Here is a 139,065-nt window from a genome sequence, read left to right as displayed (position 1 = left end):
CCTCACTCATCCAGACATCCCAGGCCCCTCCTGACCTACAGCCTCGGGGGCATGTTTGGAGACAGGCAGCAGGGGCTCAAGATCTGGTCAGTTGTGTCTATACATATACTGCAGGCACGCTCTGGGGTGGACTTACTCACCAGCGTATGCACAGCGTATAAAGCATATAGTCTGTCAGACACTGGGATTGCTTCAATTGCCTTTTGGGAAAGGAAAAACATTTTGGTTTGCTGCTTTCAAATGCCAAGGTGAATTTGTGTTGGCTCTGGTTAGAAACAGAAGTCTGTGCACTTGGTTGTGTAGAGATGAAAGGAGCCACAGCTTGGCCTAAGTGAATAGCTCTGCAGTATAAACAGATAGACAAGATAGCAAGCAGTAGAATCGCTGTAGGACCTGAAGAACTATTTTCTGTGGACACTGTTTGGAATTTCAAGGAAATATTTTAGAAAGTAAAGTACCTAACTAAATCTGATTTAAAAGTGTTTTTTTTACCCTTCTAGGAGTATTCACTGCACAATATTAATTATGGTTGACCGGCAAGCTGAAGAAAAGGGCTGTTTTTCATATTCTGCAAGTTTCTGTATGTCAGATACTTAACTAATGAAAACTGTGAGTACACAGTTATTGGTAGCTAATAAAAATCGGGAGTTGAGGCATACAAACAAGCCTTTCATTGCATGAAGCAGAGACAGCATATGTTTGTTGGCTTCATTTTATTCCTGTTTGGGAAGGATTGCAGCATGAAAAGTAACACTACCCACTTTACTTGCACTCTGAATCAGGGAGATTGTGAATACATGATTTTTGACTGTTTGTCTGAATGATGCAAATAAAGAAGATTTCAGATAACATCTGGATGCTAGGGTGCCGGTGACGGCATGTATTGATGGCAGAGTGCATGAGACAAAAAACAGAATGGGGAGCTGCAATGAATAATACAGAAGGCAGGATTTGTCTATTAGTCATTCAGGAGATGTCTAAAATTGCCATAAAGTACCATAGTCTCAGGAACAGTGTAACTTTCTGTCTAAGGCAATGCTATAGAAGACTGAAAAGTGGGTTGTCTAATTACTGTAGCTGAACTAGTAGGGAGCTGTGGAGCATAGCTGATAAGCAGCTAATTAATAAACTAGAGACATCTTGCTCGTTAGTCCCTCAAAGGTCTGCAGAAGAGATCCATGATGTCTTAAAAGGAGGATATGCAGATTGTGAAATCTCTGAATGCCGGGCATGGAGAAATGAAGTGTGAAAGGAACTAATGATGCTGGTAGCATTTGGAGTGTGAGCGCACGCTGTCTGTGCCTGTGAGGCAATTAAGAAACTGCAGCCCCTCACGGGCAACAGACTGCAGAACAAATACACTCTGTCTGTGCATGGATATTGTGTACCCACACAGATATAAACCAAGAAACTGCGATTTAAGTTACTGATGTGATTTCCTTTGCTGGGCTTAATTAACAGCAGTTCAGCATTATGTTTGCTGCTAGTTAAAATACAGATTGAGTAAAGGAATATGAATCACTAATTGCAAGATGCATCAAGTGACTGGTGGGAGATGCAGATGCTAGAACAACTGGCATTAATATTGGCTAGTAGGTACAGTACATGGATGTTTTGGGGATATCTAGGAGAGGATTATGCCTGGGGATGTGTCAGCAGTGACCAGAGGGAAAGATAAATTCTAGAAGGAAGAGTGGGCCAAAACCAATGGTAGAAACATCCTGGGGAGTGAGGAAAACTGTGCCTCCTCCATTGCAGTTTACTGGGACTAGCAGTTAACACATCACTTTAGCTTTCTTTGGGCCAGTGAGCAAACCAACAGTTAGATAAACAGCTTGCCTAACAACAGCTAGTAAATTAACTCCAAGTAGAAGGGTTAATAAAACTGCTGTACACCAACTGTGACATGGCCTGCCCAAATCTTGGCTCTTCTTCTAGCTGATCATCAACAGTTCATCTTGTTCTTTGTTAAAACAGTTTCTAGCACTTTGTTTTAGCTTCTTCTAAGAGTATGGCTGTCTCGTTCTTCTTACTGGGTCTTGCCTTTCTTTTGCACACTTGGACTTTTCCAGTGTACAGCTGCAGTCTTCTGTTAGGCTTGTCCTAAAACTTGAGGGACTGTTGTCCCAAAAACTTGGGTCCTTTACCTGGTGCACGTCACCCAATTTACACAGAGTTGAGGTATTTTCCTTTATTATGTAAATGCATAGGTACAAACCAGCACACCATTGGTATAAACTAACAGTTATTTATACACAAGATATTAACATATTTAATAATCTAATTTATTCATTATTAAATGATTGGTTAAAATTCTTTGTCTACCATGTAAATAACTACACATGCCCATTCTGATTGTTGAGACCTTTACTTCCTTAACCTTTTGGGTTAGCAGGTTTCTTGAGGGAGTGGTCTTTGAGTCAGTGGTTGTGGTCTACCCCTGCTGGAATTACCTTTCCTCTAGTTTCACTTAAATTTGGCAACACTAAGCAGTCCTTCATGGGCCATTAGCAAAGCAGACTGTCATTCACTTTGGGGTTTTTGTTTAGAGACAGAGATATCCTGTTTCACTATGCCATAGTATTGTTAGGGTAAAGTGAGCTAAGTTAATCTTTATCAATATCATGACTAGGGAAAAATCCCAACCATCAAGGTGTCTCAGCACCATATTTTTCCATTACTTTTCTCGTACAATTACATTCTTCCTTCCTCCAATAAACTTCCCAAAAGGCACAGGCACTTTCAGTTTGCTTACTTGAAAACTTAAGCCACACTAGAAATGGAATATTGCTGCCTGAAGTTAAGCTCTTCTTCATTTTGCCTTCTCTTGCAGCTTCTCAGGAATCTGCTGTTGCCAGACTAATTGCGGGGCTCTGGGTACTACTGCTGCTAGCCACAAAAGGTCCAGTCCCTTCCCTGTGCTGCCTGTGGCATCCCACGATGATTTCTGATTGTTGTGGTTTTTTTTTCCTTACCTGGCAAGTACTGCAAGTACTATGTTTTGGAAAAGAGTAGTTTAACTCTGAGGCTAGCATCTGAGCTATTTTGACCCTATACCTAAGGTGTTACCCATCTTTGATGTGTTTCTGATAGTCCCTCTTTAGTATGAGGTTTATAATCCTGTTTTATACCCAGTTCTGATTTCCAATGTGGATTTAAAAGTCAGTGACCTGGACCTTCAGCCTTAAACTTCACCCTGAAGAATCTTATAATTTCATTGTATTGGTAGGAACCTAATGCTGAGACACTTAGCTGTTCTAGTGAGCACTTGAAGCCCTTCTGTGACATTCCCTTTAAAATACTAAGTCTGTCTGTCTGCAAGAAATTCTTATTTCTGGGTCAACTGAATAGATAGTTCCATCTCATCCCTAAAACCTGTCTTCTGCTTTCCTGCTTCTAGCTGAACAACCTCACCGTTTGCATTTGGTGACTTATCAGGTGTTGCATCCCATTTCTCAGTTATGAAGGACATTTCTAACGGCAATAATAATCTCTACTTGCATGTACCCTTTCCTATATTTTGAGGAAACTGGTTTTCTGTATACTGTTGTATTATAAACACCTCCTTTATATACAGGAATGATATTTGGAGACTTTTGAAATAACGGTCATTGTATTAAGAGGTGAATTCTTAGAAAGGTTACCTGGGCTATAACATGTAATTGTATTAAACCTTTAGAGCTGGCTGTCAAGAGAAAATGACTGGGGAGGCGACTCTCAAAATACTGTTCAGCAGGATACACATTCTCTTATATTCCTAGCCTGACTTGATAAATAATCTACATAAGCTGCTGTTTACAGACATAGCTTTAAATAGCCTTGGAAAGTGTCTCTTGAAGGTCCCAAACTTCTTCCTCTGAGGTCTAGCATATTACTTCTGACTGCCAAATACTTGTTTTTTCTGGCTTGTGACTTTAACTGGCTGCAAGGATAGAGGAATCAAGATGCCAGCACTTTTTAACTAAAGTAAGCTAGCTAGAAGGTCTCCCTAACCATATTTTCTAGATTCAAAGCTTAATTCAGGGGTGTTCAACAGGTTTTCATAAAACATGAATTCAGATAGAAGTGTTCTTAAATGGTGCAAGTAATGGGTGTGTGAGTAAATGCATTACTTCTGTGCTTGCGCCCCATTCCCTTTAACCTGACTTCGAACCCAGAGATACGGTGAGGACATGATAGGTATGTTCCTTTGTCCTCTGTGTCACCGCAGTGAATCCTGGGCAGACCACCTGGATACGAGCGTATTCTTGCTTACGAGTGCATGGTTATGAGACTGTGAGTGAAACCAATTTTGTTTTAAGTCAAATTTACCCATGAAATGTAATACACAGGAAAAGAGCCATTTGTGTTTGAGGAAGAGGAAGGTATAACACTGAAAAGGTACTGCAAATGGAAATCGTAATGCTTCTTTGAGTGTTTTTGTTAGTTTGTTCCTAAGCAGAACCAACATAGAAGGTTTTGAGTAACCGCAGTCTCAAAGACAATGTTCTCTCAATTCTTGTTTAGCTAGATAAAGAAAGGAGCACTTTTTCTTTTGGGCGCTGGCTCACAGTATTTAAGGCATTTTATGGCTAAGGTTGCTTTTCATTCTTTATAGTAACACACATTGCTGCAAGGTAATGAGTTAGAAATTAATGATTTATACAGCTCACCTGGTACTTCAGCAGAAAAAGTATGAAAAATCCATAGGAGAAACTTGAGGAGGCTCTTGCCAAGTTATAGTAGGAGCTGCCATGGTTGAACATGCACCTAAGTCATCTGAAGATGGACAGTCCTAGAAAAAGGAAAGTGTAGCTTATGGCACTTATGAAGAGGGCCTTTATGAAGAGTTGCTAGCAAACACTACAGGAAAGTGTTAGAAAATATCTGAGGCATGCAAACTGACTAACCTGGAAGAGCCAGGGTGCATGTGTCAAAGCACTAAACTGGGCTTGAAATATTTCCAGTATTGGCAAAGCTAGCATCTCAGCGCCAGCTGGGTGAGCACTGAAGCTCCAGTGTCAGTGTCCTTCAAGGTACTGCAGGGCTACAAGGCAGCATTAAAGAAAGGATTCTTTGGGGGTAACTCTTAGTACAGACTCTCCAAATTTGTACAAAAGGAGAATTTCCTCATTAAAACTGGAAAGTTACTCCGGACTTGGAGCTACATGTTGAGAACAGACTGCACCCCTTCGCTTTCTGAATTGGGTAATAAAAGTACCCTCGCCTTGCTAAACAGACATTAGCATTACCTTCAAGTAAGGCCACATTTTTCACAGAATGAAGTGTCCCATAGTAAAATTGGATTAAAGAGTTGTCCTCTCCACCCTATTCTTTTATTCTGCCCAACCGTTCGCTGTGGTGCTGTGAACTGAATCAGGGACCTGATTCCTGTTTAAAATGGGAGAGTTGAGAGCCTGGGCAACACAGATATATGCAGATCTTCTGTAATAAAACAGGACCCTTGCTCTTGATTCAATAGAGAACAAGGTAAATGCTTCATGGCATGTTTAATGCATTATCATCAGTCATGTGGGGAATGCAGAGGAGGAGCTGGCCGCTGTTGTAATGCCTGTGTTAAGCTTTTCCTCAGCTCTTTCATCTCTAAGATTGACTCTGTTTTGTTTTGTTTTTGTTTTGTTTTATAAAACTTGTTTCTCCACTAGAAACTAAAAGTCACACCAGTGGTCACTTGTGAGTAATAATTTGGTTGAGTGTAAGTTTACAATTAAGGCATGTTTCTTTACGAGGCAACTCTTGAATTCCACAACAGAAAATAAAACAAACTGTTGGTGTGTTTGACTTCGGACTTGAATCTGTAAACATATTTAACCCAATCCTTGTGCTAATGAAGAGGGTCCAGAAAGCACAGGCCACAGACACCATCACTCTGATGAGGAAGAGGATGCAGTTCAAGGAAATAAAAAACAGTTGCATTTCCCATTTCTTAATGTGTTTAAACAATATCAAAAAATAGCTGTAAAACCAAGGTTTATTCTTGTAACCAGTTTATATTAGCTACCCATTCTATTTAGGGACTGATTAAATATAAATAGTAATTTGTCTATGGATAATTGAGAATGAAAACTGGGTAACATTCAAGAATATATATACATTCAATAATATCCATCACTTGGTTATTAAACAGAGAGTGCTCTGTACAAGACTTGCTGACCTCTCCTCGATAAAGACTCCTAAATAGTTTGGAATACTCAATTCATTAATGAGAGAAATCTGATCTCCATCACACGCTGGACTGATCCTTTCTTCTGTTACAAACCACGTTAGATGAAACTGATTGCTGTAGTCAAGAGCAGAAATTTCCCATGCCATCTCACAAACCATGTGAAAGAGACTGTGTTTCAAAGCATGACTCGGATAAGGCTGTAACACTCGGTTCAGTTCAGTAAGCTGAGCTTTGTAAGTGAAGCTTAGAATTACTAACTTTACTGCCAAGAAAAAGTTCTTATACTTTTAATTCTACTGCCAAAAAGGGGCTGTACTGGCAGGGTACTGGAGAGTTGCTGGCTGACTTTGCTGGAAACCTTGCAATGTTACAGAAACCACCAGCCACCCAGTCTGCTGCATATGGGACATGAACTGTAATTTACTGACATTATTACTGGTCAGTTAAAGATGCACCCATGTGACTGAGACCTTGATCTGTGTCTTTCTGTGCAAGCTGACACATGCTCTTGCAGGCTTGCCAGTTCTGAACTGAGCTCTGTAGAGACCATCCTCTGCAGGGCTTTCACTGAGGACAATGAGGAGTTGGATTCCTTTCATAGCATGACGTGGGACACTATGATCTTGCCAGAGGATTCTTGGGAAGCTGCCAAAAAGACAGCAAAATTTTCTTTTATTCCATTCAGAAGGAAAATAACGTGGGATTCTCTATGCACACCAGCAGAGCTCTTTCAGTACGTGCCCCCAGTCTTTGTAGCTTTAAATCCAAGGTTCAGATGTTGAACGTGCACTGTTCAAAGATCGTCCTGAACAAAAAGTTTCTAATTCTGTAAATGCCTGAAAGCCTTAGTTTCATCCTTTCCTGTGCTTGGTTCTATCTAAGCAGCAATATGTTGAGTGACTTGGAGTGGGTCTTGAAAGTCTGGCAGTGGAAGAGGACATTCATGGTGTTGAAAGACTGCTTGAAAGAACTGAGCTCATTTGGAAGTGAATAATATGGGTTCAAGTCTATAAGCCCTGCAAGTTTCTAAAGTCCCTGCTGCTTGATTTTTTTTACTTTACTGAAACTATTTTTCCTTTGAGAATACTAAAACTGCCTATCTTTCTTTTCCTCTAGTTAAAAAAATGGCTTTTGGATACTGTAAACCTGAGCATAAAATCAGTATACATCTTATTTTAATTGCCTTGCAGCCTTACTTAGGAAAAAAAGATCTGTGCTTCTGCCATTTAGTGATCTGTTCTAACCCAAATGCTGGCACAGGAAGCAGACTGGAAAACCTGAGAGGTGCATTATTGTCTAAAGCCCAGGGGAACAGCAAGAACGATTACGACCCCACAGGGAGAATGGCAGCTGGTGTTAGGTGGTGGTTTCTTCTTGGTTCTCAACATGTTCCTGTCAGGTCTCTTTCCTCTTGGACATGAATTGTTTTGGTAAATCCAATTTACGGCATTAAGGAATGTCTGAGTTCAAATATGCTGTGCGGATTTGTCACTGTGAGCAAGGTTCCCAGCGCTGCTGCAGATCTCCTTCCACAACTCCTGGCACTAACGCTCTTACAGCACCTTCTAGTGAACTATCTTTTAGAAGTTGGAATTGTTCTCCCTGTAAAAAGTCCTGGATGTGCTGGAAAAGCTGGATGTCAGCTGGTATCAGTGTGACTTCTTACAGAGGCTGGCAAAACTCTTCACCTTTCCCCTTTCCTTCCAAGCTATCTTAATGAATCTGATATGCGTGGACCAGAGAAGTGGTGAGCCTGCTTCGACTGTCAAAAGGATTGACAGCAGTTTAATAGCCATCTTCTTGAATGTTATGCTGGAGGCAGGAACTTCTTGAAGAATATTTTGCAGCAGTTTCTTTCTCCCTCCCTCCCCCTGGAAGTGACTGTCGTGTGGTGTCACTGTACGTGCACACACAGTACGTATGCACAGGGGGGCACCGCAACTTTCTTTTTAAAGGATTTCAATGGTTTTGACTGATCTATTGGATTCAGAGACAAGGAAACCAAAACCAGCACAGAACTGTGCGTAAGCTGGCAAACTAGCATTTCTGAGGAATTACAATACTCATATCCAGTCATCTCTTAGCTTTATTTCACCCTCACAGCCCACCACCCCCGCCCACACTGTATGCATAGCCCATTTTTCTTACTTGTTGTATTTTCTTCTTCTCTTCTTGGCTCCAAATGGTGGAAATGTTCACTCTGCTACTGTCGGTACAGATAAGAAGGAGACATCTTTCCTTTAGCTGCAGGCCTCTAGTTAGCTCCAAGTCCTCCACAGGGTTTTACATGCTTTTTTTCTTCACATGCTGGTCAGAAGCCCCTTCTGCAGCTCGTTAAAATTCTGCTCTGAGTTACCAGGATAGGGAATGTTTTACAAGCAAAGTAGTCTGACGACTGCCTCACCCCCCAGATAACCACAGATTTGGGCGCTAGGAATATCTCTGCATTAGAAGTAGGGGTTGCAATGCAGGAGCAAAGCAGGAGGCTATTTCACTCCTGTCCTGAGTACAAAAATATTGCAGTCTGGTATTGTGTAAATGGTTGATCTGCTGCTCATATTTTAAGGTGTGGCTTGGGCAGGTTCTACTTGACTGGGATGTAAACAGGTTTACTGCCAGATATACCCATTGATATGTAGATATTAACTCAAGCTTTTGGGGAACTTTTACATGGTGGGTATTTTTCAGGCACTTCTAGAAGTCGTCTGATATACAGAGGATTGTGGCAGGCTGTAAACTTATATACTTTCTTTTGATATTCTGTATTTATTTACCCATTTATACGTCCATTATCTACAATGTTGTGAAGCATCCAGTGTAAGCAAGCAGTCAAAGAAATGACCAGTAGTCTTTCAGCAAAACATCCTTCCAAAGTTTCACAGGTACTTTTGAGAGCAGTTTCTGCATTCAGGGTCATCCACAAAGCTTAGAAATAAGCTTTAATACCAGTGTGGGTTTCCTTCAAAAACTCTTACTCTGGGAGGAAGAGATATTCTTCAGTGTGAAGTAAAAAGGGGTGTCCTTTGCAGAGCAGTAGAGCTGGCTGGAGGGGTTGAAGGTCTTCTGAAGTAAAGAATTGTATCAAGTGCAGCCGCCAGGCATGGAACTGGCATGAAAATCCTTGCTTTGCTCGAAGTGTCCGGTTTTATAAATCTGTAAGTTACTGCTGTGATACTGTAGGTCAAAGCTGAGACCTGAATTCTGCCTTTGTGAGCTACGCTCATGTCAATACTTAATGTGTGCTGTCTTTTAAACCTCAGCCTAGAAGCCACTTATATTTTAAATCAGTTGTATCCTTAACTGAACTTTGAAAAGAGGTTGTGAAACCTGAAGTTTCACAGTTATGTTTAAGTCCTAAATTGTCTTTAGGTTGTAGCTTCCAGTGAAACTGCAGGTAAAATCTCTGGATGTTCTCAACGTGGTACATGTGAGCTTAAAGACAGCTAATGTGGGGTTTTTTATCTTTATTACCACAAATGACTCAGTCCTTCAAATGCTATAAACCAAGAATTTTACACTCAGATTAAGTTGATAATTGAGAGACTAAAGGAAGTATACTCACTTAAGAATAGAGAAGCTACCTGAAATCAAGCTAGGAGCAGCATTTCAAGATCACTACTGCTTAAACATCAGCAATAAGGTGACACACAAGTGGAGAGAATAAAATGAAGTTCAAAAAGATGAACAAAACCAGACTAAAGATAGAGCCCACAGAAAACTAACTAAAGCCACAGAAGAAAAGCAAAACAAGAACTTCCTTGTCTGTCCTACAAAGCTGATCATACCCAGGTGATCACCCTGATGATCCAGCTTAACTATTTCTGAGAACAAGTATCCTTTGTCCATTATTAGGGGGCTTAAGATTGAAATAGGATGAAGCTGCACGTGCATGAAGCTAGAACCAACCATTAAGAACAGTATAAAGAAACTTGGTTGAACAGAGAGCGTTATGCTTTATGGTTAGCTGGTTCAAAATCCTGTTCAGTCTGCAAATGGAACAGCACAGGGGTTCAGCTAGTCAAAGAAAATCAGGTTGTAACAGAAGCTATTGTGTGGCTTTTTCTTGTACATAAATATTTTGTTTAAGGGTGTTTGGTTTAGCTCAAAAGACCACCTGACAACAAACCTAAATTGTCTTCTAAAGCAGAGCCAAATATTCTATAGTAGAGGAAAAAAATCAAACTCAGGCCTTCAGAGATATTAGTGGATTATCTATAATACCTCTTTCTCACGTGCAGAATGCCCACAATTTGCAACACTGGTGTGGGATACTCACCTAGGTAGGTGAAAGTCATTATGCCATCCTCAGAGCAGGACGTAAGTAGCTGTTTCAGGAGTCACAAGACTTGCAAAAACTAAGAATTCTGAAAAGTGAATAAACTAGATGCAGTTCAACTGAGTTCAGCTGCAGTTCACTTCTCCTGAGAGGCCAAATACTGGCCACACCTTCTCTTGGTCCCTTTCTGGGTGAGCAGAGCAGTTCATTGTTGCTTGGGCTTGGATTGAAGATTTGGGCTACAAGGTAAGACCTGGAGTCTAAAAGGCAAAACCAAGAATGGAAACCAGGACGGGGGTTTCCCCACCGGTGAGTGAGTTCTGCAAAGGTAGAAGGAAGGCTGCAGTCAGTAGAGGACCAAGTCAGCTATATGAAGTCTTTGTTTCTAATACAGCCAACTGTAACCAGTTATCTAGTTAGAAGACATTTAAATACCTACTAGGAACTCTGGGAGATGTTAGTTAGGCTGCTCTGAGCTTAAAGATATTTCTTACAGCTCTCCGCTCTTCTTGGTTGATGCTTCAGACCAAGACAGCTATTAGCATGCTACCTCCCTCATATGCTGGTATCCATATGTGCATGTCAAGATGTGTGTAACTTATTAATCTTCCTACTAGGCACCACTACAGATACCTTTAGAAGAAATTCTGGTTAAAATGAGGCTTAATGTTGAGGAAAAAAAACAGGATTGTTGTAGAAGTGTGGTCTCCTTTGGGACAAAACGGTTGTGCCATTGTCTGGTGACTCTTGAAATGATGACTACCTCTGAAATGTCAAAGGAGCAGGGCGTGCTCATGGCTGATGTGACGTCATGTCTTTTGCACCCTTATATCTCCACATGAAGCTCTTACTGAGGAAATGCCAGAGGAAGCAACTGAAACAGCTTTGGCAACAAGAACTCAATGAGAATGTAGGGATTTTCCTTTTGGTTTTTCCAAGTAGTCCTAGATGTTGCAAATGACCAACTGGAAAGAGCCACCCAGAATAAGGGCTTTTGGGAAGCTGTTGCTTCACATTATATTTCTGAGTAAAGCAATGTCTTGCTGCAGCATGAGAGCACTTGTCTTCTACATTTATTAATATTTAAAACTCTTCTAATCTGCCATTAAGACTTACTGTGCTCAAAAAGATTTGCCAGCATACCTTTTTCTAACTGCCCCAAAGCTGCAGAGGATAGGTATTCTCTCCTCAAAACCCTCCTAAGCTCTGTGCTGTGGTTGTGCACTGGAGTCAGTCTGCACATCTACGTGGCCTCCAGCTTACACTTTGATAAAGGCTTGGAGATGACTCCAGTTTCACTTCAGTTGTCTCCTTGTCAGGGGAAGGAGCTGAAAGGGACGTCAGGGGGAGTCAGCACGGTAAACTGTTCCAGCAAAGGACTTTCAAAATTTCTTACAAGACATGCCTTTGCTTCAAAGCCAAACCAACTGTCCTTCTCAAATGTTTGTGCATGCCAAGGAATAGAACTCCTGGACTTTGGACTTAATGACTGTCTCTAAGTTCCTTTCAGTCACATTTTATTTCTGTGGTTAAATGGTTACTTCTATCACACATGTTTTCTGTACTCATAATTTCACAAATTGCTTTCCTGTCTCCTCAGGGTATTTTCTGTCTAAATATTGTTTTCATTTCTATTATCAAGATTAGCTGACATGCCGGACTGAAAAAACAATCACAGCTGGCCAGTGCTGTATATCTGTAGAAAAGTCTTAGAATTAATTTCCAAACTAAAAGGTAAGAAGTGTGAATTCAGCAATCCTTCTGGTTTTCTCAGAGTTACCAGGCATCCCATGATGTTAAAATACCACTTTTTTCCAGTCCTTAGTACTGCTTTTGAAGATCACTATGAACAGGCACAGCTCTCTGAAGAGTTACTCGGCCAAGTATTCAGCACAAATTGACGGGATCTTAAACCTTAATAGCTGCTCTAGGGGAGAGCAACTACACTGGGAATAGAATTGCTTTTGGGCAACAAAATTCAAAATTTTGGAGAAGGATTTGTAAATTCATACATAACTGCAAGGGTATCCATTTGGTTCCCAGCTCATTTATTGACATGGGGAATACATGGGGAGGGCTCTGGAGCGGTGTGGATAATAATCCCCTTGCCCTCCCTGTCTGATTCACTGATCATTTCCTTCCTTTCTGACAGATGAATGAAGAGCATCTTTGTACATCAGTGAGAAGTCTGTAGCTGGGTAAAAGTGAACTGAGTGAGAAGTTAGTTTACAAGCTGTGGAAAAGTCACATTCACATTACTGGTGCATTTTTTCTTCTCCACTAATGCAGTCAGAGCCATAGCAGCATATTTCCTATGCAATTTTTTCCTCTATCTGCATACTGGATAGTTGTGTTTCCATAACTTTGGAAGAAAGTCCTCAGTCCTGGGTCTCCTGATGGATCCCGTCAGCGTGGGGTGATGCCCAGCAGTTGTTTGTTATGGTAGTTCAGCTTGTGGGAAAATTACTGCATCACTTTTTGTTTTGTTTTGCTTCTGCGTACTGGTGGGGTTTGGGGCTGTTGCAATGATTTATCTTAGCACTGCACAAGGAAGTGGTTTCCTGTAAAAAGAGTATTAATGTTTCTGAATTGTTATCATCTGTACAAACGTAAGGACTAGTTAATATCTAGCTAACCCATTAAATAGCAGTGTGTGCTTCTGGCCAAACTGCAGCTCTTTTGAAACATAACTCAGCAGGAATGTATGGCAACTACTTGACCTATATCAAGTAGTGTATAAGTAAGTCCTGGGTCTGATTTTCAGTGGATTTCTTTAGAGGGGTGATTAATGGAAAAAGCTCTTGATCTGTGTTATTTTTATTAATGCCTTTGGCTGAAATGTTAATATAATATTAATATTGTTTAGGAGCCTTAGGTAGTGATTCATCTGAATACAGCTGAATAATGCATCTTTTGCAAGAGTTTCCAGTTGAGGCGCTCAGTGATGGTATGTCTGGAATCTCTCCACTCCCTCTGCACAGTGAATGCCAGAGCTGTCAAGGTTTGAAGGACAAATAATTTTGCTCCGCACCCTTTTCTGTAACCTGGCAAATACAGTGCATCCATTGTGCTTGCTACGGGATCCAGGCTAACAATAGTGCATTTATGAACTGGGTTTCTAAGCTTCTGGGTTTTTTTCCAGAAATGCTCAAATGAAGGGTAAGCCTTTTGTGCCATGTTACCTGTGAATGAATTTTTTGATTTCTAAGTTAAAAGCCAAATTGGACTCCTTTGTCCAGCAAAATCTTGCTGCCTTGGTGACACTTTCATCCTGGGGACAACTGTCAGCTCCCCTGATCCGAGTTCCCTGTATAATAAGTCTAAGCTCCCTGCTAGGTACTCTCATATTGTAGTGAAAGTCTGATACAGTGGCAATTAGGGAGAGACACAGCACTGACGTATCCAGACATCCCTTCTTTACCTCAGCATGGTAAATGATGGAGCTGGGAGAAGAAAACAGAACAGTGGTCAGGCGTTCTTTTGCCATATTCTGAAAGGGGAGTCTCAAACCCTTAACGATACCTTAAATAATTGCTACAGATGTCATCTGGGCTTCCCTTACATGTGAACCACTAGTCTGCACTGTGCCTGAATGAGCCTGAAATAGATATATACCTACCACTTACATGGCTTTCCAGGATAGTCCTGGAAACATAAAATGTATGCTTTCATGTGAATGTGTCCTTAAAGCCGAGCTGGTCAGCACTGTCAGCCGGCACCAAGCAAGGCAGCACAAGCACAGAGGCCTCCAGCTGCTGATGTGTAGGCTTGAGGAGGAAGAAAGAATAAAAATTCTTGCACCAAAACATTCTCACCTTCAAAACTCAGTTTTATTGTGAACTAACAGACAAACTCAAGACAGTGTCATGACATGTTTGCTCTCACAATGTAGATTTCTGACTGAGACTTCTGTGTGACTCTCTGGAAATAATAAAAGCCAGATAGGCTGAGTGTATTTCCCTCTTGAAAGAGACAGGCTTTTCATTCTTGTGTGAATGCAAGCTTTCCTTGCACTGCTCCTTTGGAAGAACCAAGTGTAATCAAGTGTCCACCAGCTTCTGCGTCAAGATGCAAGGTAATTTCAGGACTTTGAAATGTAGCAACAAAAAACCTGCATTGCACAGCTTACGTTTTAATTTCAGAGATTAATAAAGGGACAGTAACTCAACTTCTGCTTGGATCCCACATTGTCAGCTGTAAATCCCTGCACTTAAATGTATCATCTTCAAAGTGAACTTTGAAGTGACGTGAACCACCACTAACTGGTGCCTCCTGACATCAGGAGACCTTCAGGCCAGAGGGCTGGTGCTCACTCACTAGCAGGCCACCCAGTCAGGGGAGACCTGAGTACAGAGAGAGGCTAACTGAGCTGGAAGGTCAGCTTGCTTAGTGTCTCTTTCAGATGAGCAATGAGTGAGAATGGCTGGAGAATTAGTCATTGCAGAATCCCGTGGTGAATTTGACTGTGTTCGTGGAGCTCGCATGGATTCTTCCTCAGCCTAGCCTCTCCACCGGGCACAGAGTAATGGGTGAAGCTTCATAAGGCAACACTTTTTGCCATCCTGGAAGTCATGTCTTCTGGGGTGCAGGCTCTCCGTTCACCTAATGTGCTCAGGCTGTGCCCTAAATTCACCTGCTGAGTCATGTAGCTGGTTCTAGGTTGTTTGCCTTCAGCTCTGTGGTGTAAGAGCACTCAGCTGCAACTTTGTCCCCACACTGGCAAAATGAGGGGGTGTGCTTAGGCAACCTATCGAGTAAATTCTGTTTTCTGGGTAGAGCTGGAGAAAGAGGTGACTTCCTAAATGTGATAGCCGGTCCGATGTGACAGCAGACTCATCGAACAGGTGATATGCTTTCCCTTGAAGAAAGCACGAGGGTGTCAACCTTTACAGCAATTTTTAAAAATTGTTTTTAATCACTCTTCAAACTAATCTGTAAAATCGTCCTGTCACAAAGCCAGGAATCTGGCTGGTGGCTGTCACTGCCGGTCGGTGGCTCAGGCACACCGCTAGGGGGAGGGGTTTCTCTGCCTTTCAGGTTACGATGAGGCAGCCTGTGGGCAGCTCTCTGCTGAGGATTTTTGGGGAGGGGGTAAAAAGGGTCCTTAATTGTAGTTACAAGGACACTGGATAAACCAGACTTCCATTTCCAGGAATGATGTTTAAAAATTAAAGTTTATACTAATTCTAGGGGAGAAGTCCAACTGCTTTGATCATGAAACGGTGTTCTGCAGCCTAAAACCTTCAGTGGCTTGCCATCAAGTTAAATTTTTTGTGATCTAATATAGATGGCAAACCTTCACTGAAACCACCGTTTTCTTTGGAAAATATATCATTGGATGTCCTCCCTCCCTCCCTTCCTTCATCCTTCCTTCCCTCCCTCCTTCCTTCCCTCCTTCCTTCCCTCCTTCCTTCCCTCCCTCCTTCCCTCCCTTCCTTCCCTCCTTCCTTCCTTCCCTCCTTCCCGTTGCGGGCAGTTTGTAACTTTTCAGTTCTAGTACTATCTGAAATACAGGTTAATACTACTGAAGTGCGTAAAACAATAAAAGACACTAAATTCCCAATAAGCTAAGCTGCAAATATATTGTACTTTCTTTCCAGCCTGCAGCCTGAAGGTGTATAGGCAGTTGGATGTATTCTACTGGGATTTATGGGCGTGAGCTAGCACTGGTGGCTTTTCAGAAGTTCCATATAATGTAAGCTTTTGCAAAAGCAATACAGTAACACCGTGATGTAGTCACTCATATTTATGCCCAATGTTTTGTCTTCTGAATCAAGTGCTCTTCGGCGTGCAGGTGTCCTACTGACAACAAAATTGGGTTTATCAAAAAATGTCAGTTATTTCAACTGAAGCAAGGTGTTCCTATATCTTATTATTCCTCCAGGAAATAGTCAAGCAAACTAACATGACTTTGAATACCGGTAAGTCAGATGTGAGCGGTATGTGTGTGGTTTTTCTTAATTTAGGCTCAAATGTGTGTTTACGTAGTGAATCTCTATATAGTCCTCACCTGCTGTGCTTTGGTTTGCATAGTAGAGCAGGCTTTGAGCATGTGAATCTTCTGGATGAAATTAAACTTGAAGGTGTGCTCTGGGAGTGCCCCTGATGCACTCCAGCCACAAACATACCATCAGCCGCTGCAGCCAGACTAAAGCTAGTCGGAACTAACAACCACTGAAGCATGTATGGTGTGGCCGCCTGTTCCTCAGCACCGACTACTTTGCTCTGCAGAGGTTGTGCTACTTGCAGATGTAGACACAGACACTGGTACCAGAAGAAAAGTTATTTTATTGAAATAGTCTTTAAATTGTCCTTTAAAAGTCTTAAAATTCTCAAGCCAAAACTACACAATTATTCAGGCTCTGCATATGTACTAGAAACCTGGACAAACCCTACCTATGGCTTCCTGCTCTCTCTGAAAGTATTTGTGTAAGCCTGTGGGTGTGTTAGCCATAGCCTCTGCCTGTAAAAGGGTGGGAACTGGCTTTCTGCAGCTGCAAAATTGCAAATTCCACCACCATCTCTACTGCAGATAGTGTTTGGTTAAACCCTGTAAAACCCATCCGCTTTTAGCTGATAATCCTTTCAGGAGAGAGCGCTACCGTTCACTGCTTTGAGCACCAAGTTTTATCACTGACTTTTGAAATTTGCTTTTGTAGAGAGGAACCTGGTAGTGGCACCTTCTCCTTTTTCTTTCAATCCCCAGAACTGTATTCGTCTTCTCCCCTCGCTTCTCCCCACCTGCAACTGCAGAAGAGCTGGTTCTTGTGTGATTTCTCAGGAAGCATGGAGGGGAATCTCTGTGACCCTAACCTTGCTAACAGCTACACACTTCTGCTCCAGGAAGGGCCCTGAAAGCTTCTCATCCTGCAATTTGTGGAAAAAAGCAGTCCTGTAGATTTTTGTTCTCTTGATAAATGTCTTGCTATAATTACTGAGCTTAAGGGTATTGATTTTTTAAAATGGGAATACAGAAGACATATTAAGAAGCCCCATTAGCTCTGCTACTAGAATGAAACCTAAGACTTCACAATGTCCTTTGCAGGATTATTTTGATGCCAGCTCCACAGACCTTCCCAAAGCGTTTCCCACAGTTAATACTGGGACTCCTTGCACCGTACCTTTGTTCACACACTGAGAATGTGGATGTAATCCTGCAGCTACTTGCCCGGTAGCATAGTATCATCTTAATTTTACTGATAAGGGTGACTTGCTGAGGTCACAGAGAGAGAAAATTATGATCTTGATCTCATCGTGATTCTCAGTGGAATACTCTGTCTGACACCTTAAACCAAAGGGAAAAATTAAATCAGTTGAAAACTGAAAAATAACAGCTGGTCAGATCTTACCCCTGCATTCCCTGTGCCTTTTGAGTTTACCTAACTGCCTTTTAGGGGCATGGCTTTTAAATTTAATTACCGTACTATTACTCTTTCCTCTGACATGGAAGAGCTTGAATTGAGTATTGACTAACTGAACTAGTTACAGCAAGGCATTACCGTCATCCAATGGCATGCTCAGTGGTGTTTGCAAGAGCTGAGGATGAACTTGGGGCTCACCGGGCTGCTGCTTGTGGGCTGTAACCCCGCCATGCCTGGGGGAACCACCAGCTCCAGCAGCAGCACGAGACCTGAAAGCAAGCTTGGCTCTCTTGCTCATGTTGCAGAGGGAAGTTGCCTCGTCTGTGCCACCTCTGCCTCCAGCACTCGCTGCGTACTGCACGCACATGTTTTGTGTATACATATGTAGGTGCACATATCTATGTATTGTGTGCATTTATAGGTGTATGTGTATTCATCTGTACTGGGTCCAGCTGGGATGGTGTTAACTTTCTCCACAGCAACTCCTGTGATAATGTGCTTTGGATCTGTGACTAAAACACTGTTGATAACACACAGGTGTTCAGGCTATCTGCTCGCACAGACTCAAGGTTTTCTTCTTCCCACTCTGCCCCACCAGCAACAAGGCTGGGGGCAGGCAAGAAGCTGGGAGGGGACAGAGCTGGCCCAAACTGGCCAAAGAGATATTCCATGCCATATAACATCATGCTCAGCTACAAAAGCTAAGGTAGAGGAAGAAGCAGCAGGACTTTGGGGGTTTTGTCTTCCAAGGTGACCATGGCTTAAAGACTGGGCATCTATCTGCTTGTGGGAGCTGATGAATGATTGCCTTTGATTTTCTTGGGGGTTTTCCTCTCTTTTCTTTACTTTTAAAACTGTCTATATCTCAACTCACAACTTTTCTTGCTTTTGCTCTTCCTATCTTCTCCCCAGCCCCACCGCAGGGGTTGGGGGGGAGCAAGCAGCTGTGTGGGTGCTTTGGGGTCAACCCACCACCATCCTGTTTGGCGCCCAATGTGGGGCTTGAGGAGGGGGTTGAGATATCGATGGATTTGATCAGGGCATGTTAGACTTAATTTATAGTTGTGTGGTGGTTACTTGGCAGAGACTACTAATGGCTGCTTTCAACCTTTGCTGTGTTTCTGTGTTTTGTCCAGGGGGACCTACGATAAAAGTGGCTTTCAGCCTGGCATTTGGCCCCTGCAGCACCACCCCACTCTGGGGACCATCTCATGGAGGCAACCGTTGATCACACCTTCCTCCTCTTCTCCCCGGAGGACAGGTCTTCCTGGCTGCGCTGCAACAGACTCGTGGCTCTCGAGCATCTCTGCACAATGGGATTGCTCGTACTGCTGTGTGCTGTCAGCCTGGTTTTGAAGCTGGCCACTGCTGGTGAGGGTAACAACAGCCTGGCTCTGGAGGGCTGGGAATTGCAGCAGCTGGTGTCCCTCACAAGGGACCACCTATCCCATCAACAGGGAGATTAGAAGGCAGCTCCTCTGAGGTGTGAAGGAGAATCACAGAATCATAGAACCATTAAGGTTGGAAAAGACCTCTAGGATCATCAAGTCCAACCATCAACCCAACACCACCAGGTCTCCTAAACCATGCCCTGAAGTGCCACTTTCTATAAAGTTTTTGAACACCTCCAGGGATGGTGACTCCACCACCTCTCTGGGCAGCCTCTTCCAATGTGTGACCACTCTTTCAGTAAAGAAATTTTTCATCCAAGGAGGCTCTACCAGGGGAAGTGGACTACCACGGAGGAAGGTCTCCAGAGACCCGGAGGATGTCCGTGCCTGCAGGCCATGTGGCAGCAGCTGGTCCAAGGCGCGATGCTGGCCTATGCCTCGTGCCGATGGGCTGGCCGGCTGCTGAGGTGCCCACCATGGAGGAGCTGTCCTGCTGCCTCCTCCGTGCCCGGGAAAGCCTCTCTGCCTGCCGCCCTGCCTCTGCCAGGGCGCCCTGCCCCTGCTGGCAGCTTGAGCCCGAGGAACTGTAAATAAAACAGAGAATACACAAGGAAATAATTCATAAAGCTGTGCCTGCTGCTCTTCCTGCTTCCTCCTGCCCTCATAAGCTCCTTTATACCTGTGTATGCTTTGCATGTGCATATATATGTCTGTATATATATACATACAGAGTATACACATATATATGCAGATATATACTTGTATATATAGAATCATTAAGGTTGGAAAAGACCTCTAAGATCATCAAGTCCAACTATCAACCCAACACCACCATGCCTCCTAAACTATGTCCCAAAGTGCCACGTCTACACATATGTAAGTATATATATACATATACTTCTTTGTTTTATATATACACATACATGTTTTATGTATAAATATATAAAAATAGGTATGTATATATACATACTTACATATACCCATATATATGTTTTCATATACACCCATATACAGGTTTTGCCTAGTCATATACATATATATTGTATATATTTATATGGTATCTATGCATGTTTATACATACATACGTACGTGTATTTATGCATACCTACATATACCCATAGATGCCCACAGAGATGGATTGTATGCACATATAGATGTTTATGTATGCATATACATATATTCCTATGCCTCTACATGCATACGTTTGGTATACTCACAAGCATTTGTGTATATGTATGTATGCATATGTGCATGCAAAACGTGTATGTATGTTTTGCGCATACGCACCCATATATTCTGCGTAAACATGGGTTTCTCTAGCTGGTGCCGCATGAAGCGCATGTTTTGCGTGCGCATCTCTGTACCTACACGTGTACACACACCCCGCCGGCGCCCCCCACCCCCGCCCACGCACCCCCCCATCCCCCTACCCCCACACCCCCCGCGTGCCCCCACACCACACCCTCCCCCGCGGCCCCCTGCGGCGGCTGAGGCCGGGCCGCGGCGCCTCTCCACGGCAACGGCCGGCGGCTGGCGCCCGGCTGCGGGCCGCTCTCCACGGTTGCCGCCGGCCGGGGCGGGCCGGGGCGCGGGGTGCAGGTGAGAGCGGGACGTTTTGGGGGCGCCCGGGTGGGTGGGAGCCCTGCGGGGCCGGGCGCGGGGCCCCAGGGGCCTTGCGGGCGGTGTGAGCGGGCGAGGGGGAGCCGCAGCCGCCGCCGCCTGAGGAGAAACGGTGTCAGGCGCACCCGACACCACCATGCGTGTTAATCCCCGTAACGTGTGTGTTTGCCCAGTATGTCTTGTGGCCGGACCGAAGGTGTCATCAAGAAAATCATCCGCGAGATCGGGCAAGAATGCACCGCCCAGGGACAGACTGTTTCTGAAACCTTGGTGGCGTTCGTGGTAAGCGCAAATCAAATGGTCAGGGCGGGGCTTTTTTCTTATTATTTCACCTGGGTGTTTGTCTAATCTTGTTCAAGTTCTGTAAAATATTAAGACATATGTGTATCGATAGCTTATAGATCAGAGGTTTCAAACCTGCGTGCCTGTAGCTCGGCAGTTCAGACAGGTTTTAAGGCTTTTCATGAGGCAGGTGGTTTGAATAGTTACCCCGAAGTCACTGACTGATGCTGCTCGGGCTGAACGACATGAAGCAAGGACGTAAATCATTCCTTTGGTCTTAAAAGTCAACGAACTTCAAAAGGCAGCTCCACAGCAGCCTACCCAGGCTGGGATGGTGCAGGCTGAGGCTTTCGCGGCTGACTTGAACTTCAAAACATCTCCGTTTCTGACAACCCGCATTGGGAAGCTTTACAGGGGCGTTCAGTGACATTCAGTCTTAAAAACCTGAATAACTATTTCATTCCTCTGAAATGCTGTCTATGAAATATAAGGCCCTGAAAAGGCTGCAGGTCCTGAGGCCTGGGACTTCTTCGAACTCCAACTAAGCGGGCTCCCTCAGTTTTCCTCTACAGGCAGATAAACCATTTTTTTTCTTTCTGAAGTGAAAATGAGAAGTATTCCCAAGTTTTAATAACATTTCTTCCCACTCTTTCATAAATGAACAAAAAGGCATGACGTGTAGGTGAATGCTTATCGCAGCAGCTGTGTTTATTCTTTGATGTTCACCTCTTCCCTCTGTTGTGATGGATTCTTTTGTTTGTTTCTCTGTTCAGGTGGGGCCAGGTAAGATAAATGGGCTGAATATTTGAGGGGGTGGGCCTGGATCCCACTTAAACTAAAATTTAAATTGAATCAGTCTCGGTGTTGTCCTTGGTAAACAACTATAACTATCCTAAAAAACATTATACACTTTGGCATCTCCTCTTAGGAGACACAGCACCGCTGCAGAATATAGTCTGAATGCATCTGCAAACCTGTGTCTGCAGAAAGATGGAGCTAGGTTCTTTCTTTATTGATCGTATAAGAACAGAATCAGCTCTTGATAAACTTGTGTATGAATGTAAATGGTTCTCAGCAGTACTGTTAGTCTGCCTTTTTTTTCTTCCTGAAGGTGACACTGTGGCTTTAAAAAATACATTGGGCTCAAAAGCAGTATTAATCATTGAAGCATGAAAATTTTCATGGGGAAGAAACTTCCACGTATGGCTGGCAAGATCCCCAGCATGCATACCAGTTGCAAACATGCATGTATTTCCCTGTGTGCAGAACACCATGAATTTTTATCCAAATAGTAAACATTTATACTGATGGATGCAACACCAGCCAAGAAGTCCATAAACAACCATGATAGATTTTTATAAAATATTACATAGAAAAATGTTTTTCCAGAAAAATTTTAAAGGAGCTGTATTTGAATATTTCTATACAAAGGTTGCATCACAAATAGATTTTTTTTTTCACTTATGTCTGAGAGCGGAGATTGAAACTGGCAACATGTGTGAAATGAAGTAACTTTGTTTCATTATTGAAGATTGAATGGAAAAAGGGGATAGTAAAGAAATGTTGACTGCATCTCAGATTTTTCAGAAAATAAAACGTTAGTTACAAAGAGTATGTGTTGAGATATGAATTAATAGCTTTCTTTTGGCAATCTCCAGGTGAAAGCTGTTGTTTTAGATCCAAGAAATGACTTTAATGTGGATCAAATCCTTACCAAAAAAGATGTGGAAAATCTTATCCAGGTAATTCTGATGTGATGCTGAGAGGCAATACTTAGCTAAGATTCTAGCCGTATTTGCTATCTGTTCCTGTAACTAAAATGCCTTTTTGTTTTGATACGAACACTTCAAAATACTCATATTTAATATTTAACGCTACTTTATTCTCATACTTTCTCATGGTTCTGTAGCTAGAGACTGGATTATATGTTCCCTCATCTTAATAAATGCCTTTTACTTCACAGTGTTCATAGTATGCCAAGAGAAAGGTAGGGAGTGTGCTCTGCTGCTGTTGTGAAACCTGTAGCATAGTCACTGTCAGTTCAGACGTTTCCCCTGTGATAAGAAAGAACTCACTTCCCTGTCTCTCTCCTTAGCTCTGTGTTACCAGGCTGCTTGACACAACAAACCCTTCCCTGACCACAATTCGGATGCAAGTTTACTTTGATATGAACTATGCAAACCGAGGTAATGTCAATAGAAAGAAATGTTTTCATAGAAGTTGATTCTGAGTTTAGGATTTAATATCTCTCTCTGTAGGGCTAATAAAGATTCCTGTTAAATGACCGGAGAAATGTACTATAGAGGAGTATGGCGTTTCAGTGTGGATATAGTAGGGGAAAAAATATGCACATTAGATTTGAGAGTACACTCATCTCATCCTGTCTGAGAGATCTATTGCATGTATCGTATTAAATTGCTTGAGAACAGTTACGCTTTCAGGTGCAGCAACCAGCTGCCTTCAGCAAGAAAAATTTGCGCTGCAACTGTGTATGTGAAAGAACCAGCACCCAGAACAGCACTCATGTATCTGAAAGAGAACTTGATGTTTTATCAATATCCCTATTTGAGATGAGCAGTCCTGAACAAGCAGCTACAGTTTTAACCAAATATGTTTTGGTCTCATCAGTGGTAACTTCATACGGTCTGAGAACGGGAATGTGGAAGAAAAATGAGATGGGGAGGACATCGGTAACTGTAACTTCAGATCTCAACAGGACAGTGAGGGCTGGCTGGGACACAGGAGAACCAGAACAAGAGTAGGCAAAAAGTAAACATTTTTTTGGGGGTGTGTGTGTCATGAAAATGTTTTCTTTTTAGCATGGATTAAACCCCCAAATTAGCAAAAAGCTGCTCCAAAGTCTTCTGGACTCAGTATGCTCAATAAGTCCAGTAAGATTCTTAGATCCTGAGTAGTGTTCAGATTTGGGCGTGTAAATTCAGGTGTGTATGAAATACATGTGTGTGTGTGGTAGGTTGTACTGCAGTCAGAGGAGTCCAGAGAGCTGGTGACTTGCTGCTTAATTGGGCCTGAATAGTTCTCTATAGGACTCTACTGACTGATGTTAATCATGCTAATTACATTAATGTTTGACTCCATTGTTGTTAATTATAATGGTATGGTGCCTTGAACATCTCCTCCACATATCTGTGCTTTAGGAACCTTAAGTTGGTGCTCTGAGTGTGGAAATGAATTGCACCCTCTGTATAACCCAAATTCCAAATAATTTAGATAGCAATTTCTAACAATCCTTCCTTCCTAGCTGAATTACTCAGCGAACAGCACCGTGTTCTGGAGGGAAGGCTGGCTCCTGTGGTCAGAGACATCACAGAGAGCCGTCCTCGTGTGCAACAAGAAATGGAGAAAGTGTATCGCAAGATCATTAGCTACGTGCTGCTCAGCTCTGGCCTGGGGTCCCCAACAGATATTGAGGTTGTCAGGGAGGTAACAGGTCAGTAAACTCCCAGCTGTGAAACTGGGCTTTTCTTACTGAAAAATAAAATTTCACCTTCTCTTTGCTGACCTTCAGATACAGATGTGCTTAAGTTGTGATGAATGCTTACTACCCAAACTGTCACTGCTCAGCCTTGAAGTCTAAATTTGCCATAGATTTCCTACTTTTGCTGTTGTTCAGGAGAGGGTGTTTTTGCTTGTTTAATGATTTTCTTTTCTGTTCCTTCATATTGAGGGTTTTCTCACCCTTTGTAATGCTTCTAGCTGCCCTGCAGAGTGTATTCCCCCAGGCAGAGATGATTACTTTCATCTCACTCAGTAAGAAGAAGAAAGAGCAACAGCTGAAAAACCTTGCCATGCTAGTCACAGGAATTCGGTTGTACAACAAGGAATGCAGGAAAGGAGGAAGTGGCATTGATGACTGTAAGTAGACAACTGCAACTGAATTTGGGCTGTGTATTCTTCCTGTCCTCCTTCTCTGGAGCAGCTCCAGTAATCTCCCATCTCCCTCGATAAACAGCTTTGACTCAGGGTCTGTAAACGTGAAGGAAAGCACAGATTTGGTATTTAATTATAGGTTTCCATGTAGGCTACTATTTTTTAGCTAAGAGGGAGCCCTATGTGATTGATGTGGAAGGATTATATGTATGAACTTCATGTACTAACTTACCTCATGACAACTTTTCCCTGATCCCTTGCCATTAAGTGAATTAAATACATGTAATGTTTGCCTTTAAAAGCACTTACTTAAAATCTTGAAAGGACACTGTCAATCCAGTTACAATTTCCTGTTGCATATGTGTAATGAGAAGTGATAAAAGTTGCTGGGGCATTAACTGTATTCTGATAATTTAGAGTAACCTCTTCAGATCCTTAATGTGTTCTCAAAAACCTGTTGCATTTTGAATCCTCATCAGTGGAAATGTTTCTGTGAATATGCATGTAGTATTGTGGCTCAGTGTGGAGACTTCGTTGTAAGAAAGGCCTGCAGCCCAGTTTTAGAGGAAAATGAGAACTGAAATTTGTGCAGATTGCCTGAAGTCTCTCAGGAAACCCACCTCAGTAGTATCAGCAGAACTGCATCTACTGTAAAGCAGGTTTTCTCACAGTCCTTGACTTTGTGGTATTTCCACACCTGTAATTCTGGCTTTTTGTAACCACTTGACTAGTAAGACACAGTAGCTGAATCTCATAAGCAAGCATTGAAAATGCATGAATATAAGGACAAAATTTAGAAATTTTATTGGAAGTCTACTTTGCTCAAATACTGTGCTGCAATCTTTTGCTAATGATTTCAATAATTCTTTTTATATGTATCTCATTTATTCTATATAAACAGTGCCAGCCATTTTGAATGAAGCCATTCCATCAGCTACACAGACTGTTGATGAAGGTCTTAGTACTTGCCATACGCTAGCCCACCGGTACACAGCTCTGCTGGAATCCATGCAGGAAGACCAACACAGATATACACAGCTTAGTTCTTTTAAATTGAAAGAAGCACTGTTCAATGTGAGACAATATGAGGCCTTCCTTTGCATCCTTCTGGTGAGATACCATCATGTCATATCCTCTGGGGTTTTATTGCAGATGGACTGTAATCGTTACCTATTTGTACAGGACAGAAATATAAGAAAAATTATTCAGAAATAAATTAAATACAATTTATCTCAATATATGGGAACATACATCATCTGTCGTGCTGAACTTTGTACCTAACTTGCTGGGTTTGGCTACTGTCAGGTAAAACACAAAATGAGTTGTTTGCTGCAGTGTGATTGTGCTTCTATTTCATTTCTGGAGGTTTCCTTTCTTGGTTTAGTTTATTAACAAAAGGACTAAAAAAGTAGGACTTTTTTCTTGTTTACATATTGATAGTCACTCTGCCCCAAAAGGCATGAGAGAAAAAAATCTCCTTGTGCAATCCATAAATCACCTCAATTTTAGCCTGCAGACATCCCCAGCATATACGGAGTCATCAGAAGCCTTTGAAGGATACAATTTAAATTCTTAAAACTTGTTTTGTTTATGAAGATCTTTTCACTTGTCTTTTGAGAAACTGCAGGGTTTTATTAGTTTTTCCTGTACGTCGTAAAGCTTGGAAAAATATTTCTCTTTTAAATTTTTTTCAGTTCTTTCCATTATAAAAATGTAGAATTTTTCTATAAAAATTACTAGTATGTGTTTGAGAGAAGCACCTGGTTTTATACCTGAACTCTGAAGGAAAGAAATTTATTTTGTGGAAAGTTAGGGTGAATTTAATTCCTTAAAACAGTTGTCTGAAAATAGTTGAATGAAGAGATCCAAGTAAATGCTTGTGACTAGATACCTAATTGTTTGACTGTCATACTTCTTACCTGAAGTAAGTTCTCTTTCCAGTCTGATGCAATTACAAGCGCTCAAGAAGTTGAAAAGATGAATGTGCAGTTTGCAGCAACAATGCAGCAGTTGAAAAACACGGTGCAGAATAAGGTTTCCGTAGATACCAAAGAAGTGTTTGTAAGTATTTTGAAGGGAAACCTATTTCTTCTTAATTGTAAGAAATAACTACTTTGCCAGTATGTTTTTGCATAATTTATGTTAAGAAAAAGGCTACATTGTTTTCTCCCTATTATAACAGCATCTGTGATTTTTGAAGGGGCAACTAAACTAAAAGACTTGATCTCAAGGTAAAAGAAAAGCAAGGTACAGAGAGGGGGTGAATGGAATAAATGGTATTTTACTGTAAGCGTTGAGTCATTTGTCAGTATTTGTAGACTTACAGTGATATTTTCCTGGTTTGTGCAAATCTCCTCGTGTTCCTTGCAGAAAGAGTACGATCACAATGATGACAGGAAACAGCACAACAGACTCTGATTCTCTTAAAATCCTTTCAGATAGCAATTCCTGTAATTACAATATGACTCCTTGATCAAATTTTTCTAAAGAAATCAGGTTCTGTGATGGGGGTTTCACCCTCTTTGGCCCTCCTGATAGCTTCTGAGCCTGTTGTCCAGTTTCAGTCAAATCTGCCAGAGCCCAGAGACCTCAAAATATGTCATTTTCTGCAAGTTTTGTGAGCAACCAGACACAGTTAGAGCCCTCCTAAGATCAAGTCTGAAACAGGAATGCCACAATTACCTGCTGGTTTGTGTGCTGTCTGGCCAGTGAGCAGCCATGTACCTCTGCACATCGATGCTCTGTACTGTTTCACCCTTAGTTGGGAGCTGCAGAACATGGGAGGGAGGTGTTGGAGGAATGAGTGATGCGAACTGCAGGTATTGTGAAGGAGGGTGCTCGATGACCCTGTGAAAACCTGGGATTATTATGATGGCAAGTTGTGAAGGAAATGGGAGAGAAATATGTCAGAAACCAGCTTCATTTAATTCACTTTTCATGGAAGAACTCATTATTTTGTGTGATATGCCTATCATTTTAATTCTTTGTAGTTAACTGTTGAACTAGCATGCCGTTCATACATATGTTACACTACATTTCATCCTTCTAAACAAATAATTAGAGGGCAGATAAAGTCTACTGTGGAGGAGGGAGGAAGGAAGATCATGCCCCTCCCCGAGTATTTTCCACACTTCCCATAAGGGCATCTGAGCTGGAAACTCATGGGAATGGCACGTAGAGGTATATCTCAATGTGATCTGATGCTTCAGTTTATGTGTGCTTGTGGTTTTATAAGTCAGACGTTCTTATTTGGGGAACATTTTCCCCTCTCGTCCAGCTGCTCAAAGCGTTTTTGTCTCTTTAATATCTTCATGGGGCTTAAGTGACTGATGTACATGTCACCATTTTCCCTAGAAGCTGTCTGCTGTTGTCTGCTTCCTTCCTAGATTTTCTTCTCTCTTCAGCTTTGTTAGTTGTTTTTTCCACTCTGCTGAAGACAGAATACGTAATGTCTTGATTTCAGGTCTTTTGCAGGTAGAGATTTCTCTATGAACATACCATTTGAACAGTCCTTCTTATCTTCAGCTAGTTGCTGAGAAGCTGGATCCTCTACAAATGTAGAGAAGCAGGGCACTCTGCCTTTTGAAAACTGTAGGATGAGGCCTATATTTGTAGTAAACATTTGCTTTAGGAAATATAGTACATTTCATTAATATTCTTTGTTTATTCTAGTAAGAATGATTTTGATCTTGCTGCCCGCCCTTTAGTTTCTTCCATTTTTGTAACCATAACATTTCCACAGCGTTAGTGATGCAGATGAATTCCAGAGCTGACTCTGTTCTTACAATGTTGATAACGTGCATAAAATATAATGTTGTTAAGGTGCATTTCAGATTTGTTGAATCTCCCCCCATAAACGCTCTGTGTGTTTAGATGTAACAGGGCTCATTTTGTGTCGCTGTCATTGAAATCTGCGTTAAGACTCACAGCTCATTGGCTGCTTCTGTATGCGTGTGCACCCGTATGTCAGCATCACTGCTGGGAATGGCAGCTGCCAGTTTTGCCCTGAACCCTGTACCACTCTGAAGAGGTTTGCACACCATGAATCTGACACACGCGGTGGCTCGGGCGCTGTGGTACTAAGTCACTCTGGCAGCAGGGTAGACAAAATAACAAAGCCTGATAGTTTGTACGTATGGGTGTGGTTCTACAGGTGTGGTTTTCCTTCACTGGGTAGTTAACCAGGTGCATTTCTTCTGGTCCTTCTTATTCCCGTACGCCTTATTTTCAGTTATCAACTGTATTGTCGGTGAAGCGCTCAATTCCAAGCATGGTCTCAGAGTAACATACTTGGGAAAGGCTTTAGAGTAAAATGTAGAAAAGTACCATTCTGGCCAACGGCCATACGTGCTGGACGTACGTGCCTTGGGCATACGTGATGGGAGTCCTTTCACAGTGCCCAGGAGTTCACCTGGAATCTCTGGATGCTGAAGGCCTTGGAGATCAACCCAGCTTTGTTCCTAGCAGGGATCGTTGTGCCAGCAGTTGGGTTATGCTGCAGATACAAAACAAATCTGGATTTCAGATCTTCTTTTTTATTTTCTAGCCTCTCTTTGTTGCACTTTCTAACCTCTGGAGTGGCTTTCAGGATGAGATACTACTGCTGAGCTTCCTCACAAATATGACTAACAGTCTCCAACAGTTCTCGGAAATCCAGTCACAGCTTTTTCCTGAGGAAGTCCTAGCATCTCTTCTGGAAGGAGTGACTGTGAAAACTGATGAGGAAAGGATAAGAGAAACCATGGGTACTGGAAGTTATTACTTTTTTTGTTTTCCTTAAATTTCCAAGATTTTTTGGTTTGAATTTTATTCACAGAAGGTGCTACACATTGATTTTTTAATAATAAGATTTTGCACAGTAAATTAAAATGAGTCTTGTAGCATGTGGATTTATTTTTCATGTTGTGTAGTTTTGGCTTTTATTTTTATATATAAAATTAAAATATAGCTACCTTATAAAAATGACAGAATGATCAGAGAATAATATTTTTACCTTTTTTTTTTACATTTTTAAGTTTGTTTATGTCTTTTTATGCCTTTCAGAACTTCTGAAATGGAGGGGGGAATAAAAAAGCTAATTTAACAGGGCTTTGGTTACCAGAAGTATTTGTTTGTAAGATGGTGACCCTAGGAACCAAGTTGTACTCCAGGGGATTTGTAACGTGTGAGTGGGTGAAAACAAAACAGAAGAATAAGATACTACCTTCCTGTTGTCATCCCATTTCCAAAGAAAATTGTTGCTACAAAAGAAGCTGGCTGCACAGGCTCCTGCAGGACTGATTTTCAGTAGGATCTCTCTTCAGCAGGGCTAAAGTTTAGCTTTTGGGATCTTGGCACTGCAGGTCATCCTGTGAAGGCCACAGTAATCCAGTCATCCTGTGACATTATTATATTTTAAAGATCTGATATTTTGTCATTGAAATCCTTCTTTTGTTAAACCTTTTCTTAGGAACCAGAGTGAATGTTTCTGATTTCAAGAACCGAGAATGGCTTTTTCCAGAGACTACTGATAATTTTGACCAGTTGCTAATCCAGTACCATGGCTTCTGTGCACATGCAATTGGTGTGAAAGGCCTCACCCTCCCAGGTATGCTTTGTTGCTAGGTCTTTTCCATACTTTATATGTGAACAAGTACTACTGAAAATGTAAAGACATGTTCTGAATGCACCCTCTTATGTCAAAGCTGGAGTACTCTATTTTCATGTTTGTAATTTTCACCTCAGGTAACTTATTTCCCCCATTAAAGTATATTTCTTTTCAAAATGCACAAATAAACTGCCCTAAATAGAAAGTAGGAGGGCTTCAAGAGAAAGTAGGCATGAGCAAGCAGAGGCAGAAACAAGTTGAGATGGATAAACGTTTCCTCCTGCTGTATGTGCATTTGTATAACCTACACTGCAGCTGAATCCAGGTTTGCTTATTGTTGTTAATGTGTTTTAATACAGGCGTAGGCAAGTGGCCATTCCTTCTATTTTGTGTATCTGTCTGTGGCAAACAGACCCCTTCATGCCTACATCATAGGTATTTTTGAACAGTGGATATAAAGTACCAAAAATCTTCTCTGAAAAGAATGCAAAAGTGCACTCGATTAAGTCCACTAATCATAGGATATTTTTTTTCTGTCTTCTAGCATCATTTGTCTTGAAAGCAAGCCTTATTTCAGCTACCCCATCAGTTCATGTTTTCTGCCTCCCTATCCTTTTAGAACCTATCCATATAGAACCTTTTTAAACCTACAGGAGGTTGGGAGGAAAATACTGCTATTTCTTGGCATTATTAAAAATAGATATTTTAACGGTAATGTAAATCACTTACACTTATGTAGTATTGCATATGAGAAGACCTGTCCTGGGTTGGACTGAAGGTCTCCCAAGCGCTGATCCAATTTCTGGATCTGGCCAGTCACGAATGTTTGAAAATCATGAGAAATCCAGTAAGAATGATCCTTCCCTGTTCTAGCAGTCAGTGGTTATGGGAATTCCTCAGATCAATGTTGTGTGTGTACCTTTCTGTTGAATAATCCTTGACAGAGGTTTTTCACTTATCTCATGGGTTTTTTAATCCATTTAAAGTTTGCCATGGCATATTCTTATTGTCAAAAAGTCACACAATTAGTCACACAATAGATACTATGAAAAGGTACCTCTTTTTGAGATGCTTTTAAGCTCTGGTTTGATAATTTCATCAAAGACCTGATAGTCTTTCTATTGGGAAAATTAGCAAATAGTAATTTTATATTGCACACAGTTCATGGTTTTACAACCCTGTATCATATTATTTCTCTTCCGTCACTTATTTTTAGTGCTGCAGAGGCCTTTTTGTTTAACACCTCCTGTGAAAGGCTCTCCAAACCTCTGATCACTCCCAACTCCCTTCATTTTACTTTTTCTTACTCTGTTGTGTTGGAACAAAATGTGTTATAATAAATGTAGCATATAGGTTGTTATAATGTACGTTTTTTTCTCCCCCTCTGCTTGCATCCCAGTAATTCCTGACATTCTTTTTGCTTTTTTTTTGATTACCACTGAGTGGTGCCATTTCATATTTTCAAGGCACCATCTATGATGAGTCTAGGTCTGTCCTGGGCAATGACAGCTGAAGCAGAGCCTGCCACTGTCCTTGAGCTCAATTTGAGTTGTCTATATAAGTTATTTGGCCTTTGTTGACATTTTCTCTGTTAGTTTATTGTCCAGCTTGTCAGCTGCCTCATCTGCTTCTTCATTTAATTCGAGTGTTACGCCCTTTGGCATATTGGTATAAATGGACTGTTGATCTGCAAACAAATATTTGCTGGAGATTATAGGGGAAACATTTGAGGGTATGGGCAATGTTTTCTTATGCCTTTGCTTTAGGTCTTTTGTCTGTTGGTTTTGTGACAGACATGCACTAAGGCATGCTGGATGTGAACTGATCAGAAGCAGTTGTACTGATGTAACAAAATAGACTTTTTTATATTTGAAAAGCTTACTTTCAGGGATTTATTCTGATTTCAGAAAAAAAGGAAGTGAAACTGCCTTGAGGAAAACACAGAATCTTGATTACAAGTGTCATTCGTATTGCATATCGTGCTGTTTGCTATTTTATTTTGTGGGGTTTGTTCTGGTTGTTTTTAGGAAATCCTGCTATTGGAATTTTGAAGCACAGGGAGAAATATTATGTTTTCAGTTCCCCAGAAGCTGCATACATCTTTGCTGAAGATCCAGATAAGTTCATTCAGCTGAATATAGAAAAAGCAAAAGAACATGCAGAGCTAATTCAACTGCTTGATCTTCGTCATCAGTTTGAATACCTTGCTCCGTACACACAGGTACACATTGCCCTTGCCTTTTACTGAACAGCTGGTGGGTCGCTGGTTGGTCTGTCCTTTCTAGAACATGAAGAGAACAGGTGAGAGCCATCTTTAGAAAAGAAGTATAATCATCTGCCTATCATACCGAATGTCTGGAGATCCATCTTTTCCAGGTCTTCAGGGTGTTGGTAAGAAACATTTTCCCTTAATGTTGTTCTCACCTTCATAGGAGAATATGTAGACCCAAAGGATTCTAGCAGCGATAAGAGCTGGTCGTCCTTAGCCTAGGAAAATCCTGTCTCTGATGGTTTTTTCCTCATTTTTGCAAAAGTAGCTTAAACGGACAGTAAATAAATGCAACAGAAGATAAGCCAGATAACACATTAACTGGAGCTTTAGCTCAGCAGTTAATCAGTGTGTGCTGGATAAGGGTGTAGTGGTAGCTGGGGACAGGAATTATGGAATATATTTCAAAATGAAAGGGGACTCATTAATAATGAATGCAACAGTGCTACCGTGTGAAATCCAAAGACTTGATTTGGATTTGTAGACATTCTCTGTCATACGTTGTGAATTCTAGGTCCCTAGCAATGCAAAGCATGTAGTCATGAACTGGCCCTTGGTGAGAAAGATATGGTTTATATCCCAGCTCTGGCAGAGATTATGATTTGTGATTTTTAGTCCATTCATGAAGATAAACTGAGTTGCCTGCATCATAAAGCACTGTTGGTGATGGTGGTGAGATCCTCTTTTATCAAAATCCAATGATTAAAGCACTCACCTGGGATGCGGGAGTCTGAAATTCAGCTGTGGCCCCTGCCTCAAGGGTTTTCTGTCAGAAATGAAATCTACCAAATTCTTAATGGTTTATTCTTTTATAGCAGGGGCAGGGGGAACACAAATATTTTTAATGTAAAAAACTCCATCCACTTGCAGTTTGCAGGTTTTTCTTTGCTTTTGAAAGTAGCATATCCCTATGGTGTTTTTCTTAGATGTCTGTGTTCCTTGTTAATGCCTTGCTCAGTTTTGGGTTCTTTTTCATCCAGGCCAGAAATACAGAAAAATGGTTGATGAAACCAACCACAAAATGTGACGGTAGTACTCAAACTGATACTCATATCTTGCCTCCAACTATTGTGACGTCCTATGAATGGAATGAATGGGAACTGAGAAGAAAAGCTATAAAATTGGTTTGTATTGTTATTGCCAGGTTTCATTGTTGAATAACAAAGTACAGACTGAATTATTGTAAACTTTTGTTCCTTGCAACATAAATCTAACCTTATTCAAAGATGCACACTTGTGTTAGAACTGGCTCAATACTTTTTTCCCAGGTGTTTTCTCTCCATATTTCTAGACTTTCTTATTCTCCCACTTTTTCCATATTTTTCCCCAACATTTTGAGCAGTGCTTCTACTGCCATGTCCATTCATTCCAGATTTTTCTTTTGCCTTCTTTAAGCAATAAGAGTTTGTTGGTTAGCACTGAATTTTTGTTTCCCTACACTCAAATAAATTTAACAGTTTGAAGATATCGCTATATACTTTCTTTGTAAAAAAAAATTGCAGAAAATTTTGGGTCAGGTGAGCCTTTATTGCAAGTTGAGCAATTTATATATTAAGATTCATCACCATCAGGTAAGAAGAGAAGAGTGTAGTAACTGGCAGAGAAGAAATGTAGTAACTGGCAGGCAGAATTGTTAGGAATAGTTAGTATGTGTTTGACCCTGCAGAAGCTCTCTTTGGGCTGATTTATCCATCCTTGAAAGGCATCAAAGCATGAAGCCTTTTTTTCATTTTATCCTGATTCTTCATGTTTGCTAAAACAAATTCTGCTTTTTTGGAAAAAAAAAAAATTCTCTCTTTCATGTAGGGCCAATCCAGAGAGGCAAGACCCAGAGCAAGTAGGCTTCCTGCTGTATATATAATCCATAGGAAATGTCTGTTATACTCTCATGATGATTTTCTGATGGATTGGAAATCACAGTCTGTCCACAGAAGGTTAGCCACATACATAAAAGCTTTTAAAGTAACAGTGTATATTTAAAAAGCTTCTTTCTATGGTTTGCCAGCACATGCAGTTGTCAAGGTGTAGCAGCTGATTTTCACAATTCAGTCAAAGTGAACTTGTTAGCACAGGGACTATTGCAGTTACCCATACCTACTGGGCACAGAATACTGCAGGTTTGGTTATTTTTTTTCTGTGAAAAGATGCACTGTGGAGGCCTGTGGTCTGCTGTGCAGCCTATTCCTTTCTCTTGTTCTTTTTGCCATGAAATCTCCAACACTATGAAAGGAAACCAAAATTTTGGACTGAGAAGTCTTGCCAGCGTTAACTGGCTTATAAAGGATTCTAAGTAATAGTTGTTACTGAGGTCTACAGAGAAGCCAATTAGATTTACAGGAGGCTTAGCTAAAAGCCTCCTTTCCTTCTGTAATGTACAAAAGTACATAAATAAATGTAAGATGTGGTCAGTGGTTTATCTTTAGCACAAGCGAAGGTGGATGTTTTCCAATAGCTGAGCATGAACACAAAGCAAATTTGTAGCTCATTAGTTTGAAATATTTAGAGAAAGTACTTTAAAGTACTCAGGGTGTTTGAGCCTCAACTGTCCCTATGGGAGACGAGTGATGCTGAGTTGAAACAAAAAATTCCAGATGCATGCAATACAGGGACGATGCTGAATTCATAACACAGAGGCAACACAACATTTAGAATCAAAGTGCTAAAATAACAGAAATAGCTTTCCAATGCACCTGTGAATTTGATACTTTTAGGGGAGCATTGGACACATTTGCGGGTTTTGTTAGAGGATGAGCTCAGATTCCTTGGGGTTTTTTTTCTGTTGTTCATACTTAGCCAGAAAACTTGCAGTGATAGGAAGTGTTAAAATATGAGCTTGTTAGAACACCTTTTTGATGTCAGAAGCAAAATTTTCACTTGTTTCTCTGTGACAACATAGTTCCTTGCAATAGCGTACATTCCGTTTTCTAGAGGGATGAACTTAACAGAGAAACAGCATCTCATGCCTGCTCTTGTTTTAATTGTCATTAAAACCCTGAGAAAAAATGGCTAAAATATTGCCTTTCTTTCCATGATGTCTCTTCTGTAAATTCCTTCTTGTTCTTTTCTGTATTTTTCTTGATGACACTGGGCATAAGATTCAGTTGTAGATTAAGGTACCAAAATGTGTCTACATATAGGTGCTTCAAATTCCATTCCAGTTGACAGAGACCTAACTAGTGAAGCCTGGAAAATATTTTGACTCATGCTGATACGAACACCGAATTTGGCCAACTCAGTCACTCTCCAGCTTCCGCTGCCTCAAGTCTCCACTGACTGGACTGGACTGGACTCCAGGGGCTTTCTCACTTACATGTAGGGGTCTGGATCCCACCACATGAGACTGGATTGTGTGTATTTTGATGACAACATTATGTCATACGATTTACAATGGTTTACATCATGGCTGACATAGAAGGTTCACTGGAATGACAAACACTTTGTTGTTTCAAGTGCTGACTTTGTAATATTAACACTTTGTGAAAAGTGGTTTTGTACCTACAGCAGTTTCTGTGATTAAACAGAGCCTGAATCATAAATTACCTTGCCTTTTGCCCCTTGCTAAGGGGTTAATAAGCAATGTCTTGAAAGAAGGCATTTTTTCCCTTTTGTCTAGTACTTTGTGACACCAACACCTAAACTTCATCACATTTGGTTTGAAACCAGACAAATGCTTCAGTCTGCAGTTTGGTTATCCACAGTACTCAGGGTCCTCAAGCTCGTTTTAGGTTTCAGATGCCTAAAGAGATTTACCTGCCTGCCATCCCATTCAGTGTGCTGTCAGACTGAAAGAAATTAATTTGAGTCACTGGCAGAGCTTAACACCAAAACATCGTTTTATTCTGACAAAACAAAGGCTCCAGCATTTAACAAAATTTGAAGCACGGTGGCCAAAGGAAAACATGAAAGCGGTAAGAGGCTGACTTGAAATTGTGTGGGCTACATACAGTGCTGTTCACACAGCCTGTTAGTTCAGGAGTTACCAAATCACCGTTGCAACCGTCTATGGGCAGTAGGGTAAAGCAGGCCATGTTCCAGGTTTGTGAAGCCTGGGGGACGTAAAATATGCAAACACACTTAACTGTACACTAGTGCTAAAGTGTTCAAACAAAATTTTGCTTCATCTGATTCTTTTTGTGTCTTTAGGCCAATTTGCGCCGCAAATTAACTCATGCCATGCAGACTGATCTCAGCCATATGAGAAGAGAGAACTCCACCCAAGTGTACTTGCCGAAAGATGTCAGCACGCAGACTAAGCGTGACAGCTCAAGCAATGTACCCAGACCACAGATTTTCTTGGAAGGTCTCCGAGGAGGATCATCTCCTACTACTCATATGGTCAAAGTAGACTTAACAAGAGCAGTAGACGAAACCTAAGTGAAAATGAGAAACCTAAAGATATATATTGAATATATATATAAAAATTCCTGCATATATCTGATTAAGATACAAAAAGTTTTACTGTGTCTGTTGATTCTAGGAGCAGTTGATTTATTTCATTGTCTTTATCCGTTGGTGCTGCTGACCAGCACTAAATGATAGAATGATAAGCCTGAAACACCCAGATTTTAAACAGCAATTTAGAATCAAGATGTTCCCAAAGACTTAAACTAACATTTAAATGTATAGTGTGTGTTCTGGGGTTTTCTTGAGGTTTTAATACAATGATTGCTTGCTGAAACTGTTCTTAAGAGCCATGTCTTTGGAAAATGTAAGACAAATAGCTTTTACAAGATACAGGCCCAGTGCTGTAGCTCTGACTGAGGTGTAATTCCCATTGGTGTGAAACAAAACCTATCCCAAGAGCGTCGCCTGAATGTCACAGCTCCACCTTAGAGGAGAATCGTCAAGAAGGTAAAACCAGCAAAATGTGATCAGCCTGGGTCCTTGGGCGGGTCCGTTTGTGCTGCTGTAACCCCGAGCGTCTTTTCAGGGTAATGGGCATTACGAGCGTAGGCCAAGGCAGGGAGGTTGATAGGAGGGAATCCAGCTTGGGTGGCTCTGGCAGGCGTGTAAGTCTCTAGTAATGTCTGTATTCGTTGGCTAAACAGTGTGCTGGTCAGCATGTGGGAAACCATAGGAACTTGACTTTGCGGCATCTTTCTCAAAGCTCCGTTTCACTTCTGTTTGAAACACTAAAGCACAACAGGAAAAGGCTTTTGGCTTTATTTCATTGTGGCAGTGAAATATGCACCAGGTCTGATCACAGCAACTGCAGCTAGTATTTCATTTTGTGACAACCTGAATCATTTGAGCTTTAAGATGAAACATCTTCTCAATTGGAAATAGGGTGTACTTTAAAACAGAGATACTTTTCATGACAACAAAGAGCTCCACAAATTATTTTAAGTATCCTCCACAAAAATTATTATTAGCAAAAAGTCCAGGTGTGCAACTGTGATTGCCATAGAGTGTACTAAGGTTTCTAAGTCTCTTTTTTGGTCGGGTGCAGCGTAGTACAGCGTCGTTTCCCGGGTCACTGTTACACAAGCTTGTGACAATGAAGCTTGAAGATTCAGGTTGCTGGGTGATTTTGCAGCGGCATTGTGCAGGATAGCATTGTTTTTGTTTAACTATCTCCAAGGTATCTGGCTTCACTTTTTAAAGTTAAACAACTGGGACAAATCTACAAGGCATTATTAAAAAAAAAAAAAAGAAGCAGAAGAGGAGCACAGAAAAAACTCAGCTAAATGGTTTCTGCTAGGTGATTTTTGTGAAAAAAACTTAAGCATCAGCAGCCAGATGTGCTGCTCCTGTTCTTCAACGAGCTGGCACTGATTTTTAGGTTTATTAATAAAAACATGAATGCTGTTACCAGCTGCAGCTTTTTTGTTGTTGTTCAGAGAAAATATGCTGTTGCTTCTTCATTAAATACTTCTTGTGATGTCCATGTATTTTTATCATTTGCTTTTAACTTTTTACGATGAAGTTATTACTTTTAACCAGCCAAATGGTATTTTAAGAATACATAAGTACATGTATTTAAAAGAAAACTGATAAGTGAAAATCCCTTTTATCCCACTTGCTCTTTTCCATTTGGAGAAGCTGCTGCAGTGTTGTAAAATACTGGGGAATACAATCGTAATAATCTGTTTTGACATGGCAGGAAAACATTGGTACGTGAGAGCTCGCTTCTGGCAGTGAGGCGTAGATGTGTGAGATTCCCGCGTCTTTGCAGCCGATAAAATAGTTCAGGAAAAAAGCATAAAAGCAGAAGTTGTTTTTCAAGATGGCGCCATTCGTGTGAAGGGGGGACAACCCTCACTCGATGCCCGCTTGAACTTGGGGTTTTTCTTATTTGCACCGGGTGACGCCGCCCTCGGGCAGCGCCCGATCGGGGGCTTCGCACCCTCTGGAGCGGCGCCTTCCGAAAAACTTCTCTCCCCCCCCTCCTTATTTAAGTGCTAAAATCGGTAACGCCCGAGAGTGACCGGCCCTGACTAACAGGCGAGGGGGGCCTCCCCGCCCGCCAGGGGGCAGCCTGCCGCCGGGCCCCACCGCCGCCCTCCGCCTCCCGCCGCGGGAGCGGGGCAGAGAGGATATCTAGACGAGACGGAACTCCGACTCGATGGTGTAGCGAGGGCGGCGGGGCGCTCTAGGCAGCCGCGTCGCACTCTATGGTGTAATGGGAGGAGCAGTGGAGCACGGCGGGCGGCTCCGGCCCGCCGCTCTTGGCACCTTCTGCGGGCACGATGTCGTCTCCGAAAGGTGAGGGCGGCGGGGCGCAGAGCGAGGCGCCGCGGGTTAGCCCGAGGGGTACGGCGGCTCACCCCTCCCCCGCGCCAGGCGGGAGTGGACGCGTCCTCCCCGCCGGGGGCTGCGGCGCCGGGCGGCACCACCGTGATGGCGGGGGGGAGAAGGGGCTGCGGGGGGCCGCGCCGGGGAGGAGCTCTCCCCCCGCCCCGCCCCGCCGCTCTCCTCCCGCCGCCTGTGAGGAGTCGCCGGCCGGTCTCCCCGGTCCGGGGCTCGCCGGGCTGCCCGGGGCTCCTCCGCCTTTAGGACACCCCCGGCCGAAGTCCGGTGTGGCTTCCCCCAGAGGGGACCCGGCAGAGCCTCCGCAGCGCTCGGCGGGGCGGGGCGGGGGCCGATCGCGGCGGGGAAGGGCCCGGGCAGGAGGGCTTCCCGCACCCCGGCGTGCGTGAGGCCGGGCGCGCGTCCCGCCGCCCCGGCTGCCCTGCGCCGCGCCGCCGTTCGGAAGGGGCCCGGCGGCGTGGTCGGATGCGCTGTGGGGGTGTGCGGGAGGCCCGCCTTCGCGCCCGCAGGCTTTCGGCCTCTCTGCTGCCTTTTGCTGGAAACCCTTTCCTTCGAGTGGGATTTACTGAAGCCCCTGAGAGACACTGGGAAAGAAACAGCAGCTTCTTTCAGCTCCTTTTGGGTTTTTGTGTTTTGTTTTTTTTTTAAATCTGTTAGAAGTTCAGACGGCAGCAGAAGATACGGGCTTTCCCTGTGCCCGCAGTGCTGCGCTGGTACTGATGTGGACGTGTGAACCACACTGGAGAAACGGTCAGGCTGATAACAAGCCACAGACAGCTTTTTTCATAACGCTAGAGCTATCTCGTGGAGTTACTAGCTTCATTATGTCCTGCTGCATTTGTTTTACCCAAATTTGCAAACCGTTGCCAGATCGGGGCATTTATTTATTTTTTTTAAAGAATAGTTCATGTAGGCAAGGATTAACTTCAGTTTTAGTTCGGTAGTGCGTAGACTTAAAATCTTAATGTGTAAGAACACATTGTTAATATAATTTCTGTCAGCCCTAAAATATCATTAGATAATACATTTTTGCAAAACTGGACTGGGTTTATTTTATTTCCTGGGTTTTATGCCCTTGGATTCCCACCTCCCCTCCCCGCAGTCCAAACTTAATTTAAAAATGGATTACAGCTTACAAGTCTCTTTTAAGCACTGTTAGTCCAAAAACTAATTGGCTCTACCTTTTAAAAGTGGTTACTGACATGAGTAAGATTTTTATCTGTAAGGAAGTAGCTAATTTAAATGATTGCAGCGGCAGGAGGCATTAACTGTACCTTGCAGAAATGTTATACAATAGAAGACGTCACTGGCTTGAAAGAAAAATGAATCAAAACATCGGTTGCACTGGATTCAGTAATTCACCCCCATATTAGGTGAACAAAGTTAATACAGATCTGCCCAGAGCTTTTCTGTTAGCTCATTCCCTAATGAGCAGAGGAACGTAAACTTATAATTAAAGTACATTTCTTCAGGGTATTCAGAACACAACAGATAATGGCCTGAAAGATGCTGCTGGGTGACCAACATCCACCCATCAGATGACATATGTAACAAGGAGTAGTCTACCAGATTGAAAAATGATTTTGTAGATGCTGCACGTTTGCCAGTGGCTCATGTTGTAGGTCATGCCTTTGTGCAGAGAAGTCCTGTCTGGAGCCACGCGCTGTTCTCTTTACCGGTACGGGTGCAGCCTGAGCCGTTCTCTGATGTGGGAATGAACTGGTGTGGCCTGGTCACATCCACCCGAGGAAACTGTCATGCCTTGGAGGAGGACAGCTGTATGGAAAAAGTGCCTTTCTCCTGCGGACCTGGCTAACTCCCAATTTATCCAGGATGGTAGTGAGTCCAGGGCAAAACTGTTACAAGAATTGCCACTTTTGTAGGAGTATAGCACAGGGGAATGCAGAGCGGATAACATGGATCATATGCAGTCCTTGTATGGTTTAATTTACCTGAATAGCCATAACCTTAGTGTTTTCTACAGTGAATAACTTTCCAAGAAAGCCCTTTGTGTAAAGTCTCATCACTGTTCTGAGCAAAACTCGCTTCTTTTACTAACTTAGGTGGAAAATAAGGCTGAAGGAAATGCTGCCTTATTTATTAAGGTTTGCCAGATTAATTCCCTTCTTTGCTGATACTGAAGTTTTCCTCTCTCTTTGGTTTTACTCATCTGCCAACGCTCTTTGCATCAGACCAGTACGCTACATGGAGGGGATCAGCTGCCGTTTCAGACTGAGCTCTTCTTGTCAGCTAAAGAGCAGGAAGGCACAGAAAGACTTTTTGATTACTACTAGATAAATATGAGTCTATGATTAGTCCTTCTAGAATGAAGGATGATTATGAGGGCAAGAGGATATCTTATTTTCAAACACCTGGAGTTCCTAGGCAAGCTTCTTTGAGAAGAGACTTTAAAATTTAACTTAAACTTCTGATAGGAAGTGCTTCATGACACTGTAATTATTGTATGCCGCCAAAGAAGTATTTGATACAGCCCTCCAGCTGGAGGACACCCTCTTCCAGTTCTTAAGTTAAAATGAAGGCCATGCTGAGTCATCGTCTTGGTTTTCTTTCAGAAAATGTCAGCTTACTGTTCAAGTTGTACTGCCTCACAGTGATGACCCTGGTTGCTGCGACATACACGGTCGCGTTGCGGTACACAAGGACAGTGGAGACAGAACTCTACTTTTCAACAACGGCTGTGTGCATCACTGAAGTTATCAAGTTGTTCTTGAGTGTGGGCATATTGGCTAAGTAAGTATGGGAATGCTCATCAGTATTTTGAAAATGAATCCTTGCTTCTAACCTCAGATCCACAGATACCGAAGCACAGATACATTTGAGAGCGTGGCTGGGTGGTCATGCTGTGGAAGAGTCATTTTAGAGCAGGTTAGAGCTTGTGAGTCCTCCTCAGCTGAAACTAGCGTGATATTCAGGTGTGTCCTTTCCTCATATTTTCTATTTTTGTGTGCTTTGGTACAGGTTTCAAATGTCAGTGTGGATTATCCACGATGTTTTGGGTCTTTAAAATGTTGGTGTAGATGAAAGCTGGGCTGTGAGCCATTGTGTGCTGAGCTACATAAAATTGTAACATTCCTATGCATAAATTTTCCCAAACAATGTTACAGATAGACAGACATTTTGCTGTCTTTATTAACCTGGGGAATCAATGCTGGAAAGCTGTGGTCAGAAAATATTAGAGTTTCTGTAATCCCACATGGCAGCTAAGAACTAGAACTTCAGTCCACACGTGAGCATCTGAAGTAGGGAGGCCATCAGTCCACTGCCTCTCCTATCAGCTCCCCTGTGCTGCATCCTTCCTTGGGAGGATTTTTATATTCTGGGCTTTTCCAAAGCCCAGTTCTTGCTGTTGTTGTAGAATTTGTCCTTTTAGGGTCTCTGCCTATCTCTTTGTGGCTTTTGGCACATCAGAAGGCTGGCTGTTCTGTGCTAGAGAATCATGAAGTCACACGGCGTACTTCAGAGTTTTATCAATCTTCTCTAGCTAACATCAGAATGGCATTTAACTTGCTTTGGAAATTAGACCATATTTGAACTTGGTAAGGCAGCTGTGGCAAACTGCCTTTTGTTTAATCTTTCATTAAATGTAATGCATGAGTGTGACCAGTGGCAAATTTCTATTTTTCTTTTTATGCACCCTGGGCTTCTCACTGTGCCAGCACGAAATGTTAAATGCAGAAACGTCTCTGCAGATGAGTAGTTGCGCTGTGGTTCTCGCGGCGTTGTGGCCAGCGTGGACCCTGATCCAGCCTGCTTTCTGGAGACTGCAGCAGCCCACATGTCTCCATAGTGAGGGACCCGTGGGTGGCATTTGTAGCCTCACCCCTGTGCGTATAACTTCTCCGATCTGTTCTTGTGCACCTGGGACTCATGCTCTTTGTAGTATACCAGAGAGGTCTTGTTCAGCAGGGTAAGCAATACTGACCTTTTGTTAAGGGTCAGCAATACTGTGTTCATTAAAGGTATGAATAGTCTTTTTGCTCAAGATAATTAAAAAGGCAATTACTTTTAACTCAGAAGTCTATTAGGTTTTTAGAATGGCCCTGCACAGCCAAAAATCCACGTAGCCCCTCGTCCCCACCTTTGACAGTAGTCAGCTGAGGGTACTTAGGACAGAAGTAGAGGCAACAGGGCAAGCATGGGCTGCGCTTTCGTTAGCTGGAGGCAGAAGCTTATGGATTTCCCAGCCTGGATGCTGTGTGCACGTTGCGGCTGTAGCACCTAATGGTCCTGTCCTCAGTGAGATTGCCTAGTTTCTTTTTGAACTGTTAGTCCCTTCTGCATCTGTGAAATGACTTCTGCAATGTAATTACATGGTATATGAAAAAGTATTTTTATTAAACACTTTATTCAGCAGTTTTACTAGATTCTGTCTACTTGTGTTGACAGACATCACAAATAATCTTTTCCCCCTTCATTTTTATTTTCATATCTCTACAGATCTGTATTGTGTTATCATCATTCACTTATTTTCTAAGCTGGGAGTCCTAGCCTAATTTTCCCGTGATCGTCCTAGTACCCGTCTCCACAGCGTTTCCAGTATTGTTACATCCCTTTTGAAGCAGGATCCAGAGCTACTTTCTGTTCTGGTCTCAGTTTCTTTCCTAAGGATTTGTAATGTTCCATGCATTTCTCTGAACACGGCTGAGCCTTGGGCTGGTGCTGTTGGAGACCAACTCGCACCTTTTTCCCAGAAGCCCGTAACTGGTTTAGAGACGGTTGTTGTATTTTGGGGTTGTCCTTTCCTGTGATGCTCGTTTATTGATAACTGAGCTTTATCTGCCAATTAAAATGGGATGAATCTGTGTCACTGACCTGTTTGAAGGTTATATCTATTCTGAGCTGGTCAGCTAGTGGGTCTTTTTTTCCCCCTGTAGTTGGGAGGGGGGTGGGCAGCAGCAAACACTGTTCTTCAGGCCATGCTCACCTCTCCTTGGTAGGATGTCTTGCTTGCTGGTGGACAGCAAAGGAATGCATCTGGACCCAAGTAACTGAGCTGTTTCTCAGGTGGCAAAACATCTGGTGAATTCCGCTCGGTGTAGTGAGATGCCCTTCTGCTATAGTTGAAAGTTTCCTTTTGGATATCATGTATAATAGAGTATAATCAGGAAAATTTGCCAATTTCCTAGTAATGTTCTATTTTAGATCACTTACAAATACGCTGAACAGCATAAATTCCAGCATGGTTTCCTTCAGTGTCTCCTTTACAGCTTCCTCCGGTTTTAAAGTCCTAACTGATTTGTCTTACCCAAGGCAAGGTGCCTTTGTATTTTAATAACCAGTTAGAAGATCAAATACAATCTTGTTTTTCTGTACCTTTGCATTTGGGTGGGTGCCTTTTTCTTTTTGAAACAGATGGCATTGGTTATTGCAATGTACGGGATACTGGAATATGACTCTTGCATTGTTCCAGCTGCAGAATTTGTTTTCTTATGGATTCTTACGCTATGCCTTCGCTGTGTTTGCTTTTAAAATTTCCCCTGGAAGGCACATTGAATGGATGAATGCCAAAAGAGTGTCTTTCAAGAGAAGTGTATGATAGTTTCAGCTTTGTTAATTATTTACTCAACCGTACTCTCAACTTCTCATATTTATTCAAAGTTCCTTTCACCATCCGGTAATTACGTTGTTTACATTTTTAGATGGTATGTAATTACTTAGCAATGGATGAAGAAAAACAGAGCTGATTTGCAAACTCTAGTTTTAACTTCAGCTTTCTAACAAATCATAAACAGTAGAATCATTAAGGTTAGAAAAGACCTCTAGGATCATCAAGTCCAACCGTCAACCCAACACCACCATGTCTGCTAAACCATGCCCTGAAGTGCCGCGTCTACATGTCTTTTAAATATGTCCAGGGAAGGTGACTCCACCATCTCTCTGGGCAGCCTGTTCCAGTGCCTGACCACTCTTTTGGTAAAGAAATTTTCCCTAATACCCAATCTAAACCTCCCCTGGCACAACTTGAGGCCATTTCCTCTTGCCCTGTTGGTTGTTACTCTTCACCCAGAAGAGACCAACACCCACCTCACTACAGCCTCCTCTCAGGTAGTTGCAGAGAGCGATAAGGTCTCCCCTCAGCCTCCTCTTCTCCAGGCTAAACAACCCCAGTTCCCTCAGCCTCTCCTCAGAAGACCTGCTCTCCAGACCCTTCATCCGTTTTATTGCCCTTCTCTGGACACGCTCCAGCACCTCGATGTTCTTCTTGTAGTGAGGGGCCCAAAACCGCACACAGTACTCGAGGTGCGGCCTCACCAGTGCTGAGTACAGGGGCACGATCACCTCCCTGCTCCTGCTGGCCACGCGACTCCTGATACGAGCCAGGAAATGGGTGTTTCTGTTGCACAACTGATAGTTGTTAGTATCTCTCACCTATTCAGAACTATGAAGAAAACAGAACATGTTTTTTAAGTTGCATCTAGATGGATGTCAAGAATGCTGAATTCAAGCTAGATACATTTTTTTTTAATATTATTGATTTTTGCAGCATACATCTTTGGGCACCTTATTTTGCATTATCAGCTGTACACAGAGGCTTGTTTTAAATTCTTTTCTGTGTAATTTCTATGTATGTATTGTATTGTAATGTATTGTAAATTCTGTGTAGATTTAAATCTGTTTCCACATAATCTTTGTGCTGAATTCAACTTACAGTTATAGATTCATGATAAGTGCATGCTTCAGAAAGCACACCCACTGCAAAGATGAATTTTTAGGTAGTTCATCTTCTTGTTCTTAAAAACTGAAGTGAAAATGGTGATTACTGGGCATCGGTTATTCTTCATTGCTGAAATTTCGTGCTAGAAGTGAAAGTAGACAGAAACGACAATTACTGTTGTGATTTGACTTTAAGCATGTGATTAGCTAATTCACCAAGCATGGTCTGGAACAGAAGCAGGTATCGTTTAAATTTTTTTTCTTGTTCGGCAGCCCACCTTGGTATCGACAAATAGAAGAAGCCATTACTGTGTGATATTTTTTGGCTACTTATTCTCACAGAGTAGAACCGTATCTGTGCTCATTGTATTTTATTTGCAGTTAGACATTTGAGATAGAAGCATATTAGTCAAGCTGTGCTTGGGTATTACCAGGAACTAGGTTTTATTATACATCCTATCTCCCACTGCTGGGCAATATAACAAATACATTGAGGAATAAGTAAACCAACAATTTTGCCTATAATGTCAGTGACTCATAATGTTTTATGCAGTTCTGTATCCAGTGCAATTAACTGTGGTGAGCTGTGACATGAAGTCTTCCCCTTCCTTGGATTGCAAACTTCACTTTAAGTGCTACTTCTCTGTAGATTTTCATGCCAATGGTTGTCCCTTGTGGCCAGACATGTCTTGCAAAAGACAACTGTGTGACATGCTCAGTGTCACCAAGTCTGTCCCAAGCAACATATCCCTTTAAATTAGGAAAGAGCTCCGCATGTGACCTCACTTGTACAACAAGGGTCTGGGAAACTATACGTGCGTCTGGTAACTGTACTGCCCTGACTCTGTTTTTTTGTCTGTACTCTCTCTTAGGGGAAAATGACAGGGAGAATCCCTTGCAGCTGCCTGTATAAAGACTGCCGTCACTACAAAAAAAAACCAAAACGAAACAGGGGAGGGTGGGGGTGGTGGAAGGAGCTATATGCTTGGTGCCAGGCAGGGAAGAAGGCAAGGAGGGAGGAGAGAAACTTGGGTGGAAGGATCATGAGAGGATAGAGTCCATAAATCTTTGGAGAGGAGAAGTTTAAGGACCTGGAGCACAGAGTCAGGGGTTACTCGGGAATGGAAAATATTGCAGGAACAAGGTGGTTAATGAAGGAGCCTGGGGCATAGAGAGATTGCTAATTTCAGTAATTGCTAATAAGAGTTTGGGACAGGTAGATGATGTACATTTGTGAAAAAGAAAGGAGGTGGGACATGGGTGAAGTGGGCAGTTGGGCTTCTGGAGTGCTGAGGAGGATGTGAGCCATTTGTTCATATGTGTGTATAATGGAAGCAAAAGGAGTGTTGAATCCAAGAGCTGTACAGACTGCTAATTGAGAGGCCTGTGGGAGGGGGCAGGAGTGATTTTGGATGTTGGTATTTTTCAGTGGCCAAGTGAGAGAAGAATGGAAAGGGGAAACATGGCACCTGGGGAGAGCAGGGAAGGGAATTGGAGGGCTTGAGTAGCAGCAAGAAGTAAGCAGGAAGTGTCAGATTGATGTACCAGTGATAAGGGAGGGCCAGCAGTGTAGAGGTCAGCTTGAATAAGCTGAGGAATAAGTCGCAAAAGGGGCCAGCAGTGAGAAGCAACAGGTTCTTCCCCATTGCATGCTCTTTTGCATGCTGTAATTACATAAAGGAGACATGAAGAAGCAAGGCAACAGGGGGCTGCCACACGCCCCGCCAGACCTCTTCATGTGTGTTCTGGTGCCAGTCCACTGTGTTTTGCAGCGCAGGCAAGAAGAGGAACCCAGACCTGGCTGAGGAATAAGGGGTGTTTCCAGCTCAGTTGTGTGCAAGGGTGCAATCTTTTTTGGGTGTACTGGGAGGCCCAGTTTAAAAGGGATCTGGAAAATCATGAGCATTTGACATCACACAAAACTATAAATACCCCCCAAAAAAGGAGGGGCGGGGAACAACAGCCTTCTGTCCCACTGCCTGTATGCTTAGTGACTTGTTCACTGTTTACAGTGTTCGTGGTGGTTGTTTACTTTATTACACGTTAATGCAACTAACCTCCTGATTCCAGAATGTCTTTGTCATCTTCAAGGGTTTCTACTTGTTGATAACCTCACTGGTTTTTCCCAGTTAATTTTTCTTTAATGAGCACAAGGTACAACTGACTGTTTAGAACAGATTGTCAGCCTTCCCAAAGGATTCATTGATTTGATTTCTGTTTTCAAATACCAGTTTGAGAGAGCCCTCAGTTATATTAATATTTTATTTTGCAGAGAGACTGGAAGTCTGGCAAGGTTAATAACATCTTTAAAAGAAAATGTATTTGGAAGTCCTACAGAATTGCTAAAATTAAGCGTTCCATCTCTGGTGTATGCTCTCCAAAACAACATGGCGTTTGTGGCTCTTAGCAACTTGGATGCGGCAGTCTACCAGGTAATCTATGTTTTTGTCGGTATCTGATCCGTAAATACATTTCTCTTTGCTGTTTCACGAGGCATGTGTGCTAGGTAGCTGTCTGCCTGGCACGCAGGACCCTCTTTAGCCTCAGTGTTAAAAGCCAAATGATGCTTTGTTATATTCAAAACATACGCTCTGTTGCAGTGCTCTGGTTTTCTGAGCTAACCTACTCACTGCTAGAATCACTTCAAATTCACTTTGTTGTAATTGGCGATGGTACAAAAACCCAAGGATCTGTAGGGAATCGATGAATATAAAATTTTATTTGTCATTCTGTAGTTGAATCCTCTGTTTTATTTTCTTGTTTTGGAGGAGTTTAAAAAAAACACATCCTCTGCTATATTCCCACCTTTTTCAGGTGACGTACCAGCTGAAGATCCCTTGTACAGCTTTATGTACAGTCCTAATGCTAAACCGTACCCTTAGTAAGTTGCAGTGGTTCTCTGTCTTCATGCTGTGTGGTGGTGTTACCCTCGTTCAGTGGAAGCCTGCTCAGGCTACAAAAGTACAGGTAAGGGTTTACATTTTGCCACTTCACAATGAAGAATAAACTGCCTTATGCTTTGTATATTACTTCACAGCAGCTGGGATTAAGGTAAGGTCTCTTACCTCCACACAGCAGTACCTGTTTCCTATTTCCAGCCACTTCATCTACAATGTAAAGGCTAGTGTGATCATTCGCTTTCACATTTATTGTATACCAGCTCAGGCAGGCTTGCGGTATTGCTCCAGTCTCACTTGATGGAAAGGCAACTGATTGCTACAATTAGTAAAAATTACCACAGTCGTCATAATCAGTCTAATACATGCTTGCTAATAATGGTGCACCTGAGTAATATATTGTTTCCAGCAGTTGGCCCTGGTATCGTTATAATTGTTGGAGCAGAGAACTTGGAATGGAAGCACTTGGCAGAGTTAGGAGTGAAACTCCAGTGCCTTGTGGGTGTGGGTATGTCATTTAAACACACCCTTCAGAGGCACTGACCTAATCCCGCTCTAGGTAGAAACAAGTGTCTTCTGTTTCTTAGGTCTTAGCCGCTGGTCAGTGGCAGTGGTGGGAAGGGCAGGTCACGCAGCTGGGAAGACAGGCCGTGGCCAAGCAGGCGGTGCCTCTGAGCACTGCAGGGGCTGGTAAGAGTACGCACGGAAAGCGAAACACCACGCAGCTACACCAAGCTAATCTGAAGGACAGCTCTAGCTAAGCAAGTACATTTTATACTGTAATGAAATGCTAATAACTTTGCTGTACTTAACGAAGTGGCTCTGGAATTGATTATTGTAAATTACTGTAGTGTTGCATCCTTTCTAAAATAACGGTTGATGTTGCAGGTGGAGCAGAATCCATGGCTAGGGTTTGGAGCGATTGCTGTTGCTGTGTTGTGTTCAGGATTTGCAGGTATAGTAGTATTTCCATATGCAGGTCACATCAAAAGGACTGGAGAACTCATGATGTTTACAACAGAACATTCTACATCAGTCAACTGTGTTTGTTGATTAGAGTATAAAAAAGAACTTCATCCCCTCTGCCCATAATTACCTTCTACTTGCAGTAATTATGACGGATTCATGACATGATTACTCTAGTTGTCAAGCAAATGACTTGGAGCACGTACTATTGGTTTTATGTGATACAACTTAGAAGGCTGGTTTGCAAGTGGAAGCGTCTTTCAAATGCTTCGAATAATACTCTAGGGAATATCCATGATGATTCACTTGGTACAATTAATGTACATCAATCTTGTAAATTGGCTTTACAGTGAATAGCTCCCTTATGGTGATCACATGAGGTACTTGCTTTTTTTTTTTTGTACTTTTTTTTTTTTAAAAAGGGGAACTGAGCTCCTCAGTCAGTTCTTGCACTAGCTGAGCCCCGAAATACACAGTGCCATAGTCCTGTAGCTGGTAAATCTAACTGAGATGCAGAGGGAGCATGAGTAAGAGAGAGAGGAAGATGAGTAGCAGAAAGCCTAGATTAACTGCATGAAGGATTTTTGTTTGGGTTGGTTCTACAACCAGCGCTTCCCCGTCAGTTTCCCTCTGGCTTCTATAGGAGACCAGAGCTTAAGGACAAGTGAGCTGGTGCTGGGAAATAAGGAAATACTAATTACTACTTAATTTTAAATCTGGCTCACAGGGGCATACTTCCCTGGCTGTAAACTGGATTCTTCCCCCTCCCTCTGCAAGAAAACAAGGTATTTTCACCCTCCTCTAGTACTATACAATCCTGCAAGAAAAATCTGGTGCTGTGCATACACGCTCGTTACTCATAGAAGAAGTCCTGGCTGGCAGGGGAGGAAAGGAGGAGGGTGTCATTCTTGTTTGGTGTCTTCAGTGAAACGGGCACTTTGAAGCAGAGACACTAAATAAGGCTGTGTAGAGCTCCATCAACTTTTCCTGGAAGGTTATAAATTTACTCAATAGGTGCTCCCAAGCCACGAGACAAAATACAGCATTCACAGTGAAGCCTTCAGAGTCTCTTAAAGCTCTCTAGCTTTCTCTGACAATGCGGGTAGACAGCTGTGCTTCTAAAGCTCTGCAAATTCAGGCCATTGAAAGGGCTGACGCAGGCAGCTCTGGAGGATTTAGACACATATGGCTTTCTTCTCCCGCAAAAGGATTGCAGCTTGGGTGTTTCCTCACTGACAGCTGTAGCTTTGAGGCAGCTGGGAGGAGAGAGTATTTAGTCTGTGGAGCTCCTTGTGCCCTTGGGGCTTTACATGTTGAAAGCATAAATCCTATTCAAACGCCTTTTCTCTTCTTTCTTCCCCCACCCACACGAAGAAGATATTTTGGCATTAAACCTTCAGTTTCTGGACTGACTGTGTTCAATGTTTTATATTATTCCAGTAAAGTCAAGAGGTTTGTGGTTTCGTCCCTCAGAAATGAAGAAGCTGCTTTTTTTCTTCAAACTGTTAATCCTGTGATAATTTCCAAGTATCCAGGGGCCCAACAATGCTGATAAAAGCATTGGACAAATATATAATGGCAGATCCTTTGTGACTTGAAACAGTACTGAAGAGTAATTTCTCCTTAACAGCACCCATTCTTTCCTTCATCTTGCCCAGTGCTGTGATTTTCATGCATTTTCAGAAATCTGAAAGCATCGTTTCATTGGTTTCCTTACTGTTTTCTTAGTTTATAAAATGGACATGTACGATTCATACTCCAGCCAAACTTCTGGTATGTTGATTACCTCTGCTTGTGCTCTCTGGGTCTTCTCAGAGGGCAGAAAGCTCGAGGTTGGCATGGCAGTCGTTAACAATACTCGGGTTTTTGCTGATATTGCTTAGACTTTAAAAATGTATATTCATACAATATATTATTTCCTCAGGGTTTTTATTGTTTGAACCCCTGAAATATAAATCTGTTCTCTAATTTATTCAACGTATTCACTATACTGTATTACATTATAAATTGCATTTTTTCATTAATAAAAGAGTAGCAAGACCTTCCTTGAAGCTAACTTGGGGATGTCAGGAGGAGTGTGTGCCTCAGGCTTCTAACCCGCAGGTCTTTTCTCTATGCTTTTGTCAGTTCCATATACTTCCCTCATATCGTTTGAAGGATCTTGGGTGATGTTAATCAGCAATAAACTTTCAGTCAGTAGGACTCACACCAGAAGGTCGTGGAAGTGGCTGAGAAGATATGAATCCTGCAAACCGCTGTCTGTGTTTTGAAATGCAGAGGAATGTGTTTTGAAATAGCAGAGTCCTGGTGCGGGAGCAATGTTTAAAAAGGCAGCTAGTGACGGCCTTGTCAGATGTCGGCGTTTTAATCTGACATACACCTCCCAGGCAGAATAATGAAAAACTGTTTGGGGAATTCCAGTAATGCAGAGCATAAGAGTAACGCTCATCAGCATGGCACCGTGAACAAGAACTTTAGACTGAAATGAATTCCATTTCCTCAAAACCAATCTGTAGTTTCAATTAGCAGAAGGCATCAGTTTCGATTGCATCTTGTAACCCCCTGAAGCTGTGGTTTCAGAAAGTTGCCACTCTGCCAAGTGCTCTGCAAGCGCAAGGCTTCCAAGGAATTTTCAGTCTCAGCGCTGAAATTCCGTAGTCCCACCCATTCCTTTTATTATTTTTCTTTTTTATTATTTTTGTACTGCTAAACATCTTGATGGAGGAAAAATCGTTCTCTGTCATGCTGAAATACATAAATACTGTCCTGGGATAAAATACCAGGTGCCAAAGTGAAACACTTTTTTTTTTGATATAGAATTGTACAGGAGAAACTGTTGGAATCGGAAGCCTGGCAAATCACACGGAAATGAGGAGTAGTTTGAACTGTTTATGAGGTTCATTGTTAAAACAACTGTAAACAGAAATAGAATCTATTCTCGGTGTTACACCCATTGAAATGATCCTGTCGTGGACGATGCACACTAGCAGGATGTGGGTTTGGGCCTTCTGCATTAGGAACTGTGACACGTAACGGTCTGTAGGAGAAGATGATTCCAGTGGTCTTGTCTGGCTTTAGAACACTAAGAACTGTGAACCGCTAAGGATGAAACTTCATTCAGCTCACTGAAACGTCTTTTTTTTTTTTTTTTTTTTCAGGAGTTTATTTTGAGAAGGTCTTAAAGAGTTCAGATACCTCCTTGTGGGTGAGGAATATTCAGATGTACTTATCCGGGATCGTGGTGACTTTATTTGGTGTGTACATGTCAGATGGAGCCCAAGTTCTTGAGAAAGGGTTTTTCTATGGCTATACCTACTACGTCTGGTTTGTCATCTGTAAGTATCTTGTGGTTTTAGGGTCTTGTTACGTTGTTTTGCTTTTTTAACTGATACAACTGACTGCATGAAACCACAAATTCAGTCTGACCCACTGTTCTTTACTGTGTTTTGAGGTGGTGTTTTTTAAGTATCATTATCTTGGAAAGTATTCACGTGCTTATTTAAAATTGTGCTGAAACAGCAGCCTAAATGACTGAGTAGTGAGTAGATCATCTTTAAATGAGTCGTATCCGATCTACTAGATGCCACGTAGACATCCCATTTTGCTGAGTGTTGCATTAAATCACCAGTTACGTTGGTGTAGCCCAAACGAGTACGCCAGTGGAGTAAAATGCATAGTTTCCAGAGTAACCTACTGCACTGTTACTCATAGAAACATGTTATTTGCTTTCCAGTCCTCGCCAGCGTAGGTGGTCTCTACACTTCGGTCGTTGTTAAGTACACAGATAACATTATGAAAGGCTTTTCTGCAGCGGCAGCCATTGTTCTTTCTACTGTGGCATCGGTCATCCTCTTTGGCCTCCAGATAAGTACGTGCCTTTTTGCCTTTGATTTGACCCTACATGCATGTTGCCTTCCTGGCTAGCAGGCTGCTCGCAGGCTCTACGCAGTTCATACCAAAGCAATCGTTTGTGCCTCCGTTGACTTTTTCTGTGTTTAACTTGGTCCTCTCCAGGACTCCTGTGCTCTAGCATATCGTCCCTGTTGTGTCACTTAAGGTGCCTGATGATCCTGTGCTTCCAGAGGCATCCTGCAACCTCAGATGGCAAGGTTGTTTCCAATTTAAACAGCTTACGAGCTTATACAGCTTTATTCGTGAATCGCTGAACAGCTGTTTACCTGAGACTGCTGTTGAGAAGTCATCATCTCTTGTTGGTTTTCGTACAGCCAGTGCCAGACTAATTCCTCGGCTGTTTCTGCAAGGGCTTTGCCACGTCCCTGTTAAGTTACTCCTGAGACTGCGTTAACTTTAACCTTCCCTGTTTGCTGTGGCCGGCACCGCATGAGCGTGAGTCAAACAGCAGCTGGGGTCGTGACTGATGTGGTGAATGTTTTTGAGAGGAAACAGCGGATTGCTTTGGGCTGTCCTGCAACTAGAAAGGACTTTCTCCCTGATCAAGTCTGTGTCTGATGCTGTATCCCGTAGCTCCTGTTCAGTCGTTCACTGTTTAGTTTGGGGTATTTTTTGCTTTCCTACTATAATCCAAAGGTGGTGTCATGTAATGGTGGGAAAACTAGCTTTCTGATGTGGCATTAGCAGGGTGAAAGGTAAGGAAGGCTTGCGTAAGGAGAAAAACATCAGCGTCTGGCTGGAAAGAACACCTTAAACCAAGTGATGAAAACCACAATTACATTAAAAACTCAACTTGGGCAGAACATTTTCTTGACAGTTGACACAAACCAAACCTGGACTGGTGATCTTCCTGTGAAAGCCTCGTTCATAGTGTTTCTCAACCCTGCCTAGATGTGGAAGGGCAGTGTGTTATGACACCCGCTGTGTCTTCATCGTTAGGCTTCCATTACAACGAACTTTTTGGATGGCACGTGGAACTGCAGGAGACATTTCACGCTTGCTTTTCTGACCATCGCCGTGTTCTTGCTGATGTGAGACTAACTGAAGCGGTGTGGGGATTGTTAATGCTCAGGAGCTCTGTGACAGAGGATGTGTCTAGAGTCTGTGAATTATTAACAGCTTGTGCTGTTTCTAGTTTTGACTAACTTTAACACTTTCATTTGGATATCATCCTAACTTACATAGCTTAGTCATCTTCTGAAGGTTTCTTCTTATACAGAAGTATTTATTTAAACTATTCTGTCTCCTTTCAGCTGTTACCTTCTCCCTGGGTGCTCTCCTGGTGTGTATTTCTATTTACCTCTATGGATTACCTCGACAAGACACCACAAAAATCCAGCCATCAGAGACTAAGAGCTCAAAAGAAAGACTTGCTACTGTGTGACATTGTCCATAAAAATGGACAGAGAAGAAAAAATGGACTTTAAAAAAAACCTTGCATTTTTAAAAAATTAGCCTTAAGCTAGTTGTGAAACGGTGTAAGTGGGATAGACTAAAAGCAGAAGTTAGTTCTTGTCTTACACGTGAAGCTTCCAGTGGCTGATGCGGAGGCTACGCTACAGCCGAGGAGCTGGACAGGTACTTTATCGAAGGTATTCTTCATTCGCATCGAACAATGGAGAGTCCCATTTACAAGGAAAGCCGGATGAAGGAACAGAACACTCAATTGTACATAATGTATATAAGGGAGGGAAGTTGGTTCTTTGTGCGTTTGATAAACTGTCTTGCCCTTCGAGGGCAGAAATGCCCAAAAGCTTCATAAAAATCTGTTTAAAAGAGCAACTGCTGCCAGTATTTTCTCTTAAACTAGTTGGCAATTGCAGTTTGACTAATGACAGTCAGCTGACTTTAGTGCATTTGGGCAACTCGTTTACATTCAAAGTGAAGATAAAACACACGACCAAGTTCATATCCTTGTTAGATTCCTTCAGACATGAGTTAACCAGCTGGGTTTTACTTGAAAGTGGGACATGTTAAACACAGCAGTAACAAACATGCTTAAATTCTGTTCCAGCAGGAGCAGAACAGCCACCTGCGCTACCTTACGCAATGACGCTCGCCTCCCTTCAGCAGGGAGGTGGCTGAGGGGTGCCAAGCAGCACCTGCCCTGCCTGCCTGCACGGTGCTGAGGGAGCGCTGCCGTTCTGTTCCACCAGCTGCGCAGCAAGCCCTCTTCTCCCCGGTCATCGCATCGGCGGGGCAGAGGGATGGGTGAGGGACAGTTGGGCTTGGCTAACATTACCGAAGCAGGGGCTGCAGTACAATGACCAGGGGAAGCATTCTCTGCCGTGGTCTGACCAACTCGGTTTGTTACAGTACACAGAGGACCTGTAGCAGTTGTGCCACTAGGCCAGCCACAGAAGGGGAGGAACCTTGATTGCGTAGGGCAGCCCAATTAACGCTTCCACTACCAAAAGGATGTTATATTTTACATGGCAAAGACAGAGCAGTTCTCTTTTACAGGAAATAGGAGGTAGACTAGTGTTTTGAGTGTGCTACTCCTACCACATGCCTGGGAGACAGCGATGGTGACAGGCCTGGCCTCCCCCAAATGGCTGTGCCACACACGCTATTCTGCAGTTGGGGTGATGGAGCACACACGCACCTCCGAGAGCAGAGAGAGTTTCCAAGCTGCATTAGCAATGACACGCGGGACAGTATTTACATTTTTAAAAATCCTTTTACTGAGAGATGTGATGTTACGTTGCGTCTTGCCTCATTACATTTGAGTTACAGGTGTAATGCCAAGAAGTTTCATTCCGTTGGCTAGAACTGAGCGTGCAGCTTGAAAGAGACAGAGCCTTGCCTGGAAAACAAGAATAGCTGTCAGCTTATGGTATTGCTACAGAACGGGGCATAGTTCTCAGTTAGAAGCAGCCTGTGAGAGGTGAGAGCGCAGCCTCTGTCCCCATGCAGGGCGCTGGGATGCGGACACGCACATACTCTGAGTACTGAGTAACACAGCAACGCTGTCAGAACTCACAGCAGCTGCCGATAGCCCGTTGCAGTGTCAACAGAGGGACACTTGTCAATGAAGGGAAGCTGGAAAGTGGTGTCCTGCCCAGTCTAGTACCCTCAGGGCAGAGTGACGAGAGGCGATTCCTGCAAAAGAGCTAGCAATGACTGAAAAAATTGAAGTCTTTCACGTACCACAGGCTGTTACAGCCTGAGGATACTGCTGGGATCCCTCCTTTTGCTGTGCTGGGGTTAGATGCTGTCAAGCAACTATGGGCTGCTTTGAAAGTTTCGCTCTTCCCTGTCAATGTCTCGGCTGTTACACAGCTGGCTGTTTGGGAGGGGCTCTATGAACCTTGCTCCAGAAAAAAATAGTCCTTGAAAGTTGTCACACTGTAAGATATTTAGAATTTTTTTTTTTTTTAACAGGATAGAGAAGTGAAATTTTCTTTGTAGCTTGGACTGCCTTAGTCCGCCTTCAAAAGCAGGAATACCTACAGCATCTAAGCTCAAATACAGAGTGCAGCTCCATCAATTCTACTGAATTTTTTTCCCCCCACAGCACAGCTCAACACTTAAATGTGTTTTCCTACCAAAATCAGGCAGGTACTTGCTTTTGAAATAGATGAAAGAGAAAATAAGAAAGGCACTGTAATTAGTATATCATTTACTGAGCAGTTATGGGGTCAGACATTGTCTGGGAGCTCAGCAGAAAATAATTTGCATCTATTTGGAACTGCACGTTAACAGTTGTCAGCCTCCGTGCTTTAGCCAGAAAGGCAATACAGACAATATGGGATCTGTAGGTGGTGAGAAGACAGATTCAGTTAGCTCCTAATTCTCTGTCTTTCCACGTAAGCACTGAAGGAAACCATTGGAAATTAACCAGCAAGTTTAAAATGCTCAAATGTTTACTTTTAAAATGTTCAGAAGAAAAGGTGATGAGCAGGAACAGGGTTTGGAGCAGTGTCCGTATGGAGCATGCTCTTCTGAGAAGGCAGCCCCTTCCAGAAGGCTCAGCCGTGAACAGCAGCCCCTGCCCTCTCACCACTGCGCCGCCCATGGGACAGCCGGCGCGGTGGCCCCTTGGCCTGCAGGCGCAGATTCGCCCAAGTGGTCACACAGCTGGGTAGGCAAATCCCGAATGGACCGGTCCACTGGGATGCCCTACACGGACGCCAGCCACGTAACAAGGCGGTGCCGTACCTGGGCTAGTTCAGGGGTGCTGCCTTTCACAGGAAGAGTTTTATGTGCCACGGCTGCAAGATGGCTGAAATGGAAACCACAGTGAGAATGCTGAGACCCACCAAGTCTCTTGACAAGAGCAGGGCTACAGGCTACAGAAGGCAGCAGAACTGGAAGAGCCACAACTGCAGCATGCCAGAGACTTCTCTCCAACAGCCCCTTTCACCTGGCTGAGGGAGGGCATGGGTTTCTGTAGCCTGCAGGTTGTCAGGACATGCAATCAACAACTTAGTGCTCCTAAAATAACCCCAAAACAATCTCTCCACTACCTGACTCCCCACACCCCACCCCCCCAAAAAAAAACCCCAACAAAAATGCACCCAAAACTGGTCTGGAAAGATCCTTGAGAGCCTGCCCTGCCCCTCCTGAGGCGCATGACTCATACAATTTTCCTGAACTTGTTAAAGCCTTCCCCATACGCAGGCTCCACATCTTCCTCTGCAAGTCCCCTCCAGTGTTTCACTGTGCTGTTAAATCAGACAGGTCGCTCTGGGGACCCTCCCTATGGAGGTCACCTACGCAGTATGACCTACAGTAATAATATGCTTTGTCCTTTTCAATGCATAGGCTGAGGTCAGTAGTTAAAAGGGGTTTGGACAAAATTTCCTAGCTGAAATTTTGAGATTTGAGAGTGTACTATCAGCTCAGATCTGCTCTTTAAGATATGATCAGTCCAGCTTGATTTTGGGTTCAGACACTGGGTTACAACCAAGTGATTCTCTTTTCTTGAAAGCAGTTTCTGAGGCGGTTCCTGGCTCCTTCGTTCCTGGTTCCAACCTCAATCTCTACTATTTATTATATTATTTGCTACCCTGCTTTATACCTTCCCCACTCCAGAGAAACTGTCCCACAGATTTACATCTTCCCACTCTCTTTACTCTTCAAAGCAGTGCAGATGTGAGGGCTGCAGGGCCAGCTCAGGAAGACCTGTCCTTACCAGAGATGGACGCCAGTATCAGCAATCACCTTACCTAAGTGTGAGGAGGTAGCTAACAATGTGCTTGGGTTGCAGATCCTGAGAAGATCTATAGAGGACTTCATCGTACCTGTGAAGAAAGAAAAGGTTGGGTTGGTGTTAAAGTGGTAGGAAGGCGTACTCAGCTACAAGGCGCGGCAGACGTGAAGTCAGAACAAACACACAACCACAACTGCAGAATTAATGAAAATAATCTTGTGAACCAAACCTAAGCCACGTAATTAGTACAAAATTGTTTATTTCTTCCTCGTTGACTTATTATTGAAGGAGAGTGCTTCTGCTCCTCGTCATGCAGACACCATAGATGGCAGAGCTCAGAGAGACAGGCTATAGCAAAGAGAACACAAGAGCTATATTTTATATTTGCTCCTGGAACATTATGTCTGGTTTTACATTTCAACACTAATTTTAAGTGTCTAGGAGCAAACAACATGTATTAAATAACCAAGGCAGTCAAAATAATCCCTTGGAGGATGTTGCCTTTAGTAAATGCAGCTTAGAATTTTAAGTAGCTAAAGGGAGTCTTGTAACATTAGAAAAGACAAAACCAAAGTGGGTTTACAGAATTGTGGAATAAAATCAACTTATGTAAGACTGTATTAAACGGGTTAATACAGGGAGAGTCATGGAAATCCATGTTCTCTTCATGTGTTCTGCTGTCCCCTTGCACGCATCTTTTTCACAGCCTGCAAGACATTACCAACACCACCTCTGGAGCAGAATAGATTTCAAATTCAAAGTGGGGAGTGGGCTTCCTGGTCTTTGCTCAGCGCCCAGGCCCATCCCCACCAGCATGCCCACGCTGAACTTCCCTGGGATCTTCCGCCTTTAAAGGCAAGCTGCAGGAGAACTGGCGAGTGAGCTCTGGTAACAGGGGAAGGCTCAGCGGTCACTAAGGGCTACACCACCAGGGAGAGAGTGCCCTCCATTCCCTTGGCGGGCAAACTACAGAAACACCTCTGGCAGGTGCACTCATCAGCTCATCTCAGCCAGCACGCCCCAGGTGGCCACTGTTCAAACCGGGAAGGTCACTGCCTTTATACCACTGCGCAACAGATGCGAGAGAGACAAAATCAGGGGAACCTCTGCGTTGTCTCAGGGACAGCTTAGATACCAGCACCTGTTGGCCCCGCAGTGATGTAGGTACAGAACAATTACTATTAAGTTAACAAGCACCATCAAACAGCTATTAATAAAGCTTCATGGAGCAATAAAGTCGGTATCAAATGAAGGGGCCCCTTTTGATACCAACTTTGTCGCCTCATGAAGCTGCCATTTCAGTGTTGGCCTATGACAACTTGTTAGATTAAGTCACCAGTTAAATAATACACTTCTGCAGGGATATATGTGCTACCTTCAATCTACTGTTCATTAGTCTGCAAAGTTAATGGTATTCAGAACTGTTCAGCTTATTTTAAGAGCAAATGTTTGGTAGCTTTTCAAAACAGCAGAAGCAGAGCCCCAGGAAGTGGGCTTCTGACAGCTCAGGAGCATTTATCATGGCAACTTTTCAAGAAGAATCTACTCACGGCAACTCACAAGGAGGACTGAACAGTAATTGTTACTCCTGAAATCATGGGATATTTAAACATGAGTTTGTTAGCCACTAGGTGTCTGGTCTAATGGACAACCTAAATCCTGCTTTCTGCTGGAAGTCAGGGTCCCAGGAGATGTTTCATACAGATTCCATATGGTGCCTTGCCAGGCCCAAAGACCTCTGCGATAAGCAGACCTGAAGCACTATAAAAACAAGAGCCCTGCAGTGGAGCAACATCCTCTGTTGGAAAATGGACACGTCCGGGATGCAGCCGTCCCTGCAGATCTACCCGAAATACATTGACCCTGTCAGTTTTCACACATAAGACCGGCTGATCTGATAAAAGCCAAGAAATGACCCACGAGTTTTCTGTGAAATACGATTACACTGGATAAATAAGACACTACTGGTCTTATTTAGAGTGCTGGCTGGTCCTGCTCAAGAGAGCATGCAGCACGCAGTAAACTGCAGGCAAACCTCTTGAGCCAGTTAATGGTAGGACTCTGCAACCTACAGTTGCAGGCTGAGAGGAGCCACCTGGGATTCGGGCACAACTTTTGGAAGTCCGAATTTTAAACAGATGCCCTCAAGAAGGCCTTAGGGTGGCCAAAGGAGTTAAAGCCCTGCAACATGCAGTGCACAATGCGGTATGTAGGACCTCTCACTAGGAATTCTGAAAGCCTCAATTCCAACTCCATCACAGGCTGCACAACATGGACAACTCCCTTGTCTCTTTTAATTACGTACCTGTGAAATAATGAAAACAAACTGCTCAACTTTAAGACTGAATTAATGAAGCACACTACTGCTTTTAACAGAAATTAGCTGCGTATATTCAGTAGCTCTGAAGGATGTTGAGCTACCAAATGTGCGCGCACATACTCCGTTTCTCCTCACTCAGGAGCAATTCCTCTCTCCTTTCCCACATGAAAAAACCAGAACCAGAGGGACCAAGCAAATCTGCAGCTAATATTTATATGGAGCTTAGCATATTTCTGTGAAGACAAGAAATAATTAAGAGGCTCATGTACACAGAGCACGTTCCAAATATTGCTTTTTCCCCTCATGTGGCTTCTAAAGTCCATGACGATTGCAAGTGAGGGCTACTGTTGCAATCAGTATGACCCAACAGACAAGCCATTGCCTGAAATAGCCATTTTTCTCTTATGATCATGCAGTCTGTGCCTGCTCAACAGGCTGGCAGCAAATCCAGAAGTTTATTTTAAGGGAACTGGTATTTGGAAGGAAAACCAGACAAACCTGAGAAGATGCTGAAGAACAGAGATGGCATCTGGCTCTTGCAGGCACGCCACATTAACGTCAGTTAGCTGCGCGTCCCCATGCATCTGTTCTAAACTAAAATGTAAGAATGAAAAACAAGTGTTGGATGAAAAACTCTTGTTAGCAAAGCTGAAAAACAGTAATTTGTGTTTTTAAGAAGAAAGGGTAGGCATCTTCTGCTCAAGCTGAATGGAACACTGAGACAGACTAGCTGACTTCAACCCAAGATGAAAAGATTAAAATTTGTGCTAGCCATTCAGTATCAACAGGATTAGAGATATACACGGACAACAGGTCCAGAAGCTGATGCTAAAAGGAGTAGGGAGGCACCCTAGTACCATCAATACCTAGATGATAAGGGAGTACAAGAGGAATAGACTACAAAAGGGATCAGGCTTGCACACTCTCCCTGAATACCATCTCCTGTTACCATTGCCTCAGGCAGAGCACCAGGTTGGTACGGACTTTCAGCCTGATCCAGGAAGGTATCTTACATGCTTTTATGAAAATACGTATCAATGTCTGCATTAAAAATGCCCTGACAGATCACTACAGTTGATAAAACTGTTCAAAATGGACTCTTCTGAAATTCTGTTAAAAAATAATTAAACATGTCAGGTGGACCTGAGTCAACAGGAAGGGGTCTGCTGTTAACCTTGTGTACCAACAGCGGGAAATAACAGGATGTTAAAAACAAAAACCAAAACCCACTAGCCACAGTGGTAGCCAAAAACATCGAAGTTCCATGATTTTTGTTTTTACATCAGCTTCCTTAATCATGGGCCACCGTTCTTCATCACTGACACCAACCACACAGAGAGGCTGTTCTAGAGCTGAGGAAGTTCATGGACAGTTTGCTCAGCCCTGTGGAAATGAGGTGGGAATTTCATTTTAATTTACTTGCTCTTCTGGGAATTCTCAGTGATTCCTACCATAAACTCACACCTCTGCTGAAAAAAATGATCACATGTCATATTTAGGGAAGGAGTTAACACTACTACTTAAAGCAGTAAGTTAGTAAGGTTAAAATACATGTCAAAACTGTACTTCTGCATACAAACGCTCCTCTTTCTTACCTATGGAGTCTGGCATGGGTGTACTGCAAGAACACGCCTGTATCTCCACGACTTTGAAGAGCTCGTTCCCAGCTAAACTGATAATCAGATGACAGAAGGCCTCGGAAGTCCTGGAACAACAAATGAATGTCACCTAGATATGGCTCTCCATCTCAGTTTTTAACTTTTCACAGAAGATGCAAACACCTCAGGAGGCAGCCCCAGACTCACCTGAATGATCAGTGCCGCAAGACCAACTTTCTCTGCTGTCTCCGTGGGGTCTTCTGTCTCTTTGGTTGCTGAAGAGAAACAGAGAATAAGAAATCATAAGTCTGTAGCAGCCTAACGACTCCCTTGCTCAGACTTGGAGATGCCAATAAAACAGCATCTTTAAAACTGTGAAGTAGCAATATGGAAATTGTCAGGATGCACACAGCAAGAAGTCCAGGATACAAATCTTTCTTAGAATCACAGAATCATAGAATGGTTTGGGTTGGAAGGGACCTTTAGAGGTCATCTAGTCCAACCCCCCTGCACTGAGCAGGGACAATTAGATCAGGTTGCTCAGATCCCCGTCCAACCTGACCTTGAATGTCTCCAGGGATGAGGCCTCCACAGCCTCTCTGGGCAACCTGTTCCGGTGTTTCACCACCCTCATTGTAAGGCATTTTTTCCTTATATCCTGTCTAAATCTACCCTTCTTTAGTTTAAAACCATCACCCCTTGTCCTGTCACAACAGGCCTTGCTAGAGAGATTGCCCCCATCCTTCCTATTAAGTCCCCCTTTAAGTACTGAAAGGCTGCAATAAGGTCTCCCCACAGCCTTCTCTTCTCCAGGCTGAAGAAGTTGAGATAGAGCTGTTTCTGATAGGCTTTTTCTCACTTCCCCTAGTATGTGTAATGCAGATTTTAAGGTCAGAAGGGTTCATTACAACAGGCTAGCTACACTACACTAAATTCCTCTTCACAATTCAGACACCCAGTCTCCAAGGTCAGGAAAAGAATGACAGGGCAATTCAGATTTTGTTTAAAGTCTGATAGAAAACATAAAGTGATATGGAGGCATAAATAGACAAATTATTCCAATGGCTAATGGAGCATTTGGATGCACATTTAGAGAGTATTTACACCTTCCACTGTAGATACCTAAACTGACTGTACTCAGAGAATCTGAACTGAGAGAATGATAGAATGGTTTGGGTTGGAAGGGACCTTCAAAGATCAGCTAGTCCAACCTCCCTGCCACAGCCCGGGACATCTTCAGCTAGACCAGGTTGCTCAGAGCCCCATCCAACCTGGCCTTGAACACCTCCAGGGATGGGGCAACCACAGCTTTTCTGGGCAACCTGTTCCAGTGCCTCACCACCCTCATCGTAAAAACTTTCTTCCTTCCAATCTAAACCTACTATCTTTCAGTTTAAAACATTTGTCCCTTGTCCTGTACTACAGGTCGTGGTAAAAAAGTCTTTCTCAGTCTTATAAGCTCCCTTTATATAATGAAAGTCTGCAATAACATCGCCCCACAGCCTTCTCTTCTCCAGGCTGAGCAACCCCAACTCTCTCAGCCTGTCCTCATAGGAGAGGCGTTCTAGTCCTCTGAGTCCCTCATCCAGACCCGCTCCAATAGGTCCATGTCTTTCCTGGGCTGAGGGCTCCAGAGCTGGATGCAGCACTCCAGGTGGGGTCTCACCAGAGCAGAGGGGCAGAATCATCCTCGACCTTGACCTGCTGGCCCTGCTGCTTTTGATGCAGCCCAGGTTACAGTTGGCCTTCTGGGCTGCGAGTGCACATTGTTGGCTCATGTCCAGCTTTTCATTCACCAGTACCCCCAAGTCCTTCTCCACAGGGCTGCTCTCAATCCCTTCATCCCCCAGCCTGTATTGATATTGGGGGTTGACCCAACCCTGGTGCAGGACCTTGCACTTGGCCTTGTTGAACCTCACATGCCTACCTCTCCAGCTTGTCAAGGTCCCTTTGGATGACATCTCATCCTTCTGGTGTGTCAACTGCACCACTCAGCTTGGTGTCATCTGCAAACCTGCTGAGAGTGCACTCGATCCCACTGTCTATGTCATTGATGAAGATATTAAATAGTATTGATCCCAGTATGGACCCTTGAGGGACACCACTTATTAATGGTTTCCACCTTGGACATTGAGCCACTGACAGATAACTCTTTGGACATGGCCATCCAACCAGCCAGTTCCTTATCCAACAGCCCATCCATTAAATTTGTATCTCTCCCCTGTAGAAAGAAGGATGTTGTGGGGGATCATATCAAAGGCCTTACAGAAGTCCAGGTAGACGACATTCATAGCTCTTCCCTCGTCCACTGGTGCAGTCACTCAATCATAGAAGGCCACTAGATTAGTCAGACACGATTTGCCCTTCTCCCTGGGTAGACATGACAACAACCTCTCCAAAGCTGCTCTAACTAAATAGACTGAACTTAAGTCTATCATCACAAAACCTAATTAATCTGGAAGACTCTAAGAGAGAATGCCTTCACAACACCTGCAGAGACATGTCTGCAAAGCCATTTCCAGCTTTTTCACAACTCAAGCGATATTCTTCAGCAAATAAGCAGCATGCTGTTGTGTACAGAAATTCACCTAAGGGCCTGTTTCATTCCCTGTCTCACAGGGAAGTTCACAGGCCCAAGCTGGTGCTCCAGTTCACCAGAAGTGCAGCAAACTTGCCTATATAACAGCACTTCAGATGCTGGATCTTCTGGGAAATCAATTACTTGTGCTTGGACCCACAACCTTGCCTAGTAGAAAGGTGACGATTCTGACATACATAACACTTTCTATTTTTAAACTCAGATAACAGTGTACTCTTGCAGGGTCTCCTCTTCCTGATTGCCTGTACTGGAGAGAAAGGAGGGTTCTTATCACAGTCTTTCACAAGACAAATCTGTACCACTTTAGCAAGGGCCAAGTGCATGTTTTTATTGTGGTATATGTAATCTATTAAATTTGCAGAGTTCAGCTTACAATTTCCTGTCCCAGCCAATTTCCCACTAACAGCAGAATATACAGAATTCAGCTGTTCTCTTAAGGCACTGCTTAAGCTGAAACAGTTTTGCAGTACAGTTTTAGTACTCTTAGATTTCTGCCTTTTACTTTGCTATTTCTTCGTGCCAGGTCAGCAATGCCAGCTGAGACAACTTTGAGTAGTTCACACTACTCCTACTTTTGTTATTTACAAAATTCAGAAAGGATTAAGTTTGAAAAATGTGGGGATAGTTCATAGCCCTGAGAAGTCTCAGACTGGCTATTCATTCACAGAGACAAATATGTTTAGATTACATTATTACATTTCATAACTGAGATTTGTTTCAAAACAGAACAACTGTCTCAGAATTCAGGCTTTTGTTTAGATGCTTGATGAGATGCAGACAAAGCTGTCTAAGAGAAAGTAAAGTGGCAAAGGAGGTAATAAGCATTACAGAGAGGATTTATGTGGATTGCAGGATTCACTGAGATGAGTAGAAAGAAAAAGGATGCTAGTAATGGTAACATAACTAGCACAAGAACTGTGTACAGTTAAAAGCAAAGAGTTTATACAAAGGTATTTAACTAACCAGCTCCAGCTCCACACAGGCATGATTTTTAAAGCTAGCATTGGCTGTTAGATGCCCAGCTTCCCAGATCTTCTCAATGACAGTGAGGCATTTTGATGCCACACACAAGTATGTAATATCTTCTACTGTGTATCCAAATGCTTTTCAGACCTTGAAGACATTGCTATGAGTCAGGGATTTAAGATTTCTAATTTAAGAAAGGGGAAGTAAGGCAGGAATTCAAACATAGGAGGGAAAAATTCTACAAGCACAGGTAGTATTTACGGTCTAATGGATAACTCTGGGGAGCGCTGCAGTGCCATCTGAACACATCGCTTCTTTCAGCTGATCTTCTGCCTGCTGCTTCTGCAATGGAACACCAGTCTGTACCTCTGCCCTGTCAGTTCAGTCCAGCATAAAAATAAGTTTACTTTGCACTCAGCTATGATACTGACCTTTAAACTGAAGCTCTAAGCTCCATTCCTCTCTGCAGTAAAACTGGTTTGAATCCGAGGGTCACCCTTCTATCATTCTGCCTGCCCCTCCTCCTCCTTGCCCACTCTACAAGCAAAATTATCTGGATTAAAAAAGCCGAGGAGGCAGAGCAAGGAAGGTGCACACTACTTAACCTGATCCGTTCATTGATTCAATTCAGCACCTAACTCCAGAAAGCACAAGAGGGGGCAGCATTTCACAGGGAACTGCTTGAAATCTTCACTGCGTCAAGAGCAAACAGCTCTAGAGCCACAGGCCGAGGCACAGGCAAACACCCCCTTCAGCAGATTCTGCTGCAGAGCACTGACCTCCTGGGGACTCCGGAAACAGTCGTGAGGCTGGGAGGATGGCAGGGAAGTAGTTGCAGACAAGCTACAGTCAATCTTGCCAGAGAAAACTGTCAGAGCTACAAATCCTTTGGATGAAATCTGACTGTTCCCTGAACTCCAGCCCCAGTCTCACTGTTGACTCATTTGTCCCTCCAGAAAAAAAGTAACTGTTGTCCCCAAAAGGCAGGTGCGTCCTTCCCAGTGCAAAAGCATGATGAAATAATTTCACCGAGTGTTAAAATTTGCAGATCTGTAATTTAGGGAAGTTCACAGAGTTGCAAAGGATTATTTTAACATTGTTTATATTATGGGAGATACAAAGAGCACACGGATCAGGGCATATCCCTGCGATTAGTCTGATGCGGGGAAAAGTGAAAGGCAGAAAAGACGACAAGTTTTTGATCAAGACAGAACATCAAAAGAAATTAATAAGACCTGAAAGAGCTAACTTTTTGCAGAAGCCATGTTTTGTAACATCCTTGAGCGAACTTCATTTAAAACATCTTCCAGGAAAATTACTTCTCCTCTCCGAGTCTTCATCCCTTGAACTAGACCAAAAGACACATGCTGGCACCTGTGTTGAAAAGCAGCAGGACCTAAAATTACATTTTAATCAAGAGAAATGTTTGCAGTGTTTGTTCAGAGCTGGATTCTTACCAGGAAACAGCAATAGCAGCTGAATAAATAGCACTCCAATGTGGGAAGCTTGGTGATATAATCAGTAACTCTCATTTCAGCAACCAAAGCTCCATACTTATTGTATAATGGGAAAATTATGATCAGAATTATGATAACCTGGTCATTTGTGTGCTCATGGGAACCTCTCTTGCTACCAGCTTTAGTACAGAGGACTCAATGCAATAAATTGCAATAAATTGAGGAGAGGCAGGATGTAGACAGATCAAATTACTGTGGCAACACAGATCTGTTAATAACATTAGAAAGGGAGTTATAATAATTCCATTGTAGCCACATTAAACTAAAAATGTAATTAATCATTGCTAATAATAAAACATTCATTGCTTCTGCTCACAATAATCCCAAGCATTATTCTGGATCCTAAGGCAATTTTAGTGCAACTTTAAGCACTGTGAAAGGAGGCAGACTAATATTCCTGAAGGCTAAAATCCTATATTTAACCACAAAAGACACACAGTCTGTCGGAGAGGAATGTGATTTAGTCTGCAGACCCATTATTAACCTTTACTCAGATTGCTAACAGGATTGGTAATTACAATGAGTAACAGCGGGGATACGTTTCCCTGCAATAGATATTTCAAGCCTGAAGCGTGATTCAAACTCAGATTCTTATCTCTGCTAAAATATCATACTTCAAGAAGTAATTGTTTAATATGTGATCACACAACATCCCAGAAGCTATGCCATAAAGTCTCTGAAGGAGACCCTTTTTCCCATTCTTACATCAAGCAGTTTTGAAAGAACTGTTAAATGAGAGACACAGCTGTTTTTCAGATCCTGAACACATGGCGATGTCTCCCTTCACAAATAAAGCAGACCAGCAGGAGTGGACGTAGAGTTAAGAGGACCTGAGGCCCACGTTGCACACAGTTCTGAGGGTTTCATTTTCTTATTTTTTTCCTCCGTATCGGACTAGCATTAGCTGCGTCCTACGGGCCAAATGTCTGCTTGCACTCTGGAGTTCATTAGTTGCACACCAGCAGAACATCTTGTATCTTAGCTTATCCAAAATGCCTACATGATGTGCTACCGTGTGGTGGCAGGTAGACAGAATCAGGAGATTCTCTTCAAAAGAGCACTCCACTGACATTCCAATGCACATATTACCCATTCTTTAAAAAAAAAACCAAAGAAAAAGAAAAAAAGGTATATAATAAGATTCATAAATACATACCTTTCTGCCCAGTCATAACCCATGAGCTTCAGTATTTGGAACAAATGTTGAAAGTGATTATTTTGACTTTTATCTGTCTAAGGAATAGAATTGGTGCATATCAGAAAACATTCCAAGCTTGGGAAGGATTAGCGTTTAACACACAGACACGCAACACCACAGATACTGTGCCAGTAAAGTCACTGCATGCAGAATTAAGACCTATGAAGACAGGCAAGACTTGAAAAATGTAACAGCTGGAATCTATGGCAATGGGATTTTGCATCTTGTCAGAAAAAGTAATTAACCTTTTCAAAAATGGTTATTTCTAAGTCATGAAGGCAAAGCCGTGAAGTGAAATGAAACCTTGATGTTCTTTAGTGTCATGTAATCTGTAAGCTACCCATCAAACAAAATGCCTCCATTTGCACTTCAGAACTTTGCTGCTCCTGTTATATTCCCATGTTTTACATCACCAAATTTAAGGTTCCTTTGGCTTAGAAACAGAACGCCTCTTTCAGCCCTCTGTCTCCAGAACCTACTAGTTTCTTTTGTCTCCAGTGTGATTTGTGGAGCTTTACATCATCAAGTCACAGGTGCATAATTAAAAAAAAAAGTACACATGATCACATTTTCATATTAATGATGCATCTTGTGCTCTTCCACTTCCAGTGACTCTCTCCTATGCCTTAAGACATTTTCTCATAGAAGTTTCTTTATATCTAACAATGAAGGATCTTCGTCTGTGTTTCTAGCTACAGCTGTTGCTACAAAGTTCACTTTCCTACCTAGCTGCTTTGACTACATCACTCAAAGACTCCTTTATCCCTCTTTAACAAAAAAACACTGCAGTGATAACCAAGTAACTACCATTTCCTTATTTGTTTGGTGTTCCAAGACAAGGATTGAGCAGAGAGTGAAGCGCTTATCTGTGGTTTTTTTTTCTCAACTCTACCATTGTATCAAGCCTCAAGCACCTGCCTGCCCTTTCACAGTTCCTCACAACCTGCTCCACTCCTGTGCGTCACCTCTCTCTGGGCCGATTCACAGGCAAGGCTGGCAAACGGACAGTGGTGGCCATCATTTCAAACATGGCCTTCCAAGCTCTCTTCCATGCACCTTACATACGAGAGAAGTTCTCAGTACCTATTACAAAGCCAGATCTCTCTCACTAAAAGATCTCACAGTAAACTTTATAAAGTTTAGATTAAGGCCAGCTCACTGCACTGGCCAATGCTGCTTCACTGTTTCCTCTGCTCCCCTCTAGGTCTGAGTTCATCCCTGTTCTCCTGTTTTACAACAGATTATACGTCCTGTGACAGAAACTGGTTTTGTTTTGTGTGCACAACAGCATGTTCCTTGCCACCTGGACCACAATCACAGCATTTAAAAGCCTCTTAAAAGGACTGTAGCCTTTTGTGAGTAGATATTGTGACAAATCGTGGCAATACTCACTGACAAAAGACTTCAGTCCTTCTGAACTTAACTGCTTCTTTGTGACTGTTCACAGAGCAGAATTTTCAGCTAAAACTAAACTAAAAGCCAATTTAAGTTTGTAATTACTTGTCTTGACCAACATATATAGAAATAGCAAATTTAAATATAGAAATTTAAAATCCTCAACAGAAAATAATCCAATAATAATCTAATAGCTTTTTAAAATAATCCTTTAAACTCCCACAGAAATAAAAACATGAAAAGAGAGGCCAAGATAAGAATATCTATCAGGCGGTACAAGCTGAATTCCAGGTTTCAGCTGGCCACCTGAAAACTAAGCATCAACTCCTGTGGGTTTGGGATGCTGTGTGATACTGCGAGAAGCATAACAATCAGTGTTTATTATGCTTGAACAATCCACACAATTAAAATTGCATGAAAACCATATTTGTTAAGAAGGATGGAAATAAATACTAGAAGTACCACACAACTTCATCTCTGCCTGTAAGTGTGTAGGTAGGTTGAAAAAGATGAACCTGCAGACATTACCATTTCATAAACCTCCTTTTTTCCATAGCTTCATAGCATGGCAAAAATAACACAAATACTCAAAAGTAAGATTTGTATTGTGAAGAATGGCAGTTTTTGTCTTTACAGGCCCCAAAATTATACATGTTCAAATGTAGTCTAAGTGGTTAGCTATAAGGGAGAAGGTTGCAGTCTGGCAGTGTGGATTGTATTTAATTCTTCACATATAAAAGTGCTTTCATCTCCTGTGTTGAACACAACATTCAACAGAATCTTAGCACCTCTTTAATAATATGTCACACATTTTTAAGTATTTTGAATATTTTGCTCATATCTTTGCATTTTTATGAAATAAGTAGGATGTTTTAAAATATAAATTGGTGAATGCACTGATTTACAGCATTACAACCAACAAACCAATTTAATGTTCTCTTAAGCAAGTTGATCTGATGAAAATAGGATGATCTTACAAAATAAGACTCAAGAGCCACTAAATAATTTTCTTTTATATTGAAATACATTTTAATTTAATAATTAAAGACTAAAATAATCAGTGTGCTCATTTAAACCCATGAAGTCCTCCCACCTCTGGTAACACTGAGTAAAGTCTTAACACACTACAAAGCGCTGCCACAAAACAGCAGCAAAACCCAGCAAGGCTGGCAGTTCCCTCATCAGAGTTTGTCCCACAAACTCTCTTAACAGCTCATGTTATTGCCCTCTCATTTTATGACCCCACTTTCTCAGCCCTCAGAAAGTCAGAAGTGATAGAAATACTAACCATGTTATCCAAAACCTACGCAACTTTAGCAAGGTTGAAAGAACAGGACGAGACAGGCTAACCTGTCGTTTCCAGCTTGAATGAGACATTGATTATAACTGTCAGGTCGATCACGCCACAGTCCGGTTTTGCTGCCTGCCTGTTTGGACTAGGAGTGTATCAAAGAGGCCCAGGTAAGGAAATGAACAGTTACTGGAGTTCAGCCGTGAGCAGCCCAGCAGCTCAAGACTATTGCTTCTGTACTTGCTTGCTCCAGTAGCTTAATATTCATCCCCCATCCTGATTTGTGCGAAATACCCACCCACTTATTTTCTTTCTTTCTAATTGTTCCTTCTCCCTTGGTCCCTACTACCTCATGGTATTAAAAAAATACAAATAATCACCTACCCACATGAACTAGGGAGGAAGCTTCCTTAACTCCTAACACATTCCACTTTCACAGCCACACTGCTCTTCAGTACCAGTGAGTCTACTACATCCCAGTCAGTAGAGGTAACCTCCCCCCAAAACACTGCAAACCCACCCTGTTCCATGACCTTCTGTGGGAATGACAAGTTAGTGGAAACTTCTGGAAGACTGAAAATAAAAGAAGGAATGTGACTTAACTAAAAGTCACACTTTATCTGGGTATTTCATTTTATGCTTACTCTCCCCCTCCCCTGAATAATGGTATTTGTAACATTATATTGGCTTTTGAAAGAGTTGCACCAGAGAAGATTTATGGGCATTGCCAAACGCATCACAAAGGACATGCCTGAAACCTGCAGATTTTCTTTCACGGGTCATTAATTGACTTTGTTTTATAAAACATGGTTTAAAAAATTTTTTTTTCTAAATGTGGGAAAAAGAAAATTTAAAAGCACATGTGATGTGTCCTTGGTAATGCTAAAGGAAAAAAGTTTCACACAAGTGAGGAGATAATCCCGCCATTTGTTACTGATAATGCTGGAATAGTTGAAGAGCAAAATAATCAAACCAAGAAACATGAAAAGATTTCCTGTCTACAGCTGCTCCAGACTGATTAGCAGGACTTTATGTGTGATTTCTACGTAATGAAACCAAGGCATTGTTCAAAGCCATAAAAATTTACATTTCAGATAAGATATCAGGACTTTAGGGTAGACTCAGATTCATTTTAGAACATTAATTTCTCAATTCCTAATTAACATTTTACAACCTCTTATAGCACCAGCAGCTTTTTCTGACTTGTTTAAATATTAAATACAACATTTATATAGAAAATACAATGTCAATTGAGTAAAAGTTCCTTTAAAATTAATTGCAATGAATTTTTAAAATGAAGAATAACTCTAGAGCTGATTTTTCAGCTGTTCCATGGGTCATGAACTGAAACAGAACACAGAAACGCTGCCACATTGAGGCACAGTTGTTGGGCAGTAAGGGCATCGATTTTACTGCCAAAAATACCACGTGCCAAAGTTATACTGGGAGCAAGAGGCCCCCTGGATTATTGGCAAGAGTCAGGCTCAAAAGTGTCTGGTGAATCTAGAATGACTTACCACATAAATCATAGTATCCCAGCTATGCTTATTCATTCGGTCTATAGCAGCAGCAAGATCTCTGGAAGAGATAATGAGAAACTATTGGGACTTTCGCTCAAACACACCTCATTATTTGCCTCTTGGGAAAATAATCTGCTCTTATGGAGGCAAGAGGACTGCCAGATTAGAAGGATCCGTGTACGCCTTACACAAAAAAAGAGGGCATGTATGCTTTGTTTTCCTTTTAAACCACCAGTTACAAAAATTACTGAGGAAACAGTTCTCATGCACAGAGTAAGTCTGGTCTCTGCCTGCCTGCTGGGACAATCAATCAGCTGGGAGACTTGAGAGAAACAACCCTCCCCTGGAAAACTAACCCAGTACTAGGTTATATGATAAAAAGCTCATATTCACACACACAAAGTAGTACAGAGAAACAACTTGCTCGAGACCCTCCCAGGGCTGTCATGGGAGAGCCACCAGTCCCATGTCCCAGTCTGAAACCCACCCCAAGGGTCAGCAGGAGCGGCTCTCTGGACCACCCTCTGACTGAGGAAGGTTACTGCCTAAGGAACATGGGATACAAAGGAAAAGCATTTTGCAAATGCTTTTTGCAATTTGCAATTGCAACAAGACTTACTATAGGATGCTTAGGGGAGGAACCAAAGGTGGGAAAAGAAAGGAAGAAGGTGATAAAAGGGGCAGGTGGCTTGTAAACCAATTGCTAGTTAATGGGTTTGTCCAGTTGTGCTCTGCACCTGGACAGGACAGCCTGTCCTGTCTTCTCTGTTTCAAACTTTTCCGAGGTAAGGGGGGGATCTCTCTTCTGTGTGCATGTGTGTTTGGAGGTCTAAGTATCAGCAACTGGAGTTGGGGACTACAGGTCATACAGGCCATGCATCTGTGGCACCAGCCACTGAAGGGACTGAAAGTAAGTGAAATTAAGTGATAGCAACTACAGTCTGACCTTGGGTTACAGGGACCAAGGTGTCTCTGCTGCCAACAGCTGGAGTGAGGGCACACATGTCCACATGTGACTGACAGCAAATATCAAGCTGAACCAGCCCGCAACCAGGTGAAGGGCCCTGGGAGCCAGGTACGTGTGTGTCTTCAAAGGTGAGGCACCCAGAGGAGTCTGTACTGTCAGTATCAGGGTGTTCAGGCCAACTGTTAGAGAGACCATGGGGCCTGGGGGTTAACCGAGACCTGCCTGTGTTATTGTGTGTCTCTACATCGGAGGCAACAGGATCCAGGGCCAGCTGCTGGATGGACCACATGTCTAAGCCCGGTTACCGGAAGGATCTGCTGTCTCTGTGCCAGCAACTGGAGCGGGGCTATGGGGGCTCACAGGCCCAGGTGCCAGCAAGTGGGGAGACCTGGGGATCCAGGGGCCAGCTAATGGGCAGACTGAGTGGTGAAGCTCAGCTACTGGAGAGATCCACATTGTGTTTACGTACTCTAGACATATAATACATATGTATATTACTTATGGAGATAATATATATCACATACATGCATGTGTATATATATACACACATATATACGTGTGTATTGCTTCACACTATTAGACCCGCACCCTAATCAGCCAGAGAGCACAAATGGCTTCATTTTGTCCCCGTCAGAGTGCTGAGTGGTTTTGTCCATGTTGCCCTGTTTGGTTGGCTCGGTGTATATATGCGTGTGTGTTTGCGTGCCTGTGGGAACAGCTGCTCAGCCTCACTACTGGTGGGACCTGTGGGCATGGAGCTGCGGCAGCTTTGCCTCTACCTGGCCACAGGATTCAGCAGCTCCCAAATGTGCAGGATTGGCCACAGCATCTCTCTAATTTGTCCTGAAAAGCTGTACGCAGTTTACCGTGAGGGCTAGACATCTGATTTATTTACATTACTGGCACAAAGAAATTGTTACGGCTTCCATATTAAAATACGCGAGAGGAATTTTAGGATACTGATGAGAAGGCAGGAAAACAGTAATAAAATTGATGGTACAGTGCTGGTGGTCCACTGAGTCAATGAAGACATGGCTGAACAAGCCATTTTTTAATGCATCACACCGCCAATAAACATTTTAAGCAAAGGGCTTCCTAAAACCTTCATCATTAGGCAAGTGTTTATTAGATGAAGAGATCCCAGCTTTGTTTTCACACTCAGCAGCTGTAGAAAGTATTATGATTTATGGAAAGAGGAGATTTACTAATAGACTGCTTAAGGGGAGGAAAAGTATTTAAAAGCAGTTGCTTCTACTGAGCCATTTTCATCCCATCATAGTTACATTGCTAGTTCCAGTTACAACTACTCATTCGTCAAGGTGTTCCATCCCTGAAATAAAAAGCTTCAAAATCTATACTATCAGTTACAAATGTAATCATGTACCAAACTTTACTGACAAAATAAATGGCAAGAAACACAAATGGGCTTACTTGCCTTGTTATATAAAGCGATGTGCCATCACTACGCATGACGGTGGAAAACGATGAGAGGTCTTTCTTTTCTGAAAGATCCACAATTCCTGTCCCTTTTCTGTAAGTTGAGAAAAAACACTGAAGGAACTGCAAGCCAGATCCAAAATACAGATAAAGTTCAGATAAGATAGAGATCAGAACCAAAATGAAGGCCTCTTGCCATAGAACCCCCCCTCACTCCAGACTGTCATGTTCTTTCCTTGAAGGCTTTTGAAGACCGTTCCTCTAAGTTTGTTGTCACCACTGCTGATGCCAGGGAGCCGCCTGCCCACATTTTGGTGCACTGCATGACTACAGCTTCTATCCCAGTTCAGCAGGGTAGCACATCAAGGCAAGGATCTCATCTAACTCTGCTTGTTAAATGGCACATGCAGCTACCAAACTAAGTAACAGCCTAAAAGGCCATTAGGAGTCGAACACTGTCATTGCACCTAATGGGTCACAGCCAGGCTTCTGTGCCAGCCACAAGAAAAGGCAAACTTAATTTGTAGCTGTGATTGCACAAATGCTGTTGGCCTTCTACTAGAATGTACCAAAACTATCTAAAGAAAACCATTCCCCTTAGATGACGTACACACCCCACTGATCGTATTTCATTTGAAATGCCACTGTGTTGTTAAGCAAACTATGCCAATAGATTGAATAATGAGTTCATACATTGTTTTCTGAAGGAGTCCTTTTTCCTCCAACGACTTTAGAACTTCCTGGGACTTTTTGTGGTAATATGATTCTCCAGAATATTCATCAAAGTGCACTCCTAGACGCTGAAAAGTTCCAAGAATATCAAAGAAGGGAAACATTGTTAGACTGAAGCTAATCATTTATTCAAATAAAGTCAGATGATAGGTCTGTCTGTGTCACAGGTCAGACAGAGTGCAAAGATCAATTTTATTCCAGGAAATGTCACTTCACTGTTAAAAGGAAAGGATGTTTTGATTTTAATAGATTTCTGCATTGGAATTAATCTCCCCAAGTTTAATAGAGTGTTGGATATAACATTCATGTGAAATTGCGAGTAAACTGGAGAGAGCAATTAGTACAAAAAAAATCTGAGGTAAGTCTCTATCACCGTTACTAGGAAGGCTGAGGGTACACCTAGGGGAGAGAGGATGACCTCAACTGTCAAAACTGGGTAAAATATAAAGGTTAATGTAAAAGACAAGGTTTTTAACTGAGGTCAACAAAGGTATCAGTCCACCAGCTTGACTCTTAATAGTTTGAAAAGGAGTTGGGAGAGAAAGATCTAGCTGTACCAGTCATCATGTGATCAATGACAAGTGACCATCATGATGCAGCTGTGCACACTCACCCTAATAGGTCAGCTTTCCACTAGAGTTATCAAGGCTTTGTCTCGCTTAGGAGATCTTAAGAGTACTTAGCATGACTCCAGTGATATGTTTCAGGGAAGAAATTAAAGCACAGCCAGGTTACCTGCATTGTTGGGGAAAGGGCAGGCCACTTCTCTTTTAACTTTGCAATCAAGGATGAAAGAAGACATGACCAATTTTTACAAATACATCAAGAGGAAGGAAATGGAAAAGTGCAATTTTAAGTAAAAAATACTACTAGAAGGAAGTGGTATAAAACAAGTCACAAATTCTTTGGAGCTATGAGTTGGAAAACAATGTCTAAGCCCATCAAAAATGGGCAGCAATTCCAGAATTTCCTTGTAAGAATGTGGGGAAGAAAAACACTAGCTAGTCGTCAGATGGACTCTTGGGTAAGATTACACAGTATTAATACCAAGAGACCTGATTCAGTGACAGAAGGTACGTCTCACTCCTGTTTCCCAAATTCATAATATTAATTTTGTGGTCAGTAGCACAAACATCTCCCGTGAAACAGTAGACATTGGCTCCATTCCTGAGATCACAGTAATGCAACAGATGGCCTTATATTAGCTCAACTCAACCTGCAGGTAACTTATGCACTGATTACTATTGTAAACTCCTGCTGCTATAATTACTTATACTCAATTTAATATGCAACATACACAGCTCTGCATTATAACATTAGATCAGAAGCGTGAAAACAGAGTTATCTCCTAATAAAATTTATTATATGGAAACTATTAAATTTAGCAGGTTCTTGCTGACTTCAAAGATAAAGCAAAACTGCACAGTATTTATCTAACAGTGATTTGCTTTGTTGCCTAGCTTCAGGGCTTCTGAGAAGGAAGAATTAGTCAAAGGGTCAATTACATGGACTCCATTAAATAAAATGCATCTAGGCTGTCAGCAACTAAAGTGACAGTCTGCTTGCATGTTAAATCAACTACCGTGCTTTTTCCAAAAGGAATGGGGCATAACCTGGCGTATTTAGGAACATCTTCCCCACAACACTGTAAAGTTTACCGGAAAGGCAATGAATTGGCAACGTTACAGCAACCTGTGTTCCTAGGTTCATTCGCTGCTTGGCAGCCTCTTGGATGAAAAGGTACTGTGTGCTCTCAGATTGATGGAGCAACAGATAAAAAGAGACCATTTTACCAACCGCACAGAAACAGCAGTGGATGATTTGTACCTTATAAATTTGGATGAATTCCTCAATACTGAAGTCGCGAAATTGTTTCCAAAGTGACAATGCCTGCTCATCATGCTCCTCCAGTTTTCTAAAGAAATCCTTAGCCAGCTTCTTTGTGTTTTCATCTTCTGCTGCTTTGTTAATCTGCACATACACCTAAAATATGAAGGCACTGAAAATGTTGATGTATAATCCTCTCCTCCAATAAAAATAAGCAGAGCAAAGTTCTACAAGAACAATACAAATACATTTAAAGACAACATTTGTAACATCAAAATTTTAAAGCTGTGTTAAAGCAACACATTTCCTGTTTAAAGGATAAATGAGTAGTCCGAACTCCAACAGGAAAATGTGCAGCTTATCTTGAAACAAGACTAAGGCCATAATTCCTTACTGCTGTCATTATTATCCTCTTCATAACCTTGAAGCAAACTTCAGCAGCAGAGTATGGAAGAACTGATCTATGCATGAAAGGGAAACCATCACAGACTTTTAAACCAGAGACTTTTCTTCAGAGGACCACAAAGTGGATAAGGCTTCATGTTTTACAAGCTCAAACCCCACCCCTCCAAAAACCCAGTTCTCATCCAAAAGCCACTTACCTGTAGTACTATGCACCCATACTAGCACGTGCTGTCTCTCTGTGGCTGAAGTCAGGCCTATGAATGTCAACATCTGACTAGACACTCACATATCTACTAAATGTATTCAAACTCTTGCATTAGCCAACTTTATCTACGTACAACAAATTTGGCTTTCCAGTTTGGAGAAGAGAAGGCTGAGGGGTGACCTCATGGCAGGCTACAGCTCCCTCAAGGGGGGCAGTGCTGATCTCCTCTCTCTGGTGACATGAGGAAATGGGACGGAGCTGCCTCAGAGGAACTTCAGGCTGGACATTAGGAAAAGGTTCTTCACTGAGAGGGTGGTCGGTCACTGGACCAGGCTCCCCACAGAAGTGGTCACGGCATCAAGCCTGTCAGAGTTCAAGGAGTGTCTGGATGATGCTTTTGGTCCTATGGTTTAGTTTTAGGTAGGCCTGCAAGATGCAGGGAGCCCAACTTGATGATCCTTATGGGTCCCTTTCAACTTGAGATATTGTATGACTCTATTCTATGATAACATATTCCTTTATATCTAAAGGCCCAATATTTGCCCAGACAATGATTCCTTGCTTTCCACATGTAGCATTTTGAAAGCCCATAGAAAAGTTTTTAAAAAGTTTAAGTACTACACAAAAATAATTAACTAACTAGTGGTTATGCTATGATTTAGAACCAAATAGTTCAACACTGTTAAACTTTTAAGCCTTTGTAAGGAAGTTTTAATCCCAAATCATTGTGATCTTGATTAAAAAAAAATAATCATTATAAATACTTCACTCCTGCAATGCTCAGGCAAGGAGATTGCCAACAGTACCTTGCTTGAATGTGTTCCACCTATTAAAAAACCAGAAGGTTCCACTTTTGATGTGGAAAACCCTTGAACTTTTCCCCTTCCTTTTACAACCCAAGATTTTTAGAGATTTTAACAGAGAGTACTGCTGACAAGCCTCAAAGATTAATGTTTGCTTAGTTCTGCCACAAAAAAAAATTTGAAGTAGAGGGAAAATCCAACCCTTTCCAAAAACAATGTTTCCCCTCCCCCATCAGTAGCTTCACACATTGTAACTCCCCCCCCCCCCCCGAATCTTTGATGTTATAAAGCAAAAATAATGTGAAAGGCATATTTGCATCTGATTCTTGACCAAAATGGAGGGTGCAAAGAGTTTGGAAAGGTACATTTGTCTGTACATTTATTTATATAGAAATTGTGCTATGGAAAGTTTTTTTAAAATGAACTGTAGGAAAGATTAGTTTCCTACAACTGCAGAAAAACACCACTTTGAAACACACTTCAGTTTTTAATATAAACCAGGAATACAAATGAACAAACTATTAAAAATTGGGAATATTTGAGAAACTAATTTGGTCTCAAACAACTACTGTTTTAGAACCTTTTAGAACCTTTGACTAAACACTGTTTTCTACACTTGAAGGTAATTTTTTTAAAGTTATAAAGCCTACATGCAACTGCAATATATGGTATTTTAAAGCTTTAGTGCAAAATCCAAGTATTTGTAATGAAAATCCTAAAAACGGACTCAAATTATAAATAAAAATTAAAGAATATGCAGCAATGCACCACCACAAGAATATAACTACTTCTTGTCATCTTCTTTAAATCAGTCTTACAGCTCTAAAACACCTCCATGTTGAGAATCTATCAATTTTATTGAGCAGGCCTTAGGGATGAGGGAACAAGTGAACAGAATTTATCTATACCAGCTCATAGTAAGCTATGAAAAAAAAACTTTAAAAAAAGGAGCTACTCTGCCGCATAAACAATCTGCCCAATATGTATTTAGCTGTAGAGTATCCAAGTACTCAAACACAGTTTGTTCCTTTACCAGTAAACAGATTCATGCGAAACAGTTATCCTGTGACAAGTACCAAAAGATTGATGAAAACCTTTTTTGCTCATTGCACTGTATGAAACAAGAAGTGACACAGGAACTGGTAAAGAGGAAGAGAAAAATACTAACTCAGATTATATTAAGCATATTTGAATGGAGCAAACCAAAAACCAAAACCATATTAGTCCTGGAAAAACAAGGCTTGTTAAACTGCTTCAATCTTTACTGCTAACCTGGACAGTCCACTGACCCACAGAAATGCAATCTGTAGCACCTGCACAATGCTGGTGGGCATGGTGGGCAACCAAGAGGGCAACCTCCTGCAATGAAACAGCCTTCCCTACTGCTGAAAAGGGCATTTCCTGAATGCCTGTCAGCAGAAACTGCACCTTCTAACACTCCTGGCTCTTGACACTCATGGAAGAAAGAGGAGATTCTGCAGAGTCAGAACATTATTCTAGAAAGTGACTGTCACTCCTCCTTACCTATGTCTGCTAAGGCTCCATATTAGATACAAAACACTTTAAAGATCCTTTTCCCCAACCACAGCAAATTGTGTATCGAGCAATGTAAGTTAAACCTACTTATTCTAAAAATACTAGCAACAAGAGGACTTTTACACCATACATGACACTTCTTTTCACAACTGTGGTAACCAACATACTACAGCATTAGGTGTGGGACACCTATGCCCAGTTAAGAGAGCTGATATTGTTCAACCTGCTGTAGTGGTAGCAGCAATCAATGCAACATAAATATCCATACAATCACCTCCTTTATGGGGCATGTTTTTCAGCTTAATGAAAGCTGTTTCTGCTGCCATTGCCTGGTGAAAACTATCTTGGCTGCCATGGCCCAGGCTAGCATTGGTCCTTCAAGCAAGGTGGTTTAAATCCAACATGAGTATCATCATAAACCTGCAGACATACCATTCTGTACAAAACCGACAGCTAAGTTAAATGGACTGTCCTCTGAAGTCCCTAGCTGGTCTTCTCTGAACTTACCTCAAAAAGGTGTTGTAAAGGACTGGATTTTAGCTTGTCTGTGTTGCCAAAGCGTTGGAAACCAACACCCAATAAGCCTTGAATAACAATTAAGTACAGAGTTAGACAACAGCCCAGAGTATATAATTTGGTTGGTTAAGTTGTTTTCATAAGCAAGTCTAGTCTTAACGTTGTATGTAATATAAGAAATGCCTTACATTTTTAAACAATGGTGTATGCTACAAAAACAAAAGCATAACCTATTATTCCACTGCATTAAAAAAACCCAAAACTATAATAGCTAGAAACTAGTAAGAAATACTAGGTTGATCTTCCAATTCCTCATAAATGGAATCTGTGTTTCTGGACTGGTAGAGAAAATTATCATTTACACAGCAACCGGCTGTAAATGAGAAGCCACACAGTGGAAACTGTCCAGCAACAGAACACGCTCAGAACCCCTTGTTTTGCTTCCTCCCTTAAGAGTATTATCATTTCAAGGAGAAGAGAAACTGGGACACAGTATGGTATTCCACATACCACTCATGCAATATTTTCATGAGAACTTTTTGCTGCATGCTGACAATATGCAGCTTTTTTCACATATCTGACTGGGCTTCTGCACCTTCCAAAAGCCATCTGGAAGGGCAAGATCCAAACCTCAATCTTATTGTCTAAATCAAAAGAGCCCATTAACTCATTCAGTAATTTAGCAATATTAACTCCGAAGCCTCTTAAATTTTCTGAGGCTGCTTTTAAGGCCATCTCATTCCTCTGAGCTGACAAGGACCAGGACCGATGTGAACACAGCACATCTGAGGAACAGGCACGCAGGTATCCCTTTGAAAAGCCCTCTGCAACTAAACAAATAACACAGTCTCAGGAGCTTCCCTTTTGGAAACACTGAGTGCGATAGAAGCCGTGGCAGCTTTACTTAAGAAAACCAAGTTAGGATTCAGGAAATAAAATTAGTATAATGCAACTGAAAGGGAGTGTCATTAAGGACAACTTGATGAGCAATAAGAGCTTGATTTCCTAATGACCTCTCTTAGATATTAGTGTACCTACACATTCCACTTTCCAATGCTGGCTTCACACTCCAACCCCCAGCAAGACTGCCAGTTTTTATTCAGCCTAAACACATCCTTCCACGTGTTTCTGTCTTCCCCAAACTATCCCCAACCCTTGTTACACTCACCAATTACTGGCCAGCTGCAGCATGTGCTGGGACCGATTCTGACCTAGATATGCTAACTGCTTAGCCCGCAGGCTAAACACAAAAGTTAATTCTCTCTCCCAGAGGGCACTACGCTGCATTTCCACCCCTACTCAGCTGCCAACTGTCACAACACCAAAAGAAATTTGTTCTCTTGGAGACATTTTTCTTTGTCAGATCTGGCTGAGGTTAGCCAATGGGTTCAAAATTTATGAGGAGCAGAGTGACAGGAAGACAGATGGACAGACAATGTGACTGCATAAGCTTTTTTACCTTAAGAAACCTGCCCCAAAACTGCCTAGAGGTTGAGGACTTCTCTGCCATGTTTCAGCAAAATATGTTTTCTTTTATTATGTTTTAAAGCCTCTGACCATAGCAGTTATAACAGAAATGCTGGCAGATCATTAACTATAGCACTCCTTCTGGGAAAGGACCATTATAATAATACTCCTATGCTATAATTTTGTGAAGCATGACTACATTATTTGTTATAAAGCCTGTCATATATTTGAGCTGAGCAAGCCCAAATAAAGAGGGGAGCACCCATTTTGAAAGAAACAGTTCGAACTAGTAGGTCAAAAGCATGATTCTAACAGTTGTGTGCTGGACAACAGGTACACATGTAAATAACAGGCATTTTGATGCCTTCAGGAAACTCTGTATTAAAATTCAAAAAAATCCTGATATTCAGACTTAGGAGTACAATTTAGTACCTTCACAGACAGAGCGAATGAGGCTGGTTGAGAAGTCCTTTAACCACACTGCATGTCATTGCTTAATTGTCATTGCCACATTCATTATACAATAGCATAGTGATAAAATTATGTCTCGAGGCAAAAATGAATGAAATATGCAATGATGAAATTTATTTAATTTTAGGTGAACTCATTCTGTATTCAATTCCTATGCAACAAATCCTAAATGAAGCAAAGCTCTGCTATAGACTACTGTTTGATCAGAAACAGGATCAGGAAAGATGAGCTGTGGAGGAAATAATTTAACAAAGGGAAAATATATTCTATTACTGCTCTCACAGTCATAAGAATATTTTACTCAACTGTCTAAAACCCAGGAATTTACTCCGGAAGGAGAACGGGTAGAACTGAATACATTTTAGTTATGTTATATACACTGCTGAATCTGAATATATAAATGGAGTAGAAGTAGGATATTTGCACTAAGTTTTCAACCCAGTTCTGTTCATAAAATTGATTCATTGATGTCCCCATAAACAGCGGTCCCAGAGAAACTGGAGGGGGCAGCATAAGGGCTGGAATAAGCAAAAGTAACCGCTTAATAGACATTGCACTTCGGGTTTGCCATTTAAAAATAAATATACAGACACTGGTTCCAGAACTTACTGCAAAAGATATGGGGGAGTTTTATAGTTTTCACAGGTGTACCGGCTTTCAAGAACAAGGAAGTGGGCATGACTGCCTTTTTTTAAATGCCTAAAAATATGTCAAACACAGCTTTTGGGGGGGGATTAGAAAAGGAGAGGAGAATATGGATCAATATAAAATGCAAGACTAACAACAGAAATCAACAAAGTTGAGAATCCCATGGATGGGTCAATTGCCACATAAGAGGGGTATTTACAGATCCTGCAATCGGACATAAAAGATCTCTGGTCAGGGAATAAATATCAAGCCACGCTAGGCTGCAAAGGAAAGGACTTTTCAGTCCTCACTTAATCTGATGGACATTTCAGAAAAGGTAGGAGTGTGTACGCGTCTGCACGCAAACGCACACGCATGCAAGATTGATAGTCTTCTAGGGCCTATTCGCTTGCACATTCTCCACCTACACACCTCGCTTTTGCTACATTTTGAAGGGAAACAGAATATTTTGGTGGGAAGTGTTGGGATATCTTTAAAGATACAAACTCTGCGGGCCTCAACCTGCCAAAGTGCAGCTGCTGTGGAAGTTAATTATGCTCTATGAATAATGGACTAGTTTCCAGAGGGAACAAAAAACCCCAAACAGATAAAACACCACAACACACACAAAGACAACCAAATATAAAATATACATTTTGTTACAATTATTCTATGGTTGCGTGTACAGGTGTGGCATGGGTAAGTTAGCAAGCTTACTCTTCCGTAACTGTTACACATGCAAAACCTGAATAAGGAAGACAGTATCACAGTAGACATGCAACAGCTATGGTAATGTGTACACATTTTGTCTGGAGGCAGCAACGGAAATCTGTTCAGCTATGAGAGCTCCGAAGGTATAACTAGCACTCTCAGGAAGTATTTATACTGCCCTTTAAAAATTAGCCCCAAATTACACATACATAATCTGAGAGGGGAGCTACTGAGGGACAGAGGGACTGTTGGGTAAATTTCCTCCTGTTATTTCTTGTACAGTAGTATAGGTCATACTGATGATGAATCAGTTTGGATTGTTTTGTTCATATTTTAAGGAGATTAGCTACAGAATACATGCATGGAAACACAATATTATTCTTTATGAGCCCAGAGTGAATCCAATGGGCCTGCAAAAACTGAAGCTGGAAAGCTAGACCATGTTATACAGCAGAAAAGGAAACAGGAGAAACAAGTATTAAAACATACCAAACTGCATGCCCCAGTCACCAAGGTAATTTATTCTTATTACTTCATGTCCCAGTGCAACTTTGAGATTTGCTATAAAATTTCCTGGTAAGGAAAAAAAATTGGTATTATTACTCAGTTGTAGGTAGTCTCTCATCCCAACAACACAGGTTTCTGGTTTTGTATGATCTGTATTCAAAATCAAGCGGAAAAGATATCAGATGAACTACTTCACAGAATTTGCTAAAATGCCTCACAACTAAAAGCAATAGTATTCTGAGCAGGAAAAGAAAGGCTGTACGTTTGGGAGGTGCCATGAGGTGTCTCATACAACAGTGATAAAAACATACACGTGTATGTGCATGCACATACTGCAAAGTAGATGAACATGAAAAACATGAACATAAAGTCTTCCTGTATTCTCACGAATATATATGGCAGTGCACATAATTCCCATTACAGTCAGGCAACCTCATACCAGGAGGTTAAGCAAGTACTCAGAATTCACAAACTGATTTTAACTGTGACGTTAAATGGAGAACATCAAGTCCAGCATCTCTATATAATGCTGGAGCAGTACCGAGCTCTGCACTTAACACGCTACGTGTCTCATATGCTCCAGACTTACCGTAACACATAAGCACGTCTTGGTTCTGTTACTACAGCAAACCCCCTCCTTTTTTCTTGGCTTAGCTTAGCTACAACCATAGAATTACAAAGAAGAAATACCCGCATCCCTTCCTCTATTTTCCTGTGCTTCAACTTTTAATTACAATGCCGATGTAAACAGACGCAGAAAGCTTTCTCTTCTTCTGGTATTATAACACCATATTATAGCTTGCAATTACTTTCAATTCTGTTCTCTGTGGTCAATTAATTCTCTTACTATTGGACAAACATTGATCTACAGAACTATTTTTGAAGGTGGTTTTCTTCTGTAGCAAAGGGTCCAGAAAAGGAACATAAAGAGCCCAAAATATATAATTTCACTCAACTACCAGTCAATGAAAAGGCAGAATTGTTAACTTTATGTAATTACTAATTATACATGAGACATAAAATATAATTAAAAACTAATACATTATTAGCTGCACAGATGATGTAGGATCTTTTGATAATAACCTCCTAGTTTGTATTGTGAGAGAGGTAAAGGAGGGAGAAATAATGTTTTCCATATGCCAGTAGAGTACTGCACAATAAACTTATTAATTATTCCATTACAAATTACAGCAACTGTGTCAGTAATACTGGCATAAAGTAATTAACACATAAAAGCAAGCTTTTTGCAAGACAGCCACCAAGACATAATTATCTGGCTGCTCTGCAGTCCAGTGCAAATTGGAAATTTAAAATTCAAAGGACTCTTATAACACCTCCATGAAAACTGCCCTGGGTGTCTTTGTAGAACAATTTTAAACTACTTAATTTAAAGTTCACAGTCATAAAACTGTATTACATGTGGCTTCATAAATCTGCCAGCAACACACCATGCTCTTTTCTTCGCTGTGTAATGAGCAATAGGTTTTTAACTAGTAAGTTGAGCCTGACGCGGCCACTCCACTAGAAGAGTGAAAGGTTAGCAGTGTTTCCCTGTCAAGTGAAGCAGGAAGACAAACAAGCCCTTTTAGGACAGAGTTAAACGCATACTTACCTATTATTGTGGAACGCAAATGTCCTATGTGAAACTTTTTGGCAATATTAGGGGAGCTGTAACAAATTTTCACAAATAATGCTTGTTCAATATACAAGACTGGCAGATCACCAAATCAAAAGACTTCAACTTATGCATATAGCAGAAGAACTGAAATAAACCCACCATTTTCAGTTTTCTGTTAAAATTCCCTGATTAGCTTCTGTTCTAGACAGGAACTTTTCCCATTCAACCAGCTTTTCCCCCAATATCAGTTAACAGCCAGTGTTACAGGGAAAAAGAAACCACAAACAACCCCACAACAAAGAACCCCACCCAAAACCCAACTATACTGGTGAGAAAGGACTTGCACTACCTTCTCGGTTTTAACATGTTTTGGACATATGGATCATGCTCCTCATACGTTTATTGGAGATAAATCTGATGCCAGGACAGGGGACCTTGTGTACAAGAATCAGTAACTAAAATCACATCTTCTTCTAACAACAACAGTGCCTCCAAAAAAACCCCTGTACCCACAATTGTTTGCCTGATAATAAAATGGAAGTTCAGGTATGAAAATTCACCCTCCAAATTAAAGTCAAGTGCTTACTTTCCATGACTATGGAAGCCTACAGAGGGAGTATAAGTAACAAAATTATTTATACATAAAGAGATCTGAGTCAGCCACTTTTCATTCCCTGAGCAGGTGACTGTAAACAAAACTGCACTGGACAGAAATTTTGGGACCAGCAGTTGAGAAGATTTAGCAAGACAAACGCCTGGCCACTTTAGCAAGTCATGGAGGAAGGTATTAAGGTGAAAAAAGAAATGGGTTAGTGGCTGAAAATTCAGATCATGTTTCTTAATAACTCAATGAAAGAAGCCAACTTAAAAACTGAATGCTATTATGCACTAAATCAGAATATTCTTAGTGTGAGACGTGAACTCTTAAATATCCAAAATACAGTCTGGGAAAAAGCCTCAACTCCCTAAATATAACTTATATTCTACTTGGCAAATATATTGGAGTATCATTAAATACAGCTAAATATAATGCTGTAAATATGGTTTAACTTCACATGCATCATACATTACAGCAATGAACAGCAATCAGCAAAATATCAATCAGCAGACAAGGCAATTCTCTCAAAGGACTCATCACACACACTTACCTGAACTCAATCACTGTCTTTTCTCTAGGCATTGTAGAGAAAAGTTCACTTTTTACTCCATACTCTGAGCCATCTTTCAACACCTGCTGCAACACAGTCTAAACCACAAGGAAGATAAAAGAAAAGGAAAATATGTTTCAACAACAGAAAGTGTGATAAGGAAAACTGTTTGCCAATCACACAAGAGTCTGATCCCACAGCCTTTATTCATGCTAGCAATTATGTGGCTGGTCTCCCAAGCAAACAAGATCTCATATCAGATGAAAATGCCATTAACTTTTGAAAGCTGCATCTGATTGATTAAGAACTTAGAGAAATCACAGGCAGAGATTTAGGTTAAAATCAAGGCTGATTTTGGTGGAAACTTAAAAGGAAGTGGAAAGCCTAGTTCTTATCATTTTTAATTACATAACATGAAAGGGCAAGAGAGTAACTGGGGTGTAACTGGTGGGCAGGAAAGGAAACTAAGTCCAAGAATGTGGATAAATCAGCGGCCTCATGTAAAACAAGAGAGCTCCCACGTAAATAGGGTTCTAACCAGGACCCTCACCTCTCCTAATTCAGGTAACATATTTTAAAATAAAAGGAGTACCTTGTAGAACAAGACTACAGATTTGGATTAAAAAGTAGGAGACCTTATGAGCAGGCAAATGTTCCCAACAAGGAGCTTTTTGGTTTTTTCTCTTTTCTAATTAAGACAAAAAAGCTACATACCATACCTCTGGGCTTCCTCAAAAGTGTCCTCTTCCCATGAATACATCTTATCTAGGCACACTTTGAGGTGTTTGGCCATTTCTCTGAAATTCCTAGGAGTCCTGTCCTGTATCCAAGGTTTTTGTCAAGGTGTGAATACAGGGGACACCCACTGTGCACAGCACAGCCAGATCACATAGGTCCAACCCTTTGGGACACATGAGATCTCCCACACACTCCTTTGTGACCGAAGGCCTGCAAGAAATCCCATGAGCCCTGGCTGCATGAGCATTACCACACATATTCAGGTCACCTGAATAACCCATTTCTTTCACTTCAGGAACTCTCACACAGAAGTATGGGAGTTCTAGTCTTCATGATTATCACTAAAGCCAATTTAAGAGACAAAACAACTACTACAGAGTCCTCTCCATCAGTTCACTGCAGGTAGACTGCAACAACAGCTCATGGAAGTTTTGGTCATTTGTGTGTAGCTCTAACAGCATATTTAAATATCAACCAGTGGTTTACGTGACACAGACAAAAGAGGCTTAGCTATTTCTAATTTTGATAGTATAAATTTAAACTGCTTTTATTGTTCACCCTAGAACATGAGGCAGATTAATGCTTCTACCTTTTCCAGTTACTTTACATCACTGTCCACTGTATTTTTCATTATTGTTATGTATGTTTCATTATTGTATGTTTCATTATTGTTTTCATTATTGTATTTTTAGGAATAGCATCTGCCTAACATTCTTTTCCTTTCCCATTGGAAGCGAGCATGTATATGCAATGGGGAAGCAGAAAAATGGGAGGCTTTTGTAAGAATTTAAGCCTCCTCAGAACTACCAAGTCACTTAACTCTACAATAGGAAGAAGAAAAAATAATATATTCACATTCTACTAAAATTGTGAAGTATTTCTAGGCATCAAAAGCCAGCCTGCTTTCTCCTCCTTTAGAGCCAAAGAAATCCAACTGTTCGATCCTTGTGTGTCCAAACACCCCCTCTTCCCTTCCCCCACCTGCAGGTCTGTAAGGACACTGTGAATGGTCCCTACAAAAACATGCCTACTTGGAAAGTACGGAGACTGTGTGAAATGCCTTAAAGTATTTCCCCAACAGCTTGAACATGGTTTGTGGGAAAAGGAATCCTGTGCTGACTGTATGACCAGTAATGCATTCATACAGCAAGGTAAGCCCCTGTACACACCCTACATACTTCGGTTTGTCACACAGGTGCTGATACTCTACAAAACCTAATATGTGACGCTGCATGTATTGGACAAATTTCCTGAAGGTAGAGGCCTTTAACATTGTGAATGGAAGTGGATATCTCATTCCATTCAGTGGAAGCTTTTATTTTTTCCTCCTCCAAAAATCACCTTAAAATTCTTCTGCAATAGATATGGAATAAATTAAAAAAAAAACAAAAACCAAACCAAAAACCAACACCAAACACACACACCCAAAAAAAAAAGGACCGGTGCCTGTAGAAAACCATTTAATTCTGTTCTTATTACGGCAGGTAAGCTTACAAAGAAATCATCCAATTCACCCATAGACCAATTCTCTGTATCAGTGAAAGTCACAGCTAGATTTTATCTCCTCCTCTCTCCTCAGTGACATAATGCAAAATGACATGTCCTAATTCCACATTTTTCCAGCAAAACACTACTAGGCCAGACACATAGTTTTGCTTGAATCATTAAACTGACTAGAATCCCTACAGATAAAGTATCTATTTATCTGTAAACTAAAGAATCTCCTTATTAAAGATTTCACCTTGTGAAATCCTGCCCATAAATAAAATTTACCACTGAAACTAGTCAGCTGCTATGTTCTTAAGCAAGATGGATTGATTATAAATAGCTAATGAAAAATTAAAGGGATAAAGCAACTGCTTGACAGGCATGCCTAAGCATTAGCAATTCACAAGACGAAAGGGTCTTACCATTCAGGAGAAGAGGACTACCAGCCTAAGTGACTCAGTGGAAGTCCTGATACAAAGAGGACTTCACCAGTATTAGATAAGACCTGATTTCTTGCCTGTAACTCGCATGTGGTTAATTTTCTAAGACCACAATATATTTTCCACAAGAGTTGCTAAGCCTATAGATTAAGGCCATGAACAACGTAACAATATAGCCTGCTCCGCAACTTAACTGAACTGGCTTAGCAAAGCTTTTATTCAGTTCCCAGTCTAACAGTATCAGCCATCCACTTACCTTTAAAATACTCTTGCAAGTCATCCAGACTACAACTGAGACACTATTACAGACTGAGCAGTAATTTCCTTTCATTAAGTTACTGGTTTAACAAACAAAGCTTTCAATTTCAGTCAGGCATTGGACTTTGAGGAACACATCTTCCTTTTTGGTCTTTTTTTGTTTTTTTTTTTTGTTTGTTTTGTTTTAGAAAAGTATGTAATGATAGATCTGCTATCAAATACTTTTATTTCAGGTATTTTTCATCATCCTTTTCTATTTTAAACAAGAGTCTTTACATGCAAGATCAAAGCTTTTGAGTTGTATACTGTAGAAACTTAAAGCAGATGCCAAGCCTACCTTGGCAGAAAAAGAGAGCAAAAGGAGGAGTTAGGATTATCAGTGAATGGTAGATACATTGTTTCCTTATAAGGATAAACTTTTGTCAGTGTCCTTCCAAATTCTAGGCCTACATAACAAATGAGCAACAGGGATCCTCAAGGGGAACTTAGAAAACACAGTTTTACAAAAGACAGAAAATACCTTTCTAAGACAACACTAAGTAGTCTATAGTTTTATACTGAGGATATACCTGAATACCTGAAATATAGTACTCACCTTTGCTAATAATTCCCTGTTTATCGTAAAGTTCACTGTTCCTGGACCAGCGCTGATTTCACTCACTACAGCATCACATTGTAGCTAAAAGAACAAAGCAAAACAGAAACTCTATGCGAAAACAGGTAAATTGGAAAACTCTAATTCAAACCACCATAAATATTAATTGAATCCGCTAGAAACATTACATGTTATTTATTGGTTTGAAGCAATCATAAACGGACCATTTAACCAATCCTGTCGGAAAAGGAATGATTTTATTATTTCCAATCCACGCTTAGTAGCTCTGAAAGTAACTCAGCCTGAAACGTCACACACGTTTTACTTCAGTCCCGGCATGTGTACAGGCTGTGTTTTATTTTGACCGGGTGCAATAGTTGAACTCCTGGTACATAGAAAAGCTGAAATATTTTTGATAGCTTACACAGTACCGGACAGCACTTAAAAAAAAAAACCCCAAACCAAACATCAAGATCAATGCCTTAAAGAAAACCTGAGGCAGAGGTTTTGGACTGCTGTTTCTTGAAGTTTCTGACTTTAATGACAATGTTCTGCAGTATCCAGTGATCCAAAATAAAGATGTTAAAGGCCAATTTATTTTAAAAATCATTTGCAATTTCCATGAAGCACATTTTTTAAAAATTCTGAACCCATAAGGAATATTCTTCCTCTTGACAAAAATTTTGGATCTCAACCTATCAGGTTTGAGAGTTTCTTACTAAACTAGCTGTCTTTCATAGTCAAGAAACTGTCTTAAAAAAAAAGGATGATGGATAGCCTATAAAAGTTGACTCAATCACTTTATCACTTGGTTAATATCTTTGAGAGAGGCAAGCTATATGTTCCTACTGAAGCTCAACAGCACAAAGAAGAAATCCTACCGCCATGCTAGGTCTCCAGCTTAGTCACTAACTTAACCAGGAGATGAAATCATGGTTAGCCTTGAAGTTCCTTAACCTTCAGAGGCTCCAATAACAACGAATTCCAATGTTTATTCACAAGCTACGTGAAAAAGTATTTCTTGTATCAACTCTGAATTTCCCACCTTTTCATTTTAGGAAAAGTTCTTTTTACTTATGGGGCAGAAAGAAAACAGAAATTCCCACTGGACTTTCTCCATATCATTTGTTCTGCTAAACATTTTCTACCTAATCTGTCATTAGTCATCTCAGTGTTCATCTCTCTTTGAGTGCTCATCTGGCCTCATCATAGCTTTAACAACCTCTCCTCCAAGTGCGCTTGTGGTTCTTTCTCAACCAGGTCTCCCTGTGCCTAAGGCTTGGATCAGAATGCCACTATGCTGTACAGGGGTGTAAAAACCCCACAACATGATGTCTCCTCTGCCAGGAACTAACAGTCCAAAGATGAAACAAGAACCAACCAGCCAGATGAAACCAAAAGCCCATGGAAATGAGACAATTCAGATGTTTCTGACAGACTGTTCTCGGCACATTAGGGCACACTATGTTTCATTTAGTATCACACTGTCTTATTACTTAGGCTATCTTAGTCAACGAGAAAAATCTCCATCTCTTCTGCCTAATCTAAATATCTGCATTTCAAATATTGCGACCTATTTCCTCAGAAGTGACTAAGAACACACTGTCGAACCTTGAGGCACTCCATCAACTATTTATCATAACAAAAACTGATAACTGCCTACATTTGCTGTGTCTCTGCTAGTTTTTGATGTGTGGTCATATTTTGCCAATTTCTACAATGCTTACCTTCTTTGGGGATGACATGACCAGTCTAAACAAAGTATACTAAATGCATTTCCTTTATCCACTACCCAACAAAAAACATTCCCAAGAGGTTAACGGATTTTTTTTTTCCTTTGTTTATTCAGCATGGCCACTCAATTTTGGGACTTATATTGATGGTCTGTTCTTTATTGTTACAGCTGCTTTTCCATGTAAAAAAGTAGAGCTAACTGACCCAGGTTTATTTAATGAGCCATAAACAATAAAGGAGAGAGACAATCTGCAGCTTCCTAAACACTGGGAACAGCAGCTGTTTTTAAAGTGACAGACTAGACACAGGGAAAAAAAGTGTTACTGTGCTGTTACAGTCATTGGAACAGATTGGCCAGGGAGGCTGTCAAATCCTTGGAGGCTTTCAAAACCTAGGATTTCAGAAGTCCTCAACAACCTCATCCAAAAACCCTCAACAACCTGCACTGAGGAGGAGATGGCAACGGATACCTTCCTGCAGTCCTTTCCAACCTGAATTATTTCATGGTTCTATATCATCTTTAAGTTGTTTCAGAACTTTTGGTCGTACATCTCTGCATCACCAGTTCTTCTTTCACCCGAGTCAGAATATTCATCTGTCACACGAATGGGTCCAAGATATGGATCTCTTCAACACCTCAGCAGTAAAGGACGACGTGGACAAATAGTTTAGCTTCTCAATAGTATTACAACTGGTTTTATTTGTCTTTTTTAACTCCTGATCATACAGCAACCCAACTGATTCCTTCTCAAGATGGGTCTTTCGGATGCAGGTGAAGAATCGTTTGCACTTTCATTTTTCAATCTAGCTCCTCTTTGCAACTAACTTTGCCACAGTTTCCTAGTTTATACTCCTCTGCATTGGCATCAGCAACACATTTTCGGACTGTAAATGATTTTTCAGCTCAAATGACCCCTCAAAGCTCAGCATGACCTTTCTGATCCCACTTCTGTTCAACTTTACACATGCCAGCTTCTCCAAATTTTTCTTTCCCTTCCTTCAAGGTCTGTGTCACCTCTGTAGGCCTTGTTTTGCATGCTGCTTCTTTTTTATGCTGTAGTTAGTCTTAATACCTCAGCTACTGCCATTTCCCACACTAACACACTTTAAAAAATTGCTGTTCTGAGAAACCTCAATTTCAAGCAGTTAGGGATTTGAAAGTTTGGCCTGTTGGTCCCATATGCTAAATTTATCCATTGCCATTCTGGTGCTGGGTTTTGTAGTATTTGGTTTTCCAAGCCACTGCATACTCAATTTCTTCCTCAAGTTTTGGGCAACAGTACAGACCATGGCATACCCTTTCTATACCCTCCTAACTTCACAAATATTATTTACTCTCAAACTATCTGAGAACAATAATTTCACAAGAACCTTAACTAAAACTGCTTCTCCAATTCCCTGTGAAGATTCTGTGTACAATTACGCTAGGTGCAGTCATTAAACTACTCTGATCCAAACAGATGCTTGGACAAAGAATACTATTTACCTTATGAAGCCTGTTTACCTCTAGTCTGTAAGTTGGTTATTGCATAAATATATGATTAACACATTAGCATACCCTTCCAGCTAGCTTCTGAGCTTGAAGATTAAGGTCTTGACCTAAGCAATCACTAGAGCTGTCTTCTGTTACAGAAGCAATGGAAAGCTGGAAATCAGCAACATGCCTGAAAAAAAAGAACATAGGAAAATCAGGAAAAATCCCTGCTGAGGTGATGGGTAGATTTGGCACATCCAAGCTGACTCTGCACACGGTAAGTCTAAATGCCAAGTGTAACCCAGTCACAGATACCTGAAAGTTCACTGTGTTTAGGAAGCTGCAATAGAAGCCCAAATATTACCTTTGCTCTCATACAATCAGAAAGTAGATATGGTGAGAACACCATTTCAGAATAAACAAAAATTATGCTCGTGAATAAATGTAATCTACTTGCTAACATCATTACAAGTCTCAAGCAGGACACTGAAAGAAATCCATTATAACTTCACGTTGGTTCTAGGCATTTTCACATTCAGATCATTAAAGCTGAAAAATCTCCCATTCAACCACTGCCTATAATCTGTACAGTTTTTTAAGCGATTATACTTGTTTTGAGCTTGTTTGAAAAAATACAGCCATTTCATTAGATTTAGGTATCTTCTTATAATTGCACTGGTATATTAGCTTAGGTTTGTTTTTTCTGTATGTCTTTTTCCCTAAAGTCCTGTTAAGCTCTTGCAATAATAAGCACAACGGAAAGAAAAAAAAAACTTGACATAATGTTTAAGATAAAATGTAAACACTACCGTTTTTTGGAGACAGGAACTGCAGATATGGACTTTATTAACTTTTCTGGTGGCAGATCCAAAACCTTTGAAAGCTAAATTTGAAATAAAGAACAAAGCGTCTTAAGCCAAAAAGATCCAGGAAAAGTACTGCTCCCTGTTTAAACACCCGTGGGGGATGCATAATTTATATTTGAAAACAAATTTCAACCCAGATTAAAAAAAGGCAAATACTTATCAACTTACAAGCACTACAATAAAATACGCAATACAAACCCAAGGAATGTTAAAGGAGCCTTACAAAAAGCAAGGCAAAACACGACGTATAGCTGCTCTTGTTTGCTTGTTTGTTTTCCTCTCCATGCAGGATCCCACCAAACCCTGCCGCACCATTTACCTAGCTGCTGCACCTCACTGGGCTTATCCCGCACCTAGCATGGGGCGGGGGAGGCCCGTACCGTGCCAGCCCTCGCTAGCACGCTACGAATGGCTGGATCCTCGCCAAGATGAAAAGCCTCCCGATTCAGCCCACGGGCTGAAGCCCACGGGGAGGGGAAACCGAGGTAACGCTTTCGGCAGAGCAGCGCGCCTGCTGGGGGGTGTAAAGGGGTGCAGGGGAGCGTGAGGGGGCAGCGGGGACCGTGACGGGGGCGGCGGGTTCCCGCCACACCTCCGCGCGGCTGACAGAGCGCGCCCGGCCCCCCCCCCCCCGCCACGCCCCCGGCCCCCAGTGAGGGGCGGGGCAGGGAAGCCCGCGCCGAGCACCTTGCAAGACACTCGGGGAGGGGAGGCAAAGGAGGGGGGTCTGGGTTAGGGCGCAAATGGGAAGTGTCTGTTGCGGCGCGCCCCTCCTCCCGGCGAGGTGCGAGAGGGAGCGGGGTACCTGGGAAGCGATGCTCCTCCGAAAGGAACAGGAGGCCATGGCCGCGGCGCCAGGCGAAAGGAGGCGGCCCCCCCACTCCCCTCACCTCACCTTTCCGCCCGCCCAGGGGCGGGCTGGGTCGTACCACTCTCAGGACAGGGGTGGGAGGGCGCGGAAGAGCCCATTGCACCCCTTTGCGCAGGGGGGAGGCAGGCGGCGTTCCCGCAGTGCGCCTGCGCCCGCCCTCCCTGCCGCGGCGGGAGCCTAGGCGGCGGCGGGCGCCTCATCCGGTACCGCTGGGGCTGGGGCTGAGGCGGGAGGGCGGCGATATGAGCACCTGCTCCGTCTCCAAGGTGAGAGGGGGGGCTGTTCTCCGGCTGCCGCTCCGGGCGAGGAGGGGGACAGACAGGCGGACGGACGGGGTTTCACTCCCGCTCTGCGGAGGTGGCTTGGGGCCTCAAGGCGCTGGCTGCCCCCGCCCCCCCCCCGGGGCGGGGCGGGGCGGGGCGGGGCGGGACGGTTTCGTCCTACCGGAGCGCCCCTGGTGTGAGGAGAGCAGCGCGGCCCTGCGGGTGCGGAGGGGTCGGACCCATCTCCCTCTCGGCTCCTGCGGCTGCTCCTCTTACCGCCGTACCTCGTCCCCTGCTCTCGGGCTCCCCGGTGCCCTGTTTCGCCGTCCGTTCCCTTCCCTTGCAGCCTCAAAGCCTTGGTGGCCCGTCCTCACCCATGCCCCTCGGGACACCCCCTCGGTTCCGCTTCACCCGAGGCGCTTTTGCTTCTCGCCACAAGCAGTCGGCAGCCGGCCCTCCTGCCCCGCTTCTCCCGCCTGCTGGCACACGCAAAGCGATCGTGCTCGACGCAAACCTCGCCTAGGACCGAGCAGCAGCCTTGAAGCCGTAGATGTTGCCGCTTCCAGCTAAAGCCTCTTGGCATTGCTTGCTGCCGCTTCGAAACGCTCGTTGCGTCTTCCCCCAAAACTAATTCAATGGAGAAATAAAAGTGCCGTGACTCGCACGTGATGTTAAGCACCTGTTATCGCCTTGGTATTTCTGAGTTTAAAGCTTGTATCTGGCCTATAGTCAGTGTTGGCAGTAGGGACAGGGCGTTCATCAGAGCGTTAATATGTAGCGAGACTTAAAATGTTGTATTGGAACGTTTAACTTACTTCTTGTCTTGCTTGATCATATAGTGAACTGTAGCAGTGGTTCACAGGAGAAAGGTATGCGTTTTATCGTCAGAAGACTCCTCCCTTATATCGTTTTTCACTGAATTGTGATGTGCAGCTGGATCCTTCGGTGTGGAAGTCCCTTGTGCGTCATTGCTTTTAGGAGTAAAGGGAAGTATTTCCAAACAGAAATACTTAATCAAAACTTAATTTCAAAACTTAATCCAAAACAGGCGGATTTCCCTTTCAAAAATGGCTGTTGCCTTTAAGTAGTTAGGTAGTGAAAGGTGTCCCACTCCTTGCTTCCCCTGTCTTACATGTAATACTTCTTTGCCCATTTTATATTCTGGTCTGTGCTACATTCGGTGGCATAGGGAAATCCAATGCTTGTAAAGCATTAAAGAATATATATGTTTCACTTGACTTAAGCATACCTGGTTTCTTCTTTTAGAATGAAAATTCTTTTTTCTTAATTTAATTTTTTCATAGAATCATAGAATGTCCTGAGTTGGAAGGGACGCACAAGGATCATTGAGTCCAACTCCTGTCCCTGCACAGGACAACCCCAAAATTCACACCATAAATAATTATTTGAAATAATTAATTTACATTTTTTAAGAAAAAAAGTTCTATACAAATCACATATATGATTTATAGTATTTTGGCCAATTCCAGTTGTGCTCTTGTGAATTACTGTTCTGACATGTGGTGTGGACTGCAGCATAAATAAGGCTGTAGTATAGCTTTTTATAGTGGTGGAATTGTTCCAGAGTGTTTAGGATCTGTAGAATAACGACAACTTCTGTCCAGCCGGTTTTAGATGGCTGCTAATATACGTGGTAAAATGGACAGTATCTGAAGGCATCTCCAATTCGTAAGGCTGTTTTTCGGAGGAGGCCGTTATAGTTATCAGTGTTTTACTGCAATTTCTTACTTGTATCAGAAGGGAAATCACAGGTCCAAAGTCACTCAACAGGCTGGTGACTGCGATCAAAATTGAACATACTCTGGAGTTTTATTTTCACTACATCATTCTTACACTAGTGGCTGAACTATCCTTGGTTAAGTTCAATAATCTTTGCTTATATAAGCATCTCCATTGAGAAATACAGGATTGAATCAGTCTGTCTATTGGAATACATGTGTGTGTTTCCTTCCCACTTGCTGTAGCACAAGAACCTCATAGTGAGTTATCATAGAATCAGAATTATTCATGTTGGAAAAGACCTCTAGGATCATGAAGTCCAACCATCAACCCAACACCACCATGTCTGCTAAACCATGCCCTGAAGTGGCACGTCTGCATGTCTTTTAAATACCTCCAGGGATGGTGACTCCATCACCTCTCTGGGCAGCCTGTTCCAGTGCCTGACCACTCTATCAGTAAAGAAATTTTTCCTAATATCCAATCTAAATCTCCTCTGGTGCAACTTGAAGCCATTTCCTCTTGTCCTATTACTAGTAACTTGGGAGAAGAGACCAACACCCACCTCGCTACAACCTCCTCTCAGGTAGTTGCAGAGAGCAATAAGGGCTCCCCTCAGCCTCCTCTTCTCCAGGCTAAACACTTCCCTCAACCTCTCCTCAGAAAACCTGCTCTCCAGACCCTCCATCTGTTTTATTGCCCTTCTCTGGACACGCTCCAGCACCTCAATGTCCTTCTTGTAGTGAGGGGCCCAAAACTGATCACAGTACTCAAGGTGCGGCCTCACCAATGCCGAGTACAGGGGCACGATCACCTCCCTGCTCCTGCTGGCCACACTATTCCTGGTACAAGCCAGGATGCCATTAGCCTTCTTGGCCACCTGGGCACACTGCTGGCTCATGTTCAGCTGGCTGTCAACCAACACCCCCGGGTCCTCTGCCAGGCAGCTTTCCAGACACAAAACTGTGGCGTTGTGTGGGGTTGTTGTGACCCAAGTGCAGGACCCGGCACTTGGCCTTTTTAAACCTCATACAATTGACCTCAGCCCATCGATCCAGGCTGTCCAGATCCCTCTGCAGAGCCTTCCTATCCGCAAGAGTTGGGGAATGTGTATGATCTCAGATATATAGGAAATTATTATAACTCTTCAAAAGACATGAGTTTTTATTTGAGAGGATGAGGGAAGAAATTTCAGATTTTCTAGAGGAAAAAGTCTTCCAGAATTCAAAGCTTAATACTTTGTGATAAAACTGATCTGACTGGGAGATGACTTCTGTCTGGAGGACTTCCTTGGAGCCATGGTTTCTATTTACGTGAACCTTTGCCAAACTATTTGTCGTTCTGCTTCTAACCATCTTTACTTTTTTGAGTTGGGATGCACTTGTCCTGTGTAGCTAGGGCATGTCATTAGCTTCTGTGACTTAATACTCATTGCATTATTCTGGGTCACCTTTTCTGTGCGTCTCAGCCTCTTGCCTTTTTTTTCTTTTGTTTTTAACTGAAACTGTACTGGGAAAACTCCATTGAAGTGTCCTCAGGGAATAATTTCCTCTGAATTCTACACCTCTTGGAGGTTATGAGAAGTTTAAAGAATCTGCTGCTGTTCTAGTTGATGATTGAATTGAAGAACATAACGGAAAGTTGAAAAAGTTCCTCCCAGATATGCTGGGACGCTGCTTCCAATAGTTTTCCAGCCTGAAACAGGAACATAAAGGGACAGTATGCAAACTGATATCCTTAAGATGCTGGCAGTTCAGCTCAAATGGTTGGTTTAATGGAGCACTGAAATCAAAGGAGAATAAAGCGGCTTTGGGAGCCAGTCAGATTGATGCTTATGTTGTATATATTTTTATAAACTTTTATATAAGTTGGTTTTTTTTTTGCTATTCTCTAGGGCTGCTTTGTTTTTAAACCAAGTCCCAAGAAGAGAAGGGTGTCTCAGAAAACAGGTTAGTGCATTTTGATATGTGTCACTATGCTTGGCTTAATCCTGGAAGGTTCACCACATCTGACTGAATTCTGTCGTACTTGCGTGAGGATTTCTATTGCTCCTTGTTGTCGGTACTGCTGAAAACTCATTTCTTCAGAGTAACCCCAGCAAGTTGTGGCTAGTGTAAATGTTGTGGGTTGTTTTTTTATCTCAAGCAATCAGGATCATATAGCTTTGTCTTTGCAATTTTTTTTTTACAGGAAAACTCCTTTCCATGCTACCGTAAATTGTTTACTGACTGAAAAACTATCTGGAGAGTCTGAATGAGCCACTTTTAAGCTATGGGAGTCAGAAGTTGTATCCCATTAACAAGTCGCATCATGTTATTGGTAGTTTGCCTAAGTTTCGTGAGGAAAAGAAGAAAGAAAAGCCATTTGTGAAGATTCCATGGCTTCTGTGCACTAATGTTTGTTATATGTTAAATTATCTCCAGCCTATATGCTGTGTATACAGGTCTCTTGTCATTTGAGGAAGACTGAAAAGGAGTGACTCTTATTTGGAGCCATAAATAATGCTGCTTAAATAGTTCCTGTTTGAGAATCAGTTAGGAGACTTAATGTTCTTATTCCCAGATTAAACTTTTTTGGGCAGCACCAGAGCTGTCAAAAGGTGTGCAATTTGTATAAAAAAAGTGGAGGGGAAAGTAGTAAGGCCAGATTTTTGTGGAAATCACTACAGACTCATTCATTACCAGAGGGACTTACTGTAACACCTGCTTTAAAATTAATCCCAAATTATTTTTTCCATGAGAGTTGGCACATCTGTAGCTCAGGGAGTGAGGAGGAGGGAAACAATCCAGTCTGTCACTGCAAGATAAATAAACCGACAACCAAGACCTATGCACTTAAACCTCATTGAAGTTTTAGCCCTTACTGGATGTTATGTTTTTGTTTTTGCAAGGTTAGTAACGCTTGGATAAATCCTACTGAACATTTTGTTCCAGTTAGCAAATGCTTTGAAAAAGAAAAATAAAATTGACTGAACTACCCTGTTGTGGTTTAGCCCCAGCCAGCAACTAAGCACCAGCCAGCCGCTTGCTCCCTCCCCCCACTCCAGTTGGATGGGAGAGAGAATTGGAAGGGCCTAAGTAAGAAAATTTGTGGGTTGAGATAAGAACAGTTTAATAATTAAAATATTAATAATAAGAATAACAATATATGAAAAGGAAAATAATGAGAGGGAGAGGTGAAACCTCGGGAGGAGGGAAAAGAAACTCAAACAACAAGTGATGCAACCACTCACCACCCACCATCTGATGCCGCCAGTCCCCAAGCCCTGATCACTGCTTCCCCTGGCCAACTCCCCCCAGATGGTATACTGGGCATGACATCATATGACATGGAATATCCCTTTGGCCAGTCTTGGCTGTGCCCCCTCCCCTCCTGGCTTCTTGTGCACCTGACAGAGATTGGGTGGCTAGGAAATTCCTTGACTAGTACAAGCACTACCTAGCAACAACTAAAACTGTGTTGTCACCATTATTTTCATACTAAGTCCAAAGCACAGCACTATAGCAGCTACAGTGAAGAAAATTAACTCTATCCCAGCTGAAACCATGACATACCCCTAAAAGAGAGGCAGAGATTAGTGAGTTTGGCTGCTCACAGCGGTTGGTTAGAATGGTGTTCTAAATAAACCGTGCTTTGTGCGTCTATTTTGGAAGAGCAAATCTGTCAAGTGTGAAGTTTCAGTTACGGATAGTTGATAATACTGTTGCACCTCACAAAAGGCCTGTGTGCATGTATAGTTTGAGGTCTGGTAGTACAAAAAGAATATTATGCCTTGGTATATTACTTATAGTGTGGTGGCTGGATTTTCTTTTAACTAAAAGCCTAAGACTGTGTAATCAGCGTGGGCTATGTATTTTAAGTGATTTTTCTTGGGGATACAAATGAGTTGTTAGTTTATGGGAGACAATGAAACCAGAGGATCAGGAATGCCTCTTATTCCTTATTTACAGAGCTGATTTGGATGTTTTTAATGGCTTGGGAGATAGAATATGCTCATTAACTGGTTCTTTTCTAGAGATCAGACCACTGCTAATGCTCCATTGAATGGCCACCAAATGGACATTAATGGCTAGGAAATTAAATTTTTCATATGCATGCATTTAGAAAAAAAAAAAAAATTGTTACATTTAACCGTCACCTAGTAGCAACAGTTAAGAGGCTGTTTACTTAACCTTCAGTCTTTGTTCTTTCAGTTAGTGTTCGGGTTTGTTTGTTTTGGGTGTTGTGGTTTTTGTTTTTGGGGTTTTTTTTTGTCATTAAGGGAAATGTAGACTGTGTGAATGTGGGAGGAAAAACAAGGAGAAAAATCTCACTCAGTTATACTACTTTCTTGTCAGTCTCCCATTTTACTTCCAGCTCTGTCTCTCCTTCTTAGCTTGGAGCTGGTAGAGAGTTTCTATACTCTCATCTGTGAGGCAGAGCAGCAACTGGGAAGCCAGATGTATTCAGAAAATGTGCCAAGACACTGTTTTACCAAAAAAGATCTGATTCTCCTTTTTCATAAAAAGTATGTGTAGAATTGTGAGGTGATTTAGAGGAGAGCCAGAAACATAGGCCTGCTTTGCACTTAACAGTTTTGCTGGAATAGTTGTATCAGTTAAATGTATTTTTTAAAAAAAAATCTGTATTTCATGTAACCTAACAGTTCTCTCCCAGTATACCTTATTATTTTCAGGAAATTGGTGTTAGCTGCATCTTCCCTGGGGAACAGGAAGGAGTTTCATGTATCTATTCTTACAAGCCTTTATGGTCCATATCTGACAGTGAAGGAGGATTGAATATTTAATAGGTAAAAGAGACCCACAAAACTTTCTGAAGCAAGGAAAAGATTTTTTTAAAATTTTTATTCTATTTTAATAATAAAGGCTGTTTGCTCTGATTTAGCCTTTAGCTCATCTGGGATTTGAGGTGGAAGCCAGTTCTTTACCTTTTGCCTGCATACGTGGGTAACAGATTCTGCTCATTCCCTCGCTTATTTTACCAGATACCAGCAGTTAGTTAATTGGTTAAGAGAAAAGTCACCTCCATCAGATATATACGTATATTAAGATGTTCTTGTTTCAGTCAGGTGCTTCGTTTTCTTCTGAACAAGAAATGTTTTGTTTAATAATCTTATTTGTGCTTGCCTTTGCTTTCTGTCTTTATAGCTAGTGATTTCAGAGAAGGAAACAATGATTCAGAAGATACTGACTTGCGGTTTGTTATTTGTCAGTCTTTATGGAAGCAGGTCAAATCGGAAACGGAGGTGAGTCTTGCACCTAGTACTAAAGCAATGATTTGCATTTATAAAAATGCTGCTTACTTCTTTGTTTTTGAAGATCTTTTTTACATGCTTAAAACAGTAAGTAGTTAAAGCAATAAAAGGGCCAGAAATATTGACTAAGACTGAAATCCCTGTCCATAATGTAAAATAGTAATAATAAATCCATCAATTGCACGTTACTTCTAGCCACACAATTACATTCTTTTGATGCTTTCAGCTGCTGTTTCTAAGCTTCTCTTCTTACTAATTATCCTTTTTATTAATTCCTGGCATACTGCTGTTTCCTATCTTCGGTTATGTGCTTGCCAGCCCTCTGAGAATTTTGGGCTGCTCTTGACCTCAGTGTTACAGAGTTCATAGCAGCCCAGGATTCACAGTGGATTTATATGAATACAACTGCATGGATGTCAAATACGGAATGACACAGCTGCAAGCGTAGTCTGAATTAGTATGGACAGTGTCAATGGAGTTGTTTGGTGGGGATCAGAGTTAATGTCATACTGAACTGTGGCCTCCTAATTGTTGTATGTTAGATGGTATGCTGTTGTGTCCCTACAGCCCTCTGGCTTTTATCATAGTATGAATAATTGCTTCCCTAGAGCAGGGATTTCCTCTTCTATTCAGTGTCAAGGATTCTGGGCAAGTATTCCATATTCCTCTGCCTGCTGTTGGGCTCTAGATATTATGAGATTTTTTTTTCCTAAGTTTGTTTTGGGATGTGCAGTAGAAGCCAGCTGGATGTAGCTTACAATCTGGACCCTTGGGCTAAACTCATAAATTCCTCTAATTCTGTTCCTACTATTCCATGGTCTAGCTCACTTTGGCTAGTCAGCACCCTTTTCAAACCATAACTAGCCAGGCTGAGCAAAGCAGCGCACTACATAGCCGTGCTGATTATAGAGGACACACAGAAGTTTGTGGAGGTATATTTGGTATCTTCCTGCCAACTGCTTCAGCTTGAGAGGTTAGCTACCAGCACTGGCAGTAATGTTGGCAGCTGCACCAGAAACTGCCTTGTCAGCTACACAGTGGATTACAGGAAAGATGACATTCTGAAGCTACTTCTGAAAGACCTTTTCTTGAATCTTCTTTCTTTGGCACTGTGTTGTCAGGGCTTTTGGGACAATGCTTCGACATTGCCAACAGTGGCTGCGGGATTTTCAGGTTGAAGAAGTGTTGGTTTTTTTCCTAGTAGTGCTCTGCCAGAGCAGCAGGCACAGCCCATCGTAGCAAAAGCCTCCCTTAACCACTCAGCACAGAGTCACTGCCATCTGCAAAATCATCATTCTTTCCTGTTCTAAATCTAGCAGCCTCAAAGTAAACAAGGGTAGGAGGAGTTTGCCAAATACTTTCCTCAGTTCTTCCTCCTCCAGATGGATGACAGTTCATGCTACATTGACAAATTGATATGGGCTTTGCTTTGGAGTTTGATTTGCCCAAGGGCAGATTACCTGCCGTTACTTTTGCTGCCATACATAGAATTTTCGTTATACAGCTTCTGGGGTATCTCTGATATTTTTTTCCACTGAGGTTTGAATTACCATCCTTGTATCCTGCTGTTAGAAAAATTGGAGGTGATAATTTTTCTTAGACATAAAATTGTGTGATAATTCAGGTTGGAAGGACCTTAGAAAGGCTCTAGTCCGAACTCATGCTCAAAGCGGCATCATCTGTAAGGTCAGACCAGGTAGGTGTGGGCAGGATTTTATTCCTTATATACTTTCAAACCCTGGTGCAGTAAACTGATTCATGGCAGAATACCCAGGAAGTACATGGCTTGCTGGTTTGGACTTCTATTCTAGGGGCTCTGGTAGTGTGCTAAGGGAGCCTAGCAGGATGTTCTCCAGTTTTTGCCAGGGTACTGCCACCTGACAATTTGTTGGCAGGCCATGTGCTTGTGCTAGTGTTTTCCCAGTTTTCTGGTATCTACTTGATGTGTGGAAGAGTGAAGAGGATTTGACCTCAAGTACATTGTTGAGGAGCACCCTTGGACTTTTTATGTCCATCATAAACTGTGCTGTGATTGTGGTAGCACCACCTGTCATCTGTTGATGACATCCTTTCGGGATCTTCACAAAATGAAAAGCTGGCAAAAGTACTGCAGGAGTTGTCCTTCATTTTAGGATGGTGATTTTTGGACCTCTTTTGTTTCAGTATTGCACAGTATCCCAGTTTTCACCCCTGCTGTGGCCTTGCAAGTGTTCTTACTATGATACACCTCATCAAGGGCTTTCAGAAACATTTCCTTCCTCTAAGGAGAGGAATTCCAGTTGCACTACCAGGATCCAGGTTAGAACCCAAAAGCCTAAGTGTAGGGCTGTAATATGGTAGTTTTAGCTCTACTCTGCAGGTAATGGTTTTCATACCACACAGCAGATAATCACGACCAAACCTAGTGTCGTAGGTAGCATGGACTGAACTTCCAGTTCATATGACTTTTCCAGAGGAAGCCGTGTCTTGCAAGTAAATGGGCTGGTCACTTGAGATGCAGAGCAGCCTAGTGTACTTGCTTGAACACTACCAAAATAGTGCCAGTAACAAAGTTGTTACGACAAGAAAAGACTGATGGATTTTAAGAAAGCTAAGTAAATGTGTAGTGCTATGGCAGACTGAATTCCATCTTCACAAGTGTGCATTGGAAGAAATAATTCATACTGTAACCATGCAAAGTAAGGATTTAGGTTCTTGTTAGGGTAGCTTAGTGAAAACATGTCCAGTAATGAACAGAAGAAGCTCGAGGTCTGATAGATTCTGAAGCAGAAGCTCAGAGGATTGTTAGGGGGGTGTATGGTAATACAAGACATGTTACAATGCTATTATAAAGCTGATGGCGTAAACTCTTCTTTTTAAAATGCCATGTTATGGTTTATTCTGAGTTTCCATAGAATTTTTCAGGTGGGAGCTCAGAGGTGCACAATGAACATCAGAAAGGCCAGAAACATATTTTTTAATAAGTAGAGGGTGAAAAGAGTAAGATTACTTTGTGTACAGTTTTATCAGTTGTTCAGGAGAGCAACAGGAACTCTTCTGTATAATGGAAATGGAGCAGGCATGTGTGCCATCTCTTGGAGATGTCACCTTAACTCCTTTGATAGCTGCCTCATCAATGCTGCTAGAGACAGTCTTTGCCACTTTGTTTAAAATCAAGTTCACTGCTCTGCGTGTGTCACTTTTTGTTGCTAATCTTGATGATGATTTTATTGGAGGCAAGGATTTAATCTTGTTTCTAACATCTATGTTTGAGAGTATATATTGATACCCTGAACTTTTGAGTACAGAGTTCTAGCAGAAGATACATTTTGGATTAGAGACAGATTTTCAAAGGCACGTATATAATAAAAGAAATACAAAATGCTGCCACTAAACATGTGCCTTTAAAAGTTTTATCTCCCCCTGCTTTCTTTCACCTTCCCATATATTCCTGCATATACATATTCTTGCATGAAAATCATCCTGAAGGCAAAAGGCAGTGTAGCAAATGTGGCAGTCATGTAGTTTAGTGGCTTAATATTTTTTCCTATAAAACATACTTAATGCTTTCCTTTCCCCCCCCCCTTTTATCCTGATTTAGATCTGGAGGAGCTGAATGTTTGCTCTTGTATAGATTTCTCAGAAAAATGTTTACAGGTGTTTTGTAAGCCAAGAGGAAATAATAGGAATTCTCATGAACATTCTTCCAGAAACTAGTTACATTGTTTTATTCTTCCTATGTCACTTGCACTTGGTCAGTAGGGGCTTTTTTTCTTCTTCCCTGTGGTGTGACAACAGTTAAGCTCATTTGCTTTCCAAGTTACTGTTGAGGCGTTTGACCAGAAGTTCCAAGATGGGAAAGGTGTGTGTTTGCCACACAGTGAGTAGATTAGCATGTTTATAGTTCACAGGAAAACTTAGTGTTATTAAAATTTTACCCTGGAGTTTTAAGGGTTAAAAACTACTCAGGAAACGAGTAGGAAAAGGAAGATATTCTGGTGTTTCCACATTTTTGTAAATAAAATCTCTCTCTGTTTGTTTACAGCAAATACAGGAAGACTTGAATAAGCAGTTATTTGATAACCTAGTGAGTTTTTTGAGGCGGTCTCATTCTGAGTTCCAAGAGAAGACAACAAAATGGACTTGTTGGATGAAGTCCAGAGAAATCCCTACTGCAGCTCTTGTCTTAGGTAATTTTTAAAAGATATATTCTGTTATGTACATCTGAATAAAACTGACACAGAGATCAAAGAAAAATATAGTGCTGACTTCTGGCAATTACTGTGAGCAATATCAGCTTCAGAAATGTTGACAGAAGAGACTGGGCTGGAAGAAGGAAGCAGGGTAAGACCTCCTTCCTCTTATTATTATGCATAATAGTGCAGTAAGGTAACATGTTCCCTAAAGGTCTGTCTTAGGCAGTTGGTAGTGATCTGGGGTTTCTTTCCTGATGCACTGGAGATGCTTTGATTCTGTCTCTCTTTCTGCCACCAACATGCTTGGTGGTTTCTATGACTAACCATGGAATTACACAGCTTCTGTATTTCTGATATGTGGTCTTGCAGTATTTCTGATACATGTTCTTGCAGTGCATTTTTATATGTAGGAAAGTAGTGTCGTTATCTTGGAAAAGGAGCAGAGGGTGAAGAAAATAGCTGAAGAACTTGTTACTGAAGTTAGTGAAGTTCTGAAGTATGTCTTTATTTTTCTCTACCTCGTCCCCCCACCTTTCTTTCAAAGGGTTGTAACTATAATCCTAAACCTGGTTCAAGGCAACCTGATTGCATTTTCAATGGATCATTTCAGGGAACCTAAGATCAGGCCTGTGCTCCAAATTTACCACGTAAGCACTAACAAAACTAAGTGCTAAGTAGGCTAAGGTGGTCTACTTTTGTAGGCTGTAGAAAGTGAGAAGTTCCTGCTATGAATATTTCTGTGGAAGAAACTGTGAATTGCCTTCTGGAGGGGCTTTTTCTTTTTTTTTTTTTTGTTGACTAAGGATGTTAACAAAAGCAGTAAAAATTGAGTATTTCATAGTAAATTCAAACAGTTAGTTCATACTAACTCGTAATAATTTTTGTCCTTACTGTGTGAGGATCCAGGTCTCAGGTGTATGCACTGCTCTTCTAGAGGAGGTGAATTTTATCATCTTAGACGACTGTGGATGGCTTTTGAGGGTATGGGGAGCAGGGAAGTTAGAAAACTATTGTTTGCAGGTTTGCACCCTTGAGAAATCTTTCTTCTTTAAAAAAAAAAACTAAACAAAAACAAAAAACTCACACAAAATATATGAGGGGTCTTTGCAGTGGTTCCTTGTTCCTTTTAATCAGCTAGCATTAACATGTATGTCTAATCTTCTGCTAGTGTTTCGTCTTTCCTCATAGATGATGCAATGCTTTTCATTCCTTCCTTGAATATTTGAGTTATCTTCTGGTTTTTGTCTGCTGTTCAGTTTGTTATTTAATCATTGTGGTCACGGATCACAGGAAAAAAGCCCTTAAAAATTTGTCTGTCTTCTAGGTGTAAATGTTACAGATCATGACTTGACTTTTAGAAGTCTCTCAGAAGTCCTTCAAAATAGCATTACTCCTTATATAGCCTTGCTGGAAGCCAAAGATTGCCCAGGTAAATATTTCAATAGCTTTGCTTCTTCATCTGAATAGGCTGCCAATTAACTAGAAATTCTAGCTTTTGCCCCCAAATGTAAGAAGAATAGGAGGGAGGGATATTGAAGACTTTCTAAATATTTGCTCAAACCCATGTTAACATAGCAGTAATGCCTACTGTGTTTTAAGAGGTATCCAGTTCTGTTTAAAACAATGAAGACTGAAATACTACTTAGTTGCAGCATAAATGTCAAGAGCGGGCTGCTTAGTGTATTGCAAGTTGATATCATAGGTTGGCTTTCCTGCTGTTTAACTGGACAGCATATATACGCATTCCACTTTTTGAATGCTTACAGTCACATTATTACAGTGAAGGAATAGGTAGAACAACATTTTGTCCCACTCTCCTTGCTCCGTTTTATTTTTTAAGAAAAAAGATTAAAATCAGTTATCCCCAGATCTGTGGATTGGATGCCTTATTTATTTTTAGGTCACTCTAATAGGACGTGGCTGGAATTCAGGAAAGGTGAAGGGCCAACAACTTAACCTGAACTGTTGCTATCTAGGCAAATTAGTAGGATAATTTTTATTGCATTAACAATATGCATATCATGAATACTTTCAAGCTTTCTGGAGCATGAGGTGTGCATTCTGGAGAGAGAAGGAGAATAATTAGGCAAGTGAAAAATAATAAGTGTTAACTTGGGGTAATTTTTTAGAGTATGAGTTGGAGAAGCGTGACTGAATAACCAAATGTCTTTATTGTGTGTCTGAAAAATGTGTTGTGAAGGCATAAAAAATCTGATGCAGAAGCTGATGGGGCAGCTGATGAACTGCTCTATAGATGTGAACTCATTGGAAGATGAGGACTACCTGCAGGTTTCCCAGAATAGAATACGTTGTTCAATGACTTCTCTTATTAACTGGTATGAAAGTGTAACAAAGGTATGTTTGTGGGGTTTTTTTTTTTGTTTTTCTTTTTTTTTTTGTATCACCAGTTTATAAAAATGCCTGACCTTTAGATGCTTTTAAAGAAGAAACTGAAAAACTCAAATTTCTATGCCATAGTGAAAAAATTCAAAAAGTTAGCTTTTCATTTAATACTAAGAAATAACTGGGATTAAGTGACCTGAATATAAAACTGTAACATATATAAGAAATGTAGAGTTAGTTTTTGATGAGCTTATGACTGTCACAATTCTGAAAAACAATCAAAAAGTACTATTTTATCATCTGTTTAATTGCGAACTAGAGCTTAAAATGCAGTATCAACTTCTTGCCAGATGCTTTTCTCCCAGGAGTGCTGAGATGTTTTGTTTATTAAAACAAAACTTTATCAAAGAACAGCCATCCAGGGGAAGGGCACCATGTTAGTGCTCATGTGCCATTATGTCACCTGCAGGCCATGCTACATTGATAAGCAGTGAGAAAATAACTTTCAAAATATTTTTATCTTTGTATTTAATAAAGTTAATGAAGTTATAGGTTTTGTTTCTGTCACGAATAAAAGTTAGAACTAATTTTATGATGACTTCTTCAAAGCTGTGTGTTAAATAAAAGTTTAATGAGTACATGCTCTTTTTATTACTGGGTAAAGATATATAGGAAATGGGCAATGTCCATGTACACAACTCAAATCTTCTCCCTCAGTCCCAACAGAATTTCACCAGCTCTGCTATTCTTGCCTTTGTTGGAATGTGGGTTTTTAAAATTTGTTTATTCTTTGTACTTCCTGCTGTGCCAAACAGAAGGAAGAAAATTTGCAATTCTAGATCCTAAGAATAAATATGACTGTAGCAAAAAGTCAGTCATGTCACTTTGGACCATTGTAATATCGCAGATGTGATTCAATCTTTTTATTTTTTCTGTCTTCTGCTTATTAATGCATAGCAAACATCTTCAAAGAAAACAGATTCAGAAACTCCGAGCAAAAAAAGAACTTCCTCTCCTAGACAGTGGCAATCTCCTCCAGTTGTAGTTATATTCAAAGACATGGAAAGTTTCACCACAAAAGTACTTCAAGACTTTATAGTCATCAGCAGGTAAAGTGACCTGAAGTTTTAGTTCTTCTTTTCCTTTACCCATTTTCTATTTGTAGCTGTTTTGAAGTGTAACAATGAGGCCCATGGAGAGTTGGAATCAAATATTGATGCTGCTTCTTTGCAGCAGTGATTGAGCGAAAACCTATTAGCTAGGTTTTGGGGATAAACTGTCCTAAAGCTAACTTGGGACTCTGAACCAGAGTACCTAGGGGCTGGGCTGAGACATTGGTTGGCTGAATTAATTCTTTACATAAGAAGATTTATTGGTACTAGTTGTTACAGAATTTGCAGTTGTGAAACTAATTTTTTAAAATGCATAGATCTTTCTTCTGTAGACTTTTTTTGCATGGTACTGAAGTAATACTGCTTAAAGGTCACTAGCTTACTAATAGGAGTATATAAAACTTACTCAGAGAATTTCTCAGTATTGGCCAGGATCTGTAATGAGTAGCTGATACTTCAGGTGCTCCCATGCTCTGTCCTTTCTTAACCTGTCTTCCTTAATATGATTTCATGCATTCTAATGAAAAACCCATACTGTCCTCCAAAAAAAAGTATTTTGCACTTAGTCCCCAGGTTGAAACTACAGTTGCAGCAAAATTGGGGCTGCAGTTGTACAACTAATTCAGCTGCAATGTGCACACCTGACATGACATCTAAACAAGGCTAGGCAGTTTCACTTGCTGAGAGACTCACAATAAAAATATCTTACTGCTTCAGATCTGGCAGATGGATTCTCTGGGGAACATTTCAAGAAGCAAAATCAGAAATGCACAATTATCTGGAAATAATTAGGGTGCAAGGCAGGGTAAAATGAGGTTTTAATTGTTTAAGTGTTGTGTTTTATTTTGCTTTTTGTGGCAAGGATAAATACCTAATTATGAGCAGTTCAGGTCTGTCAGTCTACTCCTTGCAAATACAGTTTTTTCATAGACTGTGTGTCTCTTCAGAAAAAAGGTTTAGAGGATTTAAGTGATCTTATAACTAAAGATGATCTCGACTAAAGTAAAATAGAAGATGGGTAAAATAGAAGCTTGGCAGAGCTGCATTATACTTTGAAAAAGATCTTTGGGTTAATTGTAGAGCTTGGGTTTATTCTCTCCATTTCAGTCTTAAACATGTTTAATAATAAGGGTGAAGTGGGTAAATGTGAGAGGTTCTAATTTGTTAATCACAAGATCCAATTTTCCCCGATTTATTCTTTTAGGTAATGAACAGTGGACAGTAATTTATGAAGTTTATTGGTTTTATGTTTAAGTCTCTAGCAGTGACTTCGGAGAAGTTAAAGACATGAAGTAATTGTGGGATAACAACACAAAGGTCAAAAAGTTGCTGTGGTGAAAAAAGAGGAAGGGAATAAATTGACAATTTTAACCTACATGAAATTTAAGATAGCAGAATTCGTATCTCCTTGAAAATAATAAAAATGAAAATAATGATGAAATAATACTGAGAACACTGTATTTTATATTATTTGTATGCTGTTCATAATGAATACAGCATTCAGTCCTGGATATCAGTTTGCAAAGCATATACTAAAAAATTATCTGAAAAGGAAGATTGATTCTGGAGAAGCTGGAATTCTTTTTAAGTATAATGGGAATGTAGAATGTTAGAGGACTGTAGCTGTACGCTTCTACGGGAGAACTTATCTTGGGCCTCATACCTCCGGGACACAGGGCTCTACCCACCCTGGGGACAGTGATGCACAGACACCAATATGATGGATACAAAATGTCCATCTATTTAGCTGCGTCACACGCTTATATAGCTCTTGCGCTTCCTGTTCCTGCCACTCCTATGGGGAGGAGTCTATCTTTCCGTCACAGCCCGTAATCTTCCGGTCGCCGATCCCTGTCTATTCCCCTACAGAGGACTTTCATATTTATTTTACATTTATTAAATGGTGTAAAATCTGTACATTTTCTTGAGACTGTTAGCTGTTTAATGTCTCTTCTTATTTTTTCTTGATTTCTTTGGAAAAAATCATAAGATTCAGTTCTCTGAATAAAAGTTTTGGGGAAGATTGGACCAGTACAATCCTCTAACTGAAAAGATACTTTTTATGCCGCTTCCTGAAATTTGAATCCTACAATGTAATTTATTTTCTACTTTAGGGCTTTAAACAGCTTCCCTTCTTTCTCATTTTACTCCACATCAAAACTCTTCTGGTTTTTTGTTTTACAACAAATTTTGTTTTACAAAACTTTTTGTGTCTTACAACAAATCTTTTCATTTACACCTTTCTGCGTCTAAGCTCAGTGCTGTAGTAGGAACATAATGCATTTGTTTCATGATTTTCTATAATGTAACTATTATTTTCTCCCTACCCCCATGATCTAGTCAGCATATCCATGAATTACCTCTAGTACTGATTTTTGGAATCGCTACATCTCCAATGATTATCCACAGCCTACTTCCTCACTCTGTTTCCTCTCTGCTGTGCATAGAGCTTTTCCAGTCCCTTTCCTGCAAGGACCACCTGTCTACTATAATTGACAAGGTAATTCCCTTTCTAAACAGGAGTGTGTGTGTATATTCAAGCCCAGCCTACACGTGTGGCCTTTAAAAATAGGTTTGTCTGAAACTTTTGAAATGCAGCCTGTTCCTGAGAGCTGTGGAGTTTGGATAATTCTACTCACAGCTGTAGAGTAGCTTAATACTGAAAGCTTCGTTGTCACATTGAGACACACACATCTGCTTTCATCTTTCATTTGCATTGACATCTGTGCATACATACTGGGGCAATTACACTTTGACGTTCCCACCTCTTCATTAAAGTAGTACTTTGATTTCAGTTTTACTTTGTTCCAGAAAAAGATAGCTTTAAACATAGAAAAAAAAGTCAGTCCAGCCTGAGTTTTGCTGCCTGTTATCCAAATGGTCAAACCATACAGATGCTGTGCCTGTGCAATTCTTCGTATGCTGCTTTGTGCAGGATTTCCAAAATCACTGTTAGCATGCTGAATGTAGTGGTGTCCCTTGTTGTTACAGCCATCTCTGTTCTGTTGTTTGTAGCTTTAAAAATAAATACAAAAGTAGTGTTAAGCAAAACTTAATGTGCAATGTCTGAAATTGAAGGTACTTACAAAGATGTGGTGAAATGAGAAACTGAAAATCAATCTTTGCATGGATATTTTAGTAGAAATACTGTTTTTGGAAGTTGGCAGTGTATTTAATATCTCATTTAGTTGAATGCTAACATATATTGAGGGTTGTATCAAATTGTATCAAATTGTACGTATAAATTTTGCTGAGTTGAATGCAGAAAAGAATTTCTGCTATGGCTACTTTTCCTTTTTGTCTCCCTTAGCTGCTCCTGACAGCCCAGTTTCCCTTTAAACTGGGTGAGAAAGTTCTGCAGGTTCTCATCAACTTATTCTTGTACCATGATTTTTCTGTCCAGAATTTTATCAAAGGATTTCAGGTACGTAATGGTAACAAGAACTCAAATTATGGTTGTGAAAACAAAGTGTAAATACTAGGCACTGAAAAATTTCTTGGTCCTAATCTTACTGTTGCTAAATTGGATTAAAAATGTCCCTTTGGAAATAGTTTGGATCCATGAGCAGATGGGTGTTTTAAATTTAAAACCTTGTCTGCTAAGGTTTTTAAGGAAAAGTTGTAGGACAGGTATGAAAAAGCATGTGAGAGCTTACTCTGCCATGAAAAAACTAAAGGTTAAATTTAAAAGGGTAATCTGCCTTAGTGGGTAGAAAGGCCTATGTTTTGCTATAGATTAACTTGTAGCTTGTGACACCCCTGGCAGAACAGTCCATCTCTGATCCTCTGTACCATGTCCTTGTTATCTGGTTTGTCATGGTGTGAGTAGGCTACAGCAGTGTCGCTTCCCCGCTTGAACTCTTCCAGCACAGTTTCTGGATGCACATTTCTTACCTTTTCAGGGCAACAGGAGCTGTAGGTCAGTCACTTCGTGCCTGAGTAGGTCATGCTTGTGCTCCAAGCAGCTGTGCAGCAATGCGGGAGTTACATTTACCCTCTCAGCAGACATAGAAGGCTTCAAGGTTTCCAAAAATAGTCTGTACAGAGCATGATAATTATATTTTTATTGCCTTATATAGATCTTCATATCTAGATTCCTGTGTCTGAGTCTCCTTGTGGCTTTTGTGGATTGCGGACAAGAGTTCTCCAAAGAATTTGTAGTCTCTGTAATCTGTTTTAATGCAGGATTGTGAAACTGTTTCTTTCTTTCCTGGTTCCATGTGTGAACCTGTTAGTAAAACACGCCCTTTTAGTGCCATATACCTTTAGAGTGTCTCAGATTCTTTGATACCTAAGACTGAATGATTATACATGGCCAGGAGAAATATCCTGGCTGTAGTACCTCTTCCTGCAGACAGACCTGTGCAGGCTTTCATAGTTTTCAACTCCTCTTATTTGAAAGTCATCAGGATTTAATGATTCCCCATTGGCCTGATTGGAAAATACAAGTCCTGGCCCTGACAGCATATGGCTATGTCCTTGAGCGTTAAAAATATTCGAGGATGAAGCAATTTCAGGTCAGGCTTCCTAAGTGACAGATACAAGGGATCACCATCATCTCATTATGTCTAGGACTGATGTTAACTTTTCTGACAGGAGGTGTCTCTCCTTTTTGACAGTTTTTATGTTTTAAAACTTTTTAGTGAGGTAGTCTGGGGTTTTGTTTTGTTTTTAAGAATAGATGTGATGAGTATACGATGCTACTATTCTGCAAGGGCCTGATGCTACAAACATTTAGTGCAGCTGAAATGGGTGTTAAAGTGTGTTTGTATATATGCATAGTGAGAGCTTAGCAGTGTATTTTTGTGTACATAAGTTGCAATTGGGGCTGTGATAAGTTTGCTTGTGTGCAGTAGTTGCTTCTCATATCTTTAAATATACTTTTTGTTATTTATGAGCATTGGAGTGGAATATGTAACCTAAAGAATGCAGCAATACACATAACTACAGCTTGTCAAATATTTTCTATTCACTTATTGTTATGTAAGGCGGGGGAAAGATGATGTAATGAAAATTAATAACGTTTACAGCAAAAAAGGTGACTGTATTTCAAATTGAATAAGCAGTGTCCTGTAGTGACTTACGGAATATTTATGAAATGTAATGAATTTTTTAAAGGAATACCATTGTAGTATATGCACTGTAGTAATAAGAAAGCATTAAAAGCTCGATATAGCCGGGAGGATGAATTTTATTAACATCACTGGTTTTCGTTTTGGTTTTCAGCTCTGTATTGTGGAGCACTTCTATTCCCAGCCTCTTAGTGTACTGTGTTGCCAACTGGTAGATGCTAAGAAGAAAGTAAATTATTTCTCACATAATCAGTGTGAAAACATTCGAAGACTGCCCTCTTTTAGAAGGTAAAAGGAGAAATAAATTTTTGGACAATCTAGTATTTAGTCAGCTTTAAAAAAGATAAAGGAATCTGTAAATGTAGCTCCATGAAAACTGTACATCACTTGTGTGTATGTTTCTATAGCAAAGGTAACTCAATCAAAAGGAGAGTTCTAAATTTCAGGAAGCCTTAATCTTCTGGTCTAGAGAGTACAGCTTCTGTGATGTGTAATCATGTGAAATTTTCTTTCTCATGTTCTTACTACAGAAGCAAGCTATTATGACAACTAACCATAAGTCACTTTTGAAATTGTTAAGTTGACTTGGAGCACAATCTCTAGGGTTTGGGAGTGGCCTTTCATTTTACTGGATTTGACTGTCCCTGTCTTTCCAAATAAATCTTTATAGCAGTATAAACCTTTTTATTTTTTTAAGCCTATGATCTTTAATCATACTTTGCAATATAATTTTTATTTTCTTGTTTTTTCTTGCCATCAGGTATGTGGAAAGTCAGGCATCAGAGAAACAGATTGCACTGCTGACAGTAGATGACTTCTTAAAGGTAAAATTTTAAGAATGTCTTTAGAGAGCAAGAATAACTTTCCCAATACATTAGTTTGTGGAGCATAATAAAATACAAGACTAAGTTATATAGTTCTTTATAACATCTTTCATCATAATGTGCTTCATGTCCAGTAATGGAGAATTAGGATTAGTAGGTCAAAATTCCAAATCTCTAGGGTTGCCAGGTGTACCTTATACAAAGCTGCCCAACTTTTTTACATCAAGTTTTTGACCCAAGTTTTTTTTACATCAACTTTTAGCTATGTCTAGAAATACGACTGCTTAAAAAGAAGGTTACAAGGTTTATTTATGGCCTGGTCTTTTAATGCTTACTCAGACTGACTTTCTTGGAAGGTCAGTGAAGTGTTTGAAGAATGAGTAGGTAATCTTGGAGGTTATTTCATAAGCTCTTAATCCTCTATACCCTCTGTGTAGTTTCTCATTGAACTCAGTAGGGCAGTCTGGGTCCCGAGGCACACATTCACACTAAATGTCATACAGGATTAAAACTTTAATTTATGTTACATGTTTTATCTGAAGGTTTGTCAAGTGATTAAAGTCAGGCTACTACTATTGTGAGCCCTGTAGGAATTCACCAACAAAGATCTGTTAGTTATTTTCACCAGCTCAGCCACTCCCAGCAGAAGCATTGCTCTGGGTAAAGGGTTTCTTTTAACTCCTTCATCTCAAGTATAGCTAACCTGTCAGGCAAATGGCACTGCTAGAGATAAAGCAATTAATTTATCCTAGCAGAGCTTCCTAGTCTGTAAGGGCTTTTCAAGTGTGAAGAGCAACGGTAATGGCTGGAAGAGATGTTGGTAGCAGGCAAGTTTCCAAGTGCAGTGCAATTATAGCAGTCAAGGTGAGACGTGATTTATACAGGAATTTATGATCCATAGTCTTCAGTGGCAAAAACAGCTTAAGCTAATGCTGTTCCCTTGCTGTTTATATGCACCTCAGCAGATGCACCACCAGAACTGTTTGTGTGGTTGTGCAACAAATGTAATCACAGAAACAATCCAATTAAAGTAACCTGACCAAAAAAAAAAAAGACAAGACATGGGAATTTTTTTGCTGGATTGTTTCTGCAGAATTATTTCCCCAATGTAGTTCACTCTGCAGGTGCATAAATGCTTCTGTTGAAACAATAGGAGGAGGGAAGGAGCGGGAATGAGCAGCTGAGACACTATTTCTTTGTTTAAAGTCTAAAGACCATGTAATGGGCTGCTACTTTGAAAGTTGAATACTCATCAACTTAAAGTTTATATGTTTTAAACTTTGTGTTTAATAATATACCCCTTATTTCACAAGCCCCACCCTGCAAATTTGGGAAAGAAGCCAGAATTCTTGTGCATGGGATGCTTCTGACAAATTTTAATTGAAGACACTTGTTCTAATTTCTACAATAGGGGTAGGACTATTGTTGCATTGCCAAGCTGGCAGTGTAGTCTACTTGGGGAGAAAAAGCCCTACTGCTGCATTAATGAGGTGCTGTTGATTCCGTATGTCACACTAATCTACAATATCATTCCGAACTTTGGAAACACTTTCAAAGTCACCATGGTACTACTTCATATAAATTTACTGTTCATATTCAGGACCAGGTAAACTTGCTGTTCAAGCTTAGCACCTAAACCTGCAATGCCCTGTGTCAGCTGCAATTTATATTCCATGTTGTTACCACTTTTTTTAATAACTATGTGAAGAGTTCCACCTATTCAGAATAATCAGTTTTAAAAGCAGTTTTACATCCCAGTTACTTAAAACTCCGTGTGAAAATTCTCATGGCAAATTTCATTTGAAATTATATAAATGTGGCAATCTATATTTATGGAAATAACATTGCATAGTCTTCTAATAACGTTTTCAAACTCTTCTAAAACAATATGCCTTCTCACTCCATTACTTGGCAAAATACAGTACTGCATTGCAATTTATGTATATTAACTACTTCAGTCTTGAGCTGGGAAACAAGACGAGGGAATACAGATGCTATAATGCTCTGGGTTTGGGGGAATAAGATTGATGTAGCAGCATTAGAGGGAACTTGTTTTCTTCTCAGCTTTTTTTGTGGTGGGGATAATTTTTATTTTTTAATGATCCTGCTTAGAATTAAAATATAAACTTGTGAGTGTCTATCCTAAGGTCTTGGAAGTCATTTAAACAATTGCTCTATCAGCGACCCTTAAATTTTAATAGATAGAGAGTCTGTGGGGAGAAATGTCTTTAATGTTTTTAATAATCTTGAACTTTTTTAACATCAGAAAGCTCTCTGCAGCACTAAGGGTCTTTGTTACTTTCAGTCTTTGCAGTCGATACTTAATGTTTCCATATGTCAGTACTTCCTTATATTGCCTGCAGATAGGTTTTGCTTCTTTTTTAATCTTTGATACTCTTTGTTTCAGTTTAACTTTAGAAAACTTCAGTGCCTTGGTTTTTTTTTTCTCTTTCCATTTGGAATAGTTTGCTCAGAGTTGAGCAAAATGGCAATAAAATATATAGAGAATCCTGTGGGTTTTTTCCTCTTTCTTTGATTGAAGACAGGTGAGAGATGATCTTCTGACTCAAAAACTTAAATGTAATGAGCCCGAAGTACTTTAATACAGCTACCAGAAATTTTGAGTGTGGTCTTCCAGAAGTGTTGCATATGCTTCCATGGGAGGCCAGTAGTAATGAGATACCATCCAGTAAATTCAGTAGCAGTGGTTAATAACTTTTTTCCTAATACATGATTAACTTTTTTCTGCAGTTCTCAGTCTATGAATAAACAGAAGTCAAAGTAAAAGCACGTAGGAGTAGCAACAGCATATTCCTTTCTTTTCAGTGAACTGGTCTTTTTACGTATACTAATTAATAAAAACAGCAGCCACCCACAATTTAAGAAATAAACTTGAAATGCATTTGTAATACAAAAATGTAAATAACAAGGATTTTAGTAAAATAGCTATATAATTTCTCATTGCCTATTAAAGGTATAGCGTATAGGCTTGTTTCTGTGAGATGACACACCAAATCTGAAGGCTAAATGTAGTTGAAAATGGTAAAATAATAATGCTAAACAATAACAATTCTCCAGTGACATGGAGGAGGAAGAAAGTAAAGTTAACAATATGCAATGTGATTGCAATGAACTGTTGAAATACAGCTTTTTTGCATAGTGGTCTTAATTTAACACTGGTGATTTAAATCATATCACACCACAATGTCAAAACTTCAGAGTCATTTTAAGTACTTTGTGAGAGTTTTAAATAAATGGATGTCAGACTGACTTAACAAAGCAATTATTCCGTCACTGTAGGAAACTACACAGAAGTTGCTGGAGGACTTGCATGTTTACCACGAAAATTATGTTTCAGTTCTGAGATGCCTTCATGTTTTGACATCTTCTCTTCCAAAGTATCCTTTGGGCAAGCAGGTGATGTACTGTTATTCCATTTTAGTGAAACATGGGGGGGGGGGGTGTTTCAAAGTATGACATCTGAATAAGTATTTATTCTTCCTCTCCGTTCACTAATCTGGTGCTTTGCCCCCTACTTCTTAAAATGGAGACAGATGCTTTCTTGCTATGGGCTGAGGGCAACAGCGTGTGGTTTCTTCAGTGGTGTGGATGATACCTTGTCAGTTAACAGGAAGGAGCTTCCAGGAGGAGGTAGATCAGCAAAAGAACCGCGCGTTGACTTTCCCACTTCCGTGATTATCTGTATGCATTGCGGACAATGTATACTCTTCTACTACCTATTAGCTCACTAGTCTGAATTTGACTGAATTTGATGAAGAGACTGAGTTTTAGCAACCTTCTGTACAGAATAAAATGATAGTAAAGGAACAGTGATAATTGCTCCTAATAGCCATAATGCTCTAATGTCATTAAATCCACCTTCTCATGCAAAGCAATTTCTTCTTCCCCGAGAAGAGCAATATATTCTGTGCATGTGCGCTTGTCTGTCAGTTCTCAATGTATTCCACACTGTTATGAGAATCTGTCCCTAACTACAAAGTCAGCTGGAATTATCCCAGTATTTGAGAATAAAAAGATATTTTAGCTGGGGCATTTGGTTGGAGTTTCTCTCTGTTCCCTGCAATTATCTTCCTGTGAATGTGAGTTGTTTGAAATCTGGTGCAGAGCAACACATAGACTCCAGCAACGCTAGGAGCTTAGTTCTGTAAGATACTAAATGCTCTCACTTCTTTTGTAATCATTCTGCATCTCTGGGAAACAAGCTCCAAAGGAATTACATGTTACCTTGAAAAGCTTGTTGTAAGAGTTCCGCATTGCTTTGTTTGTAAAACACTTTATCCTTTCTTCACCTTCTGCATAACAGATCAGGGAGCTGCACTGTGCATGTTTGGAAAACCAAGTGTGGGAGACAGAGGAGTATGAGTCATCCCTTCAGCTAGCAAGGTGATTTTGTTTTTTCTTTTTCCCTCCCCATTTTGTTTTAATACAACTGTACATACGGCGAATATCAGTCATCTGTTATTCTAGAACTTAAAGCTGAGGATATTACCTGTTCGCAGCTATTTGTAGAATTGTTTGCAAGTATAATTGACTGCTGTTTTCATTTTGTCTTTCTGCTGTTTTCCATGAAACTCAGCTAAGTTCTAATATCTCTTGTGCCCTGAGTAATTATGCTGAAACCACCGAGATTACTGTGTGTGAATGAGAACATCAGTTGGGTTTTGTCTTTTAAATATGATTGTGTTAGATATTATCAACCAAATTATTAGTTTTAGTTGGCCTAAATTTTAATCTGTTGTGAAAATTAGAATCTGTTCCAAATGAGTAGCTGAGGACTTTCTTATTTATTTTACTGCTTTCTCCCTGCCTCCTTTGTCTAACAGTTTGTACAGGGACTGAGTTAATTTTTTGTTTTAGTGTGTTGTCTGTCAGTGTTTAAAATGGAGAAGTAATCTAAGCCAATTTTCTTAATAGAAAACCCTTCAGTTGCAATGTTGCAGCTACAGACTTTTAAAACGTGCTTTATCACGGCAAGTGGCTGTTTCCTGTAATCTCAAGCCCAAAAGGTTGAAAAGGATCCTTTACTGTTTCCTGATATGTGATAACCACCCTCTTGCCTGTTCTTTGGACCCTGTATTCCCATTGTTGACATAACTAAGTTTTCCTAGAACTTGCAGCTTCTTTTTGAATAATATTACATCCACAGATCTCCAGATGTGGTTATTCTCTCTCCCTCTTAGGTGTTTAATTATTGCAGTGTTTTCTCTGGCCTGGAAGAGGCTATCTTGTTTACCCATTATGTTCTACAAGACAGTTTCAAAATGTTTTCTAGCCTTTTCTGTGGTCAAGGTCATCCTTTCTGTTGTTAACTCCTGATGCTTTTCTGTACCTGACTTTCAAAAATCCATAACCCTGAATCAGATAAACCGGTTTCAAATTCTAGCCTTTACATTTAGCATCAACTGCCAGTTAGGAACTAGAGCTCAAACTGCAGTTGCCCCTCCAGATGTCCACAAAGCTTCCCAGGCTCTTCTAAATTCTTCTTTAAATCTCTCTTAGTCAATGTTTAGGTAGCTGATATGGAGACCCACTGCCATGACACAATGATCACCATAATTTCATTCTTTTGTCATGCGCCCTTTTTTGTGTAGCTGTGGTTTTTGTCTTCTAAAATCCTTAAACTATTAGACTATTAGCACGTTTGTTTTGTATAAGACAAAGCAAAAACACAATAGGCTGGGAAGGGCTCCTAGCAACAGGGGCTACTACAAGTGTGTGTTCAGAACCAGAGCGTTTAGCAATGGGAACTTCTCCAACTGCATGAAAAAGTGATGTGCATGTGTAAGGTACTGGTTTGATGCAGTGATTGTAATTCTGGGTTTCATTTATGGGTATTTGCAAGAACTTGCTTTGATATCTTTTACATGAAGATTCTGAGACTGAGCAGTGCTTGGTGATATTTATAAAATGCCCTAATATATAATTCAAAGTAAGTAAATGCTAGGCTGGAGGTTGGGCTAGATGATCTCAAGAAGTCCTTTCTAACCTAAATGATTCTGGGGTTCTAGTGGTCATTAGGTTTTTGGCAATTAAATACAGAAAACAGCAATTTGGATTTTGTTTGAGAATCATTCTGAAACAGCGTAATGGACTTTGTGGATGTGTGAATACATACTAATCTGTTGGGTTGTTGGTTTGTGTTTTTTTTTAACCATGTCATTTACCAGTCTTAGAAATGAGTTATGAACCCTACCATACATTTTTTTTTAAATCTGACTCACAGTTTCGAAAATTATAACTCTCTGTCCAGCAGGTGTTTTTAGGTAGAATATCAGGAAATCTCTCATTGTCAGTTCTGCAGGAAAATGTGAAGGACATCTATCCAAGTTGATTTGTTTCTTTCTGTTAATGACAGCAAGGAAAAAATAGACTTTCCTGCAAGACTGAGTGCTTGAAATCTTGGAGGTTTTCTCTTTTAAGAGTTTTTCAAATTATTTTTAAACTTTTTTTCAACTAAGAACATTGAAAGCTGTTGCATCACTCAGAGTTTCAACTTTAGCCAACAATTGTGTCTTTTAGGATGTTGAATAAATCTGATTTGGTAACCATGCTTCAACGATGTGTGGAAATTTTTGTGTCATCTTCTGGAAAGGAGTTTGGTAAGACAGTAGAGAAGTTGAAGGAGTTCTTGACGCAGTTTCAGAAACTAGAAGGTGGGTGTGTACCAACATTCCATTGCAGATTACATTGAAGCTGTTTTATAATCTGACCAATAAGTATAATTTTCCCTGGCGATCCTGTCGTTGTATCAAACCATCAGATTTTTCAGGATTTTTTTTAATACATGCACAAAATCAGGAAATTATTGTATTCTTTATTGGTATGTGGCTCATGCTTTTGATAATATGGAAGAGTGATATAAGAAATTGGACAGATCAGCAAACATTACTCACTAAGTCTGTCATACGTAGATTTTGAGCATTCTATCAGATGTTGCAATCATTAAAAACATTTAACAAATAAAAACAGATATTGAAAGATAAATAGGAGCAGACTTCTTTATGGCATGGTATTTAATCCAAGTATTTATAAAGTTCTTTCACCTGCACCTTCAGTTAAATTCATATAACAGCTAGGACACCGAGCACCCGTTTTCAGGGCTCTGCTGACATGCCGTAACTTGTCAGGCCCGCGTATTTGATTGTTCATGGTAGAGGATGTATTTGAAAGTTTAGTAAGGCAAACGAGTAGCAGCCTTCTGTCTTTCGGAGGCAGGTTAACAAAAACTGCTGTATTCCTTCTGAAATAGAAACATGACATATTCCAGCCTTTTTCTGGAATAAAATTTCATTGCTTCCTCTGACCTACAGAGACATGCTCCCCTATGGTTCTCTTTTGAAGATGAAGTGGTTATCATCTGGTCTGTTTTATGCATATTAAATGCAGTTCATTATCAGTGTGGTTGCTACCCAGCATTTGGACAAGTAGGCAATAAGCCACCAAATGCAATCTAATATTAATTAAAGTAGTAATGTAACACTCTAGGGTTAACTGAGGCTTGTTTAGAAGAATTGGCTCTTGCCAATGGAGAGAGGAAGTTCTCTGTTTTGAAGTCTTCAATGCAAATATAAATGTGCATGGGGCACTGGAAAATACCAACTCATTCTATGTAGGTCACCAAAAAGCTTTTCTAGATTGTGATCGTCACTGCTGATTGGAACTGCAATTGTGATCTGTAGGTAGAATCTCCATCGTATTGCCATCTTCATAAATAAGGCAAGAAATGTAGTTACCTTTTGTTTTTATTTTGGTTATCACTCATCCTGGCATTGTGCTTTGGGAGTTTTTGCTTCTTTGTTTTTACCTAAAAATTAGTAATTATTGGTGCAATTGATCAACAAACTACATGGCCATGAAAACAAAATTTTGTTATACATTGAGAACAAAAATGATCAATTAAATACCTTAGCATGCTTTTGGTTTGCTGCTCTGGTTGCAGTTTCTGGGTTAAGTGGGGAGAGCTCATTTCTTAGTGGGTTTTTGCATGAGAAGGAAAAAATATGCAGTGTGTGGCTTTCTGAACACTCCTAAAACATCAGTGGTATCTAGTACTAATCTGTCCAACTTACAAATGTTGAGAGTATGACCTAGGATGACATAAGGGGAATCTGAGTGATGTGCAAGGCTTGTGCTGGATCTTTGCTCAGGGTTGAATTGCTTTGGTTGCTTAATTACTGTTGGTTAAGCTGCACTCCAGACTCCTTTTCTTAACAATCTTTACAAGGTGCGGGACTCCAAGATGCCCGTGTTTGGGTCAATGTGAACAAGTAACTGAACACTTCTCAGATTGCTTGGGTTAGAGGGGTTATATAGGTAGTCTGGAAGAGTTTACCCCACATATCAAACATAAGTTTTGTTCTAGTAGCAGAAGCTTTCCAAGAACAAGATGTGTCTGTATCATCACAAAAGGAGCTCCAGAAGACGACAGACCTTTATCACCTTCAGAAGGTTAGGCCTGCATAGGCTTTACTAACTAGTTCCTTAATCTTTTAAGGTGTAATTGTCCATGGTTACTTCTTCCCAGCTTGTTGGAGCTCTGAGTAAAGGCTGTGTATAAGTAACTGTCCTTAAAAATGAATTAATAAGTACCGACTATGTATGTCAGGCCCACCTGATGCACAGAAAATTACAGAATATATCTGTCCTAAGATAGGATTTTAAAATGCAAATTAGGGGTTTCTTTTTATTTAACTTGTAAATTGCACATTCTGCCTAACACATATTTCTTTGAATTTCCCAAACTCCTACCAGTTTGAGAACTGAATACACTGGCCTAAATAAAAATAACTGCATGATCACACTTTCAAACATCATCAGTGAAGACATGCCAGCAAAAATTAATGATAGACGTTAAACATATAAATTGTGTTCTCTAAAGAATAACTTCCTCCCATAAAGTTTTATGCACCACTTTTTTGTATTTTAAAGACTTTGTTGGAGTTGAAGGAATCAAGGCGGTCTAAGAAACTGTCAAAGTTTGAAATGCTTCGTTCTGAAGTTGTTGACTATATAGACAGTCTTGTAAGGTGAGCTTTCCTGTTTTATATTCCTGCATTACTTTGCACCATAAGCTACAACAGAAATTTTGCTAATGTGTTAATCTTGTCAAAATTGCATCTTGGTCCCTGCGGTGTGAAGCACACTTTCCTTCCTATTCTTTCTTTGAGGGCTCTAAAAATAATAATTTAAGGAAGAAAACAAAAATCTCGTCCATAGATTAGTAGAAGTAATTGGCATGTGAATTGACCAACTTATTTTGGCTACAGAAAAAAGTTGAGGGAGGACTGGATATATGTGGCAAAATAAAATCAAGAGTTTTTACCCTAATATCAGCTGATCTGTTCTACTTATGAAACTGTAGATGTCAAGTGTGCTATCCTATCCGTTTTGGGAACTGTTTCAGTGAGCAAGGCATAGCAGATAGGATTTTGGAGGCAGCTCTGTGGCAGAAAATGTGAAAGGCTTGGGGTGGGGGAAGAGATGAAGACACTTGTTTAATTATAGAGCCTTGGCGGGGGGGGAGGACAACGGACAGAGAAGCTAACAGAAGTATGACTGTGCCAAGAAAAAAAAAAAAATCTTCAAAGATGAGCAGAGACTCATCAGGAGGCCTCGAGATGGATAAGCAAGATCTGCGGAGTAGCGTACATGACTCATGTTAGCATTTCAGCTCCTGCCTTTATTTTTTAATTTGTCAGTGGCCCAGCTAGAGTTCTCTGCTAAATCCATTAGATGGAGAGTGGATAATAACTGACTTCCCTGCTTAAAAGTTGATTTCAGCGCTGTTCATCTCTTTTTCAGAGGTGTGTCAGTACTGGTTGGGAAACATACATTCTTGTAGTCTCTGGCTGCAGTAGATTTCTGTTGTTTCCCTTAAGGTAAAGCTTGTATCTCTCCTCCTTCTCCCATACCTCATGTTGCTTTTTCAGAAGTTACCTTGTCCCTGCAGACCACAAGACTCTGCATGAGGTAGTGTATTTCAACACAGCCAGTGTTCTCCGTGAGCACTTGAATGCTGCCCCGAGGATTGCACTTCATACAGCTTTAAATAACCCATACTGCTACCTGAAGGTAAGGAACAAGTGAGTTATTTGTGGTGCTGGAGTAGCTTCTGAAGGCTGCACATGAGGATGATGTGTACGGCTTAGTTTTGCTGTTTCATGAAGCTTGGCACACATTCAGCTGTTTTGCAGAGAACCAGCAAGTTAGTGTTGATAAGCACCTGGGGACTTTGCAAGGAGCTAGGGCATCTGTCTGGCTGAAATAAAGCAGCTAATTATGGAAAGAGTTTTATATGGGGAATCCATTTTCCAGAGCTTGTTCTAGTTGTGATCTTTTCTGTCTCCTGTAGATGTAGCAGAAAAGTAATTTTCTGCTCCATTACGAACAGGATGACTGTCCATGGGGAAAAATAAAGTCTGTGGCTCTTCCCAGAGACTTTCTTGACAGGGCTGGTGCTTAGGGTGAAGGCTTTGTTCAGGTGGAGTGATGACATTAACAATAGCTTAAATATAGCGTGTTTAGAGTCCTTTGTTTATGTTTATTTTAGTATCTGTTGTGTATTGACAACTTATCTTTCCCAGGTCCAACAAAAGGCTTGCCATTGATTCTATTAGTTAACCCTGCCCTTTTGTATGAAGAAAAGCAGTTCCTTTTCCACTTCTTTCATAAATCCAATTCACAGGATGACCAAAAGAAAGGAATAGAGCAGGATTTGGAGAAGGAGTGAACATACATTTTGTTTTGTCCTTGATTGTGGATGCTGCTTGGAGCTATCCTTGTGCCCTAACATTTCCCTTAAAAATGTAATAAGAGTTTTGAAGAAAACATTGGTTGTAGCTGCATCTGAGTGATTTTATTACTTGAGTCAAAGCCAACACTTATCAGGAACCATACTTGATAAAGATCGGTCTGTCAAATCTACAAGCCGCTTTGTATTGGGTTTGTTGGCACTGCGCCTCTATTTGAATGAGGGTTGTCAGTTTTGCTGTGTGCAGGAGTTATTTCTAAAACCACTTAGAGCTTATTTGTGAAAACAGTAGTCAGCAAGTGGGCTACCATTCAAGAGACCTAATGTGAATCCCAGTAATTTATATTTTTAGAAAACCTGTAAAAAGACAATTAGGAGAGCTAGCAAAATCTAGCTACTGTGTTTAATAAAAATTCTGTTTGATGAGTTGACAGGATTTAAAGCCCTCTGTCATCCTGCACTTTGCTCTTTGACATACTTTAACATACTTCTGATGTTTTCTGAGTAGATTGTGAAGGTTTGGCATAGTTTCTAACAGGTGCAGTATTGGCTGAGTACCTTGCTAGCACTTTAATCTATGTGAGTCAAAGAAATATTTTTTCTAACTGTATCCATGGTTTCTCATGGCTTGTACTTTCCTGGGCCACGAGCAAAGCAAAGTTCTCTAGAGCTGTTCCTTCCAGAGGATAGGACGGAAAAGGATCTGCTTTAGTGGAGTACCTGCAAATGATTAATATGTGATGCATTTCTCACAAGAATCCAGTCCAGTTAGTTATTTAGCAAAACGTGAACCAAGGATCATATTTGTCCTGAAACACACCCACACCCCCAAAAAAAGTGTAATTCTGTTTTCACTGATCCCTTGAAAATTCAGCAAGTTGTAACTTGCAATACTAGCAAGGCACTGCTCAGTATTCTGTCAGCACAAGCAAATCTGATGTTGGATCTTCCTGGGGTTTAGATGGTTGTGCAAGTCTTGTTCTTGACCTTGGGTAAGAAAGGCAATTTTTTACATTGATCTCAATGAGTGAGCCCTTACCCACGAAGATACTTTGCTATGAAATGAAAATCCTCAAAACTGGTCCCATATCATGGAAAGGGACACTAGCATTTGGTCCTTGGGAATGATAGTAACATTGAATCCAGGGCAAGGTAGGAGTCTGTCCTCTGGCTAGCCTCTGGGGGCAGGGTCAAGCAAAAGAAACCCCTCATCAACAGCATTCTGGGTTGTTTCTACTGCCGTACTCTTCTCTTTCTGAAACAGCACCTCTGTGCTGTACAGGTGGTTTCACAACTGGGTGCTTGTTCTAGGGCAACTTCCTGCTTGTCAGTCTAGTTATTTCCTCTGGAGGACAATGCATGAGCTGCCACGTCAGGAAGCTGAGGTTTCCCCGCACGCAGCTGCAGCTCCCTCCTGCCCTGCTGTCAAGACTTCGCCTAGTTGTCACAAGCGAGGCTGAACGTTCTCAGGTGCTGGCAGAGACCCTGCAGTGCCTATGCGTAATATCTTCCCTGGATCATTCTCAGCATTTTCATGTAGTCCAGCTAGATATTAATTTCTACAGATTAACCTGTTCCAGCAGAATACAGTTGCTCTAGAAGTTGCATCCTCTCTTGGTTGTGATAACTGTTCTGGCTTTAAGATTAGAAAGTCAATGCGCAGGGTAGGAAGCCATAGAGTTAGGAGAAGTAGCAGAGGGGAAAAAGAGAAAGGTGTAGGGTTATCCGTCTGGGCAGTGGCGAGCCACAAGAGCAGCGAGAAGGTGTAACTTCAGCTGTGCCAGTTAGTTGCAAATACTGCTGTGTTCCTATTATGGTATGCTCCTGAATTAGAGTCTGATAAATTAATGTCTGGATTGTAAGATCTTGAGGGCTTAGCCATGTTAGGCTGAATTTGTCGAGACCATCTGGACTGAACTGGCAGACATTAATGTAACGTCTGCAGCTTTTGTGTTCCTTGTACAGAATAAATAAACTTGAAAATTGTTAGGCTTTCTGGAAATTGTGAAATGTCTCGTAAAAGTGCTAGAGTCCAAACTGAAACTGAGTCTCGCAAATTGCAGGGATTGAGATCTATGAAAGGTAAGCTAGAGATTCTTGAGCAAAGCTACATTCTTTGCACTAGTGCTTCACAGACTCCCAAATAACTTGCATATTTTACTAGCGTATAATAGCATTTTAGCAAAAAATTTCTATGAACTGAAAGCAATGATCAGTAGTTGGTTTATGTTAAGAGAGACAGCTTCTCAAGAGTGCATGACACCAAAAACTGGAAAAAAAAATCATGAACTTATGTGAAATATTGTAAATGTCTGCAGCTCTACAGAGACTTCTACTTCTCACGTAAATGGTTCAGTGCTGATGACCTGAATTCCCTGACATATGGAGTAGTTTGTGAGCGATCAGGCTTTTGCCTTTGTAAGTGCTGAGTTTCAACCCAGAGAGAAATGGTTGTTACATTTCAAAGATAAAACAGAGATGAGAGAAGCAATTTTGCTGTTTAGTACATCTGATAGATCTATACTAAGACTTCCTCTTTCCTTTTGGGGGGGGGGAAGGGACACTTTTATGCACAGTACAGTCTGAGGCAAATCATGACTAGTTTCTTTTCCTGAATCCACGGAACAGAATATTTCTCTCTGGTCTGTAAATAGAACTAGCAAAAGAACTGGGAACAAGCCTAATCAGATAACCATTCATTAGAGACTGCATAAGTGTACAGAACTGTAGCAGGAACACCAGGAATGAAATAGGTGGGTGGGGTTTTGTTGGGGTTTTCTTAAAAGTACATTTTTTTATTTTTCTGTTTTTTGGTGGTGGTGTTTTTTTTTTCCTTTGTACCATCACCTTGCCATCGAACACACAAACAGTAAACATTTGGTTAAAATACCTACCATGTGAATTTCCTGAAATAATGTTATATCTAGCCCTTAAAATGGTTCAAAACAAAAAACTGATCAGTTAGTGCCACCTTTTTCTTTTTTTTTTAATCAGAATCGAGCTTTAAAAAGTGATGGAGGAAGCATTTCTAATAAAGCCCCTGACATATGCATAGTGTATAAACTGCATCTGGAGTGTGGCAGATTAATCAATCTCGTTGATTGGTTAGAGGTACGTGACAATGCAAGCATTGCCTTTACCTGCTTTCAGTTTTCTGACGTCTTTTTGCTGCACGTTGTCTTGTCTTTAGTGTCCCTTTTTGACAGCTTAAATCATTGCACACCTCAGTCCCTCCTGTGCAAGAGCACACAGTAACTCCAATCACCAGCCCACAGAGTCTTCCTCTGACTACCATGAATCACTTTTCAGCATTACTCTGTGATTAACATCTTTTGCTTCTCCTTCTATTTTGTGCTTGGCACAGGTAAGATTTTATGTTTCACAAAGCTACCTTTTCTCCCTTCGTTTTATCTATTTAGTGATACTTTTATGGAAACAGGCAAGTGCTGCTGTTTGACAAGTGTGGGGCTCTTGGAGAGAATGCTTGTGCTAGGGAAGGGCACAAGTCCTTCTAGCCTGATACCCTGTCTCATACTGTGGCCAGAAGCAGAGAGAATATAACAAGAGAATGTAAATTAATATGATACATTCTCCAAATACTCCCTAGCTAACGCTCATGTTTTGGCTCCAAAGTTTTCTGAACTGGAATGGTTTCTCTGTATTTCGTAAGCCTACCTGGATTATGTTACCAAGGTAACTTTTTAGCAGCCACAGCATCCTCTGGCAAGAAATGCTGTAGCTTAACTACATGCAGTGCAGAGGATACTCCTTTTACTTGTTCTGAGGCTGCTGCCTTGTTTCTGTATCGACATGAAAGTGGACAGAAGACTTCTACTCAGCCTCTTGCTGACCCTCAACTTTATCAATTTCTTCACAGCCAAGTTACCTCCTTCATTTTTCCAGAATGCTTTAGCAGCCTCACTTTGAGAACATTTTTCAGTTCTGTATTTTTTCTGAGAATGGGTCGGGGAACAGAACTGTACTGGGCTTTAAAATGCAGACACACGAGTTCAGAGTGACATCTTTCATTCTGTATCCCCACCATGGTAACACATAACCTTGCTTGCTCTTTTGATTGCTGCTTAACTGACATTCTCATGGAGTTGTCATTCCAAGAGCTCAATCCTCCTGAGTTACAGTCATTAGCTCAGAGCTCGTTACTTTATATGCAGCTCTGTCTATGAAATGTCTTAAATTAGTGCTGCTTTTCCCTTTCTAGGCTTTCTCAACTGTGGTGATGGCAGCTGAGGGATCAAATGCAGATGGAGCTTCCTCAGACCAGGTGGATGACATCATCCAGTATCCTTTCTCATTTCTCTCAAGGTTGACATTCAAATGCATACAGGATTAATGAACCAGGATTTTAAAAATACAGCTTCATGTGCACTGATAACTGATTCCAGAAAAAAAGACAACTAGTTTAAACAGCCTTAATGTACTGAAAATGTTGCTGAAATATATCAGCTGAAGTAGTTGGGCTGGGGATGGCAAGGTAAGAGAGCAGCTTTTGTCTGTAGGTGGTGTTTGGGTCTGAAACAGACCCAACAGTCCTTAAAACAAGTTGAACTATTCTACTTGGTTAAATCGTCTGAGAGTTGGTACAGCTGCTGTATAGGGGGAGAGCATTACTGGGGAACAGGTGATAGGAGAGCTGTGGCCTGGAGAGCAGAAGGAGGAATAGAAACGGTCTATGAGGAAGACAGAAGTATTAGCAGAGGCAATGCTTACAAAAGTACTCTCTCTGTAGAAGCCATGAGTTCTAGTACCTTAGAGTTGAGAATTTTAGTTCCCACAAAACATCCATGCTGCTCCTCACTTTGTCCTGACTCTTAACTGCAAAATATTTGAAGGATGAGCATTAGAGCCAAAACTCCTGGCTACAACAGTAGTGCTGCTACAGGGAAGACATTAATAGTTGTACAAAAGGAGGCTTAACTACAGGAAGAACATTTATGTGCTCTAATGTTACACCTAGTTTTCCTTCAATGTAAGACCTCTCCTTTTTACAAGCTCCACTTGTAATTAACACAAAACTAAATTCTCTCTCTATAGCTGCATGTCAGGAAGGCAGCAAGAAAGGTATAGTGAACAGCAAGTAAAGAAAAGGTGGTGCTGTTTTATAAAATCTCAAAAAACCTCTCTTTAATTACCTGTCTTCCCATTTTTTGGTTAAAGGACATGAAAGTAAGTGCTTGCTTTTCTGCTGAGACTACAAAATGAGTATCTCTGTAGACTTTAAGCTTCTCTCAGCAGTGGGGAAAGGAACTCTCTCTTCATTGCCACATTGTATGTGTGTAGCAAAAGAAACACAGATTAGATTGAAGATTTGTGCTTCCGTAGACGGATCATTCTCTGCCTTAATTTCTGACAATTTTAATGTGCAATACAACATTTTGTGTGATCTGTGCTTACCATGACCTCTCCAGGAGGGGAAGATTTCTAGAACGGTGTCTCTATCACTACATGCCATAAAAAGTGTGCTCAGTTTCCTTTACTAAACTGTCCAGTGCTCGTTTTATTCGGGCTGTTTCTGAACTGGAACTCTTAGGCTTTATAAAGCCTAGCAAGCAGAAAACCGACCACGTGGCAAGGTTGACATGGGGAGGCTGTTAATGTGCCACCGAGATCTTAATAAACCTGTTCTTTCTACCACTGTGCAATGGCTGCGTTCCCACTAAGGTAGTCCTTGCTAACTTCAACTGAATATGCAAAGTCAACGATGACTGAATGCTGAGATACATTCTGAGTGCCTGGATTGACTTGAATAGCCAGGCTGGTTTTTAATACTCAGCCTCCCTGTGTAATGTACTGCTCCGTTAATGCTCACGTTCCAAATACTGTGTTGTTGTGCCAGTTTTAATCATCTTTGATGTGTGATATTTAACACTATACTGATATAATTCAGCCTAGCAAGCCAAAAGGACAACATTGGCTGTGTAAGCTACAGAAGTGATGAAGCCGTGTTAATATTAACTTGCTTATAAGCTGACAGCATTTGAGTCATCATTATAAAATGTCTTCCAAATCCTTGAACTAGAGATATAAAAAATAAATAAAACCAGTATGTTAAAAAAAAAAAGACCGTAAGCTTCCCCATTCAGCGTCTGCTGCATGTTCTTCAAACCAAAACTGGTCAGAACTCCCCAAAAACTCCTTCATGAGGAAGAAAAAGGGCCAGTGTTAATTTTGATGATACAGATTTCTGCTCTTTGAGAAGAGCAAAAGTGAACTGTTTACATCGTTCCCTTGTTCTAATGCAGTTGATTAGCATGAGCTGACTTTTGCTGTCAGGGGAACTTGTGTCAGCATTGACTAAATGAGAGCTTGTGCACATTGGAGGGAGGTAGTAAAATCCACCCCTGAAGTACGCACTGTAACTTTTCTCTTTGCTGAGTATTTGTACTGTACACAAGCAAAGGAAACAGCTCTATGAAAGTAACAACTACTGGCTGAGAGCGTTAAAGCACTGCTTATCTGACAGAGCTTCAGTCAAAGAGCCGTCAGGCCCGCTTGGCCCTGTGCAGCGAGCAAGCCCAGGATGCGCTCTCTGAGCTCCTGCCAGCACAGAGCAACGCCTACACCCTCATACAGGTTACCTGTTCCCTACTGGAATGGCTCACAGCTGCTTCTCATTTGGTCACGACAGACCAAAGAGCTGCTATTCTCTGCCTAGAGTCATTCAGAGATCAGAGCCTGATACTGTAACAAAAGCCACAAATAAAATACTGTGCCAAAGATCTAGAAAAAAACACGGTCGTTGCTGGAGTTCTGGTCCCCAAGGAAGCTGAAGTAGTTAAGAAAAACCTACACCTGATTCTGGGTATCAGAGTAACATGGGTATGTCCTAACCAGCCCCATCTTTCTTCTTTGGCACTCAAAACCTACACTGCAGATCTTACTGCATTATGCTTCAACTTCCCTCAGACTCAGTTTGGTGAGCAAACATATTTATGCTGATGTCAGTGTCCCACATTTTCCAGCCCTGGGAAAAGCCTTAGAAACCCAGAGGGAAAAGCTGTGTTTCCCTCCGGAGCAGCATGCACATCTGCCATACATCGATAAACTGGCCCCACAGCTGCGACACATGCATTACAGCATTATGGGTGGAGACTACAGGTCAATCTTATCACCTAGAAAAGGGGTGCAAAGTTAAAGTGTTTAGACTTTGCCCCTCCCAGCCTACTTAAAAAATGAAAGATTACTTAAGTTTATTGTAGAAGACTATTTACCTACAAAAACCTCCCAGACTTCCTCAGCTGAGCATGAGAGAACTAGACTTCACTTTCTTTCTATTTGAGGAATTTAAGTGCTGCTCTTAGTGCATGTGTTCAGCCATCACTAGAATCCCAATGCTCCCACTTGGCTGCACTGGCACTTCAGCCGACTCCAAACAACTGAAAATGATAGCCTGGAGCCCTGAAGATGGAATCACTTGCATAAACCAGGTCTGTACTAGGAGGGGGGAGTCCTCTTACAAGAACCTCTAACTTACCAGGCTGTTTACCCAGTAATGCGTGTAAGATGGGTTAGGCTTGTTTTAAATACCCTCAGAGAGGGTAAGAGTAACCTCTTCCCCAACTGCAGAGACACAGCACCACTTCTCCTGCTGTACTTAGCGGGAAGGCCTGGTTCTAAGTGTTGCCAGGCAAACCAAGAGGCTGAGGAAGAGGAGTTTATCAGCCTTTATACTGCCTAAACATACCATGTGGGAAATGTTAACGGTGAAAAACTCGGAGCAAGAATTTTTAGGACCTCAGTCGAGCAGCTGCGAAAGTTCCTCTCTTCCACCAAGACATGGGTAAGCAAATCCCACTGTTCTGCACTCCAGAGACGCCAAGCCAGGGCACCTACATCATAGTGGTCTTTATACATGAGGCTTCCCAGCAGCAGAGAAGAAAGTGAGGTATTTCCGTAGGAGGGGGAATGCTGAATAGCCCTCCTCTATCCTGAACCTCACCTATTTATCCTGCAAATACACTTGACAAATGCAAGGGAGCAGCAAAACAGCCAAACGTCTGGTCTACAAGAGCCAAGTGCTGTGCACAGCCGTCCCCTGCCACCTGCCTGCAGCCTCCCTGCCCCTAACCTCACCCAGTGCAAGATAAGCCCACACTGTCTAACTTTCACACCTTTTGAGGGCAAAATATTTGGAAATAAAGAGAAGCAAGCCTCAACAGCGTGTGGCTTTTAATGCCCATATGTGCAGACAACATGACAGTAAAACAGAAAAATTACTAGGTAATGGCTGTTTCTTCCCTTTAACTAAAAAAACCCTACATTTTGAAGCTTAAAACCACATTTGCTATGCTATACAGTTTCTCAGGATCAAATCATTAATTCAGTACCTGGCACTTCAGACTCTAAAATGTATAAAGGGGAAATACTTAACTAAAATTATGTTGGAAGTGCAATTTCATTTTCTTCAGCAAGGAGAGTAGGAAGGCTGGACAGTTAAAAGCACAAACAAAACTGGTCATAAATTTATCTAGTTTGCCTTTTCTTCAGAGGCTGGACTTCGTAGTCGGAGTCCTAGCTGCCTGGAAAGAGCTTAACATTGCTACATTCTGAACCAACATCTGTAACAGCAGAGACACTGCAGCTATGAAAAAGCACCTTGTGCTTTTTCTTTTTTCATTAAATTCTGATGCTAGGGCTCTAGTAACACCAGGCTTTCTGTTTGCAGGTAACCTGGCTACGTAGTATGAATTTTATATTTGGCTCCTCTCGTATATTTTACTACTTTCTGTTGTAAATATTCCAAACTCACCCTCACATATCTTAGCTGAAATACACACACAGGAGATTTCAACTGCAAATATATATGCAACTTTATGCTAGTACCTACAACTGTCTGCACAGCAATAACATGTTCTGCAGATACTCCAGGAAACCTTTTCTGCCTGAAGTGCTCACTGAAGGCAAACGGGGAAAAAAAAAACAACCCAAAAACAAAAACAGAAGAAAGCCAATGTTTGTATTGTGGTATTGGCTCTGAAATGGTAACAAGTAAAGCCTCACCTCTGAACCGGTAGTTGTGTTGTACTCTTCAATAGCCGCAGCTTTCAACTAAACTCCTGCCAAAAATCAGGCCTGAAAGTAAATTAACTCTTGTTTGAACAGTTTACCATTTTTCTGTACTGTTACAGATGCTGTTCTTTGATACCTCCTTACATTAATGCACTACTGGTTCCAAACACAAACTGGGTAATTTTTCTTTTATCTTGGAACCTACAACAGCAGTAAAATATAATAAGCCTGTGAACGCCAAACATTCATTGTCTCATTTTTCATCTTGGAGAACTGCTTCCAATACAAAGGTCACGAGCACTGGTTCACAACAAGAGCACAACCTCTTAATACTTTACCAGTCTTGTTTTTTTCCTCCCCACTGTGGAATCATAGAGCTAAATCCTTCCCAATTCGCAACTCATGAACAATAAGAGCTTTCAACAAAACAGTTTCTAACCAGAATCTGCTAACGGTCTTGCTGTTCAAGCGTATACGGGCAGATCTCAAGCATCAGCACACAAGATTGCTTGAATCTCCTTCCTTTTCAACCTCGAAAAATGCTGAATAATCTTATGGTTATATGCTTTCACATCTAGACACAAAAATCAACACACAGTCAGGATGTACATACTGCTTTTCAAGGATACAGTAACTGAGATCTGCCTGAAAAGAAATTACACATAACTACCTTAACACCAGTTAACCAAGACCTTTGGTTTCACTCTGTTTAGTTGCAATTAACTGTCCTCAGCTTGCTTTGCTTTTGGATAGGCTGCAGTTACATACAAATTGCAAAAACATTCTAAATATGCCCACCACAAAATGCCATGCCAAGAGTTCAGTAGTTATTGAATCTTGCCCATTTGTACTTGACTTGAAAGCCTTGGAAAAGGCTCTCCAAAGCAGCTCTGTTTTTAAGCACCAGCCTGCTCTCACAGCACCCCAATTTTCCTAATCATTTCAACAGTAATCAAGCAGCCAACCATTTCCTGCTAAAAAATAAGTCACCTGTTAGAACAAGCCTTTCATGTGAAATTCATCACATCAGATATTAGCACTGAAATTAGGAAAAGCAGCCAGTTTGAAGTCCAAGACAGAACAAGCAGAAGGTTAAAAAAAAAAAAAATGAAGAATTTAAGAATGCAACCTTGTTTTCAAAACGGGCACAAATTAAGCATACCGCAGCTGTGACGCATAAGCACCTATGGTGGCATTATGTTTAATCATCCAGACGGCCGCTTATTATGCATTAATTTGGAGCAGCACGGGAGTGGCTGGGTGCTAACATGACATCACTTCTTATTTACAATAGCTCTTAATATCCTAGAAGAAAAGATAAGCTGAGGTGCAGAGATGATCACAATGGTTGGTAACTCTACTCCTATCTCACATTATCAGGTAGGCATACACACATTTCTATCAAGTCAGAACAAGGATCTTCTGGAGCACAGGAGACAGA

At 41.2% G+C, this 139,065-nt stretch overlaps 4 protein-coding genes across 10 annotated transcripts; 3 read left to right on the top strand and 1 right to left on the bottom strand.

Annotated features, from left to right (window-relative positions):
• Positions 1–20,988: 20,988 nt before the first annotated feature.
• CFAP206 (cilia and flagella associated protein 206) lies at positions 20,989–38,724 on the top strand. Its single transcript, XM_009510422.2, has 12 exons — positions 20,989–21,096; positions 22,755–22,838; positions 23,192–23,282; positions 24,359–24,547; positions 24,814–24,972; positions 25,889–26,097; positions 26,929–27,048; positions 29,534–29,732; positions 30,437–30,574; positions 32,602–32,795; positions 33,824–33,967; positions 36,987–38,724. The coding sequence occupies exons 1-12, from the start codon at positions 20,989–20,991 to the stop codon at positions 37,215–37,217; spliced, it is 1,866 nt and encodes a 621-aa protein (XP_009508717.2). The 3' UTR covers positions 37,218–38,724.
• A 699-nt stretch (positions 38,725–39,423) lies between these two features.
• Positions 39,424–55,821, top strand: SLC35A1 (solute carrier family 35 member A1). 2 transcript variants are annotated; one of them, XM_064447665.1, is made up of 8 exons: positions 39,424–39,548; positions 42,167–42,344; positions 48,541–48,700; positions 49,083–49,235; positions 50,054–50,120; positions 53,290–53,466; positions 53,865–53,999; positions 55,297–55,821. In XM_064447665.1, the coding sequence occupies exons 1-8, from the start codon at positions 39,533–39,535 to the stop codon at positions 55,425–55,427; spliced, it is 1,017 nt and encodes a 338-aa protein (XP_064303735.1). In that variant the 5' UTR covers positions 39,424–39,532; the 3' UTR covers positions 55,428–55,821. The 2 variants fall into 2 exon arrangements, with proteins under 2 accessions (XP_064303735.1, XP_064303734.1); XM_064447664.1 differs by lacking the exon at positions 39,424–39,548 and adding an exon at positions 39,927–40,343.
• An 882-nt stretch (positions 55,822–56,703) lies between these two features.
• On the bottom strand, positions 56,704–97,070 carry RARS2 (arginyl-tRNA synthetase 2, mitochondrial). Of its 4 annotated transcripts, none has more exons than XM_064447659.1 (20): positions 96,978–97,070; positions 96,116–96,189; positions 95,391–95,496; positions 92,099–92,182; positions 88,580–88,677; positions 87,426–87,481; positions 85,796–85,879; positions 82,022–82,098; positions 78,566–78,721; positions 76,700–76,806; positions 76,005–76,100; positions 73,600–73,660; positions 69,355–69,431; positions 67,931–68,055; positions 63,324–63,391; positions 63,114–63,223; positions 62,017–62,112; positions 59,215–59,289; positions 58,205–58,268; positions 56,704–56,849 (listed from the first exon to the last, which is right to left on the bottom strand). In XM_064447659.1, exons 1-20 carry the CDS (start codon positions 97,014–97,016, stop codon positions 56,763–56,765), a joined length of 1,740 nt encoding a protein of 579 aa, XP_064303729.1. In that variant the 5' UTR covers positions 97,017–97,070; the 3' UTR covers positions 56,704–56,762. The 4 variants fall into 4 exon arrangements, with proteins under 4 accessions (XP_064303729.1, XP_064303733.1, XP_064303730.1 ...); XM_064447663.1 differs by lacking the exon at positions 96,978–97,070 and adding an exon at positions 96,396–96,449; XM_064447660.1 differs by lacking the exons at positions 95,391–95,496; positions 96,978–97,070.
• Positions 97,071–97,172: 102 nt separating this feature from the next.
• On the top strand, positions 97,173–134,246 carry ORC3 (origin recognition complex subunit 3). Of its 3 annotated transcripts, none has more exons than XM_064447657.1 (20): positions 97,173–97,309; positions 100,941–100,995; positions 104,194–104,291; positions 108,325–108,469; positions 109,800–109,904; positions 110,676–110,830; positions 111,776–111,927; positions 114,271–114,430; positions 115,241–115,354; positions 117,157–117,290; positions 117,763–117,826; positions 121,127–121,243; positions 122,151–122,230; positions 124,367–124,500; positions 126,213–126,295; positions 126,776–126,873; positions 127,777–127,918; positions 131,592–131,708; positions 132,817–132,896; positions 134,105–134,246. In XM_064447657.1, the coding sequence occupies exons 1-20, from the start codon at positions 97,286–97,288 to the stop codon at positions 134,208–134,210; spliced, it is 2,163 nt and encodes a 720-aa protein (XP_064303727.1). In that variant the 5' UTR covers positions 97,173–97,285; the 3' UTR covers positions 134,211–134,246. The 3 variants fall into 3 exon arrangements, with proteins under 3 accessions (XP_064303727.1, XP_064303726.1, XP_064303728.1); XM_064447656.1 differs by having other exon boundaries at positions 126,210–126,295; XM_064447658.1 differs by lacking the exon at positions 100,941–100,995 and having other exon boundaries at positions 97,259–97,309; positions 126,210–126,295.
• The last annotated feature ends 4,819 nt before the right edge of the window (positions 134,247–139,065 follow it).

The sequence above is a fragment of the Phalacrocorax carbo genome, chromosome 3 (genome assembly GCF_963921805.1).
Source record: "Phalacrocorax carbo chromosome 3, bPhaCar2.1, whole genome shotgun sequence".
Taxonomy (NCBI): Eukaryota; Metazoa; Chordata; class Aves; order Suliformes; family Phalacrocoracidae; genus Phalacrocorax; species Phalacrocorax carbo.
This window is presented reverse-complemented; position numbering and strand designations above follow the sequence as displayed.

What these genes read in the sequence shown, in the direction of transcription:
- CFAP206 (XM_009510422.2), top strand. Translation starts at nt 20,989, where the DNA reads ATGTCTTGTGGCCGGACCGAAGGTGTCATCAAGAAAATCATCCGCGAG. An exon ending in AGGAAGTGGCATTGATGACT is followed by an intron (nt 24,973 to 25,888) that starts GTAAGTAGACAA and finishes CTATATAAACAG; the next exon opens with TGCCAGCCATTTTGAATGAA. An exon ending in CCTTCCTTTGCATCCTTCTG is followed by an intron (nt 26,098 to 26,928) that starts GTGAGATACCAT and finishes TTCTCTTTCCAG; the next exon opens with TCTGATGCAATTACAAGCGC.
- SLC35A1 (XM_064447664.1), top strand. Translation starts at nt 40,313, where the DNA reads ATGTGGACGTGTGAACCACACTGGAGAAACG. An exon ending in TGAACCACACTGGAGAAACG is followed by an intron (nt 40,344 to 42,166) that starts GTCAGGCTGATA and finishes GTTTTCTTTCAG; the next exon opens with AAAATGTCAGCTTACTGTTC. An exon ending in TGGATGCGGCAGTCTACCAG is followed by an intron (nt 48,701 to 49,082) that starts GTAATCTATGTT and finishes CACCTTTTTCAG; the next exon opens with GTGACGTACCAGCTGAAGAT.
- RARS2 (XM_064447659.1), bottom strand. Translation starts at nt 97,016, where the DNA reads ATGGCCTCCTGTTCCTTTCGGAGGAGCATCGCTTCCCAG. An exon ending in GGAGGAGCATCGCTTCCCAG is followed by an intron (nt 96,190 to 96,977) that starts GTACCCCGCTCC and finishes TTTCAAATTTAG; the next exon opens with CTTTCAAAGGTTTTGGATCT. An exon ending in AATTCATCCAAATTTATAAG is followed by an intron (nt 76,807 to 78,565) that starts GTACAAATCATC and finishes GGAACTTTTCAG; the next exon opens with CGTCTAGGAGTGCACTTTGA.
- ORC3 (XM_064447656.1), top strand. Translation starts at nt 97,286, where the DNA reads ATGAGCACCTGCTCCGTCTCCAAG. An exon ending in ATTTTATCAAAGGATTTCAG is followed by an intron (nt 115,355 to 117,156) that starts GTACGTAATGGT and finishes TTTGGTTTTCAG; the next exon opens with CTCTGTATTGTGGAGCACTT. An exon ending in TATATAGACAGTCTTGTAAG is followed by an intron (nt 126,874 to 127,776) that starts GTGAGCTTTCCT and finishes TTGCTTTTTCAG; the next exon opens with AAGTTACCTTGTCCCTGCAG.